Genomic DNA, 144,179 nt, shown 5'->3' with positions numbered 1-144,179 from the left:
TATATATTGAGACAATCATATGATCTTTATTCTTCAGTTTGTTAAAGTGATGTATCACATTGATTGATTTACGGATATTGAACCATCTTTCATCCCTGGGATAAATCCAACATGATCAAGGTGTATGATCCTTTTAATATACTGTTGGATTTGGTTTTCTAATATTCTGTTGAGGCCTTTTACATCTATGCTCATCAGTGATATTGGCCTGTAATTTTCTTTTTTTGTGTGATATCTTTGTCTGGTTTAGATATCAGGGTGATTCTTGGCTCATAGAATGAGCTTAGAAGCAATCCTTCCTCTACAAGTTTTTGGAATACTTTCAGAAGTATAGGTGTTAACTCTTCTCTAAATGTTTGGTAGAATTCACCTGTAAAGCCATCTGTCCTTGACTTTTGTTTTGAGGAGTTTTGGGGTTTTTTTAACTACTGATTCAATTTAATTACTGGTAATTTGTCTGTTCATATTCTGTTTCTTACTAGTTCAGTCTTGGGAGATGGTACATTTCTAGGAATTTGTCCATTTCTTCTAGGTTACCCATTTTATTGGCATATAGCTGTTCATAGTAATCTCTGTGATCCTTTATATTTCTGTCGTATTGGTTGTAACTTCTTCTTTTTCATTTTTGATTATTATTGATTTAACCCCCCTTTTTCAATGATTCTCACTAAAAACTTATCAATTTCGTTTGTCTTTTCAAAAAACCAGCTCTTAGTTTTATTGATCTTGTCTTTTTTTTTTTTTTTTTTTTAGTCACTTTTTCATTCAGTTCTGCTCTGGTCTTTATGATTTCTTTCCTTCTACTAACTTTGCAATTTGTTTGTTCTTCTTTTTCTAGTTCCTTTAGGTGTAAAGTTAGGTTGTTTAAGTTTTTTCTTATTTCCTGAGGTAGGCTTGTATCACTATAAACTTTCATCTTAGAACTTCTTTTGCTGCATTTCATAGATTTTGTATGATAGTGGTTTTTGTTTTCATTTACTCCAGGTATTTTTTAAAATTTCTTCTTTGATTCCTTCAGTGATCCATTGATTGTTTAGTAGCACATTGTTTAGTGTCTATGTGTTTGTGTTTTTGCAGTTTTTTTCTTCTAGTTGATTTCTAGTCTCATAGTGTTGTGGTTTAAAAAGAAGATTGACACAATTTCCATTTTCTTAAATTTACTGAGGCTTGTTTTGTGGCCTAGCATGTGATCTATCCTGGGGAAGTGTTCCATGTGAACCTGAAAATAATGTGTATTTGGCAGCTTTGGATACAATGTTCTATATATATCTATTAAGTCCATTTCGTTTAATGTGTCATTTAAGGCCTGTGTTTCCTTATTGATTTTCTGTCTGGATGATCTGTCCACTGATGTAAGTAGGGTGTTAAAGTCCCCTACTATTATTGTGTTACTGTCAATTTCTCCCTTTATGTCTGTTAATATTTGCTTTATGTATTTTAGGTACTCCTATGCTGGGTGTGTATATATTTACAATTGTTATATGTTCTTCTTGGATTGGTCCCCTGATCATTATGTAGTGTGCTTTTTTTCTCTTATAACATCTTTATTTTAAAGTCTATTTTATCTGATATAAGTATTGCTATGCCAGCTTTCTTTTTATTTCCATTTGCATGGAATATCTTTTTCCATCCCCTCACTTTCAGTCTGCGTGTGTCTTTAGATCTCAAGTGAGTCTCTTGTAGGCAGCATACATATGGTTTTGTTTTTGTATCTGTTTAGCCACTCTGTGTCTTTTGACTTGTGCAGTTAGTCCATTTACATTTAAGATAGTTATTGATATGTGTGTTGTTACTGCCATTTTGTTAATTGTTTTGGGGTTGTTTTTCTAGGTCTTTTTTGTTCATTTCTTCTTTTGTTCTCTTCCCTTGTGATTTGATGACTATCTTCAGTGTTGAGTTTTGATTCCTTTCTCTTTTGTGTGTATCATTTATATATCATATATATATATATATATATATATATATATATATATATATATATATGATTGTTTTAAGTTGCTAATCTCTTAATTTTAAATGCATTTTAACAACCCTGAATTTTTACTCTCCTCCCTCCAAGATTACTTTTTGACATCATATTTTACATCTTCTTGTTTTGTGTATCCTTTAGCTACTTATTGCAGATATAAATGATCTTACTATTTTTGTCTTTTAACCTTCCCACTAGCTTTGAACTTGGCTGATTTACTACCTTTACTGTATATTTGCCTTTACCAATGAGCTTTTTCCTCAGAATTTTCATGTTTGTAGTTGTGGCCTTCTCTTTTTCACTTAGAGATGTCCGTTTAACACTTCTTGTAAAGCTGGTTTGGTGGTGCTGAATTCTTTTAACTTTTGCTTTTCTTTAAAACTTTTTATCTCTCTATCAAATCTGAATGAAGCCCTTGCCAGGTAGAATATTCTTGATTGTAGGTTTTCCCCTTTCATTTCTTTAAGTATGTCATGCCATTCCCTTCTGACTTACAGAGTTTCAGCTGAAAAGTCAGCTGATAGTCTTATGGGAGTTCCCTTGTACATAACGTGTTGCTTCTCCCTTGCTACTTTTACCTTTCTCTCTATATCTTTAATTTTTGCCATTTTAATTACAGTGTGTCTCAGTGTGTTCCTCTTTGGGTTGATCCTGCTTAGGGCTCTCTCTGCTTTCCAGACCTGGATGTCTGTTTCTTTTCCCAGGGTAGGGAAGTTTTCAGCTATTATGTTTTCAAATATGTTCTCTGCCCCTTTCTCTCTTCTTCTGGGACTGTTATAATGTGAATGTTAGTACTCTTGATATTGTCTCAGAGGTCTGTTAAATACTCCTCATTTCTTTTCATTCTCTTCTCTTTTTTCTGTTCAGCTTCAATGATTTCCACTGCTCTGTTTCCCAGCTTGCTGATGCAGTCCTGTGTATCATATAATCTACTTATTTTTGATTCCCTCTAGTGTGTTTTTCATTTCAGTTATTGTATTCTTCATCTCTGCTTCTTCTTTTTTAATTGGGTTATAGTTGTTTTACAATGTTTTGTTAGTTTCTACTGTACAGCAAAGTGAAATAGAGTTCCCTCCGCTATACAGCAGGCTCTTATTAGTTATCTATTTTATGCATATTTGTGTATATATTGTCAATCCTAATCTCCCAATTGGTTCTTCTGGTTCTTCTTTATATTTTCTCTTTGAATAAAACTTCTAAATTCTCATTTTGTTCATTCTTCTCCCAACTTTTTGATCACCTTTACAGTCATTCCCTTGAACTCTTTATCAGGAATATTGTTTATCTCCTCTTCACTTAGTTCTTCTTCTAGGGTTTTATTTTGTTCCTTTATTTGAAACACGTTCCTCTGTCACCACATTTTTGCCTAATTTGCTGGTTTTACTCCTATGTATCTAGTAGTTTGGTTATAGTTCCTGACCTTGAAGAAGTGACCTTTTGCAGGAGATATTCTCTGCATCCGAGCAGCACACTCTCCTTTGATAACCAGAGTTATATACTCTAGGGATGCCCTCATGCATGTTGTGTGAGTCCTTCTATTGTGGTAGGCTTACTACTGTTGGAGGTCTGGTAGGTGTGGCTGGCCCTCTGCCTAGTTGGTTTCTAGGTCCTGCCTTTGCAGAGGCTGCTGGCCACTGGTTGGCGGGGCTGGGTCATGAGGTGACTGGCTGCAGAACCCCAGGGGGGTCCCAGGGCTAGTGTTGGCTCACTGGTGGGCAGAAGGCAGAACCAGGTTCTGGGGTGTATGGTTGCAGGGCTGGGGTTCCCAGATCTAGTGTTGTCCTGCTGGTGGGCAAGGCCAGGGCACAGGTGTTCCCAGGGTTAGTGCCAGCTCACTGGTGGGTGCACATGGGTCCTAGAATCTCTGGCTCCAGGGCCCCGGTGCTGGTGTTGGCCCCCTGGTGGGTGGAGCCAGTGCCTGACACTTCTGGCTGCAGGTTCTGGGGTGTCCTGAATCTTGTGTGAGCCTACTGTTTTGTTGACTGGATCCCAGGGCTGCTGGCTGAGGGGCCTAAGGTGTATCAGAGCTGGTGCTGCCTTGCTGGTGGTCTGAGTCTTGCCACTCCAATCTGCAAGGCTGCAGTGGTCCTGGGGATGATATTTGCCCACTGGTGGCAGAGTTCAGTCCCAGGCTCTCAGGCTACAGGACCCTGGGTCTGCCAGAGCTAGTGCATGCACACTGGTGTGTGGGACAGGATCCTGGGCCCTCTAGTGAACAGTGTGTCCCAGGGCAGCTTTGGGCTCACTCAGAGGGTCTTAAGGCAGCCTGATTGCTGGTCAGTGAGTCTGTGTTCCCACCAATATAATTGCTCGGCCTGAGGCATCCCAGTATTGGTACCAACAGGCTGGTGGGTGGCTGAGGGTCCAAGTGCTAATAAGCTAGAGGAAGGATTCCAAAATGGGGCTTGCCAGCACCAGTGTCCTCATGGTAGAACAAGCTCCCAAAAATAGCTGCCATGACTGTCTACATCATCCCAACTGGATGAGCTCCAGTTGCCTCCTGCCTCTCTAGGAGACTCTCCAAGAACACCAGGTAGGTCTGACCCAGGCTCCTTTAAACTTACTTCTTCTACACTGGGTCCCAGCACATGTGAGATTTTGTGTGCACCCTTTAAGAATGTACTCTCTGTTTCTCATAACTCTTTGGGTCTCCTGAAAGTAAGTCCCCTGGCCTTCAAAGCCAAATGTTCTGGGGGCTCATTTTTCCGGTGCAGGACCCCTGGGCTGGGGAGCTTGATGTGGAGCTCAGACCCATTCCTCCTTAGGGAAAATTTCTGCGGTTGTAATTAATCTCCCATTTGTGAGTTGCCTACTCAGGGGTATGGATTTTGACTATACAGTGACTCCACCCTTACCTGTCTCATGATTTCTTCTTTATATCTTTAGTTGTAGACCTTTTCTGATAGATTCTGGTCTTTCTCATCAATAGATGCTCTGTAAGCAGCTGTGATTTTGATGTGCCTGTGAGAGGAAGTGAGCTCAGGGTTTTCCTATCTGACATCTTGGTCCAAGTCTCCATTCTACCTTTTGACTAGAATATTTAATCCACTTACATTTAAGGTAATTATTTATAGGTAAGGACTACTATTATCATTTTGTTAATTGTTTTCTGGCTGTTTTGTAGACCCATTGTTCCTTGTTTCTTATCTTGCTATCTTTTTGTGTGTTTTGATGTCTTTGGTCAGTATGTTTGACTTCTTTACTATGTACTTTTGTGTGATTACCACAGGTTTTTCCCTTGTGGTTACCATGAGGCTTACATAAAGCATCTGAAAATTATAACACCCTATTTTAAGCTGATAACAACCTCAAGGCATTCCCAAACTATACACTTTTACTCCTCCTCTCCCTCACAAGTTTATTTATGTCACAGCTTACCTATTTTTTATACTCGGTAACCATACAGATCATTGTAGTTATTTTTACCACTTTTTTTTTAAACTTTTAGAGTTGTAAATGCATTATGTGCCACTATTATCATATAACAGAATCTGACTATATATTTATCATAGCCAGTGAGTTTTACACTACCTTCTTGTGGTATTATGATGTTAATTAGTGTCTTTTTATTTCCACTTAAAAAACTCCCTTTAGCATTCCTTGTAAGACAGGTCTAGTGGTGATGAACTCCCTCTGTTTTTATTTGTTTGAGAAAGTCTTTACTTTTCCTTCATTTTTGAAGGACAGCTTTGCTGAGTATAGAATTCTTGGTTGACAGTTTTTTCTTCCAATATTTTGAATGTATCATCCCATTCTGTCCTGGTGTGAAAAGTTTCTGTTGAGAAATCCATTGATAATCTCATGGAGTTTCTTAGTGTATAAATTCTCTCTTTTCTCTTGCTGCTTTCAGAATTATTTCTTTGTCTTTGACTTTTGACAATTTAATTAGAATCTGTCTTGATGTAGCCCTATTCAGATTCAACCTATTTGGGGTCTTTTGGGCCTCTCTTCTAAGATTTGAGAATTTTTCAGCCTTTATTGCTTTAAATATACTTTTTATCCCTTTCTTTCTATTCTCCTTCTGGAATTCCCATAATGTGGATATCATTTGTTTTGATTGTGTCCCATAAATCCTTTCTTTACTCTTTTTTATTTATTTATTTATTTTGGCTTTCTTTACTCTTTTTTATTTTTTTTGCTTTTGCTCCTCTGACAGGATAATTTCAAATATGCTGTCTTCTAGGTCACTGATTCTTTCTTCTGCATAGTTGAGTCTGCTTTTGAAGCTGTCTATTGAATTCTTCAATTCAGTCATTGTATTCTTCAGTTCTAGGATTTCTTTTTTTGTTTTTTGGGGTATTTTTTTGGAGGGTTTCTATTTCTTTGTTGAAATTCTTATTTTGTTCACACATTGTTTTCCTAATTTTGTTTACTTGCCTGGGTGTTCTTGTAGTTCACTAAACTTTTTTAAGAGGGCTATTCTAAATTCCTTGTCTGACAGTTCATAGTTCTCCACTTCTTTATGGTTAGGTATTGGAGCTTTATTAGCTTTCTTTGGTGGTATCATGTTTACCTGATTTTTATCATCCGTGATTCCTTACACTGGTGTCTCTGCATTTGAGTCCTCTTCCAGACTTTATAGGTTCACTTTGGCAGAGATAGTTCTTCACCAGTCAGCTCAGTATGAGTGTCTGGACATATCTTCTGGTAATGTCTTAGACTGATATGTCTTGCTATCAGGGTCTATTTTTGTGCAAGGCCACTGTCTGAGCTCTGGTGTCAGGGAGGAGATTTGGGGAGCTGCTGCTGTCTGAGAACAGTTGGATAGGACTGCTGGCTTGGTTCTTTGCCCAAGCGAGGGTGTAGGATGAGCTGATGAGCTACACATTTGCCTGGGTTCTCTGGTCAGGCTGACTAGAAAGTCAGAACTGGGTACTATACTCATCAGTAGATGGCGCTATGAATTAACTTCTTTGCACAGGCAGGGAAGCAGGATGGGCCTCAGAGCCTGCACAGCTTGTTGTTTGGGAATCTGAACTGGGCAAGACTGTGTAGTGAATTCCCCAGCCACCCACATGAGGCCATTAGTTTACTCTGTAGAAGGGGAAAGCCACAGTCTGTGTTCTCTGTTCAAGTGCCACTGTAAGCAGGGCTGTTGGATGGGCTACACAGCTTCCCGTGGGCTCTGTTTACGTTCCCCAGTTGGGTGGGCTCAAGGCTGTATCCAGCAATGAGCAGGGCTATGAATTAGCTTCCCTGCCCAGGAGAGCATAAGAACTGGCTCCAAGCCTGGCAAAGCTTTTCATTTGTGGTCTTGACTCAAACCAACTTACACCCCAGTTTCCGTAGCCAAACAGGAGCACTGGGTTTGCTCTGCAGATGATCGGCTCTGTCTGCCATACTCTCTGCATAAGCACTGTTAGGCTATGCAGCTTCCAGGTGTTCTGGCCAGCCATTTGGATCAGGCAGGGCTGGGAGCTAATCAGCAGTGGGCTGGGATATGACTCAGCTTCCCTACCTGTGTGGGGGCACCTAGTGGTGGGGCCAGCAAAGCTCTTTGTTCGAGGACCCAAATCAGGCAGACCTGTACCCTGCCAAGTTCCCTGAACAGACTGTGCCACTGTCTTGACTCTGCAGATGGGCAAAGCCACTGGTTGAGACCGTGCATGGGTGCTGCAGGTAGGAACTCATTCTGCCAAAATCCAAGTGCTGATTATTGCAAGACCCTTCTTCCCTTTCCTGTCACAACCAGATTCCCAGTAGTTGAGGCCTGCAGATACCCTGCAATCCCTGTGAGACAAGATTGGAGTGGAGCTTCTCAACAGGTGACCCACAATGCTGGGTGAGCTGAATGTACACCCTGGGCTCTCTTTTCTTACTGGAGGAACTGGAGGCTCAGGGGAGACCTCTTGGCATGGTGCTGCCCTAGCCTAGGGGAGGGTCAATGCAGTCAGCATGTTGCCACTCCTCTTATTCTAATATAGGCTCTCTTGGTCTCTGTAGTTTAAAGTGGTGCTTCAGTCTCTCCTCTGTGTTCTAGGATTCTTTCAGTGGTGTCTTGTCTGTGAATAGTGGTTAGTTGTTCTCCTTGTGAGGGGGAGCCAAGTCAGGAACAACCTATGTCACCACATAGGTGACGTCAGTCCTAACATAAGAAACTTTACCTCTCTGAACTTCAGTTTCTTTTCTGCAAAGTAGGAATATGAATGAAATCCACTTTGTAATTAAAATCTTATGTGAGAATTCTTGGTAAACCATTAAATGCCATTCAAGTGTTGGCTCTTATTAATAAGTAGGAAAAGCAGGTTAGGCGAAGGGACAAATTTGAGGATATGATCAGGAGTATTAACTATTGAGGTAAAGAGTGTTGAGTGGAGAAAGTCCTTGGGATACTTCTGGAAAGGCACTAGATACTGAAAAAAATGGTATAACATTGTCAATAAGAGCAGTGCTTTGGACCAGACTGTCTGGGTTTTGATCTTGAGTCCACTACTTACTATCAATGTTACTTTCCTGAGCCCCACTTTACTCATTTGTAAAGTGAAGAAACTTAGAGAGTTATAATGAGGGTTAAATGAGTTAATATACCTGAAGTTATTTTAAAATACTCAGTAAATATTTGGTATTTGATGATATATTAAATATTATTTATCATAACTCTATAAAAATCTTGATCTTTCTCCAAAGTTTGGTAGTTAAAAGAAAAGTGATATTTTACTACTGAGATACATGATTATAAAAAAATAATTTTGCTAATAATGCTTCTAAGAGATATCTAATGTTCTTTTAAAACATATGTTTTATTAACAATTTTAAGGATTGTTTTCATTTAGCTGTAAAATACTATAACCTGAAACACTATAACCTGAAATAATATAGCAGATACAATTCACTGTTTTATAGTCTTAAAGATCCAGTGTTACAAATTTCTTATCTTTTTTTTTATTTTTAAAAATTTTATTGAAGTATAGTTGATTTACAATGTTATATTAATTTCTGCTGTACAGCAAAGGGACTCAGTTATACACATACACACACACACACACACACACACACACACACACACACACACACACACATATATATTCTTTTCCATATTCTTTTCCACTATGGTTTATCACAGGATACTGAATATAGTTCCCTGTGCTATATAGTAGGACATTGTTGTTTAGCGATCTTATATATCACAGTTTGCATCTGCTAATCCCAAACTCCCAATCCATCTGTCCCCCAACCCTTTCTCCCCCTTGGCATTTTCCACATTAAGGATTTTTTCCCCTTAGGCTGGATTCCCAGAAATAAAATGACTAGGTTTAAGGTTAAGAATAGTAAGCCCCCTGAGACACATTTTCAGGCATCTAGTTGAAGAACAACATCTAAATAGTGAAGCCACCTGAATGGCACAGATGCCGTCAGGCCTACTGCTGAGTCATCTTATTCGTGCAGGCTCTCTGGGGGCACCACTTTACACTAAAATTAGGTCTTTGCCTCTACACTGAACCCCAAACGATTTCTTACCTTTTTAAACATACCATACAAAACAAAACACCACCCAAAAAAGTTGCAAATATTTGTGTTAAAAACTTTTAAAATCTTAAAAAAACACAAATATTTGCTTAAAGTATTGTCCACAAAAGCAAATATTTGCCTTAAAACTAAAAAAATGTATACTTTTTATGTATTATAGCAAAAATGAGGGTATCTCTTTCTCCCTTTTTTCTCTTAATTGACAAGGATAACTTTTCACAGAGGAGGAGGGTGCTTGAAGAGACCTTCCCAGTGACAGCTACCTTTCAGCCAGGTTGCCCCGGTGTGTGTCACCCGTGCTTTAGCTTGACTAAAGTAGTCTCTTCACTGAGAAGGTGTTGCTTTGGCAAAGGGTTTAGTCTACCTGACAAGTAATGAATTAGAACTCATTCTTCTTTAAAAGCACAGGATCCTGAGGAAGCAAACAGGTTGCAGTTATGGTACATTCAAACACACTGAAAAGGGGATGTTAAAAGATTAAAAGCCTAGTGTTATCTGACCCTCGGGAGGAAGCAGTACTGCAGTTTACTTGCCAATCTTCATTTCACAGCTTCTCCACAGAGCAACATCTCTGTAGATTAGGGAATTAACCTCAGGTCAAAGGCTAGACCTGATTGGTTTGAGTTTAATCCCATCCCTTTGATTGGTTCAGAGCATGTGTGCTAATTCCAACCAATAAGACAAAAGAAAATGTTTGCTAGAATCTTCAGAGACAGTTTTTCTTTACTCTAAAAAGAATACCATCTCTCTCTTCTGCCCAATTAGTTTCCATTGCTACTGGCAGACATCCAGCTGCCATATTGAGAAGGAGCTAAATCAATTCGAGTTAATTTTATATTACTTACAAAAGTGGACTAACAGATATAGAAAGTATGTTATCAAAACTATATTTCAGGTTGCTGGATGTTTTATGGTTAAAGGGATTCTGAAAGAGAAAGCAATGTTATAATAAAAGTATTAGAATAGAGTCAGACAAAATTGGTTATTAGTTTTGACTCCACCTCTTACAAACTCTGTGACCTTGGGCAAATTACTAAACATCTCTGATTGTAAGTTTCTTCATCTATGAGATATCTACCCTATTTCAAATGAAGATAAATGTGTTTAACCAAAGATAAGGGATACTTATTAAAAGAGAAGTGCAGAGCAATGTAAACAAATTTTGCTTTTTTAATGCTTTTCCTAAAAACAGTTATCTCTACCCATATTTCAGTCAGAAATTCCCAGAAACTTCTGTAAGGTGAAAATCTGTATACCATGCACTAATTTAAATATATTTCTAGCAGAACAGGATTTTGTGAAGGGGCAAGGTGACTTTGAATGGAATGCTGTAGGCACAATGCTCTCTAAATTAGATGGTATGAAAAAGGATATTTCAGAAAAAAATCATGTTGGTGGATTTCAATACGTCTCTATAATTAACATTCAAGGGGACTTCATTAGGTGATTACATTATCCTTGTGAAATATTACTTGGTTAAAAATATAATTCTGAAACTGTAATACATAACCTGAATGCTTTGGGCAGATGGAATTACTTTCCTCTAGGACAAACATTTATTCACTTCTGCTTTGCCTCTGTAAGTCAGGTCAAGGTTTTTGCTTTAGGGATCGGAAAACTGAGACCCGTGTAGTATTTGGGAGACTTGGTTATGACAGTCCATCTGCTTCCAACATTGAAAAGCAGATGATTTTATAGAGTTACTTACTTCCATTTCTAATCAATCTACCATCCTGTGTTTGGTGTAAATATTCCAGCATTATATAGATACCTTTCTAAAGTATCAGAGTTGGGGTTCTGTCATGGGCTGAATTGTGTCCCCCTAAAATTCAATATTGAAGTCCTAACTCTCAGTAGTTTAGAATATAAGTCTACTGTATTTAAAGAAAGGGACTTTAAAAAGGTAATTTAGTTTTTAGCTTCACTTTATGAGGTACTTAGGGTAGATCTTAATCCAATATGATTGGTGTCCTTATAAGAAGAGGAGATTAAGACCCAGACACTTACAGAGGGAAGACCATGTGAAAATATAGAAAGACAGCCATCTACAAGCTAAAGAGAGAGGCCTATGAGAGAAACTAACCCTGCCCACCATTTGATCTCAGACTTCCAGCCTCCAGAACTGTGAGGAAACAAATTTCTTCTGTTAAACCACTTAGCCTGTGGTTCTTTGTTATGGTTGCTCTAGCATACTAATACAAATCCCATGGGAGTTTGGATCCTGGAGCAGAGACGGTTATATATTGCAAATCTTGCCTTCTCCCTAAATGCTTGTAGTCTGAAGGAGTAATTCCTAAGTCCTCAAAACTGCTAGGATTCAGATAGGAGCCTTGCATGTTGGGTCTCGTTTTTGGAACTGAGTAAGACTTAAATGTCTGAACTCACCAATTCTAACTCTAGTCGACTTCCACCTGTTCTTAGCCCCCGACTCAGGCTGCACTTTGTGACTTGCAGTTGTAGGAAGTCCCAGGGGTGGAGGTTCTACTCTGGGACCTGTCACTAATGAGCTAGATTGTAATAGTAGGTGAGTTGACTATCGGTCTCAGTTTCTTTATCTGTACAATGAGTGAAGTAATTTTGACAACAGCTTGAAGTTCATTCTGGCTCTTAAATTTTGGTTCTAATACACAGATAATGATAGTTTAAGGGAAAAAAAAAATTAGCAAAATATGGTTCATGACCCCAATCCAACCCATTGCTTGTTTTTACACAACTCATGAGCTAAGAATGGTTTTACATTTTTTAGTAGTTTTTTTTAAAAGGTAAAAGAAGAATCATATTTCTATCAAGTGCTTTATAATATGTCATGCACGGTACTAAATCCTTGCATTTTTAAATTTATTTAATCTTTACAACAATCCTATGAAGTAGGTACTACTTCTCATTTTATAGATGAGCAAACTGAAGTAAGTAATCAAAGGTTACACAACGAATGCATTTCAATTCTACTGGAATTCACACTCAGGGAGTCTTACCCAGAGCCTGTGGTCTAAAACTGCCTCCCCACTTTAAAAAGAGTCCAATGCTATGAGGTTAGTATATTGTGTACCAAAACAGAGGTGCTGGCAACACATTCTGGAGCGTTCCCTGGAAAAAAGATCACTGTGTTTCAGAGAAGCAAGAGAAGGCTTTGTAGGAGAATGAGGGAACACTAGATTTCAACCTCAATTAAGCAAAATTCTATCCCCCCCCAGAAGAATTCTATTCTTCTTATTAATAGACCCATATTATTTAAAAATATATTTAATTATTATTATATTAACTGTTATATTGATGAATAATATTTAATTATTATTTTTTAAAGTTGTGGACATTTGTTTTCTCTCTTTTATATGAGTCCTTGTCTAATATCCTAGATTTTGTCTCCTGTCCAGAAAACCTAAAATATTTACTCTCTGCTACTTTACAGAAAAGTTTGCTGGCCTCTGCTCTAGAATATTAAAGTGTAAAAATAAATTTGGGTGATTGGAAAGATGATCGACACCATTCATATTAACCTTTCTCTCCTTTATTAGCAAATTGTTGTCAGTAAAATTAGGTACATTTCAGCTATGATGCTAATTATATTTTAATTTTTAATATATCATTATAAGTTTAAGAAGTGATTATTGTTTGGCAGAAATAAAAATGTCTTTTGAATGATGACAAAATGGGAATAATTGTGTGGCAAGAAGCATCATACAGTGACTGTTTTAACCAGATATTCATATTTTGTTCCTATCCATGCAATGATAACTGATAGCAAACGTTCTATAGATATAAAAAGCAACAACGAGGTAAATCTTTTTGGACGCACAGGCTCAGCGGCCATGGCTGACGGGCCCAGCCACTCCGCGGCATGTGGGATCTTCGCGGACCGGGGCATGAACCCATGTCCCCTGCATCGGCAGGCGGACTCTCAACCACTGCACCACCAGGGAAGCCTAACAATGAGGTAAATCTTAATACAAAGTACCATGAACCTAAGACAGATGTGCTACATCCTCTATTTGGAGTTTAGTTTATTATTTTGCTTATTTATCCATGTACCCCCATATGGAAATTTCCCCACTACACACACTTATGATCTGCATAAAAACATTGCCATTATTTGTGTGAAATTAAATGTGAGTTAGAAACTGAGCATGAGTAATTCCTATTGCTTTCGCTGGGTACTTACGTTTTAAAAAAAGAATACATATGGTCCAATGAGCTGAGAATTTTTAGTCCTGAGTTCTTTTTCAGTTTGACCTAGGCCCATCAAAATGTTCAAAATCTGTTCTGCAGAAATGCTAACACATTGCTATTTCTCTAAGTGTTGAAAACTGGATTCAGAATTTTTATACAACTGTACTATTTTAGTGACTCTACCCTCACTATATCCGGTAGTGCATGAAACACCTCAAGAGGCAAATTCTAGCAAAATCAAAACCCTGGGTGTTCTATCATCTCTTCAAACACAACATGGGTGAAAGTCCAAGCACCTTGCCAAGCTAATAAATTATCCTCCTGTCTGCTGCATTTCTGAAAAATAGTACTAAAATTCACTCCAGGAATAAAACCTCATAGTCTTTTATTTTTTGACCTACTACAGGCTTTAACATCTAAGTGTTTCACATATACATATTTCTAATTGTCATCATAATCTTGCAAAGTAGTTTTTATAATTTGATAAAACATCTTAGCCTCAGAGAGATTAAATAAACTGCATGCTTATGTATCTGCTAAATTCTATGTTCTAGATTAAAATCTAGTACGTCCGATTGCAAAGCCTTTATCTTCCCAAGTATTAATGATTTTTCATTCACACAAGTTCTCCTATCCTTCTGTTCCTTTCCACTCCCGACACCCCCCACCAGCTGGCTCAGGTGCCAGTCATGTCCCCTTACCAACTTCACAAGCTCCAGTTTCTCCCCATTCAAACATCTGCCCACTCCCCCTATTACTGATCTTTCAATAATATGAATGGGGGAGAGAGCACTTTGAAAACTTCCCTAATTGACTCCAGAACAATATCTGTCCTTTTGAACTTCTATTGTTCTAATATTAGTTTAATATATGAGTCTAATATAAGGATTAATTTGTCCTTGTATGATAACTTTGTCATCTCTTTTCCTATTAGAGTCAAAGATTTTGGCAGGCAGGAATTTATACCCAGTAAATATTGCTGAACATATGAAAATTCAGCACTTGTTTTTCTGCTCCCTAAAAGAATACATTTGGTTGTTTGTTTTCTTCTTTTCTAAGGAATTATTTTCCCCTTCCTGAAACTCAACAAGGCATTAAAGGAAATATAATAACAGAAGGACCTTACCACAAAAAAACTTTTTTATAAATGTGTGTTTGCAAAGGAAGACAATTCAGCTTTTCCTAGGGAGACTTTTACATCAGTTTGAATACCATTCAAATGACTATCTTTGCTAAATCTTCCATCTTATTGCCATCTTTGTGAAAGTCAGGGCACCAGGGAGTTCAAGGTGAGGTTTTACCCACATGGTGTAAAGCAACACTCTGTCCCCACTTGAATTTTCAAAGATCACTTTATATTGTCTACATATCTCAAAATAGCGCTGCCCTTCTTTGCTGTGGCACTGCACTGTGAACTCCTATTCAATTTGTTATCCACCATCCTCCCCAAATCTCACTCAGCATGACAGCTTCCTGAGTAATACCCCCATAATTTGAATCTGTGCTGAGAGTTATTTTCTCTCAGGTGCATATATTATCTTGCATGTCTCTGTATTAAACCTCATTTCACTTTTGTTCAACCAGTGCCCTGAATTATCTATTTCCTGCTGGGTTTGTAATGTGTCATCCTCTTTATCTCCCCTACCTGAAAGCTTTGTGCTGTTTGCAAATTTGGTCAATATCGCATTGACCTTCTTTTCAAGGTCAATTGTAAAAAGGATTGGATGGTAATGATGGGCTCAGGCTCACACCCTAATGGAGCACACAGGACCCACATCCCAATCCTGTGATACCCTGATGATAACCACCCCCTTTTGTATCCTCTTTGTAAGCCATTCCAATTTATCCACCAACTCTCATTGTTCTCCAGACAATACTTATCTAATCTCTCAGTGAGTTGTGTGTGATCGGGAGTCAAGTGCCCTGGGAAAAAGAGAAAAGCATCAGGACTATTGTAAGCACCAAGGTGGAAAGGGCAAAGTGGAATACAGTCTCCAAACTTTTTTTTAACCTCTCAAATACAGATGTTATAAGGATGAACAGCATTTAGTTAAGAGCTGAGGCTGCTTTAGCCACCATTTTGTGTGTAGGGTGTTTTAACCCTACTTGTCTGTTTTTTAACCCAACTGTAACTTTCTTTTCTTAGAGTCCCTCATAGGACTTTCTTGAAGCTGAATATTATTTATGTCATTTCCAAATGTGTTTACCTGTTGTCACCACTTTACCTCAGGTTTATTTCAAATTGTTTATTACATTTTCAAACCCGGCCCAAATGCTTCTCCCCTGTTATGTTTGGGCTCGCCTGTTTGTATTTTTGGAGAGTAGCAGCCGATGTGTGATTCAGAATTCCTTGAATGGGAAGCAGAGCTCTAGTCTGGGGTCAGTGGCCGGAGGGGCTAAAGATAATGGGCTGTGAATAGATACTGCTATGGCCTCAATTCAATTCATCTTTATTCTTACTTCTCCCCTGCCATGGGGACAACTGATGTTATTTGTCATTAAGGTGGATTTTGTAGTATTTTTTACATTTTATTTTTATTTAATTTTATTTTTCCCTTTCTGGCTTATTGAGATACAATTGACATACAGCACTATATAAGTTTAAGTGGTACAACATAATGAATGACTTGACTTACATATAGGTACAAGAAAATGTTTTTTCTTAAGATAAGAACTTTTAGGATTTACTCTCTTAGAAACTTTCAAATATACCATGCAGCCGTGTTAACTCGAGTCATTCTGTGGCTCATCACATCCTCAGTACTTATTTATCTCATAACTGAAAGTCTGTACATTTTGAGCACCTTCATCCAATTCCCCCACCTCCTACCTTCTACCTAATGGTAACCACAAACCTGATTGCTTTGTCTATGAGTTAGGGGGTTTTTTTGGCCAGGGGGCTGGAGGGTTTTATTTTAGATTTCACATATAAGTGAGATCATACAGTATTTGTCTTTCTCTGTCTGACTTATTTCACTCAGCATAATGCCCTCAAGGTCCATTGATGTTGTCCCAAATGGCAAGATTTCCTTCTTTTTTATGACTAAATAGTATTCCATGGTGTGTGTGTGTGTGTGTCTGTGTGTGTGTGTGCGTGTGTGTGTACACCACATTTTCTTTATGCATTTATCTGTTGATAAACGCTTAGGTTGTTTCCATGCCTTGGCTATTGTTAATAATGCTGCAATGAACATGAGGGGTGCAAATATCTCTTCAACATAGTGATTTCATTTCCTTTGGATATATACATGGAAGTAGAATTTGTAGTTCTATTTTTAATTTTTTGTGCAACTTCCATACTGTCTTCTATAGCGGCTACCCCAATTTACAATCCCACAGGGTTTGTAACACAAGGTTCCCTTTTTTCTACATCCTCATCAGCACTTGTTAATCCCTTGTCTTTATTGATGATAGCCATTCTAATAGGTGTGAGGGTGATGTCTCATTGTGGTTTTGATTTGCATTTCCCAGATGATTAGTGACATTGAGCACATTTTCACTACCTGTTGTCCATTTGAATATCTTCTCTGGAAAAATGACTATTCAGTTTGTCAGCTCATTTTTTAATTGGATTTTTTTGTTTTTGCTATTCTGACTTTTTAGTACTTTTAGTATTTTGTAGTATTTTAATCTGTATGGATTTTAATATCTTTATAATTTTTGACAAAAGGAATGAAATGGCTCTTAATTCTATCTTTATTCCCCCTTTAATAGCTACCTCTCTGACATCTCCACAAACACCCTTTTTCTTTAGACATTTTAAAGAAGCGTTTTAGCTAGAACTGCATCCCCAAGTGAAAGCTCTCCGTGTACCTGTTATACCCAGAGAAGTCAAGTAATTTCTCAACAGGTGACATAAATTTTCAATCCCTCCTATGCTGGAAACTGGAACACCTGGAATCAGTGTCAGTTCACTATCAGAAAGTTTTCTGCTCCATTTTAGACTCCAGAAATCATAGGGCTAACAACATCAGTCTACCCTCTGAAGCAGTGGTTCTCAACCATGGGGAATTTTGCTTTCCAGGGGATGTGTGGCAATATCTGCAGGCATTTTTGCAGAGAGTGCTAATGGTATCTAGTAGATAGAGACCAGCAATGCTGCTCAACATCTTACAACACATACACAGGACAGGCCCACATCTCAAAATGTCAATAATGTCAGGGATGACAGAAGATATTAAACCAGAAACCCTGGTTTAATACCTTTACAACACCACACTACAAGAAAAATACTCCAGAAAGAGAAAGCAGCCAGGAAGACAAGTGAAGTGACTCTACACATCACAGCTCCCTGGGTGTCAGTGCCTCGCAGTAAAGTTGAGGTGTTTTCCCCAATACAAGTTTCCCTCTCCATCCGACTCTAGTCGGTCTGTAGGTCCCTGTTCTGATCTCAGCGGAAACCACTCTACAGCATCACAATCCTTTCTTAGCACTACAGCCTCATGAAGAATCCCTTAATTTCCATTTCTCTAGGTGTAGGACCTCTTATGGAAGTCATTTCTCTCCTTCTCTCCCTTCTGGCTCCCATGGAAGGTTTGGGGTTTTTACATCCTCCTTGGACAAAAGTTCCGTAACCTGTGGCTGCTGTTTGGGGTGGAGGAGGCTGGTTGGTGAGAAAAGAGGGAGGAGGGAGAGAATAAAGAGAGGGCAGAGGGTGGGGAGAAAAGAAAGAGAAGGACTGCTGGGTCAGACAGAGCATTTCATTTCCTTCTCATTGGGCAATGAATTTACAGAATTTCTTTTTTCTAGCCATGTGCAGTGTGCATCGAGTCACCCCGTTGGTCGTCTCACACCTTCATGGTGGGTCTGTTCCCCAATTAATTTTTGACCTCATGCGAATAGACACTTACCAGGTATCTGATTAGCGGTGGGAGTGTCACTTTCCTTAATGCCACCGAGCAGTCACAGCCACCGACCTTTCCAAGGAGCCCAACATCCTGCACTGATGTCCCAGTGGCACGCCCAGTAGGTAGGGTGACCTGGGATTCAGAGCCGGAAGGGGTGGCTGCTCCCTCCTCATGTGAACTGCAGTCTTCCCCTTCTCCTGTAGAAAGAAAACTTTTGTTTCCTGTCGTCTTGTAACAGCCCCTGACATCTCCTACAGCGATATAGCCCTGCGTTTCTCAGTGGCCTCTCTAGGTATTATTTTCAAATTTAACCAAATGCCGTAAAAATAAAGAATTTTGATGGGTATCTAGATCCATGTGTGGACTGAGTAGCACTGAGAGTAATTGTACATTCACTAAGCTTGAATCAGGGCCAAAATTTGCAATGGCCAAGAGATGAAGATAATTGATCTCATATTCCAGATAATGGTGTCTGATATCTTTCTTGTTCCCTGCTGTTCAGATTTGAGGAAGCTTGACAATTAACAAAAGTGATCTCTTCCTCTATTCTGTACCATTACTGCATGAATAGGTTATGTACCACTCTATAAATATAGAGAGAGTGGTATATAATCTATAAATAAACATATTTCATATGTGCTAATCTTTTCTATTAACTAGATTGTAGGGCATGGTGTGATTCACTGAGCACATATGAGTGTCTGTTTTGTGCCAGGCACCACGCAAACAAAGGTGAACCAGACAAATTAGAATATAATCCACCGAATATTGAGGGCTGTCAATGAATCAGGCACTATGCTGAGCCTTTTATAAACGTGATGTCATCAATCCTTATAATAACCTTGTAAAGAAGGAATTGTTTTCTTCTGTTTTTAAAAAGAAAGAGCTCCTCCCTTTCCCAAGGAGAGTTATCATACGTTTCATAAGAGTGATGTCAAAGCTGAGTTAAGGACTTGCATGGGTTGGAATCTCTGTCTGTAAATTCTGATGTGGAATACATCTGATTTGATTTGATTTTTTCATTCAACTTAGTTTTTATCTTGCATGCCCATTCTGCCAGATGGTGAAATCTTCATCTCGGTCAGTTTGGGGTAGCAGCCATCTTTTAGGAATGTTTGTAATGCCTAGGGGTTGTGAGGCTGGGGGTGCTGGTAGCTATAGGGACATCCATTATCCTATCTGTTCCAAAGGGCTGGTCCATGCAGGTCACACCCAGCTCATCCCTCACATCCAATAAAAGACCACTTCCAATCTAGCAAATCCCTCCAGCAGCTTTCTTCTCGCTGCTACTGCTGCTATACTTTGGGAAACAGGTGCTAAAATTCTGTGGCACTTTCATGACATCATTCGAAGATGCCACAGCTCCCTGGACTGGGGCTGCTGCATGGGGCTCCAGGGCTCTCTGCTGAGCTGGATGATATCCCTGTCTCTCTCTGTGTGTCTCTTCCCAGGGGTGGGGGGGATATAGCCCCCTGTGCTCTCAGTCACACACACCTCTCAAGATCTGCTTCTCCTCTCCATCTCCCCTGATGCCTTCTCATTCCTCATTTCTGCTCCAACTCCTTCCTCCTCAAATAGTAGAGAATTCATCTCTGGTGGCTTCATCCGTATGGTGGAAAACTGCTTTTATGCCTTATTATTTTCTCAAACCTATGGCCTCTCTGAGGGCCTGAGGCTTTTAAAAAAATCAAAAGGCAAGGATGGACCTTTTCTTGTCTTTTGTTTTCTGCTTTACCTGAGAAAATAGTGCCTGAGACAACTTATTGCTGAGAATAAATGCCCCAGCTGACTGAATAAGGAAAAGTCATAGGGTAAAAAGGGGGAGAGGAAAAAGGCTACACTTGCTATTTTAAAAGAGTAGGAATTATTCAGGTAGACAAGTTAAGGAAGGGATTCCAGGCCAATGGAACATAATAGAAAAAAATTCATCAGAAAAACACATGGCAGGTGGTTTGGAATAGGTGAGGGGCAACCTGTAAGGTAAGGGATGAAAGCTGGGTTGCGGGGGCAGTGGGGAGGCAGGGAGCGGTGTGTGAAAAGGTTTCTAATTGAAGATGGGAGATACTTCTGAGGACTTTTAAGTGAGGAGGTTGTTATGGACTGAATGTTTGTATCTCCCCAAAATTCTTATCTTGAAGCCCTAAGCCCTCATATGAAGGTATTTAGAGGTGGGGCTTTGGGGAGGTAATTAGGTTTAGATGAGGTCATGAGGGTGGGGATCCCATGAAGGGATTAGTGCCCTTATAGGAAGAGAACAGAGCTTCCTCTCTCTGCCAGTTGAGGATGTGGCAAGAAGGCAGCTGTCTGCAGGCTAGGAAGAGAGCTCTCACCAGAACCAACCAGGCTGGCCCCTCAGACTGCATGACCTCAGACTTCCAGCCCCCAGAACTGCTGTTTAACCCACCCAGTCTGTGGTATTTTATTCTAGCATCCTGAGCTAAGACAGAGGTAATGAATAAACCTATGTTTAGGAAGCTTGTCCTGGCACCATGAGAACAGAAACCAGGCCTCAGCATCTTCTGGGTTCCCCACAGGCTCAAGGCTGAAGGGCAGAGAAGGTGGCCCATAACTACATTAAAGAGAGAAAGAGTAGAGTTTCCAGATTAGAAACACTGCCAGTAAAACAATCCTGATATTTATGTTAACCGGATTGTAACTCGAGCCTGTGGGCTTGAGAGTAACACACCAGAAGGGAAACTTTGATCCCTACTCCTTAAAATTCCATGCTGTGTTTATCGCCTTCACAAATGTCTGTGGTAGTTTTTAGACTCTTTTATTTTAAATGATGATTATTATCCCCAATTTGACTTTTCAAATTAAAGAAATTGAAATGTAGCTAATACCTAATCAGAATATGGTTTATTTAAGCTGAATTTGAGGGCCTAAGCACTTGGATTAGTCAATGGGAGATTTTTCCCAGTTTTGTGCCCTAATTTTTAATTAAGAAACAAAACCCTGATTAGTTGCTTACCACATGTACTTAACTAATTCAGAGGCGGTGTAGGTAGAATTACAAAAGAATTGCTGAGGAGGGATCCTAAGTCTCTGTATGGGTTATAGTTGATATAAAGCCTTGATTTTCTTTCTCTTGGAGATTTAGTTTTATTATCCAATTTATAATACTCTTATCTGAAAGAGTAAGTCTGTGAAAGTGGGCTGAATCAAACTGTTCTTCCTATAAAGAGGGGCAATTTAAAAATTTCAGTGAAATGGACCTGATTAAGAGATTGCTGCAGAGTGGAGAGGAATGACCGATGGAGGCCAGCAAACTCTGAAAACGCCTGGCAGAGGAGGCTGGGAATCAGTGTTGCCTTTCTTGGTAGCTGCCTATTTTCTATGATTTCAAAAAGGCGTAACTCCAGGCTGAAGCCGCAAACTCTGATTTTAAGGCAGGTACTTAAAATGACAACTGTTGAATAGAAGAAGTTTCAATTCTACAGTTGAAATAAGGCAGAAAATGCAAACCATATTCCTTCACTGGAAAAACAAAGAACACTGAAATTTATATTACGGTGTTAATCAATGATGTCTGACCTTTTGATGAGTGTAGGTTTTGATAGAAGGAAGGAAAATGGAGCAAAGGTATTGGGTACTTAAAGTAAGATAAGTCCATAGATGAAGGGTTTTGTTGTTTGTTTAAATCTCAAAAACAATTAGCTGAAACATGGAAGACAAAGACAACATTTTTCACCAGTCTGCGGGGAACATGTCAATCATTAGAAGCACAAAGGTCTTCAGGAACTGTATTTTCCCCCACAAAATAAATCATTTCTGTTGACATTTTAAACTGTTGGCTGTATCACTGTCTCTAATCCAGTTCTTAGTCCTAGAGTCACAACTCGTGTGATGCAGTTACTAGCTGTTGTAATTTGTCACCTTTAATAAATACCAAGATATAGGGACAATTGGGTTTTTCATAAACATTAGACAAGAATCAAGATTATACCCCTGTAGGGCTTCCCTGGTGGTGCAGTGGTTAAGAATCCGCCTGCCAATGCAGGAGACATGGATTCGAGCCCTGGTCCGCGAAGATCCCACATGCCGCGGAGCAACTAAGCCTGTGCGCCACAACTACTGAGTCTGCACTCTAGAGCCCGTGAGCCACAACTACTGAAGCCCGTGAGCCTAGAGCCCGTGCTCCACAACAAAGAGAAGCCACTGCAATGAAGAAGCCCGCGCACCACAATGAAAGAGTAGCCTCCACTTGCGGCAACTAGAGAAAGCCCGCGCTCAGCAACGAAGACCGAATGAAGCCAAAATAAATAAAAATTAAAAAAAAAATTATACCACTGTAATAACATGAATTTCCCTCACAACTCAATGTGTTCTCTTGAGTAAAAAAGAAAAAGGTGGACTTAGAACTAGGCTGCCAAGAATTGCATGTAAACTGCACCCAGTCTGATCCTTGCCAGACCCTATAATCTGGGGATAGCCATGAGAGTGCGGTGCACTTGTAAAAGCCACCTCTAATATGAGACAAGGAAAAAATTGGGAAGCCATTGATCTAGTGTCACCCAAATCAAAAACAATCTATACTCAGTCCAGGTTGTTTTTCTGAAGGCAGCCAGGCCCCTATCGAGGTCAAACGGAGACCCTCAGGGGCCACGTCCACTTCCTGACCTAGTTAATAAATGTAGAGACAAAGCAAAAGGTGGCATTATACTTAAAACTTCAAAGACCACTTGGCTTTTCCTCTGGCTTTGATGAATTGCATAGATATTTTCCTTAATCAGTTCCGGGGTCTGAGAAAAGCAACTTAAAGCAAACAGAATCTGAAGACAGGCTAACAGATTAATGGAAAGGTTGAAGAGTTGAAAGAGAGTATAGTATGAGATAAAGTGAATAAATAACTAAAGTACCCGCCAGGCTCTCTCTAATAGCCTCCCTAGGACACTGCAAATACATGGGAATTTAATTACACCTGAAGGATGGTCTCTAATGGGCTCTGTTCTGAGAATTTTTAATGTTCTTGTAAACTCTTTGGAATCGTGGTTCTAAAGTCACATATGTTGTTCCCAAATAAATTGGATACACGATGTCTACTGCGTTTTCCTGATGCATCAGTGCTGTGGCTGTATCAAAAAGAGAAGTGGGAGTGAGTTTGGCATGATTCACTCTTCATTAACAAGCTTGATTCCTGTTAATTGTGCTTCCTCTTCTAAGTATTTGTAAGCATGTTTTAAAAAGGGAATTCAGTCTAGAACATTGCCCTCCATTGCCATTACACTCATCTGCTTGTACAATAGTTTGAAAGACTTAACCCTTCTCCCCCGACCTTTTTTTGAAAACCAAGACTATTGCTTCAGTTTGGGGTGCCTGTCCAGGACTCCCCATTTCCTCAAAAATCACTAAGCAGCATTTGAGGGTTGTACTCTTAAGTTCAGAGAGTAATCTGAGATGAAGTCCCTCCACACCAGGACACCTCAGCTTTCCCTTCTCTCAGGTCTTAATTCCCTCTTACATATGTCTCATGTAGTAGTTTCTGCTAAAGATAATTTTCCTTGAGAGGAAAGGAAAATGTGAGTTTAATGATTCTTCCCTGTATGTCTCTCACAGGTAGACCCAAAGCACTCGTTCCTCTCTTTGCTTTCTTAACCTTTTGAGAGAGAAAGTTGTACAGAACAAGTCAAGGATTTATGTCATCACGTTTTCTTTCAATATGCATTTCTTCTTCTAGGCCAGAAGCAATCTAAAGGGTTAGACGATGCATTGTAATTTCCCTTCCTGTCTCTAAAAGCCATGGTACTTAGCACAGTTCCTGGTACAGAAGAGATTCTCAATAAATGTTGAATTGGTGTATTTTATAGAGGTGAATGTGAGCACGAAATGTCAAGGGAGATTGTCTTAGTTATTCAGATTCTGATTCCAATTTCTCCCTGACCTTGTCCAGGAGGGTCAAGGATATCATAGGCTACTGAGGATTTCTGGTTCAGGGCGCTGAGGGGAAGAAGGGTATCTTTTTCCCAGATAAAGTCATCTATTCATGACATGGTTCAGTAAGTATGTGCTTTCTTGATTCTTATTCACACATGAATAAAGTAGGCTCAGAATTCGTGCAGAGAAGGACCTCATAATCCGTAGCACCCTGTATTAGGGGCAGAAGAAATCCTTGTTTGGTCAGTCATTTTTTCTTCTAAGGGTGCACAAAGCTTGTGGCTAAGGTTAGACAAATCTGCAGAATTAGGCTAGATGTTGTTCTCTAAAGGTGCTTCCATTCCTAAAAGTCTACGCATCCACAGGAACCTGAAAAAGTTTACTGCTGCTCAGGAAATGCTAAGACTCTCTGCTAATGGGAAATTGCCCTGCTAGAGCCTGGCAATTCCTCTGTCTGCAGCTGGGTCTGGGGGACACACAGGCGAGGGGGATGTCATTTCCATTTGGGTGACTTACAGGCACCTCAAAGGCGAAACGTCCAAAACCACACTCATTTCCTCCCCAACAAGCCCAATCCCTCTCCTGTATTCCCATCTTGATGACTGGCACCTTCATCTACCAAGACGCTCAGAAGGGCAATTTGACAGCTATTTCTAATGTTTCCATCTCTCGCGAGACCAACCCCACTTCCTCTCCGAGGCTGTGAGTCATCAGGTCCTGTGTATTTTTTCTGCTTAATTGCTGTAATTTGTCCACTTGGATGACTTTCTCACCTGATAACTCTAACAGTCCCCTGTGTACAGTCTTACCTGCAGTTACCTTTTATCCTCCAAAACTCAGCTTGAGTATCACTTCCTCCAGGCAGGCTTCCTGAACTCAACAGTCTGATTTTGGTGCCCTTTAGGGATATACCCGTCAGGGCCCTCACCTTCCGTATTGTGAGTGTTGGCTACCCACGTCTCTTCCACCACCTCCTGAGTTCCTTTGGTGCAGACATGGTGGCTTTTTAGTCCCAACATCCATGAGAATATTTTTACACTGAAGAAAGGAGGTGTTTCTTGTTTTGCGATTCTTCTTTCTATAGATTCTTGCCAGTAATGGAAATCTTTTCTGTTCAAAAACCTCCCCTTCCTTTAACGACAAGAATCTGTGGCCTTAGGGGTTGCTAGAAAGCCAGCCTGTGAGCCAGCTCCTGGCGTGCAAACTGGGGGGGCAGCCTATCTACCATGCACACACCTGAATTCTCAGTGGGAGCAGCAAGGCCACAAAAAAGAGACTCTCTCAAGTGGGAAAAATGAGAGAGTGCACCAGAGCTGGGGAAAAGCCCAGGCTATAAAGTGGGCCCTCGTCCAGCGGTCCTCACAAGAGTTGTCTCAAAGAGGAAAGGAAGCATCCTGGCGGCACCTTTGCCAGGGAGGGCAGGAGTGAGCAGGAAAGCAAAGTTGTCAGTATTAACCCATGGGAATGCAAAAAAAGAAAGGGCTGGGGAAAAAAAAATCACTGGACAGGAAATGGAGTGCACCTAGCCTGCCTCTCTGTACTTAACGGAGGTGATGCAGCTAGTTCCTAACTTGACAGAGAAAGAACTGGATGAGGGGAGAAGGCAAAGCTGACCCCCTCTACCCCTGTTCACACACATACACACTCTCACACTCAGCTGGCATCTTGAGGCTACAGTTAAGGTACACAAGACTGCCAGCAGCTAGAGAGACCTCACCTGTGGAAGCAGCGAGCAAAGATGGCCCTTTTTGGAGAAACAGTAGAAGCAGGCACTGGCAGGCCCTAGTTGGCACCTGGCCCCCAGACAGTTACTCTTCTTAACTACAAATCCTTTTCTCAGAGTCATACTGCCATGTCTGGCTGCCATCAGATAAGCATATACTCCCCACCAGCCAGGGCATGAGTACTTCCTTAATGCAAAGTCGATTCCCCCGGGACAAATCCCTTTGATCAGAAATTTTGTTTTGTTTCAGCTCATGGAGACAGATCCCAGTGAGGCTTCTGAGAGTCAATAAGGAAATGTTAATAGATTTACTCTCACTGGGGAGGCCCAGACCAGTGTTTTAATCATCTCATGGCTGCTTAATTAACATGTGTTGGCATTATTTCTGCTACTGTTAGCAAAATGTAAATATTTAAGCGGCATGTATTTTTCATGGAGAGGGAGAGCTGTGAGCAGGGAACTTGAGGCAGAGATATGGCAGCATCTTACTCTCAGCCCTCATCAAACCTCTCCAGTTTTTGGGAAATGTCTCAACCTCCTGACTTTTCCACCTGGGTTTCTTCACCCACACTACAGAGGGAATGCAAACACTTCTAAAGGGGCTTATGAAGAGTAATCACCAACTATCCAGAAAAGTTCTTTGAAGATGAAACGGGCAAAGGTAGCATTTCCTCCTCTGAGCGAGAGGGCTCAGCAGAGAGAGGACGTGAAGAGACGCGGAATCGCACGCGGAGATGTTTCTACGTCCTTTGCTTTCACTCCGTTTTAGCTGCTCAGGAAGCTGCATATTAAGGAGAAGCGCCACAGGATATTCAAGAGGATAAGATAGATAACTCTAAAAATAAAGTTGTTCACCGAGAAGCTGTTTATTTCAAACCACAGCAAATGCCCAGATGAATCCATTAAATCTATTCATATCCCAGCTTTTTGGCTTAAACTTCTAGATTCAAACTGTCTATAAGTCAGGTAAAGAGAAACTGCAGAAATAAGGGTTTTAAGTGTCACAGAGCAAGCAGTCCTCAAGGGGAAACATTATCGTTCACATCAGCCTATGAGAAGAGAGTTTTTAATGTCTCAGCGGGACTGCACGGAGACTGGTGCATCTTCAGGGGATGCTGGCCCTTACTCAGAGCTCGTATGATGCAAGAGTTTACGTGAGCAGGGACCCACGACCGAAAGCTGTGGGAAGATGAAAGGGGGTGGAGAGTGAAGTCTGGAACTTCCTACACTGTCTTTAATAGTGAAAAATTACCTTCTTCCTGAGTGCATTTTCATCCTCTCTTCCAGGTTAAACAAAGCAGCTTCCTGAGGGCTTCCATTTTGAATTTAGCCCCAAAGTGCTAGGTTTTAAAAGGGAGGTTGTAGGAGGTGGAAAGACCACTAAAATAGGAATTATATTTCTAGCTCCACCACTTAGGTGGAGCCTCTGTTTCCAAACCCGTGAAACAGGGACCCTATAGAGGCTTACAGCAGAGTGGGGAATGTGCAGGCTTCAGATCTTCTGGGCTGAATTCCCATACAGCTAACATACCTGGGATGAGTTACTGAACTTCTCTCTGTGTTTCCTAACCAGTAAAGCAGGAATGTGATCATCATAGGGGATTCTGTGAGGATGAAAAGATAGCAGATATCAATCACTGAGAACTGACAGGGACCCATAGTTAGCGGTCCATTAAAGGTTAGCTGCTCTGATCATCATCATCGTCATTATCCTCTAGACTACCTTGGGCCTGTGTAAAGCACAAATGATTGAAGAAATTCATTGCAAACTACAAAGAACCACATGGATGTAAGTTGTAATTATTTTAAATAAAAAGTCCAGACCTGAGAATCTGAGGTATCCCTGACAAGGTAAAACCATAGTAAACAGCTCTCAGAGCGAGGTTGCACATACCACACACAGCTTGGGAGGGATGGGAGCTAGGTGTCAGGAGAGCTCAGCTGCTTATCGCAGCCCTAATGTTGTATGCTGGGAAATTCTTTCACCAGTCTGTGCCTCGGTCTCCTCTTGTCTCCAGAGTGCCATGGCTTCAACTGCCCTGCCCACTGGTCCGCACAGGCAAGTAGGCTACTTGTGCCCTGGGAGAGAGGAGTGTTTCCTGTGTAGAAAGCCTGCAGGAAGTTCAGGAAGTGAAGGAGGAGAGTCAGGCATGGTGAAATGTGAAGGAGAAACATGGGGTCTGCAAACCCAGAGCTGCTTTTCCAGCAGGAGACCTGAGGCAGGTATGATATACCCAGAACAAAGATCAACAGTTGAGGCAGGACAGCAAATCCCAAGTAGGAAGGGAAGGAAAGAAAGAAATGGCAGGTTGGCTTTTTTATGGTGGAAAAGGTATAAATCTCAGTCTGTCAACTCAGGTGAGGAAGAAATGCAACTGTATTTTTCTCTTGATGAACTAATTATTGAGCCCCTATTTTGAAAGTGGTAGAGATGCTCTCAAGCCATCCCCATCCCAGCCTTTGTGACTCTCTCTCACACACACTGCAGGAACTACTCGAATGAGCCCTTATTAAGGACGCCTCTCCTAATCACATTCTACAGAATAGCACTCACAACCCTATTCCAATCTCTCTCTACCTTGTTCGGCTTTATTATTTTCTCCACTGCACTTGTCACATTTGATTTATATAGAATTTGTTTATTGTCTGTCTTCCCCAGCCAGAATGGAAGCCCCATGAGGACTTGGTTGAGAATGGAGACCACCTATGGCTATATGACTTCCATGAGTGTAGACCACTTATGTCAGCCTGACTTAGTTGTCTGTTACAGAAAACCTTTGCCCAGAAAAGGCATGGCTGTAAGCCAATAAATAACTTCACTGCTTACTGCAGGAAATTCCCTCAGAACAATTTATCAAAGACAATGACCTGCTCACCTGACAAACACTTTGCTCATCAACCACGGTTTGCTTAGCAAGACTCATTTCAAGACTCTCACTTGTCTATGTTGGCCAGTCCTGACAGATTATGTCACAATCTCTGTCCAACTTCATTTGAGAGACCCTCCTTAAACTACTTGAGTTCAGACCCCAAAGTCCTATAACATTTTACTTTCAGTTTCTTTCTGAGACACTCTTAACACATTTTTGACCGGAGACGTATTATGGCCACAGGCGTTAGTTTCTGCAAAAATCCCCTGGTCAATAATGTGTTAAAACTCTGTCAAGGTGGTGTTCTCCCTTACCTCAGCAAGTTCTAATAAATTTACCTTTGTTGTATTAACAGGTTGTCTGGTGATATTTTGGGGAGAAACAACATTGTTGTTTATTTCTGTGTTTCCCAGGCCTAGATCAATAATAGAAAACGAATAGGTACTCTGAGAATTTGTGGAATGGATGAATGAACAGAAGAGTGGATGTAGGGTCTCCATCCTCTGGTTCCTGAAGTTTGTTGAAGGGGATTATGCATTGGCACCTGGTCTGTAGTGCAGGTTCGCAGCTCAGACTGACATCTGTTACATCAGTCATCCCTTAGGTTCCTTGGCCACTGGGTCCTGAAGGATGCTAACGGGTCATTTCTTTGTTCTTGTCTGTGCTGGCTCCTCCAAGCCCTGATGGCATTCTTGGTTATTTCTGTATAGTCACCATTCTGCTGCTTCCATACTACGCAAAAGTTGCAAAAAACTCGCTAGGACTGTCTCAGCGTTTTATCCATCTTTTTGCCACTTTGACTGCATGGGAAACTGTCAGATGCATTTGACTTTTATGTGCCATGCTGGTTGTTTGTTTTAAGCCTATCCGCCTAAGCGTGCTAGCCATTCATTCTACTCCCAGACAACACTCCACACTCCTACCCGGGGAACTGGAATTTCCCAATGCCCTAAGGCCAAGTGTTGGCAAACGTTTTCTGTGAAGGACAAGGTAGTAAATATTTTTGGTTATGCAAGCCATAAGGTCTCTGTTGCAATGATTCAGCTCTGCCATTATAACATCAAAGCAACCATAGGCAGTACATAAATGCATAGGTTTGTATTTATAAAAACAGGCAGCTGGCATGTGGGACAGTCAGAGTTTGCTGACCCTGCCCTCAGCTTCCCTAGAGAATAAAATATAGGCCTTTCCTACTCTTGGATTCACAAATTTATCAAAGTTTAATCAGTTCCCCTCAAGTCTCAGCCCACTTTTGTGGGGGGCAGGGTGTATGACTTCTATTCAGCCCTTCCAACATTCTAAGCTCTTTACGTTTCCTTTAATCATTTTTTTCTCCCAAGATAAAGTCTTGAGGACAAGAAAAAGCCGGCTTTGACAAATGACTTTTTCTTCCAAATCTATTACTTTATTTTTATACTTCAGCTTGAAGAAATGCCAGGAGTTTGATTCTCTTACCTATTCTTCTTGAGGAAATGATGTGTTATTGGTCCAGTTGGGAGAAAGTAAAAACATAATAGGATATTCCAGGAGGAAATATCAGCTAATGTTTCAAACTATCATTAGCTTTTTATTAAAGCATGGTTCCTGGGGAGACAGGGAAGGAAAGGAAAGAAGGCTCAGGCAGCCCACCAGTGGAGTAGCTGGGGGAGTACACTGTGACTGTGGGGTCCCCCGGAGGTCTTGCTTCACCTGGGTTGAAAGCTCTGTGAACCATGACGTGCAGGCCTTTCGCTAACTCAGGTTGGGGCCAAATGGTACGTTTCCTGCCATTCAGACTGAAGAAAGAATTTAGGTGGGGACTACAGACCAGAAGAGAAATTTGACTCTTTCTGGAGGTGGTATCAGAAGAAAAGAGGCAGGTAGAAACTCTAAAATGATATCTAAAATGATATCACCCATTTTCTTCATGATTGGAAACTGGAGAGTGATGAATTAACAGTTCAGTAAAATCAGCAGAGTGTGGTTTAGCCTGGAAAAAATGATTGTGAGTTAAACCATGGCAGAGGGAGTCTTGCCACGGTTCTCAAACAGGTATAACCAAAGTTACATTATACATGTGGCTGAAGATATCGCATGAGTTTAATGTTACATATCACAGAGAGTGGCTCCTATTTAGAAATGGACACAGTAGTTCCTTCTCTAAAAATGATTGGGTTCCTGTCTGGGAGTAAAGAAACTATCTTGCATTTATATAGTGTCTTATTATTTCCAGTGTGCTTCCTTATCTATGCCCCTGTGCCCCTGTACAAAAGTATCTCAGAATAGGAGACAGAGACACATAAAAATGGGTTAAAGGTCTGGGATGAAAAAAAAAAAAGGGACTTCCCTGGTGGTCCAGTGGTTAAGACTTCCACTGCAGGGTGCATGGGTTCAATCCCTGGTCGAGGAACTAAAATCCCGCGTGCCAAGCTCTGTGGCCAAAAAAACCAAGCAAACCAAAACCCTAATATTAAATTGGGTAAGATTTTCCCAAATGAATGTTACAGAAGCTGCTTTGGACAGTGGGGGACACTGTAAGAAGAGAAAGCTGGAAAGGGGAACTTTAGAAAGAGGTAAGAAAGGAGATGGACTTCAGGGGGATGATGACAGCAAAGGCAAAGGAAAAGTTAACTTGACTCAATCAATAGGACAATTAGAAAAGAAAAAGAACACAATTTTAGATTAAGGAATAAATCCAAATCCTAGAGGAGATAGACATGGGGCTTGCATTTTTTTTTTTTTTTTTTTTTTGCGTTACGCGGGCCTCTCACTGTTGTGGCCTCTCCCATTGCGGAGCACAGGCTCCGGACGCATAGGCTCAGCGGCCATGGCTCACGGGCCCAGCCGCTCCGCGGCATGTGGGATCTTCCCAGACCGGGGCACGAACCCGTGTCCCCTGCATCGGCAGGCGGACTCTCAACCACTGCGCCACCAGGGAAGCCCGGGGCTTGCATTTTTATGTGTGAGAATTTACGTATGAGAAATGAGATAGTGACACGTAAAATGGACAATGTGGCTTTTAATCCTACTTCTACTTTGTCCTCATCTTTGATTTTATTTTCCTTCACTTTTCCTTATGCTATCTGTCATGTAATATATCTTTATACTCTGCCTTTAAAACTTTCTGGGGCAAGATGTGGCAAAAATAAACACCATGTGCTCTGTTCTGATAATAACCAACACTCACTGCCTCATTTGCTTTGAATCCTTTCGGAAGTGGGTATACCATAATTCAGTGCTTCTCACCCTGAGTCCCACAGAGTCCTGGTGGTTATTATAAAAGGTCTACAAACTTTGAAATTATACAAACATTGTATAGGTGTGTGTGTATAGGTGTGAAATTATACAAGCATTGTGAGGTATACTGAAATATTTTTAGTTACATGTGGTTTGAAAAGTAGCAGATCCATTTAAAATCATAGTTTTCTACTACTGTGTACTCTCTCAATCAAAAGGTACTAAGAGTAGGAGTTTTCATGAAATCATGATTGTTTTTTTGACAATGAAAGGTCCTCAAACACAAAAAGACTGGAGAAATTTTATAGAAATGGATAGCCCTGTTAGAATAGCACAATTGTTTTTTTTTTTCCTATTTATGGATGTTCAGAGAACAGAATATCGAAATAGATTAGTATATTGAAGGTCCCAGTGGAAATTTCTACAGAAAATAATTTTAGAACTTTAATTTAGTGGGTGGGGTACTCTCTTTTGTGTATGTGGGACTCAGAAAATAAAGGGATTGACAAAGGCATCAGTTCTATTAGGATTACATGAATCTAAGATCTTTCAAGGCAGAATATAAACACTCCTGGTGTGCAAAGACTTTCCAGGGGGTAAGGAGCATGAATGGCCTCAAGGAAATCAGTTTCTGCCCTCAGTTTCCATAGTACTCTTTTGCCTAAGGACCTGCCTTAGGTTTGCCTAAGGACCTGCCTGGGTTCATAAAAGACCTTCTTCCCTTTACCAAGTAATGCATACCTCTCCCACACATTAAATATTACTATGATTTATTGCTGGAGGTTTGAAAATCTGTTGCCAAAAAAAGGGGAGACATACCTTTCAATAGTTAATCAAGATGCCATAGGTCCATAAAAATTCTTCTATTTTCCTATCATTATATATTCTACTTGGGATAAGCTTGTGTTAGAAATGTGGAATTTTGGTCCATGTTGGGATATCCTGATCCAGATATTTGTTTCTTCTGTCTTCCAGTTGTTTTCATAGAAGTGGGGAAGGTCTCAAGGAAGCAAAGCAAAGAGAGTTATTGGTAGAAGTAGTGAAATGTAGACGTGGCAAACAGACCCTAAGATGAACCCCAATGGGTTTTGTTTCCTCTTGGTGCCCTGTGCTTTGAGTGTGAGCACCACTTGGGACTACTTCAAACTAACAGATTATGGTAAATGTGGTGGCATGTCACTTCCATGACTACTCACTCCTCCTTAGAAGACAGAGAGAGATTCTCTTTGCTAACACGATACAGTAAGCAGGCATATTGAGGAAACCCACATGGCAAGGAAGTGCAAACGGCCCCTAGAAGCCGTAGGCAGCCTCTAGGACATTCCAGAGGACTCCAGCCCACAACCAACAGAAAGCTAGACCCTTTAGTCATAAAGTTGCAAGGAAATAAATTCTGCCAACGATCTGAATGAGCTTGGAAGCAGATTCTTCCTTTGCTGAGCCTTCAGAGGAGAACCTGTCTCAACCTCAGTTACATCCTTGTGAGAACCTAAGCAGAGAACCCAGCTAGGCCAGGCCTGGATTCTTGGTTCACAGAAACTGAGATAATTAATATGGGTTGTTTTAAGCTGCTAATCTTGTGGTAATTTTTACACAACAATAAAAAATGAATACAGTTGATATTTTCATTTTTATAAATATTTTGGTTGCATATGATGATGTAAGGATAATCAGTAAAAAGGAAAGAAATATTTGGAAAAAGGAATAAAAACCCAAAGTGAGGAAGTAAAAGGAAAATTTTTAATTTTTGAATGTCAAAGAAAAGCTGTTACAAATAGATTTTAGGGACTTCCCTGGAAGTCCAGTGGTTAATACTCCGTGCTTCCAATGCAGGGAGCACGGGTTCAGTCCCAGGTCGGGGAACTAAGATCACACATGCCGTGCGGTGCAGCCAAAAGAATTAAAAAAAAAAAAATAGTTTTTAGATGGAAGATGGTGTGTATCAAATGATTATGGGTTTTAAATACCATTAGTATTATTTTAAAGAAACACACAGTTTTATTCTTTAAAAAACATTTATAATATCCTGGAAATCAAATCATTTATTTAAATTTATTATTCAAATTTATAACAAAAATTTTCGATGTCAGTTAAGGTATACCAAGGGGTACACACATTTTCAAAATTGTTTTAAGAGGTACATGAGCATAAAATACTAATGAACACAGTTATATGTTATAAGCTCTTTTATAGTAAGGGCTATGTATGTCTTATTTGTATACTGTACTCCTAGGATCTAATGCCATGCCTAAGACATAGTATAAGTTTCATATGTTTTTGGAATTAAGGAATATTATTTTTCCAGAGATTCTGCTACTATTTTTTTAAAAAAGCAGAAAATACCTTTTGGTGGAAAAAAATTCATAGAATACAAAAACCATGACACATAAACATAAAGGTGGTAGAATTTCCTTTAGGAAAGCACCTTTTTCCTATTCTTAGTTTATGTGCTCAAGGACTCCAGGGATGGAGCAAGTGATTCAATCTTAGCCAATCAAAGCATCCAATTCCCCTGGCTACCATGATTGGTTCAGAGGTAGGCACACAACCCCAACTTGCCTAGTCAGAGAAATTTTGTGGTGATGATCTCATCAATTGGTATGTGACTCAAGCTGATCCTATCAGGCTAATTTTTGAAACTTGAAGAATTATAGGAAGTGGATTTCTTCATCTGCAAAACTGGGATAAGAATATACACTTGATAGGATGTTAGCAAATTAAATGCTGTGACATGTGGAAACTATTTGCTTAGTAAATTGGCAGTTAGAAGGTCATTAATGATGGACATTAATGATTTGATGAGAGAAATTTCTGTGGAATATTGGTGGCAGAAGTCAGACTGCAGTTGACTGGAGTGGATTAAGTCTTGTGAAATAGTGAGTATAGACTACCCCTGTAAAAGTGTGAATGTGAAGGGGAAGTGAGATTAAATCATAGAAGGGGACATGAGATCAGAGGTGTGTGTTTTATGCAGTGTGAATATGTTTGTAGACTGAGACAGAATCTGTTTTCCCTTATATATTAAGCTTCAGTTTTAAATCTAAAAATTTTTCATGATAGAATAAACATTTTCTAGATGAAAAAATACAGTTGAACTAAATAAATGTAGTAAATTGGGGGCTACAAAGTCTTCACATTGTATAAATAGACCAGTATAAACAAATTAAATGTCTAAATAAATAAATTTTTTTTATTTAGGAAGTGTTTATTAACTTATAAGTTCAATTGATCAGTTTTGAACTATATCTTATCTAATCAATTGAAAGAAAAGGCTTAGTTTAATACAACTATCTCTGGGAAAAAAAGCACTGCATTTTTACTCTAGGTAGGATCCTTCCAGTTCATCCTTTCTTCCACATTGACTTCAGAAATGAAATGTTCATTTTAATCTCTAATATTGTATTATTTCAAACAAGTAGTCTTTTTAGGCCTCAAAAATTCTTGCTAGAACAAATGTAAATGGAATGGAAATAACCTGTAACTCATCAGGAAAGTTTTGGAATTTAGCAAAAAAACTTAGACATGCCCCTAGGTGCAAAAACAACTCAACATTTAGATGAATATGCAAAAAGAAATCCTATATTATTTGCAATATATTGGTGTGTATCTTCTGGAATTTTGAAACATGTTAGATTCCAGCTTCCCCCATTTAAGAATAAAATACTTTAAATGTAACAGATATAAGCACACAAATTGTTTATATAATTATGCTTTTTTTAAAAAAATAGTTATAGTTTGAGAAATTAAAAGAAATGAAGAGTTTTTATTCCCACAAAAGGGTATTTTTTGAAACAAAACAGTGTATAAGTATTTGAGCTACATGTGAACAGTTTTAAGACATATGTATTTGTTCTTGTTTTAGTGAATGATATGTCCTAACTTTCTCATGGATATATCAAGTATTAGATTTGCATCAGTAAATCATGGTTGTTACGAAAGTCACAGCAGCCAAAATTACTTCACAGTAAAGTTAATTCCAAAGTGGGAATGATTCTTATATAGCACATAGTACAGTCTCTTATCTCTGTTAAATAGATAGCTGAAAATCAGATTTTTTTAGTTAATATATATTATACTCAAATCCTTTTACTATCACTACACATCTAAAATCTGTGATATGTAAAGCATGGTAAGCTTCCTGATGTATGTATAGTTAAATAAATGAAGATACACACGTGATGAAAGTAGCAATACACAGAGTACTTACCTTCAGAGAATGCTAAATTGAAATTTATATTAAAAAATAAATATAATAGGCAATAAAACTTCTGTGATTGACTGATAGGCATTCCTCAAGAGATCTATGAGTAAATTTGAACCTCAGAGTCAAAGCAGTATTTTAGCACTGACTTATTTCCTATGATAAAATAGGTTTCCTGAGATTTAATGTGAGAATAAATGAAATTTCTAGCAGCTTCATTACAGCAATGAGACGACTTTAAGACAGTGCTTCTTGAAATTACAATCACGATTGTGAATTTTAAACAAAGCTCGAGTTCAAAATGGTTCAATGTCATGACTATATCTTTTCCTTTAAAATACTTTTAAAGAATGAATAAAAACCTGAATGTCTTGTTTTGGTGCCATAATATATATTTGAAAATATAGCACCCTGGGGAACAAAATAGTGTTGAGTCGGACCAATGCAAAGCTTTCAAATATTTTATAAATCAGATCATTAATAATATCAACTAACACTGTAAGTAGTCAATAGCTATAAGAAATATACAGTTACTGCCCTCTATTACTGGCTTGAAAAGTATAGAGTAATGATGTGAAGTGCTTATTACAGACTTGATAGTTATACAGATTTATATTAAGAACTGGCACAAAAATGATAAACTGAACCACAGAAAAGAGATTTTGAAGCAATTACTAATCAGGAAAAGATTCTAATAAATCAGTCGGCATTAAGGTTGCTCTTCATCAGCTAGATTCATGGTATTGCAAATTATTTACATTTTTAAATGGCTCACCTGGCTTAGCAATGATATTCAAATAATTTCCATAATGTTGCCTGACAAGGACATCTTAGAAAATTGCTTATTTAACTCTGAGAATCTAATGGAACAAGGAAGCGGGGGAGGCAGGAGGGAGTAAAGGAGGAGAGGAAAAAAGCCCCACTAAGCCAGGTAGATGAAAATATAAAGAAAAAATTGCCAAATTTAATGTAATAAAATTTTATCAAGTATCAACAAATATAGATTCAACCTATCTACATAGAGTGTATATGTAGATCTAGAATTGTGTAAATATTCTGTGATAGTGTATCTAAAAGTAACATATAATTACAGAATAAGCATTGATATTCTAAGCTCTTTTTCATATATTTTGTGAAAACCATACAGTACATAGGCCTATTTGTATGTTGTAGCCTTTCAGATTAACATATTTTTAAACTTCAAAGGAGAACAATAGAAGTAACAATATATCACTAACATTACTTTCCAAAAAAAAATAATAACTTTCCTATGTTCTTAAAAAGCCTCTAAGGTGAAACTGTGTTTGGAGTTATATGGCAAGTTCCACAGAACATTCAAATTTTTCCCTATGGTGATATTTCATTATATTATACACCTCACCAGAAATTACTTTCCAAATTACTCTCTGTGCTGAATTGAACAGAGAGTGCATAAGCAAAGAAGGAAAAGTGCTTTGAAGATAAGAAAGCAAAGAGGGAAAAAAAATTCTTTAGCAAATACTCATTCCTGTTGAAAGTATCATTTTCTTGTGCTGGGCTCTTAGAAGCATATAAAATTTGAATCAATCCTAGCTCTCAATGAGCAGACAGTCTACTTGGGCAGAGAGGACTGATAGAATAGGAAATAGATAAAAATAAAAATCTCTACCCACTCTCTATAGATGACCTTACCCACTCCTATTGCTTAAACTATTATCTATATGGTAAGGTCCAAAGACTCCCTGGACATTATCTCCACTCCCACCTCTTTCACAATCTAATTGAATATTCCAACAGTCCTTTAAACTGTTGCTCTAAAACTACACTACAAGAGCTACTTCTTTATCTACCTTAAAAAAAAAAATAATAGCATAACACTCTGGTCATCAAATTTTCCTTTTCCTTCACATCCTCTCATTTAATTAGTTTCCCAGCCCATCTCTGAAATAGTCCTCAAATTTTCTCCCTTTCTACTGCCAGAATTCATAGCATTATCTTCGGCTTGCTCTGTTCCAAGAATTTCCCCAACTAATCTCAATTACTCCAGGGTCTCTTCCTGCAATCCATCCTCATCATTCCTACCAGTTATCTAATAAAAATCTGATCACATAGAGCCCTTATTTAAGTATTCACATTTTCTATCTATAGGGAAGATTAAAATTCTCAGCATGACAGACAAGACTTACCAACTTTTCTAGTCTTATCTCTCCGCACTCCCACCTCCCATACTATATTCCATCAATATTGAACTATTCATATGAGCTGAAAATAATGTCTTTCCATTACTCTGTGCCTCTGCACATATCTTTTTTTGCATTAAGATACCTTCCTTATCCATTTCTCTTTCTGGCAAGTGCTTACTTAGCCTTTAGTACTCTAGTCAAATGTCACTTCCTCTGTGGCATTAGTTTATCCTTCCCATGTGCTCTCATAGCACAATTTTATATACATCTCTATTATAACCATGGCAATATGGTTGTTTTATGTTTTCTTTGCTAGACTGTGAGTCATTTTTGCAATTTTTCCTTGAATTGAACGGATTTGGCAAGTGCAGTGATTCAGATAAACAGTTTGTTAGGGGAGACAATTTACCAAGTCTAGGCTGAGAAATCAGGGAAGGATTCCAGTAACACAATTCACTCTTAAGAATAAGTACAAAACGGCAGGCTAGGAAAGAGAGAAGAACATTATAGGCAGAAGGACAAACATGTACAAAAAGTAATGTTATGTACATTGGTCTCTAAGTATTTGTTAGTGGTAAAGTTGGGAATAGGTATATATATAGGCTAAGGGAAATATAAAAAGGGAATTGACCTTGGTCCTTAAAATAATTTTAAGATGTGCGGAGTACTCAGAGTTGAGCTAATTTGCGAGGATGTAAGATTTTGTTCAACTGTACTTAGCAATTCAAGCAAAGAACATAGATTTTGATATTGATCTGGGTTGAGATTTGTTGGTCAGGTGTGACATAAATGACAGATATAAGGGAAATGAAGATTTTAGTGAGAGTGGTTCAGATGACAATTCTTAGCTCCAGACTAGGTAGAACTGGGAAGAATCAAGGAACATAGGCTCTCTGTTTTCAAAAAACCAGATATACTGAGATTGAAATATTGAAAGTTGTAACTTATGGATCAAATAGGTCTTTATTAAGCCCTTACTATGTGCCAAATACTGTTTTAGGAACTGGGGATATAGCAGAAGAAAAAAGACAAAAATCCCCATAACATTTGTTGAAGTTCAAATTTTCAGGGATAAAGCAGTTCTGGAAGATACAAAGAGCATACATTGACCTGGGAAGGGATGATTGAAGTGTTGTGAAGGTATGGGTCACTGGAGTTTAGAAGAGCAAGAAACTCTAAGGAGAATATATTCCATAAGTCATAAACATGGGTAGGAAATCAGTCAAAACATTTGTTAGCACTTGGGTGATAAGATAAAAAGCCAGGTGCAAAAGTCTTCAATGAATGTGAAAGAGTGAACAGGAGATTGCTATGTTGAAGAGATGAAACTGGGCAAAGGAAGGTGTGGTCAGACGCAAAAGTATCACTGGAGTAGGAATGTTTACTTGAAAGTAGATGGAGAGAAGCAGTAGTTGAGAGAAAAAAGCTTGCCCTACCTTCTAATCCCATGGGATATATGTAAAATGAGAAGAATCAGGGTTTAGTTAAGGAAGTGGGAAAGGCATTATGTGAACACTCTAAGGGCTTTGTTCACCATGGAGTGATGAGTGAGGGTTCCACAAACAGTGTGAAAAGGTCAAGGAGAAAGAGTAACAGTGGGAAGTTTTTTCAGAAAGAGAAAGCACAGAAAATTATGAGGATTGGTATATGGCAAACAATAAAGGACTTGAGGAATTACATTTTGGGCAGCAATCAAGCAGTGTATTTAGTCGACTCAAATGTTACAAAAAGCATGGGTGCAACAGTTGAGTCCAGATTCTAGAGAGACTTCCTAAGTTAGATTTCCAGCTTTACCACTTATAGACTCTACGACTTTGGAAATTATATAACATGCTTCGTGTAGAGCTTGCACATAGCAATTCTTAATTATTAGTTACTATTAATGTGCTGAAGCCCAGGGAAGTGTTGGAAGTTGAATGGAGCTAGTTAGTAAGTATATGCTGACATGCTGGGAAATCAGAGGTCTGAACTGTTGATGTTGAAGCCAGGGCAAGAATAGGTCCTTGGTGGAAACGGAGGCCAGTATATTCAGAAACTCAGAGTGGATTGAGATCTCAGTACATTGATGTCAATTAAAACAGAAATGCCCAACTTAAAGACTCAAGAGCAAAGAATACCATCACCTGGTCTCTGATAACACACTCCCACCAGAAAGTGAGCCTAGTTTTGTGTTTATTTGTCCCATCACTTGGCTCTAAACCCTAGAGCCTGGGGAAGGCAGTAAGACAGGATAAAGAATAAATGTGTCAAAAGCAAATTACACATATTTATGGAGGTGTATGACAAAATGTTATCACTATGTAGGCTGAGATGATAGTAGAAGGACTGGTATTTAAAACATGGGCTCAGAGGACCCGCAAGATGGCAGAGGAGTAAGACATGGACATCACCTTCCTCCCCACAGATACATCAGAAATACATCTACATATGGAACAACTCCTACAGAACACCTACTGAACGCTGGCAGAAGACCTCAGACCTCCCAAAAGGCAAGAAACTCCCCACGTACCTGGGTAGGGCCAAAGAAAAAAGAAAAAACAGAGACAAAAGAATAGGGACAGGACCTGCACCTCTGGGAGGGAGCTGTGAAGGAGGAAAGGTTTCCACACACTAGGAAGGCCCTTCGTGGGCGGAGACTGCAGGTGGCGGAGGGGGGAAGCTTCGGAACCGTGGAGGAGAGCGCAGCAACAGGGGTGCGGAGGACAAAGCGGAGAGATTCCCGCACAGAGGATCGGTGCCGACTGGCACTCACCAGCCCGAGAGGCTTGTCTGCTCACCCGCCGGGGCGGGAGGGGCCTGGGAGCTGGGGCTCAGGCTTCGGTCGGAGCGCAAGGAGAGGACTGGGGTTAGCTGCGTGAAGACAGCCTGAAGGGGCCTAGTGCACCATAGCTAGCCGGGAGGGAATCCGGGAAAAAGTCTGGACCTGCCAAAGAGGCAAGAGGCCATTGTTTCCAGGTGCATGAGGAGAAGAGATTCAGAACACCGCCTAAACGAGCTTCACAGACGGGCCTGAGTTGCGGCTGCTACTGCAGCCACCAAGAATCCTGTGTGCAAGCACAGGTCACTGTCCACACCTCCCCTCACAGGAGCCTGTGCAGCTCGTCACTGCCAGGGTCCCGTGATCCAGGGACAACATTCCTGGGAGAACACACAGTGCACCTCAGGCTGTTGCAATGTCACCTCGGCCTCTGTCTCCACAGGCTCGCCCTGCATCCGTACCCCTCCCTCCCCCCGGCCTGAGTGAGCCAGAGCCCCCGAATCAGCCTATCCTTTAACCCCCTCCTGTCTGAGCAAAGAACAGACGCCAGAGGGCGACCTACATGCAGAGGTGGGGCCAAAACCAAAGCTGAACCCCAGGAGCTGTGTGAACAAAGAAGAGAAAGGGGAATCTCTCCTAGCAGCCTCAGGAGCAGTGGATTAAATCTCCACAATCAACTTGATAAACCCTGCATCTGTGGAATACCTGTATAGACAATGAATCATCCCAAAATTGAGGCTGTGGACTTTGGGAGCAACTGTAGACTTAGGGTTCGCTGTATGCAACAGACTAGTTTCTGATTCTCATGTTTATCTTAGTATAGCTTTTAGCACTTGTTATCATTGGTGGATTTGTTTACTGGTTTTGTTGTCTCTTTTTTTTTAATTACTTCATAAATTTTAATATTTTTTTATTTTATTTTTCTTTGCGGTACGCGGGCCTCTCACTGTTGTGGCCTCTCCCATTGCAGAGCACAGGTTCTGGACATGCAGGTTCAGTGGCCATGGCTCACGGACCCAGCCTCTCCGCGGCATGTGGGATCTTCCTGGACCGGGGCACGAACCCATGTCCCCTGCATCAGCAGGCAGACTCTTGACCACTGCGCCACCACGGAAGCCCTATTTTTTATTTTAATAACTTTCTTTTTTTTCCTCCCCTTTCTTCTGAGCTGTGTGGCTGACAGGGTCTCGGTGCTCTGGCCGGGTGTCAGGCCTGAGCCTCTGAGGTGGGAGAGCCGAGTTCAGGACATTGGACCACCAGAGACCTCCCGGATGCATGTAATATCAATTGGCAAGAGCTCTCCCAGAGATCTCCGTCTCAATGCTAAGACCCAGCTCCACTCAATGACCAGCAAGCTCCAGTGTTGGACACTGCATGCCAAACAACTAGCAAGATAGGAAAAAAAAACCCACCCATTAGCAGAGAGGCTGCCTAAAATCATACTAAGTTCACAGACACCCCAAAACACACCACCAGACATGGTTCTGGCCACCAGAAAGATAAAATCCAGCCTCATCCACCAGAACACAGGCACCAGTCCCCTCCACCAGGAAGCCTACACAACCCACTGAAGCAACCTTACCCACTGGGGGCAGACACCAAGAACAACGGGAACTATGAACCTGCAGCCTGCGAAAAGGAGACCCCAAACACAGTAAGTTAAGGAAAATGAGAAGACAGAGAAACACACAACAGATGAAGGAGCAAGGTAAAAACCCACCAGACCTAACAAATGAAGAGGAAAAAGAATTCAGAGTAATGACAGGAAAGTTGATCCAAAATCTTGGAAACAGAACAGAGAAAATACAAGAAACGTTTAACAAGGACCTAGAAGAACTAAAGAGCAAACAAACAATGATGAACAACACAATAAATGAAATGAAAAATTCTCTAGAAGGAATCAATAGCAGAATAACTGAGGCAGAAGAACGGATAAGTGACCTGGAAGATAAAATAGTGGAAATAACTACTGCAGAGCAGAAAAAAAGGAATGGAAAGAATTGAGGACAGTCTCAGAGACTTCTGGGACAACATTAAACGTACCAACATTCGAATTATAGGGGTCCCAGAAGAGGAAGAGAAAAGAAAGGGATTAAGGAAATATTTTAAGAGATTATAGTTGAAAACTTCCCTAATATGAGAAAGGAAATAGTCAATCAAGTCCAGGAAGTGCAGAGAGTCCCACAGAGGATAAATCCAAGGAGAAACACGCCAAGACACACATTAATCGAACTATCAAAAATTAAATACAGGGCTTCCCTGGTGGCGCAGTTGTTGAGAGTATGCCTGCCGATGCAGGGGACACGGGTTCGTGCCCCGGTCTGGGAAGATCCCACATGCTGTGTAGTGGCTGGGCCCATGAGCTATGGCTACTGAGCCTGTGTGTCCAGAGCCTGTGCTCCGCAACGGGAGGGGCCACAACAGTGAGAGGCCCATGTACAGAAAAAAAAAAAAAATTAAATACAAAGAAAACATATTAAAAGCAGCAAGGGAAAAACAACAAATAGCATAGAAGGGAATCCCCATAAGGTTAACAGCTGATCTCTCAGCAGAAACTCTGCAAGCCAGAAGGGAGTGGAACATAATATTTAAAGTGATAAAAGGGAAGAGCCTAAAACCAAGATTATTCTACCTAGCAAGGATCTCATTCAGATTCAAAAGAGAAATCAAAAGCTTTACAGACAAGCAAAAGCTAAGAGACTTCAGCACCACCAAACCAGCTCTGCAACAAATGCTAAAGGAACTTCTCTAGGTAGGGAGGAAACAGCAGAGAAGGAAAAGACCTACAATACCAAACCCAAAACAATTAAGAAAATGGTAATAGGTACATACATAGCGATAATTACCTTAAATATAAATGGATTAAATACTCCAACCAAAAGACACAGACTGGCTGAATGGATACAAACACAACACCTGTATATATGCTCTCTACAAGAGACCCACTTCAGACCTAGGGACACATACAGACTGAAAGTGAGGGGATGGAAAAAGTTATTCCATGCAAATGGAAATCAAAAGAAAGCTGAGGGCTTCCCTGGTGGCGCAGTGGTTGGGAGTCTGCCTGCCGATGCAGGGGACACGGGTTTGTGACCCAGTCCGGGAAGATCCCGCATGCCACGGAGTGGCTGGGCCTGTGAGCCATGGCCACTGAGCCTGCGCATCCGGAGCCTGTGCTCCGCAAGGGGAGAGGCCACGGCAGGGAGAGGCCCACGTACCGCCAAAAAAAAAAAAAAAAAAAAAAAAAAGAAAGCTGGTGTAGCAATTCTCATATCAGACAAAACAGACTTTAAAATAAAGACTATTACAAGAGAAAAAGAAGGATGCTACATAATGATCAAGGGATCAATCCAAGAAGAAGATATAACAATTGTAAATATTTATGCACCCAACGTAGGAGCACCTCAATACATAAGGCAAATGCTAGCAGCCGTAAAAGGGGAAATCAACAGTAACACAATCATAGTAGGGGACTTTAACACCCCACTTTCACCATGGACAGATCAACCAAAATGGAAATAAATAAGGAAACACAAGCTTTAAATGACACATTAAACAAGATGGACTTAATTGCTATTTATAGGACATTCCATCCAAAAACAACAGAATACACTTTCTTTGCAAGTGCTCATGAAACATTCTCCAGGATAGATCATATCTTGGGTCACAAATCAGGCCTTGGTAAATTCAAGAAAATTGAAATCATATCAACTATCTTTTCCAACGACAATGTTATGAGACTAGATATCAATTACAAGAAAAAAGACTGCAAAAAATAGAAACACATGGAGGGTAAACAATATGTTACTAAATAACCAAGAGATCACTGAAGAAATCAAAGAAGAAATCAAAAAATACCTAGATACAAATGACAATGAAAACACGATAACCCAAAGATGCAGCAAAAGCAGTTCTAAGAGGGAAGTTTATAGCAATATAATCCTACCTCAAGAAACAAGAAAAATCTCAAATAAATAACCTAACTTTACACCAAAAGCAATTAGAGAAAGAAGAACAAAAAAACCCCAAAGTTAGCAGAAGGAAATAAATCATAAAAATCAGATCAGAAATAAATGGAAAAGAAATGAAGGAAACAATAGCAAAGATCAATAAAACTAAGAGCTGGTTCTTTGAGAAGATAAAAAAAATTGATAAACCATTAGCTAGACTCATCAAGAAATAAAGGGAAAAGACTCAAGTCAACAGAATTAGAAACGAAAAAGGAGAAGTAACAACTGACACTGCAGAAATACAAAGGATCATGAGAGATTACTACAAGCACCTCTATGCCAATAAAATGGACAACCCGGAAGAAATGAACAAATTCTTAGAAAAGCACAACCTTCTGAGACTGAACCAGGAAGAAACAGAAAATATAAACAGACCAGTCATAAGCACTGAAATTGAAAAAGTGATTAAAAGTTTTCCAACAAACAAAAATCTAGGACCAGATGGCTTCACAGTAGAATTCTATCAAACATTTAGAGAAGAGCTAACACCTATCCTTCTCAAACTCTTCCAAAATACAGCAGAGGGAGGAACACTCCCAAACTCATTCTACAAGGCCATCATCACCCTGATACCAAAACCAGACAAAGATGTCACAAAAAAAGGAAACTACAGACCAATATCACTGATAAACATAGATGCAAAAATCCTCAACAAAATACTGGGAAACAGAATTCAACAGCACATTAAAAGGATCATACACCATGATCAATTTGGGTTTATCCCAGGTATGCAAAGATTCTTCAATATACGCAAATCAATCAATATGATACACCATATTAACAAATTGAAGGATAAAACCATATGATAATCTCAATAGACGCAGAAAGAGCTTTCGACAAAATTCAACAACAATTTATCATGAAAACCCTCCAGAAGGTAGGCATAGAGGGAACTTACCTCAACATAATAAAGGCCGTATATGACAAACCCACAGCCAACATCGTTCTCAATGGTGAAAAACTGAAACCATTTCCACTAAGATCGGTAACAAGACAAGGTTGCCCACTCTCATCACTATTATTCAACATAGTTTTGGAAGTTTTAGCCATAGCAATCAGAGTAGAAAAAGAAATAAAAGGAATCCAAATCAGAAGAGAAGTAAAGCTGTCACTGTTTGCAGATGACATAATACTATACATAGAGAATCGTAAAGATGCTACCAGAAAACTACTAGAGCTAATCAATTAATTTGGTAAAGTAGCAGGATACAAAACTAATGCAGAGAAAACTCTTGCATTCCTGTACACTAATGATGAAAAATCTGAAAGAGAAATTAAGGCAATATTCCCATTTACCATTGCAACAAAAAGAATAAAATACCTAGGAATAAACCTACTTAAGGAGACAAAAGACCTGTATGCAGAAAACTATAAGACACTGATGAAAGAAATTAAAGATGATACCAACAGATGGAGATATATACCATGTTCTTGGATTGGAAGAATCAACATTGTGAAAATGAGTATACTACCCAAAGCAATCTACAGATTGAATGCAATCCCTGTCAAACTTCCAATGGCATTTTTCACAGAACTAGAACAAAAAATTTCACAATTTATATGGAAACACAAAAGACCCTGAACAGCCACAGCAATCTTGAGACAGAAAAATGGAGCTGGAGGAATCAGGCTCCTGGACTTCAGACTATACTACAAAGCTACAGTAATCAAGACAGTATGGTACTGGCATAAAAACAGAAATACAGATCAATGCAACAGGATAGAAAGCCCAGAGATAAACCCACACACATATGGTCACCTTGTCTTTGATAAAGGAGGCAAGAATTTACAATGGAGAAAAGACAGCCTCTTCAATAAGTGGTGCTGAGAAAACTGGACAGGTTCATGTATAAGAATGAAATTAGAACAGTCCCTAATACCATACACAAAAATAAACTCAAAATCGATTAAAGACCGAAATGTAAGGCCAGACACTATAAAACTCTTAGAGGAAAACATAGGCAGATCACTCTATGACATAAATCACAGCAAGATCCTTTTTGACCCACCTCCTAGAGAAATGGAAATAAAAACAAAAATATACAAATGGGACCTAATGAAACTTAAAAGCTTTTGCACAGCAAAGGTAACCATAAATAAGATGAAAATACAACCCTCAGAATGGGAGAAAATATTTGCAAACGAAGCAACTGACAAGGGATTAATCTCCAAAATTTACAAGCAGCTCATGCAGCTCAATAACAAAAAAACAAACAACCCAATCCAAAAATGGGCAGAAGACCTAAATAGACATTTCTCCAAAGAAGATATACAGATTGCCAACAAACACATGAAAGGATGCTCAACATCACTAATCATCAGAGAAATGCAAATCAAAACTACAATGAGGTACCACCTCACACCAGTCAGAATGACCATCATCAAAAAATCTAGAAACAATAAATGCTGGAGAGGGTGTGGAGAAAAGGGAACCCTCTGGTACTGTTGGTGGGAATGTAAATTGATACAGCCACTATGGAGAATAGTATGGAGGTTCCTTAAAAAACTAAAAATAGAACTACCATATGACCCAGCAATCCCACTACTGGGCATATACCCTGAGAAAACCATAATTCAAAAAGCCATGTACCACAGTGATTACAGCACTGTTTACAACAGCAGGACATGGAAGCAACCGAAGTGTCCATCGACAGATGAATGGATAAGGAAGGTGTAGTGCATATATACAATGGAATATTACTCAGCCATAAAAAGAAATGGAGTTATTTGTAGTGAGGTATGGATGGACCTTGAGTCTATCATACAGAGTGAAGTAAGTCAGAAAGAGAAAAACAAATACCGTATGCTAACACATATATATGGAATCTAAAAAAAAAAACCAAAAAGGTTCTGAAGAACCTAGGGGCAGGACAGGAATAAAGACACAGAAGTAGGGAATGGACCTGAGGACATGGGGAGGGGGAAGGGTAAGCTGGGACGAAGTGAGAGAGTGGCATTGACATATATACACTACCAAATATAAAATAGCTAGCTAGTGGGAAGCAGGCGCATAGCACAGGGAGATCAGATTGGTGCTTTGTGACCACCTAGAGGGTGGGAGGGAGATGCAAGAGGAGGGGATATGGGGATATATGTATATGTATAGCTGATTCACTTTGTTATACAGTAGAAAGTAACACACCATTGTAAAGCAATTATACTCCAATAAAGATGTTAAAAAACAAAAAATACGGGCTCAGTATTTTTTGTTTACTCTGTGACTTTGGTAGTAACATCTACTGAGCCTCATTTTCTCTAGTATGGAAATAATATATATTTACCTTACAGTGTTGCCACAGGAATTAAATGTACAAAGATATACAGGGTTCAGCATTATAAGTATTACTATCAAATACTCTTTAAATTCTATCTCTTACCTACTACAGGACCACAACTGCAAATCCAGACCTACAGCACATGAGATTTGTGTTTCCTGTTGCCACTGCTCCAACATGTGTGTCATTTCCTGAAGTTTTATCAAACCCTCCCCCCCGCCCCCATTATCTGAAAAAGGAAAACAGATGTTTTCATGATCATCCTGTAGGAGAAAGATAGAAGACAGCAAAGAGAAAGTTCTGGCTCTCTAGTGCAAAAATGCACTAAAAGTAAAGATCTTATGATAAAAATGTACAAGATTTACATCCAAAGGACAGAAGAAATGTTATGTAATGTAAAATTGTGTCAGGGATAAAAGGTATATAGATAAGCAACCAGGACCAAGAAGAATCACATTAAAAAAAAAAGATCTTTTCTTCATCTTCCTTTGACTGAAGGGTTACCATGTGGATAGTTTGCTTTTAGTGTTGGTTGTATAAACAAATTAAAAAAGTATGTCTCCTTCTGGCACTACAAATCTAACAAAGCTAGATTAGGTCCATGATTGATTTTGATCATGTCTTTATGATAGCATATAAAAGTATAAATTTAGGTTCTTAGAGAACACATAATACTTTTCTCCCCTGAAGGAAGACAGGGAAAGAAAAGGGTACACTGTGACTACAGATCTCTATACAAGTGTTCATTGTTGAATATGAATACAAAAAAGGAAAAGGACACACTTAACCATGTTTGCGTTTTCAGAAATCCTGTTAAATGTCATATGACTTTGCTGCTTTCTGTGTCTTGTTTTATCAGCTGAATTGTCTCCTATCATTTGCTTCAACAAATCTACAAAGACCCACATACTTAAGCTCTCCTACCCTAACAGAAGACAACATCCTAACTACTCTTGAAGAAACAAATCAAACTCTCGTGTATTAGTTTACTAGTACCTGTGTATATCATGTTCACATTTAGAATTTAGCAAAAATAGGTGACAAATGAAAACAAAATTTGGATTAATTCTGCCAATTATTTTGCATTTATTACTCCATAAGTTAGACCAAGATGGTATGATACTTATGCAGTAAATATATTAAATACAGAATGAATGAGAGTTCTTTGATCTCCTTAGGTCAAACACTATTAAACTAATTAAAACTAAATTACATGTTTAATAACAATTCATTTAATGTGTCAAAAAATGTGACAGGCTTTGGAGTTTCTAAAGTGGGATCTGACCTAAATTATCAACTCCATACATCATCGCAGTTAAGAATGATGAATAAAGAGAGACACAGAAAGAAAACATACTTGAGGGAGACAATATATTGGTAAGGAACTTCTAGAGTTCTAGGTCAGGTATAGTGATTCAGTGATCAGAAAGAAAGCAAATGCTAACAAATAGTTTTGGCAGTTCTATTTATCTAATATAAAGCACAGTATTCCCAAAGATATCTTACTTGTCTACTTGATTTCAAGTAATTCTCATTAAACTCAAACACATATGACTTTTGTATACAAAATGATAAGCTAAGGTAGATAGCAAATTTAGAGGAACAGATGGTGAAGAAAAATATGTTGAATTTTCAATCAAACTGTTTTTGAGTGTGGTGGTAAACTCAAGAATATATTGCATGTATAAATCTGCTTGAATTAGCTGAAAGACAAAAATCATGGTTAACATACTACTTATTAGCAAGTAATAGTTAAGCTTACTGTGGGACTTGAAACTTTTTTTAAAGGGGTCTTTGCTCAACTACATTGTCTTTTGGCTCAACAAAACTGATATTTCAGATTTAAAATTTCTATATTACTTAAGAATAGGGATTCTAGAATTCTCAAGTCAAAACGGCAGCATGAACAGCTTAGGCGGTTCAGGCAATATTCCTATGGGAATTTGAATCATTGCCTAAAATGGCCCTAAAAGTACAGTGGCTAAAATGGCTTTGAAATTTCATTTTAAATCTTCTGTTGTCACTTACATGCTTTATGTTTTGCATTCTTCTGATATGTCCATGTTTGTTTTAATGGGAAAATATTTTTAAATTACCACAAAAAAAGACAATGCCGAAACCATGCATCATGTTTGTTTCATGGATTTCTTTAATCCTTATCATATAATTAGAAAGGTATGGTCATGGGGTCTAAATCGTCAGAGGATGATGCAGCATTAGAGTAAGGATCTTCCTTTTAATGGCACTCACTCAACGAGATACTTTTGGAAGTCTTAATTTTATATTCTTTAGGAGAATTTAGTATCAAGTTTTATTTGAGGTTTTTATATGGACAGATTTAAACAAACTTAATACTTGTGATTTTTTTAGAATTAGGAAAAAAAAACCCTCTATATTTAAAAGGTATATTTTAATGAGCAGGGTAAATTTATCAGCTTTGTCACTCCAACCCTGACCCTTCTCTTAAATCCACTTTACCAATAATTGTTTAAAAACACGGATCTTAGAGTCCAAATGTTTTAGCATGACCTGTAATCTGACCTTTTCATACCCAAACACATTTCTCTACTGCTTCCTTGTCTCATAATTGGTGACCTAGCCATGTTAAACTTTTAGTTTCTCCAGGGTGCCATAATCTTGACTCAGTACTTTTTTTTTTTTAAACAAACTGTTCTGTCTTCAACACTTCCCTTCCTCATCCCTCTGACCCAGCTCTCAACTGTAACTACAGTTGACCCTTGAACAACACAGGTTTGAACTACATGAGCCCACCTAAATATGGATTTTTTTTTCAATAAATACATACGTACTGCAGTACCACAGGATCCTCAGTTGAATCCCCAGATGCAGAACCAAGGCTACAAAGGGAGGACTATAAAGTTATAAGCCCTAACCCCACGTTGTTCGAGGTTCAACTGTAGCTCCAAGAATCCTTTCCTAACGGGTAAAGGTTGAGTATACTACAATACTGCCCAGTAGTTTCTGCATAAAACTTACCAAACTATACAACTGCTATTATTTCACATCAGACTGAAAGCCCCTTGATAAGAAGGAACTGTGTTTCATGCTGATTCACAGCTTCTAGTTAGCATGTAGTAGTATTTGCAGAATGAAGGTGTTAGCAAGTAAGTATGGTTTGTTTCTAGTTCGTAGAAATACAGTTTGAGGAGTTAGTGGTTCATTTGAAAGCATAATACTGGATGTTTTATACTGACAGCCTTTTAAAACCGAAATCTATCTCTTCATGTGTTCTCCTGTAATTTTTATAAATAAATTCAATTATTATCTAACAAAACAAAAATGGAAAGGGAAAAAACTAACCACAAATAATTTATATCACTTTGTTATTGTGGTGTAGAGAGAAAAGAGCCATGGGCTTTGAGGTCGAAAATTACCTCCATTCGTTCAGAAAATTGTTAAAATAATCTCACCTTAAAATTGGTTCAAAAGGTGATTCTTTTTTCTATCACTACAGACATTCCCAAACTGTATTTCTACAGCAGTAGATATGAAGTGCTTGCATTAATTACTTTGTTTGAAACTAAAAATAATCATTTTTATTTTGAAAATATTTTAATATTTGCCATTTTTTGTTGCCTATGCTATTAAATCTACACATTAATTTAGCAATAAATATACTATGATTACATAGAGTGCAATATTTTTAGTATTCATGACTGATTGAAATACTATTATCATCTCAGGAAAGGAATAAATACCATGACCAGATTACAAACTAATGCTCAAGAGATTATGATAAACAAAAACTAGAGAAGAAACATATTGGGCTTTATCTTTTTAAGCATGATTCCTGTAACAGCATAGACAAGATGGAAAGGCCATAGACGAGAAAATGGGCTCAGACTAACATGGCTTGTTCAAGCTGCCATGATCTATAAATGGTGATGCCCAACCTCAAACCCTGTTTTCTCATGTCCAGCATCACAATTTGCTATATACCTTCTGTCATAATGTGAATTGGCCTAGAAGCTCCTTGAGAGTAGACAACTCTAACAAAGCATAAGCATTTCCAGAAACTGCCATATGATGCAAAATCACACAATAAAAACCACAGGGCTTATGGGACACAACACTCAAAAACATCACACAAAAACAGAAACAATAAAAAAATGGCAGCACACTTTTGCATGTTAAATGCTTAAGAAATATATAAATACTATGACACCTTATTTTAAAAAAAAATTGAAAGCTTGCTTGTGGAAGTGGGTGTTGGAAGTGTTGTAGTTTGTGAGTCATCGTGGTGTTGGAAGGATTGTATGAAATTGGACAGAAAGTTGTTAACACCAGATGTGGGTAAGTGTGCCCCCTAACGTGAAGAGCTGAGGTAGGTAGCTGACAGATGCCTGAGGTGTATACATGTGTGCACCTGGTGTATTTCTAAACAGCCTGGATTAGCTGGGTGCAGTTTTCTGCTTTCCATGTTTCCCATGATGAAATCGCACATTAAATGCAAAATGCATGGAACACTTAAATTCTTCCTTAATATATCAAATATGTTGGAACAAATGTGCATTTTCAAAGTTCAAAAAGAAGAGCTGAGTGTACAGTGGTTCCATTTATCTTTCATTCCCTACAATGCAAATAGCAAATTCCAACAAACGTCTTTTGAAAACGTATAAATTAACACTTATGGGAAAAAACTTCCATAAACGGAATGCCAAGAATCTTCCCCAAGCAAGAGAAAGAAAAACTACCAAAGGAATGAATCTGTATTTCACATAATCCTCAGAGTGAACATATGAGGCAGATATTATCTCTATTTTACAGATGAGAAAATTAAGGCTTTGAAAGGTCTCATCACTACTGGGTAGCAGAATAAGGTCTTTGAATACAGTTCAGTCTAATGTCAATGCCTATACATTTTCCAGAACAAAAAATATTTATAATTTATAATATACATTATAAAATTCCAAACTCAGGGAAGAGACAACTACTGCAATGTTACTATGGTCTCCCTGGGGCTGTTTTACTTACATCTTTAAAAAACAGCAGTAATTATTCCTTTGAACGTATATATGTACTTTAACTTCTATGAATCATTACTAAGTGAATTGGAACCACCTTTTTAGAACTTTACAAGTGTCAACGTAAGGAGCTTTTTAACCACAATTCTTTGACTAATTCTCTACTAGCGTTGAACACACTAGTGATAAATATCATTAATACTTCAGGTTTCTGGAGCCTTTTAGTGATTTCTACTGTCTGGAATTGTTACAATACCAGAAATTAAGAAACAAAATTTTAAAAAAGGGAGGATTTTAAGCTGAACCAGACAAAAATAGAAAAACATCTGAATATTACAATTTGCACCATCATTTATCAGTTCATTAATCAGTTCATTAATCCTTTTAACTGGTTGGTTGTGGTTATAAAAATGTAAGTCACAGGAGCAAGAAATTAACTGCAAAGAGAAGATGGATGAAAAGTGAAGAGAAAAACAATATAAAAGTGATAGCTAAAGCAGCAACAAGGTTTAGAGACAGCAATGGGAGTGGTACACAGGAAATACTCAGCAAGACAGGACAATAGAGAAAACTGCTAGCCACAACATGAAAAACTATGCTAAGGATATGGGTAATAAGTCACTGAAGGCATAGTACAGCACAGCTAAATCTATATTTTTATCACAGCTCTAACTCAGTTAGCAGCAGCATCACTAGTAAAGTTTAGGTACTGCAACTTCAGAACTGTGCTATCCAATTGGAGTTGGGAAAGGAACTGAAGCAGCATTCAGTGAATAGGAAAGCTGTCTACTTACCAAAATGACCCAAGGGTCATTTTATTATAAAGTATGATGTAACAGAGACAGGGCTTAAGAGTGTTAATTTCCAGTCATTTAACAAAATCAATTCACATGGAAGTCCTTTCCCTGTCAGGCTAAACTTGATGTTTATACTAAATAAAAAATCGTATTGATTTCTGTTATTAGCAATTTACCTATTATCTTGTACACTAAATTAATTTTAATTTATGAGTAACAGCAGGCCTCTACTTCCTTTAATTAGTTTAACACATTCCCGGACTAACTGGAAACCCAGGTACCTGTAATCTAATTACAGGTAAGTCAATACAAATATGTTGCTAAACTGTTCACCTGACCTATCTAGAACAGTTTAAAATGAAGTTAAAACTATATACATAAGGTTCTTTTCAGCTCTACAGTTATTCCTTAGTGTTAACAGTACATCTCTCTCGAATAACTTGAAATTACCAAGAAAATATAACAATGTTCACACTCAGCAAAATAATAAGAAAAAACTTTTAAGCTGATTTTCACTGAACTGAAAAAAAAATTCTAACAACATAGAACTTGAATGTCCAAATGGGTCACACCTACCAATCTTGTCAAAATGTAGTTCAGCAGGTCAGAGGTGGGGCTAGATATTCTGAGTTTCTAATAGGCTCCCAGGTGATAAGTGCTGTTGGTCTGGGGACTGACTTTTGAGTAGCAAGGTTCTATGATCTGAACAAACTGTAATGTTGACAAGCTAGGCTAGCCCAGATATTGCTGCAGAATAGTGACCATGACCAGGAATAAAACACTGTAAGGAAAACATTCCAGAAAACCTGATGATGAAATACGTCTGGGAGGTGATAATACGGGAGGAACAAGAAAGATCATTAAGTTGGTAACTGAAGTGGAATGAGGGAGGTTTGTTATTTTCTAAGCACTAACACCAATTAAGAGGAATACTCTTTCTGTCCACTGAAATGGGAGGGAGGCATTAAGTTGCACGAAGTGTGGCTATAATGTGAAGCTGGAAAGGATATCTTTGTATTTGAGGATCTCACACATAATTTCAGCTTTTAAAATACTAACGGTAGCTCCTTGTTTACTTTTTACATCTTTGCCTTAGGAAAAACTTGAGACTCAAACAACTCATATGGTATTTATTGAAAAGGAACTGATTTAATAACCTTAAAATTGGTTAAATGTCATGAGATTTGATAAGGGGATTATTAATGTCCAGACATCCTAATCTTAACAAAATTTTAAAGTGTTGAACAAAATATCATACCATTTAATAAACATCATAAATATTTGCAGTATTTTTTAAGTACAAAAAAACTTAAGACTACAGAATACAGAACAAATTCTCTTTGAAAAACCACCACTGAACTTAAAACATACTAAATTCAATGTAACGATTACCTGTGGAGAAGGGATATACAGGGGCTAAGATCAGGGAGAGTACATAAAGGATGTCAGTTCAATCTGTAATGTTTTATTTCTTTTAAGTCATATATTAAAATTACACAAAGTATGGAAGGTATTAGGTGGTGAAATAGTAAGTGCATAGCTGTTTATGTTCTTTGTATTTTTCTGCGTATCTGAACACTTCATTTTGTCCTTAATGTGGGCAATCTGACACTTGACTTTTAACATTAATACTTTATTGGCAAAATCTAAAACAAAAAAAGATAAAGGGAATAAGTATACTTAGGAGAATAAAGAATAACTCCAAAATTAAGGGTTTTGATAATTGGTACACATATCCTAATACTCTGGCTTAAAACTGAGATTTTCTACTGAATTCTTACCAACAGATTTTCTTGAAACAAATATTTAGCCAAAATAGAAACCTATGTATGTTCAATTTCACTAAACAGTTCCATACCCTTTCCTCCTGAATGAAAAAACATTTTCAGATTTTTGCTCTATTTAAAAATATTAAGGCAGTGAGGAAATATTGTTTGAAGTCCCAAGCTACTCATGAGAATGTCTTTTCTTTTCATATTCTCCAAAGACTTTGTTAAAATTACCTCTGTTTCACAGCAACCTTTAAAGGTATATACACAGAAAATCTCATTTTTAAATGGAGTCCATAATTAAATATGTATCTGTGTTGTGTTACTAGGCTATCTAATAGTTCAAACAGAAAATACAAGGCTAAATCCAGATTCTCCTTTCATTTGGCTTTGGGATGCATTATAGACTTGCATTCTACATCTTTTTGCTTTAGCAGATGTTATCAGTTAAAAACTTTAAAAAAAGTCCTCTGTAGCAAAGAGATATCGGGGTATTATTTATTGTAGATAACTAAGATCCGGCAGACATGAAACTGACATTGCAACTTTTCCTTCTACATAGCAATTTATCAATTGCATAGCATTTCTGCATTCCTACTATTTGAGTTTCACAGTACCCTGTGAGGTGGGAAGAGCAGTACTGCCTACATTTCCCATACACAAGGGATACTGAGGCTTAGAAAAGTAACTTGTCCTTTTCTGCTAACTATATGTTGATCCAAAAATAGAAATAACCAATTACCACAATCTGATTATACTAACCTTATATTTTGAACTTTAAATGCCTCAAAAGTGTTAATATATCCCTAATGTAACTAAATATAATGATTCCTTAGTCCTGGTTAAGCCAGGGTGTTCTTAGCTGCTTTCAAATATTAAATTAGATTTCTAACATTAAATGTAAACTTTATGAATCCATTCCGTAAGTAGGTATTTTGAAACCCATTTTCCAAAATAAATCTTAATGTCAAAAAATCAGTTTCTCAGTTGTAGGAAAAAATAATCAAGTTATCTTTCTTAATATTCAAGGTAAGACCTCTATTAAAAAGCAGCTGCATCTTAAGAACACTTCACAGTTAGCTAGCTCGCTTGAGAGAGAAGACTGAGGCATATGGTAGTAATAATAATGATGACAAAGCTATTATTTTCACCTAATTAAACAATTTACTATATGCTGAGGACTGGGTTAAAATAATGTACGAAAATAAAGCACTCCAAAATGTCAAAATTCTCACTTCACTGGCTTTTGCTTTGGAAGGAAGGTTGCACTGGAGTGCACCCTAAAAGACTGAGGAATCTGACACTCCCTAGGCAGGAAAAACTTGGGTTTCTGGTCACTCCTCCATCAGAAATACTGGGAACTCCTTAGCTCAGTAATTGGAGCAACCCCAGTTCCCACAAACATCTCAGAACTTCTGTTTCTTCTTCCAAGCCAATCCCATCCACAAGGAACTACCTGAAAAACAGATATAGCACCTACTTTCAGATATTTCAACTACCACCCAATACTGAGAAAAACTTCTGTTCGATTACTAGTCATTCATATTATGGGTTTTTTACAGACTTTTTAGGCTCATGTGCTGTTGCTAGAGTTCTTCTGTACTACAGTGCTATTTTAAGAAAAAAAAAATTGAGATAACTTAGCTTCCAAATCACCCCCCATGTCGACCCAAATGTAAACAATTATTTACTATATTCTTTCTTTCTCGGAAGTGACTGAATTATTGTATTAATAAAGCACACTTAAATGAACTGCATACTCCTTCATTTGTTTTTAACTTTCCTAATGTATGAGTATTGCATAATTGTCAGAACTTAAGGAACATGTATAACAAAGTTATCAGACACCAAAATGCCTGTTTAAAAAAAAGGTGACCCCCCAAAATATTGAGTACTACAAATAGCACCCTAATCGAAACCCTTTAAAAAGTGAAAAGCGTAACATCACATACTACCCCTTAAACTTTTAAATACCTGAATGTGTATCTTCCTTCCCACCCAAGGCAAAAGCAGATGGTATACTGTTTCTTCCCAGTAACATCAAGTACCCTTTGTTAAAACTCACAAGGTAGGAAATCTTTAGCAGACACAAAAGATGAAAGATGAAACTGCAGCAAGAGAGCATGGCAAATCCAAAAGATCTATTAGTGCATAAATCTACTGGAAAAAAAACAACAACAACAAAAGAGATAGAAAGAATTAACAAGATACAATAAAAGTTATGTCTTTAAAGCAGTAGATTATAACAGGGTGGGAAATGTTTAATATGTGTCCTCCTGAAAAGCAGTTACCATCTTTCAAATTAAAAAAAAACCAGCTGGTATATTTTCACAGCATCTAGATTTATTTATGGTATAAAGCCATAGAATTGTAATATTATTATTCCTTTCCCACCCTGGCAGAGAATAAACATGAATTCAGAAGCACAGTGGAGTGAAAACAAAGAAGAAGAGAGAGAAAAGGCAGCAGAGAAAGACAGAAAAGGTGAATACAGAGCTACAGAAGTGTTTATTGAGCATGCTACAGAGGTAAGCAGAGTACACACAAAAGGAAATTAAACAACCATCAAACCTCCCAACTTTGTTAGAAAATTAATTTTTAATTGTGCCGCTTTCAAACTATACTGAATTTTACATTTCTAAAGATGTAAAAACTCAACTAATAGAAAATATACATGACCATTCTGTCTACATAGATAACAGAATCTATGAACCTTGAAACTAAGTACATCAATTTGAAAAAGTATTGGTCATTTAAACAGAATCAACAATTCAGATTGACAAGAACTGTTCAAATTAATTTGACCTGTAGATTCTGAGCCATGTTTTTATTAAAGTCAAAGTCAGATCTATTCCTAAATACAAAATATTTTGAAGATTTATTAAAACTGAATATTACAATGCAAGGTAAATTAAGACTAAAGGCACATAAACTTTGGTCCCACCTGGTTGTCAGTTTTAGAAAACTGCCACAAAATTAATCTTCCTGCAAATTTTCGCAGTACACTTTCTTTTATCTTTGAAAAATACATGCACCAGTTCCTGAACTAGCTAGACCAGTCTGCACATGCTCAGAAATCCACAACCGTATTCCAAATCTTAATTACAAACTAAGGATGGCAATATATATTTAAATGCACATAAATCATGTCAACTTCAAAAACATCTACGAAAAATATTCAGCCACAAACAAGACGTTACTTAGTGCTGACATTTATATGATACGTCCCACAAGAGTGTGTACAAAAAGGTTAAGATTCCACAATGCTTTCCACGTAGGGCTCAAACTTACAGAAATCACTTTGTTGTCTTAAGAAATTAATACTCTGCATCTTGTTAATTTTAACTAATGCCTACATTCATAACTGAATCTAGACCAGAATTGTGAGATACAAAAGGCCAATGTTTTTTTTTAAAGCAATAAAGCCTAAGGTAGTAAAAACTAAAAAAATGCTGCTTTATTCTTTCAGTATTATGTATCTTATTTGATTAAATAGAAAGAAATGTGACAAGCCAATAATTCAAAATAAGTTCCAAGCAGGAGAAACAAAAACTTAACCCTTTTTACACACCCCTGCCTAAACATATTGTTAATTCCCATTTAACAATGTGCCCTAGACAACCAATTCCTTTCTTCTAGTAAATGCACAACAGCAACACTAGTTTTCCTTTTTAAGGCACGTATGTCAACTAAGTTGAAAAAGGAAAGTAAAATTAAAATTTTAAACAGACAATAAAAATGGCTTCTCTACAGAACAGATGAAAAAGAGCAGTTAATAACTCTGCCTTTACATATGCCATTTCTTTTTATAACCAAGGAATGATAACAGCATGGGAAAAAAGAAAAGAAAACAACAAAAAAAATCAAACTCTGGTCCCCACTTTTCTGAACAGTCAATAGGTGTTGACACCAAACAATGTGATTCATCGCCAATCTTCATCTCCCCTTTTTTAAATTGTTGACTTGGAGAAAGACACTCTCAGATGATGGTTTTCACCAAGGTTATAATTATGAAGATCAATCAAGGCCTGAATAGCTTCTTCCACTGTTGCCATCTGAAGAAGAGCCATTTTGTGATCTCTTCTGAAACAAAAGTATGAAATTAGATACTTCATAAAAATTAGGAAGGGCTTAAATACTTAACTTTTGCCCATTCCAGAATCAAAGACGTCTAGAAACAAAAAGAACTACTTGAAGAAAACTTTTACTTCTATCAAGTCACTAATTTAAAGACAAGAAAGCTTGCTTACTGAAAAAACTTAAATGCTTTCACAGTGCCCCCAGTGTTAGCGAACAGTGTTCGTAGATCCTCTTCTGCTACTGAAGGACTGGGAAAATTAGAGAAAAAGAGTAACAATTAATAAAAAATGTTTATATTTTCTTCCTAAAATGTATAACCTTAATAAACTACTCCAGCTTTAATACTTACGGGATATTGGATAGGTGAAGGGTTGCAGAAGGAGGAAAAATGTTCTGAAAATTTTTGGATCCAGGTTTCTTGAAACGATGCAGTGGGGAATTACCAAAATCTTTTGTTAGCCCTTGATCATCAAGTCCCTCTCGAGGTAGTTGTACAGTCTGATGTTTAGACAGAGTAACACGAATAATTTTCCCATACATCTTCTGTCCATTAAGATGATTCATGGCTATAAAGGGGAAGAATGCCTATTAAAAAACAGTATCAAGGTTCAAAGCAAAAATAATTCTCATTTTAGAAAAGTTGAAATATCTGAATTGTTATGATTTTAAAATAAATCATGAATTTACAACAGCCACTGGTGACAAAACAAGTTCATTTGCACTAGACAAGGCACTGAGGCAAAAAAGCCAGCCTCTTTTATAGAACGAAAATCCAAAATGTGAGTCTCTCTCTTCCTTGACAGTCCTGCTAAATGCCCAAGAAAGAAACTTAGTACTCATCTGTAACATTTTCTCCCTGCTGATCTATATCCTAATTGCCAAGTCCTACCATACCCATCCTCTTAATTACTCTCAAATTCATCTTCTATTTCTACACTTTTCACTGCCATTATTTTTTTTATCTGGATAACTCAGTCAGTCTCCTAATTTGTCTTGTTGGATTTTTCTCTACTTTTCTCCAATCCATTCTATACAAATCTATGTCACTACCTGCTTAAAACCCTTAGGGATAAAGTCTAAACTTACTCTTTAACATGGCTTATGCGCCTTTCTCAGTCTGACCCTAACATCTCTATCAAGCATCCCTGAAAAAACATTTATTGATGATATACAATACTAACCACTTTGTTAATGCTGAGAATCAAGTGGTAAGACAAGAACCATCCTAGCCCTCCTCATGGAACCTACAGTATCTTAGTACTGTATTCCTTGTACTTAATGTTCCAGGTGTACAAAACGTATTTTCTTAAACACTAGTTTTTTTACCTTTAGCCCCGTGTGCATGCTTTTCTATTTATAACAATTTCCTATCTCCTTCACTATCCCTCCTAATCTATTTATCCTTTAGTATTACTTCCTCAAGAGGGCCTTTTCTTCATCATCTAGAAAAGGTTCAGAACCTCACTAGATACTCCCCCATGCAGTACCCTTTATTTGTTTTCATAAATTCATTACATTTTAATTATTTATATCCTCCTTCAGACTGTAAGATACATGAAAGCAGGAACCAGTGCCTCTCCCCACAGCACACAGCACAGTGCCTAAACACAGAACATCACATAGCTACTTCTTGAGGCAGCAGTTGGGTTACTTTTCAACTAAAAGAACTGGTCTGAGATTAGAGAACAGTTATACGTTTTATGTTTTATTCACTAGTCACAACTGAAGAAAACCATGTCATAAGTCATATTGAAGGTCTATTTGACTACTCAAATCAAAGTATTAGAGTATTAAACAGAGAGGTAAAGGCAATATGGAAGAGCAGGAAATTGAGAATAAAATCCCTACTCTCAAATGTTTTAATTTGATTAGTATACTACAGTACACAGTCTGACACAGGAGATACCCGGAATTTGTTAAATCCATGCATCTTGTCATACTTACTTGTATAGAATAAACCAGTTAAATATAAAACAGGTCTGAAAAGGAAAATGCTATAGAAGTATAAGGTACCATTCCAAAAAATCTTTTTCATTTATAGCTTCCCTAATTTGTAAAAATAAGTTTACTATTCCAGTTATAAGATAAATACTAAGGATGTAGTGTACAACATGATAAACATAATTTTAACACTGCTGTATGTTATACATGAAAGTTAAGAGACTAAACCCTAGGAGTTCTCATAACACAAAAAATTTTTCTATTTCTTTTATAACTATATGAGATGATGGATGTTCACTAAATTTACTGTGATAATCAACTCATGATGTATACAAATCAAATCATTAATGCTGTACCTCTTACACAGTGCTGTATAACTGTAAAACTGGAAGGAAAAAAAAGTTTACTCTTCCTGATTTACTGCAGTGTTATACATTTGTAATAGTTTTTTCTTAGATTTTCAACTGAGGCTAATTAAAAAAATAAGCTGTCAGGCCTTAATTTCCTTACACTGTATTTCGCGTATACTTATAAAATCAACTCAATTATCCATAGTGATGGTATGTAAACTCCTTTTATAATAAAGCTTACTTGAATTATAAAATATTTTTAAGGTTCTATTAATTTTGTTGTTTTAAGTGAACAGAACTTTGCTTATGATAAAGTGCTATTAGCTATTACCTCATACAAAATGTGTTATAAGGAATGAGTTTTGGGAATAAAGTGGCATAAAGAAGTAGACTAAGGTTGTCATAAGAAAAGGTGTATTAGTGCAGCTTTTGAGAAGTTATAAAAATACTACACAAACAGTTGAGCTTTGAGATACTGAAGGGCACAAATAACAAGAGGTCCTAGGCATAGTAAGTAACTGCACCAAGAGGAGATGGATGATAGAGAAATGGGGTCAAAAATAAAGCAAAATAACCAAACAGCTAACTCAGAAAGTAACCACGTAATACGGGAGATTCTAGTCAGCTGATTGCTGATAAAAGGATGTGAGTAAATTTAAAGTGGATGGGGGTTAAGGAAAGGGGTAAATAGAATACTGGGGCTTTTAAGGGTATTAAACAATAAAAAGCTCGTCAAAAATGGAGGTATATATATTGATTAAACAAAGCAGAAGGAAATGATTAGAAAAATTTTAAATGAATCAAGTTTAAGTAACAGGACTCTAATATCTTGAAATCTGTTCCAAGAAATATGGCATCAATGAACAAAGCAATCAATGATCAAGAAGAAAAAAGTCAATGCTGCATAGTGGAAACGTCATTTTTGGTTGAGTATTATTTTCTACCTCTCCCTTTATCTCTGAAAATAGTAATGAATAACGAGAAATTAAAAGATGGTAAAAAAAAATACGTAGTTTACATAATGTGGAACTAGAACTATATCAATAATTATCCCCTTTATAATTAAAAATAGTGTTGCCTCTCCCATTTAAAAAAAAATGAATCTTGATATCCACTTGTTTATTAGTCTTGTCAAAGGACCCAACTTTTAGCTTTATTTTTTTTTTCTCTCAACTGTCTTCTATACCATTGATTTCTAGTCTTGTCTTTATTATCTCTTTTCCTTGGGTTTATGCCATTACTCTCTTTTTTTCTAAATTATTTATTTACTTATTGGCTGTGTTGGGTCTTCGTTGCCGTGTGCGGGCTTTCTCAAGTTGCGGCGAGCAGGGCGCTACTCTTTGTTGCGGTGCGCAGGCTTCTCATTGCAGTGTCTTGTTGCAGAGCATGGACTCTAGGCATGCAGGCTTCAGTAGTTGTGGTATGTGGGCTCAGTAGTTGTGGCTCACAGGCTCTAGAGCGCAGGCTCAATAGTTGTGGCGCATGGGCTCAGTTGTTCCCCGGCATGTGGGATCTTCCCAGACCAGGGCTCAAACCCGTGTCCCCTGCATTGGCAGGCGGGTTCTTTTTTCTTATAAATTTATTTATTTATTTTTGGCTGCATTGGGTCTTTGTTGCTGCATGCGGGCTTTCTCTAGTTGGAGCGAGTGGGGGCAGTATCTTCGCTGCAGTGCACGGGCTTCTCATTGCAGTGGCTTCTCTTGTTGCAGAGCACGGGCTCTAGGGCGAACGGGCTTAGTTGCTCCTCAGCACGTGGGATCTTCCTGGACCAGGGCTTGAACCTGTGTCTCCTGAATTGGCAGGCAGATTTTTAACCACTGTGCCACGAGGAAAGCCCAGGAAGGTGGATTCTTAACCACTGTGCCAGCAGGGAAGTCCCTATACCATTATTCTTAACAGTTAAAACATTCTGTAAAATATCACTTTCACTGTACCACACATACTAATATGTACAGTACTTTTATTACCATTTAATTTTACATATTTTAAAATTCCCATTAAAATAACTTCTTTGAGACATGAGATATTGGAATTATTTTTCAATTTCCAGATACCTGGAGATTTTAAATGTATCTTTCTGTTATTAACTCTTTAACTTAACTGCGCAGTAGTCAGAGAATTTGGTCTGTATGATACTCTCTGAAATTTACTGAAGCTTGCTTTATAGTTTAGTTTGTGATCACTTTCTGTAAGCATTCCTTATGTACTTAAAAAGAATGTGTTGGATGTATAACTATTAGATGCCTAATTCTATATATGTGTAATTCTGTTAATCTAATTGTGCTGTATCATTTGCGTCTTGCTGATTTTTTTGGGGGGGTTTCTGCCTGACATAATTCAGCAAGGTGTATAAAAACCTCCATTATCGTGGTGAATTTGCTCAATTCTCCCTGCAGTTCTATCCATTTATAATTTACACATTTTGAAGCTATTTCATTAGGCACACATACACATAAAACTTGTCATCTTCTTGGTGAACTAATAAATCTTTTATCAATAATCTTTATCTTAAATGAATATAGGTACGTAAGTTTTCTTTTGCTTATTACCTGTCAATTATCCTTTTTATATCCCTTTACTTTCAATCTTTCTACATCTTTGCACCTCACATCTCTTGTAAATAGGTGGCTTTTAAAAAATCAAATCTGTCTTTTAATTGATGAATTTACTCCTTTACATCTGTTGTTACTGTTGATACATCTGGACTTGATTCTATCATTACTTTCAAATTTCTATTTTCCCCCATTTTCTCCATATCATTTGCTATTTTTCCCTCCTTTCTTTTGACTGTTTTTTTGGGGGAAGGTCTATTGAGAGCTCCCTTCTATGAGACCAGCAATACCTCAAAGTGCGACTTAGAGTTCTCCATTACTCACAGTAATGAAGAAGTGAAAGCCAATAAATACACATACTTAAAAACTGCTCAAATATCACAACACCAGAGTTACATGATTCCTCCTCCCTTTACAGCACACTTCGCTAGATATAATTCAGTAGTTAAAGAAGAAGTAAGTTTACTTTTGAGATGGCAGCTACATATTAAATAAGAACAGTTGAGGCTTTCTTATAAGTAGTTCTTGAAAATATGAATTGGAGAAACAAGATAATTATTTTAACAAGGAACTACTCTTTGACATTTCCTTAGAACTCATTTACTTTAATCGCTGAAGATCAGTACACTACTTCAAAACATAATTTACAAATTATATTATTCCTAAAATATCCAATTTAAGAAAATTCCAGTATCAATTAAATAGGTTATGGTAGAAACTGAAAAATCTTAATGTTTGCAAATTTTAAAACTCTAGTCTAAAATGATTTAACATGGCCTCTAAGATTTGCAACAATCCCATTCACACTTGTATACTACTGACTATACCTTGCCGTTTATTTCTCCCATACTACTTCCTGAGCACAAAAACATCTGCCTATATTATAAAACAATGAGTATTTCCAAACAGAGTCCCATGAAAACCAAAAAGAATGAGAACAGAGCCCATAAAAAAAGCATACTACATTTAAAAAAATTTCACTTATTTTTTTCAATAGTGCACCCTAGTTTTGTATAGGATTTGTGTGTTTGTGTGTGTGCTGTAAAGGCATTAAAGGTGCAAGTACATATTTTTATGGACATATACTTCAAGAAAGCAAAATCTAACCTGGCAGCAATGAGAAATAATAAATTATTTGCCACTACATATAGTTTGAAACCTATAAATCATGCTATTAGTAAGTCAAAGCTTTAGTAAAAAAATTTTATAAAAATTAGGGGTAAAAGATTTATCAATGTTAAGTATTGTTAGGCACTGAACTGTATTCTCCCAAAAGTGATATATGGAAGCTTTAATCCCTCAATGTGACTACCTGGAGGCAGGGCCTTTAAGGAGGTAATTTAGGTTAAATGAGGTCACATGGGTGAGGCCCTAATCCAATAAGACTGGTGTCCTTATAAGTACAGGAAGAGAAATCAGAGCCTCAGAGGCTGAGAAAAGGCTCAGAGGAAAGGCCATGTGAGGACATATGGAGAATGGAGCTGTCTGAAAGCCAGGAAGAAAGTCCTCACCAGAAACCAAATCTATTGGCACCTAACTACTGGCCTCCAGAACTATAAGAAAATAAATTTCTGTTGTTTTAGCCACTCAGTCTGTGGTATTCTGTTATGGCAGCCCAAACAGACTAATACAAGTATAGCAAAAATTAAATTATCACTTATCTAGTCCTTACATAAAACAAAACTAAAAATATCGTGAAACATTTGGTTAAATTCTACCTCAGGTACTTCTCAACCGTAATGATTGCGTATCCTTTATTTACATGAGGGTAATGCCACCCACAGCTCACACAATGAGGAAGAAAATCAAACATTTAAGAATGCTTTGTCAACTATGAAACAAAAACTGTAAAATGCTACTTGCAAAGTTTATAAAAACAATGGCAATGACTACACCCACCAGAGTACAGAAGTGTACACAAGCAGAGGAAGAAGAAAAGATTTAATTAGCATCTATGACATCATCAGCACTTTTATATAACTTCCACTAAAGATGGATAATAGCTGGTAAGAAACACAGAATTTCAAACTTACTTCTGACTCCAAAGGCTAAAAGGTCTAGTTCATCATGTTCTTAGTTTGTGAGTCTCACTGGATATAATAGCAAAAATACACTAGTTTTTACCCCAAAAATGGCAAATTTCAAAATTAATAACATGAGTACACCCAATCTAAAGTACCATCATCGCCAAATCTCAACTAACAGAATTATAAGCTAAGAACATATTGACTTTACAGTCAATCACACCATGAATATGCAGCTACATTCTAGATTTATGTGATTTGGCTTTGTGCATGAATTCAAACGAGATGTTAATTAAGTCATCAATTATTTATCTAATAGTATAAGTGTAACTTGTCTGAAGTACATTTTAAGATTTCAAAAAGGATTAACAGTGGGATATTTGGTGTAAATTTTTCATTTTGTAAGAACCTGGTATCTCTAAAATACATTTCCCATGTGACTCTTTACTAAGTTTAGTTAAATACTTGCAAATGACTTTAGAAGAATTAAAATAAGACAGCGTTAATCAGGATTCCGTGGACTATATGAACTGTTAACTTTGATTACAAGGAGTATCCAGGAATGAAAAACACTAAGGATCTTTAATATGTATGTCATAATTCTTATGTGAAATTGTTATTGTAATTTTGAAGCCAAAACATTTCTTCCTTAGACTCCACACAAGAAATGGTTAAGAGGACAGCAGAAAAATACAAATATGTTCATCATGTACAACTATTCATGTTAAAATATGAAAATTAACATGACATTTTGAACCCTGGCTATTAATAAATGGCTTCTTACTAACATAAAGAGTTTGTTTATATTCACAGGTTTAGATTATATATTTGAAATCAGATTTGAAGATGTATAGATAACATATAATTTAATCTTACCCAGTTGTGATTGGTTTCCATCAGCCATCTGTATTAGAGCACTGTCTTTCTTGTTGTACAAAATCTTCACACGCTGCACATCTCCATAAACACCTTATTTTAGAGCCACAGAGAGGTAATCCAAAAATGGAATTAATTTTACGTGCAAGTCAGCTAAATATTATCTTTCTGACATATTAATGAAACATTCAGACATCAACATGATCACTCATTCAAACTCATCATTCTCACAAATGAATAAAGAAGATCAAGATTTTGAACAGTGAATTTTGAAAAGAATAATCTCTGATAAACCCTCAAAGCTATGTGAATGATATTAAATTAAAGATCATGCAAAATAAATCAGCATGCATTAAAACAAATTTTGTGTCTATGGAGAGTTTTAAATAGCAAAGAAAAATAGCAAAAGATTTACTATTCAACTTTAAGCCAAAGTGCTAGCTACAAATAAGAATTAAGGTGAAACAAAAATCAAATCAATAATAAAAGTATAGTGCTAACAATAACATACCGAAGAGGGTAAACAGACTTTGGGGCGTAACCATCTTTAGAAGGAGAGAAGAGCAAGCAGCGTAAGACAAGAAGAGAGAAGAGTCGAGGAAGAGCGGAGATGAACAGATCATCCATAACGAAGGGTGGTTCCCGCAGAATGGTGAGGTGGTCATGGATCATGGTTCAAGGCGGTTAATTGGGGCAAGTTGGTCCGAGGAACATTTGTTCAAGCACAGAAGCATGAACACAGGGAATGGAGACAGGGGATGAAGACAAGGACAAGGAAAATAAAGGATAAGACAGGGAAGGGAATGGGCATTTGGGAAAAGACAAGGAAAGGGAAGGTGAACACACAGGGAAAAGGATGAAATGGGGAAGGGAAACAGCAATGCAGAAGAAAAAAATAAGGAATTGGGGAACAAAAAAAAAAATAAAATATAGGTCAGTACATAGGAAATGCAGGATTTGGTCAGAAAATGGTTGGTTTATGTACTGTACAAGAAAAACTGAGTAAAATGTAGTCATCCAAGACAAATATGGGTAAAGTACATCTATATCAAAGAGTAAATTACAGCATTTCATCTCAACATAGGGAAGGAAAGCATGCACAGGAATTTTAAACTTTGAACTTTAACTGCATAAGCATGGCTGGTTATGAAATGCAGGCAAAATTCTTAAGAGAAAAACAAAGGCACTCTGATTCAAACATTTTAGCATGCAGAACTATGGATGACAATAGTACTAAATGATAAAATAGCTTAATGTTCATATTAACAGAGGCCAATTAAAAATGAAATATTCAAATTAGACATCATAAACTGATACATTGAGCTTCCCACATTTCATACCAGCTTCCATAGCAATCAAAATAAAATATACCAGACATAAAATGTACAACTAAAGAAAATAACTCAGCAATAAACTTTATTTAAGGGGGTGGGAGGGGTTCAGGGAGGGGTGAAGTTGAAAAATATTTTTAGAAGACAATGACTAATAACTGCAAAGAAAAAATTACTAAGAAAGACTGGAAGAGTGCCTCGTCAAGATCTTTGGAAGAACCTTCAAAGAAAAATGTATTAGAGTAGTTCACATAAAATAAGATTTAAAAAAATGCAATGACACATAAGCATGAAATGAACAAGCAAATAATTAGAAAAGGCAAAGAGCAAAATTGTTTTACAGTTACATCTGCAAATTAGATCACATTTGCCTTTTGAGAACAACAAAAAGATAAAAAGCCAAACTACAGTACTTCACCATATTTTTCTTAGGAAAAATAGGTAGTTAGGTTAAAATATATATATATATATATATAAAAAGAGATATGACTGTCTACAGAAATAAAGTATTACCTAAACAAGTACATAGATTTTATTCGGAAGTAGAAACACACAGAAAATACTTTGACTAATGAATGTACATAAAAAGAAAGGCAAGTGCAAAATGAAATAAACATGAAAAACTTTCACAAATGAAATGGAGGTAAAAAATAAACACTAGAAAATTATTTTACTAACCTCTTCATTTAAATTGCTAACCAACAGGACTGTATTGCCACCAGCTGAGACTCCAGGCATACCCACTCGGCCAGCAGCAGCTGCAGCAGCTGCTGCAGCAGCATTTGGAATAGCCAAAGGACTCAGAGCTCCTGGAACAGCTGCAACAGGAAGCCCTAATTTTAAAATAAAGCATATTTTACGAAACACACACAAGTCGTTTACAAAAACCAATTTAAGCACGATGGCTGCACGGCTTAGGGCTGACCGTTCCAAATGGTTCCTGAAAGTTAATTTTTATAACATTTAGAAAAATTAGTTGCTGATAAGTAGTAGATAAAATTAATTGGTTTCAATGAAATCATTAAATATTAGAACTAAGGTACATACCTGTATTATGTTAAAAAAAATTAAATATACAACATTCCATTTCCTATGGAAAAGCAAACACAGCATAAAGAATATACCTCCAAGTCAGAGACTTGAAAAATTCACTTCCATGGTTCATAGTGAGGAGCCAAATCTAAAAAAAAATCATCTTCAACATAACAGTAACTCACTTTTTTATACAAGTGCTACCTTCTTTATAAACGTGCTTGAAATTAGACAAATAATTACAGCTTACAAAACATATATAGTAAGTCCTTCACTTTTAGAGACAAAATCACCCTGAACATCATTATTTAATTAATTCAAGTGACCTAAAGAAAATCTTACCATAATCTGTTTTCCTTAATTCCACACTCAAATAGGTATAACACAAGTTTCTCAATTACAACACTTCCCCCGTAGAAAGAATGAGAAAAAGTCTCTATTATCACACAAGCTTTCTCTTTCAATATTTTCCTATCCTTTACCTACCAGTTTTAACATTTCCTTCTTATTTCTACTGTTCTACTTTCCAGTCTTACTGTTGTTCTGTCATCTTCAGGATTCTTCATTTATTCCATGGAATTCCCTTTGTCTCAGCATCTTTATCCGTATTTCAATTATCAATAAACTTGGATTCCTTTCATCCCTTAAATTCTTACACACCAGCTTATTTCTCAATAAATATTAGTTCACTAAAGAAATGAGTTATATGTTCTTTTTTTTCCTTCTCATGATAAAGGCGACAAACATTCAACCTACATGAAGTTAATTCATGACGTACCTGGGTAGAACTGGCCCTTAGTACTGTTGTCCCATAAGTTCATGTTTTATTTCTTCTTTTCTCTTTCCAGCTTTCTTGTACATGTCATAAGGATGTGCTGTTACCTCTGGTTTCAGACGTTACTCTTTTAGCCAAGTTTGTTTATCTTTTTACTTTACAGAAACTATGACCTTTCATTGGCAGGGTGAACAGCTCTTGAAGACTGACAATTCTTAACTTCTTTAGTTTTTGACTTACAAAATTTTTCCCTCCCAATCTCCTTTTATCTTTTCTGAGTACCTCCCCCATCAGTAGAATGGTGTTTCTCACTTACATTCTTGCTCTGTATGAGTTTATTTTACAGTCCCCCACACCACCACTCCACATACCATTTTTGCGGATTCCCTCCCCCCCATCTTTTTTTCTTATTTCTCCTCTTTTATTTTTTAGATTTTACTTTTTGTTTTGGAAATTTTCCAACATATACAAAAGTAGAGAGACTAGAATAATGAGCCCCATGTATCCATAATTGTTTACCAATTATTAACTCATGGCCAATCGTGTTGTATCTACTCGCAAATTTCATTTTTAAAGTAAATCCAGAAATAAGGATCTAATTTTAAAATAGAAACTTCTCACGTCTAATAATTACTCATGCATAATAGACTTTAGTGCCTTTTAGGATCCACCACTTTAACTATTCTATGGTATTACTAACTTCTCAATGTTAAATATAATAGCTCTCATTACATTTGATAGGCTGTTTCCATTTAACATTCAATGGATATCTTAAAATGCTGCCACTGTAAGATACATTCCTAATTCCTAGGTATGTACTCACAGTCATTTTGATCTTGCATACTCTTATTAGACATGTAGTTAGATTCCAAAACTTATAGTTCTAAGTTACTTATCATTTGTCTTTCTCTGTTGATATTTCAAGAAAAATTACTAATTCATGAAACACATATAAAACATCAATACATTTGATATATCAGTCTAAACACAACAGTCTAAACACTTCATTTTTGCAGAAAATGGTTTCTTCTAAAATACATCTCTACCATGCCAATATACAAGTAAACATCATAATACTTCACCAAAATATTCAATGATGAAAAATTTATTCAAAGAAACTTTAAGTCTGGGATTTGTAATGGAGATACCGTGGTAGCACAATATTATTTAAAACATCAAGACATCATGGAAAAATAATCACTGAGAATTAAAATAATTAACATTAATTAAAAAATGGTAATTAAGAATTAAGAGACTAGGCTAAAGCCCTTTTTGAAGTGTGAGAGACTTAAAAAAAAAGAATGCCACGTTTTAATAAACAACATTACACTTTAGTAAAAATAAGACTTAATTTTCTTGTGAAAATATTCGTGAAATTTTGTGGCTCCAAGTAGATACAATTTATCTCCTTCTAGTAAGGAGATAATGGAAAGCTCAGCAAAATGTGGAATGTAAGCTATGAGGTCCCCACTGTTCTTGCTACTATCCAAATGCTACTTCATAATCTCCCTACTTCTCCATTTATTCTCACCATTCTGGGTCACTTGCTACTAAAGTCAGATGATCTATCCTCTTGCCAAATGTTCTTTCTTCATTTTAGGCAGCCCAGAGCATGATGCAAAAGTACTTCAAGAGATGAGGGCAGTCACTGTCCTTAGCACCACTAGCATGTATTTCTCTTCCACTATTTCTTCTCCTAGTCTGGTAACTTAGAAAAACTATTTCAGTCACCTTTCACAGTTCCAAATCACTAAAATAGTCTTGACGTTTTTATTGGACTTTTAAAGCCTCTAAGGATAGTTTCCACCATTTCCTTCAGTATACTCTTCTTTAAAAAATTATTTTGTCAATAAGGTAATTTTTTTTTTTAGGTTTAATCTCAGTGTTGTCTGCTACACAAAAATATAAAAACCTACGAAGTATTTCATGATGTACTATTATAATGAATCCTGAAAAGGAATTGTGCACTGTACTTTTCATATTAATGTTAACTCCTAGCTGTGAGAGAAAATACATTTACTATCTTCCCTTTGTAAAAAAACATATAAAACACGTTATGCACACTGGCTCTAATGGATTACTTTTAGCTGTAGAAATTATTTTAATTTTAATGATTTACGTCTTCAAGGCAGCAGGTATGCTGTAAAAAACACTATTTATGCATATTGAGATGGGGGATAAAAATGTGTTTTACTTTCAGTATTGTTGTAAGAATCAAATAATGTCAAAGAGCTTCATAAACTGCCACATGAAAAGGAAGGTGTCACAGGGATCCCCCTTCTATGTGAAATGATCTTCATTGGCTGGGCCACCCAGAATTTTGAGTGATTCAGCAATTTTATAAATTTCTTATATTAGTTCTGACACATTACTAGCCCCCTTCTCCCTGAGACTGATGGCCACACTGCCATGTACCTATCTGATAGAGATTCAAAGTGCACAGGGATGAAGTGATTACAAATTATGCATCTGTCTATCCCTCTATCCCTCAGGTCATATTTTGCTGAGGTACACAGACATCCCTAACCTTGTCCATTACAACTGAAGAATTAAACTGTTCTTGATAACATCTTAAATCATTTGCAAATTTTATCTATAATTTTTAATAAACTTTTACTTTAGAACAGTTTTAGATTTACAGAAAAATTAAAAATTCTCCACAGTTCTTATAACCTTGGGCACCCCTTTTCCCCCATTATTAATATCTTACTATAGCATGATATAGTTATATATCATATATATTATAAATAGATATATTGTACTATCATACAATAGTATGATATATGTTCCAACTAATCAGCCAGTATTAATGTTATTATTAATTAAGGTCCATAAAGTATTCAGATTTCCTTAATTTGCATCTAATGTCCTTTTTTTGTTTCAGGATGCCGTTATTAGATTTAGTCATACCTCCTTAGGCTCCTCTTGACTACGACAGTTTTATCCATGCTTTTTAGAGATGCAGAATTTGTTCTATCCTTTCATTTCCTATTCTGAAACATCGATCCAAAGTCAATTACATCATATCTTTTGGTCTTAAAGTTCTTCCCCCTGTTTTTGGTCTTACACTTCTTTTCCCTGTTCAAGACATCTGGTGGTTGTTATTCTCACACACGACTGAACAGAGGATTGGTGGTGGGACTTTGAGGCCTGTTATAATTCATGTAGTATAGGGTCCTGGGTGAGGGGGGCAGTTTTTACAATATTTTATTTCCTGACTTGAAAATAAAAATTTTACCTTTGACAAGAATGACAGCTGCTATTTTTTCCTCAAACAATCCATTCTTCCTCTTCCACCAAGCTTCCCTTCAATTTTTATTTTACCCTCTAGAACCCATTTTTCTTTTCTATCATTAACAATTGCATTTTATTCAATGTGTTCCTTAGAGAAAATTTTTAATTAAAAGCTTGCTTGGTCCTAATGAAACTTATCTTATAACCCTCTCAAAAAGTCATTTTTACCTCCCTAAACCCTTCCCCAAAGGAAAGTAAAGGGTGCATTATTCATCCTACTATCTCACCACCCAATGTTACTTTCAGACTGCTGTTCTGCCGTCACCAATTAGAATGTCTTTGAGGTCGTACCATGCAATCATTTCTCATCAAAACAGCCATTAGGTCACTGGGACATTTTCTCTCATTACATTAAGACTTTGGCACCTGGCTTTATTTCTTCCTTCTATCTCAGCTCTTGTCCTCATCCTGTGATCTGTCTGACACACTGGTCTCACGATTTCTTAAAAACTTCTACTTTGATGATTTTTACTGTATCAGTCTGTTTTACCAACTTCTTTTGCTACATCTTTGATTTTTTTCTTTTTTTGCCATTCATTTCTAACATTACATCCCCTTTCCTGACTTCGTTCTTCCATCTTATAGATCCTCCTACTCCCATACCAGCCACTGAACCAACCCATTTTTAGCCTATATGACAACCACTTCCCTTTCTGTTCTCCCTTGGCTAGACTATACTATGTCTAGAGCATTTTGGCTTGCTTGTTCCTAATCCATTAATGCTCTACAATGCCAGACTTGGATAAATCAAATCCTACATTTTGGATATGCTTTCATCTAGGTTTGTAAAATATTAGAGTGAAAACACACACACACACACACCCTACAACCCCAAACTGATTCCACGAACATTTTGTTATTTGATGTTAGCCGCATTTCCTATTCTATTTTCAAGAATTCCCTAAAAATCCACTAGACTTAAGTCCTTGTTATGTTCAGCAAGTATCTTGTAAGACTGAGATCAGAATTCCCCCAAAATTTTCAATCAACTTCAAAAGTCCTCTCTATCTGTTCCCCTTTCTTCATAAAGATACAAATGGTGAGAAGAAAGAATATGGACTATCAAAAGCTGATGACTTCAGTTCCGGCTCCAGCTCTACCCCTAAATCTCTCTGTGAGCTTGATAAAAATTCCTTCCAGTTCTCACAATGGTCCTGAAAAGTATCTCTATATTTCGTAGGCCCCAACATTTCCACTATATTCTTGATCCAATCTACTACAATCAATTCTAGGACTTAAGCTAGCCTTCAAAACAAATACTAGCTAATATGAAATTAGCATTCATTCTATGCCAGACACTGTGAAAAGTTCTCTGTATGTATTAAAACATTTAATCCTCACACTAGCCTTAAAACATGGGGATTACTATCATTATATCCATGACAAATGTGAAAGCTGAGACAGTGAAGTTGAGCCAGCTTTTGAACTGAGGATGTCTGGATTTGGACCACATACTCTTAATGATTATGCATACTCCTTTACTGTAAACATTTCCTCTTGGGCCCTGATTTGCTCCTCAACTACCATCCCATTTCTCCTTTCTTCCTACAGCACTTATTCAAAGAATAGTAAGTACTTTATCAAATTTACATTCCTAATCCATTATAATTTGATTTATACCCATTCTTACGAATAAGAATAAACTTTATGGTAACTACTAAACTGAATAGGCACTTCTAATTTAACCCTATTTATTTCATCCCTCAATCCCTTACTTCTTTACTTTCCCACAACATAAATGTGTAGTGCTTAAAGTTTCAATTTCAAGTCTTTAGCCCTCTTGCTCTCTTATACCTGAGAATCTTAAACCAAAGTTTTTTTTTTCTTTCAGTTTTACTGAGATATAATGGACATACACCTTATAAATTTAAGGTGTACAGCATAATGATTTGACTTACATACACCATGAGATGATTATCACAATAAGTTTAGTGAACATCCATCATCTCATACAGATACAACATTAAAGAAATAGGAAAAAAATTTTTTCTCCTTGTGATGAGAACTCTTAGGATTTACTCTCCTAACAACCTTCTTATATAACATAGAGCAGTGTTCGTTATATGTACCATGTTACATTACATCCCTAGTACTTATTTATCTTATAACTGGAAGTTTGTACCTGTTGACCACCTTTATCCAATTTCTCCCCACCCTCAAGCCCTGTGTCTGGCAACTACAAATCTGATCTCTCTAAACCAAAACAACATTCCTCTGGCCTTTCAAATTCTCAACCCCACAGAACTCTTGCCTAAGTCCTAGGCTGAATTTCCTACTGTCTAGGTGGACTCCTCCACAAGTTTAATTCTTCATGAGTCATCATATTGTAAGGTGCCAAGTCCTATTACTTTTACATTTAATTTTTCCCATGTTTCTTTCTTTCCATTCTCATTTCTGTCCCTAGTTTAGATTCACAATTTTACCTTACTTAGACTAACAGTCTCCAGTATACTCCTTGGGATAGCATCAGTTCTAAGATCTTCTCTCAAACTAGTTCTTTCTGACATCACTGCCTTTCATGTTTTCCCAATTACCCTATGCCTCATTCACAACTGAATACTTGTCACTTCCTAAACATGCATGATATATTCTTCATCACATTTCTCATGCTGTGTTTTTTAAATCCTTTATTCTTATCCAAATCAAATGCCTTTGGCCCATAAAGCCCTTCCACTTTCTCCTTTGGATGATAAATTACTCACTTCATTATGCTCTAATATTACATTAAACTCTATTATATATTTCAGTTTGCCTCACATTAGAGATATTCAGGCGTATGCTGCCTCCACCAGAGTATAAACAAGATTACAAGCACAGAAACCTTGTAATTTTTCTGAGCCCCTACAGTACCCAGCACAGTGCTAAAATGACTGCTGAAAAATGCAATTAATGAATAAAGCAGGATGCCACTGAGGTGAGGTAGAATCCTTCTAGGAATGTGAAAAGCTCACAGCAATTAAGGCGGGTAAGAAAAATTCAGAAAGTGGGGCAAAAAGGAGAGGTAGATTCAGAGACAGAATACCATTTTTAAATTAAAATCAACAGGAAAAAGAAAAAAATATAGAAATTCAAAGGAAGAGAAATATGAAGTTAGGAGGAACTCAGGAAAAAAAAAAAAAACACTAAAATTTCCTGTATGTATCTACTGCTTTCCATCTTTAGAGACTGAAAACTTTCTGCATAACTTTTACCTCCTTCAGATAGAGGCACATTTTATACTATGGTCACAAATGCATAGTGTTTCTTCTACTAATTGCAGAGGTAGCAGTAATATACTTTAGAAGGCTTTACTTTGTCTTAGCCATACCACATACATAACTGTCAACTCTTAAAAATTTTTCAAGATTAAATCTACAGTATGATTTAATTTAAATCTGTCTTCTACATCCAAAGGCTGAAGTTGATTACCACTGAATCAATTTCTGTTGTTTAGCTGTTTAGCTTTAAAAATATGAACACCAGGATAAATATAAGGTTTTCAAATGTGTGACAGGGTATCATGGAAAAGGAGGAGGTAAACGTAGGATTAATAAAAGAAATTTCTTAAAGCTATAGCTGAGAACAATAGAATGGATGACCATAACAAATCAGTTTAGGACTATAAAATCAACCATTAAGAACTCTGAATGAAAATGTGTACCCTGGATAGTTAAAAAGCAGCCTATGAATAACATTTTAGTCCTACAGTTATAAGCTTATTCCATTTGAGAAGGCGGGTAAATAAGTAAATATGAACTGATGTAATAATGTATTTCTCCTAATGTTTATGGCCCATTATACCTCCAAAGTATGAAGTATACAATTACCACCAACTATTTCCTTTGCTGAGAAGACAAAAAAATTTTCAGATTTAAAACATATTAATTCAAATATTATATAAAATGTACTTGGAGTTAAATAAATTCTTTAAAGCTTATTGCTTCAAGTTAATTCATGATTCACAAGTAAAAATGTTATCCAAATTTTAAAATGAACAATTCTATCCCAGCTCTTGCAACTTCCTCTTTAAAAGAGACATTTTAAAGACAGAAAGTGGTTAAGACTCTGTGCTCCCAATGCAGGGGGCCTGGGTTTGATCCCTGGTCAGGGAACTTAGAGCCCGCAGGCCGCAACTAATACTCGACACAGCCAAATAAATATTTTTTAAAAATGAATAAATAAATATGAATACACAGGAACACGTGATCTTAAAAAAAAAAAAAAGATGACACTATAAGGAAATAAATAGCCAGACCAATCCAGATTGTGGCATTTTCTTAAAGAATATAACTAGGTTTCCACAATAAGTCAATGGAACTGAGGGTTGGGGCAGAGGGAGAGGACTTTAACAGAGTAATAGACATTCAGGAGACATAACTACCAAATGCCATGTGTGGCCCCTGAGAAGATCCTATTCTGAACAAATCAATGCTTAAAAAACATTTTTTGAGACAACTGGGGAAATGCAAGATTGACTGGGTATTCAGCAACATTAAGAAATCATCATCAATTTTGATAGGTATGATAATCAGGTTTTAATCAATTTTGATCAGGTATGCTTGGTAAGAAAATGTCATTACTTTAGAGAAATTATGGTTATGTTTGAGATGACTTGATGTTAAGGATTTGCCTCAAAATACAACAGAAAAAATGAACAGATAAAACAAGTGTGGGAACTAGTGAATTGAGATAATGGATATGATAACTGAAGTCTTTGATAATAAAAACTTAAAAAAAAAACACCATGTAAATAACTCATTCAAAAGTAACAAAAACAAAAGCTTTCAGAAGTCATTTAAAAATAAATTTTAAAATATTAAGTTTAAAGTAAGTTTTAAAAAATATTTTAAAAACAAGTTTACTTGTTAATTTTATGCATCATAAACACATAGAAAAGAAAACCAAATTCAATTTAACAGCTAAACACTGGAATTGTACCGATACCAAGACAGATTTACATGGCTTGAATAAAGAAAAGGATTAGAATACTGGCTCAATAGGTATAAAGTATGTTTTTATGAGAACACTAATAATTTTGCTAAAAAACTAAAATAAAGCACCTAAAAAATTACAAACTTTCCTCTATAGTAGTAATTCTCAACTCCCACTACATCTTGGAATCCTGGAATCTTAAAAAATTAGAAACCCACTAATCATTAGGGATTCTCAATCTAGGGTAAGACCTGGTAATTCTGATGTGCAGGAAAGTTTGAGAAAAACTGATCTACAAGAACTACATATTTACCCTTATGAATAAATGGTTGTTATATCTGTTCTCAATTATCAACTATTTTCACCTCAAAAGATATCCTATACAAAGTTTGTTTTGCTTTTCTGTTAAAACCGTATGATGAGAACGGCTGCTACTTATTAACTCAAAATACACAGAAGGCTCTAAAGTAAGTATTCTTTGTACATATTATCTGCATTAATTTTAAAAATGTAGACAACATGATCATGAAAAATTAATTACTTCTAGCAGTTTTTCTAAAAGTGACCACCCCTTAATAAATTAACTACACTTCTTAAACATGATAAAATGATCATTATAATGACATCTCAATTTATAATCTCAAGAATTTTTGATCACCTTGTTCTCTGATGTAGAATACGTGAATAACTAATAGTCTGCCAAGTTTGTGATTATGTATTTAAATGTCAGATTTCTAACTAATTAAAAAGCCCTCAGTCTCCATTCTTGAATAAATTACATTTTTGGAGACACTGTGGTCCCTAGCACTAAAAAAATGAAGCCTAGAAAGCCGAGAATTAAAATTTATAATACTGATTCCAAATTAATTAAATTTAGTCAAGTGCTTAGATATAATATAAAAATCATACAAAGTAACGTGAATCCCCCTAAATATTTAGCAGAAAAGAATTATCACCTAGTATCTGTGTTCTTACAGAATCTTTGAAATAAAAGGATACCGAGCAATTATTTCATTTTGCACAAGTACTGTTTGAGGAAGACTCAAGCAGGAAATGGATCCTATCAATATTAGTTTGTTGTACTCTGAAGTCACCTGACTTACTAAATATCACTAGAAGTAAATAAACAGAGAAAAAAATTTAGTCACCATTCCAGAAGGCATGACCTCACTAACATAACAGTGTATGTCACTATTAAGAGTGTTTGATGACTACTTTAAAAAGCAAAACAGTAAGTGGTTCCTCATAAAGATAACGGTACCCACCAAAGGTGTGGGGGGTAAAAAAAAGTTACCTTAATGTCCTGTAAATGGAAAGGTTTGGATTGTGATGAATTATTTTAAAATATTTTTCCGTAACTAGCCAGTCTAAAATGTAAGTATAAAGTTGAATGCTTAGTTCATACCAAATATGAACATAATATCCTTAATATACATTTTATGTTTTGTACATCCTAATAGAAAGAATCCAGACAACCAATTCAGAGACTTGTAAGTACCTAATAAGCAATGAAAAATTATAAACTAGTTCATAAAATAATAACAATTATAATAAGCTGGTAGAGGAAAAAGTACAATAGCCAGCCTCATATACAATTCATGTTAGTTTAAATATCACCATTCTAGAAAGAAATCTGCAACAAGATTCAGAAGGCTTTAACATTTTCTTTGACCCAATGATTCTAGTTCCAGGAATCTAGTCTAAGTAAATAAGAGACAAAAAAGTTATGTACAGGTGTTTGTCACAGCACCATTTATACTGATGAAAAGTATGAAAGTAGACTAAATGTCCAACAAACTTCCAAAAGTATTATATATCCACTAGAATGTTATGAAGCTATTATAATTATCAATTTTCAAAAAAATTCTCAGTAGAATAATTCAAATAAAATAGTGTGATTTTAATTTTGTACAAGTATGTATTTACATAGAAAATAAGAAAAAAATCAAAATATAAGTTATCTCATAAACTATAAATTCCATTATTTGATTTTTAAAACTTATAACTCACCCATTTTCAAAAACTATCTGCAGACATTTAAAATAAAAAAACCCAGTTGTAAGATGTAAAACCATTAAAACAGGTAAATGATGAAGTCATTCAGTAAAGGAAGGTGAATTCACATAGTTTCACCACAAAATATTTTCCTTGTTCTTATCAGGCAGAGCACAGAAACAAAAATACAGACATACCTTGGAGATATTGCAGCTTTGGTTCCAGACCACCACAATAAAGCAAGTATTGCAATAAAGTGAGTCACACAAATTTTATCGTTTTCCTGTGCATACAAAAGCTATGTTTACAGTATACTGTAGTCTATTAAGTGTGTAAACATCATTATGTCTAAAAAAAATGTATATACCTTAATTACAAAATACTTTATTGCTAAAAAATGCTAACCATCATCTGACAATGCAGGGTTGCCACAAACCTTCAATTTGTTTTTTAAAAACAAAAACAAAACAGTATCTGTGAAGCACAATGAAACGAGGTATGCCAGCATATTATATTAAAATATTCAAGACAGAGCTGGAAGAAGACACCAAATTTATTTACTAAGAACTGAGCAACTTTACTCATAATCTTTTCATGCAAAAATGTAGAACACTTGAAAAATGATAAAAGCACTGAATAAGACAGAAGTTAGTTATGGTGTAACTTTATAATCTTTTATGAGACTTATTATTACTTTAAAAAAATTCCATCAAAGCCATGAGATTACAAGGAAAACGATGATGAATTCCCTCTAACCATGACTCCACCCAGAATCAAAAACACATACAAACTCATCTAACTACACCCAAATGAGCAAACACACATAGCTCTTAGGGTCCAAGAAAGTGATTACTACGGTCATGTGTTTGACGCTAGCTGAAGTTTCTTGGTATTTTACCCTTGTTTCTTTAATGAGTTGCATGTAATATTTTAAACTTCTTAGAAACTACTATAAAAAATCTTGTTGTCATCTTCTACTTTGGTTATTTTAAGGATTAATAATGTATCTGCTAAGTGACTTGCAGAATGCCTATGACATAGAAACTATTCAGTAAATGCTGATTTTTGTCTTTTCTAAAAGACAATTTAGAATGTCTTTTAGAATGTCTAAACAATTTAGACATTTAGAATGTCTAAACAATGTCTAAAAGACATTATTTCTAAAATAATTTCTATCAGTTAAAAAAATTTAAGAATTCACAGTAACAATTACAAGCAAAGGCCATGTATCACTCATTACTGTCTCACTCTTGACTTTAAAAAATGGTACACCATAGTCAATATTATCTACTTACAAGCCAAGTTGAGGGAATAAAGCCTTAAATTAGCCCCACACAGTGATAGAGATTCTCTCAAGAAAGAATGTTACCAACCTAAAGAATCTATTATGGTCCTGATAAACTGCTATGACTTGTGCTATATGTATTAGACAACTAGAATAAAGGGTCAGTTTTGTCTAAAATTACCAGAATTAATTTCACATATCAAATGCTTCTCTTGTGCATTAGTGTGTCTCAGTTCATAGATGTATCACTTATATTACATATTTATAAATGGATAACACATGCTATATATTCACAGTAAGTAAATATCTATTTCCAAAAATTACTTCATTATAATGCTTTTTCTTTTTTAATTGATAAACATAAACTGTAAGAACTAGTTTGTGACTCATCAATCTTGGGTTCCATATGTACAGAAACAACTCATTTAATGATAATCTTAGAAACTTCAGAAACCAAGAATTTCCTGAATACATCAAATAAAACTGTAAAATTTCATCTTAAATTATAAATCACTTATTTTACTTACAAAATAACATTTTCCTTTATTTTTTCTTCATCTTGACTCTGTCAACTATTAGTTGCAAATTTTTGTTTTGTTTTGTTTTTGATTAGGTGGGTCAAATCCATTGTAGAATGAGGTGAAATACAATGATTAAGACAAAATGCAAATACTGATAAATACCAAAATAAATTTTATATAAAATTCTTTCTAGTTAAAATTGTTTAAAAGAGAGAATATAATATGCTTTGAAAAAATTCTATACACCTACTCCCATTATATGCTGCATCTGTTAACTTTTCATTGTCTGTGCAGTGCTAAATTGAAACAATTAGATTGGCCCTAAAGAATATGCACAAGGGGCCCTAGACAGCATGACTTCAATTTAAAGTGTAAATATTTTATTAAGAACTCAACAGTATTTCTTCATTAGAGCTTTTCCTCTTCTATTCTGGGAGAGAAGATGAGAGTGGTGAAAAAGAATATAACATATAATTTTCATTATACTTATGAACTTAGGGTTTTCTTCCAACAGCATACATATGCTTTCTTACCTGATGCGGGGAGAAACCTAACATAATTTCTTAAATTCGAAAATGGGAGATTCATTATACTTACTGGAGTTTAACAGGCACTTTCCCATTTGGCAAAATGGGAGAAAAGTGGTACAGACAATAAAAATCATACCTAAGAGAGATGTCTCCTTGGCAAATGCTGCAGCAATAGCTGGGTCCAATGCAGGTTGTCCATCCCCAGATGGAAGATCAGGTCGAGTATAATCCCTACTTTTATCATTGTTGTATTTTACATTCAAATTCACAAGTTTGGAAAAATCAATCCTTAGGGTACAGCAAGCATTATAAATATTCTGACCATCTAGGGCCTGTAAAAGTGAACAAAATATATCAGCAATCTTAAGAAATAAAAATTAGAAAAAGTATGACTTTGACAATGAAACTCAACGATGAAAAACTGCACATAAGTCACCAGGAAAGGGATCAAATTCCATACCCTGTTCTTTACTATTCCAACCAATATATACTGGTTTCCACAAATACTACCTTCTTTAAATAGAAAAGTGTTATCTAAATCTAAAATGTAACCAGTTAAACATATGTGCTAATACTTTTAATTTTAAAAATCTGCAAATATTTTAATTTAAAAAAATTAACAAGGGTCACAAATATAGTCAGTGCTGCCAAAGTAGTACCATAATAGTCTGCACAATACTTTAAAGTTAATTTTATTATACACATATCTTTTGCTGTATGGTAACACTTATAAAAATTGGTATAGGTATAAGGTAACTTCTGTTTGATGCCACATTAAATGAGGTGCCTCAAGACAACTAAATATCACTATGATGCATAATAGCAACTACCATGAAATGAGCAAAAACTCTTGGGTTGGCCAATAAGTTCATTTGGGTTTTCCATAACATCTTAAGGAAAATCCCAACAAACATTTTGGCCAACCCAATATTATCTTCCTTAACCTAGGTTGTTCAACCTGAATAACTTTTAATAACTTGCTGAATAAGCAAATTAAATGCCATCCCAGGGAAGTTCTGGAATAGAAGGAGTACACCTCTAGAGTTGAAAGGTCATCTTGAACAAGTTATTTAACCTTTCTGAATCTCAGAATCTTTCTGAACCTGGAAAACAGATATGACAATGGCTGCCATGTTTCCTTGCAGGGTTATTATGAGGATTAGATAAAAGATCACATACGTAAAAGCACATATATATATTTTACACATATGTAAAATATATGAATTATAAAAGGACTGTGCTGCTGTTATGATTATTATGTTTTTTTCTGTTCCTATATAATCACCAATGCTACTCCAGCTGGATAGAAACCTGGAACGAACTAGAGAACAGGGGATCACACTGTTAATTTTTCATTAGAAGAATAAACATTTACTATATAAAGTAACAGTCCAGAAATGAAGAACATGTTTAGCTCTATAATTCACCTCAAAAATGAAAACAATTCTTCTGATAACAATACATAAATAGATCAAGCCTGATATCTATGCAGACCAAGATCTATTAAGTGTGTAAAACCAGAACTATATTAATAGTAGACCAACATATTTTTCACATTTGGTGTTTGAAAGAGAATTTTTGTATTACCTCAGTATGACTATTTTAATTGTCACACTGTTGAAGAAGGAAAGTAACTGAAACAGACTAAAATATAATCAAGAGTGCCCTGTTATGGAAAAAGTAAACCTCTATAATAGCTCCTTATGTATATAAAGCTTATAATTAAAATATTCCCACTCTAAAAAAAGAAAACCCGTTCCTTTAATATACAAAATTAAGATTTATCCAAGAGGGAAAGTGTTGGGGGTGGTGGTGGTGGTGGGATGAATTGGGAGATTGGGATTGACATGTATACACTAATATGTATAAAACAGATAATAAGAACCTGCTGTATAAAAAACTAAATAAAATAAAATTCAAAAAAAGGTAAGATTTATGTGAATATATTTACCAAGCTAAAAACTAACCTAAAAACACAATTCAACCCAAGTTCACCAATTTCAATAATTACTGATGAAAACTCACTTAAAGGGACTGCATACACATCAGGATTTGAATTATATTTGAATTAGGCAATGTACCTATCATCATATGAGAATGAAAACCAAGTATCAACTCTCTCAGCCAGAGTAATATAAGTATTAATTCAATACTCTTCTGTAAAGACAAAGCATTGAAAATAGGTCTTCTTTTACTCATTCCTATACGGGAAATGTTGAGCCAAGTAATAGAATCTATATCTCTCCCCAATATATGAACGTCAAAAGATGAGTAGCAAAATTCACTCTTAGGTGACTATTTCAATAACATCATACAAAAAAATCTGATATCTTGTAAGAAAAGACCTGGCTCTGGGTCATATTATCTAAATTAATGCAAAAAGCAATTACTGACACAAAAACACTAACTTCACAATAAGCAGAGTTTCTTTGGGGCTGAGTTCTTTCAATGAGGTTGACTGCCAAATATCTACTATGAATATGCTAACTGCTAGAAAGCCCTCTAGAAGCCTTTGACATTCTTCCTTTAATTAAAAAATAGTATCTTTATGTAGATGGAAGATACACAAGTATACCTAAGATACAAAAGCTAGAGAAATCAGGAAACAATATGTAAATTAAAATCACCTGTTAGCAACATACAAGAGGAACAAGAGCTGAGGATACACAAGAATAGAAATCCAGGCACTTTCAATAGCTGGCTGAGGGAAGATGACTACAAATGAGTAAACTAGATATGCAAGCTCACTTCAAGCTCGTGTGTTTGCAAAATTCCAGGAAATAATGGCAGCACACAAGTCAGTCTGTGTTCAGCAATCGGGATTGCAGTGATCTTGCTAGGGCAAAGATTTCTGACAGTAAAAGCTCAAGTTAATTTGCAGAAAGGCCTCTCAAATGTGTCTATGCAAAGGGAAGGTTTGTAGTACTCAAAAACAATCAGGAAAAAGTATTTTCATACTAAGTATAAGATTTATGGCAAAAACATGATAAACTCAGTAAAGATGTTAAATACAGAATGTATAGTTAACAACACAAAAAACACTGCATATGGATTAAAAACAGGAAAAGCCAACAATGAAACTAATGAAATACACTCTCTCCTGGAAGGAATCATTAATGAGAAACAATCCACTTGCATATTAAAACAGAGTGACCATATTAAAGGATTTCCAAAAGACACAGTGTCACTGTCCAGTGTCAACTGTACACATTCCCAATAGAGATAGATAACACACCTGAAAAGCTGTCTCTAATAACAAAAACAAAAACAGCTACTATCTACCATGTGTGTTATAATTTCAGGGTTATATAAAACAAATAATTTTTAAAAGTCAAGGTAAAAAGATTACTTCTATTTCTTGAAAATATAGAAACTGAACTAGATAGAAAGCCACAGTTAAGTGATTATCTTTGCCCAATACACTGCTTGCCAATAAACAAGATTTTTGAAAAAGGCATTAGGGCATTTTCTTTAATAAATGTGAAGATCATTTAAAACAATTTACTTTTTACTTGACAATTATAATTGTTAAAATGACTTGTGATTACCACCCTAAATGTCAACCCTCAATATACATTACCTTTTCTGTTGACTTAAGAGGTTTTTAAAGCCAACCTCAGGACAAATTCAGGAGATAGTTACATTTTTCCCCTCCAACCCTCACTAATAAAACTCCACTGTTAATGTTTTTTTCCGAGTTGCTCTTTTCTTATAAAGCAAAATGCTAGGGGGAAGGAATTCCAATTAAATGAAAATAATTGCCAAAGATCATAACTAATATATGGAAAGTTTGGTTGGCTCTGTCACTCAAGCTGCCTTTACATGGCAGTGATTCCCAGGGCATTCAAAACAAAACAGAGTAGTGGGCTCCCAACCCCAAAGATTAGAACTGTTAGTTCAGAATGGCCTAAGAGTCCCATTCTGTGTAAGCAATCTATATGATAAGAATGTATCTGGACCACAGTCTGATAAGAATGGGCTCTGGACCATACTTTAAAGAATACTATAATTCTCTTCCCCCAAACCTAAAGGTACACTATGCCTGCTAAATGAATTCCCAGGGCGTAAGCAATATTTTGTCATTCTCTCATTCATTTGAACAACAATCACTATAGAAGTGGAGAAGCAGGCTTGAGATTCCCTTCCCAAATTCTTATTCCTTACCTATAAATTTTATACGATCTCTACTGTTTTAACAAGCATAAAAATACAGCAACTGAATTACAAAGTTTAGAATCAACTCATTTTATAATACACTTAGACGTACATGGATGGTTGAAAGGTCGGAAGGATCTACAGCACTCTAGATGCTGGGAAAGTTGTGACATGGGTTGAAAAAGCCCTAATACCTGTAATACACCATACACTGTGCTAGGTTCTAAAAATGTAGCAGGGAACAAAGTAGACATGATACCCACTCATATATAACTTATAGTCCAACAGATAATACAGACACTTAACAAGTAATTATAAGTTTGATGTGCAGTGATGAGAACTAAGAAAGGAAGGGATCCAATCTAGTTGAAAGGTTATGAAAGACCTCTCTGAGAAGAGACTTCTAAACTGATACTTGAAAGAGAGGTAGGAGTTGGGCATAAGAGATGGAGAGAACAGTTTTAGCAAACAGAACAGCAAGTTGTAAGCCCATGAGATCAGAGAATATATAGAATATGCAAGCATTTAAAGAAGTCCAATATGGTTAAAGGTGGAAGATGATACTGGAGAGGCAAGATTTACTTTTATAAGCTATGTTAAGGAAGGAGGATTTTATATTTAGGACAAAAATCAGTCACTGAAGGGCACTGAGAAAGGAAGAAATATGACTTTGAGATCATTCTTAAAACTCAAAGTGGTGAGTTTTGTCAGAAGACCAATGAAACACAGATTTAAGAGATGATGGCTTAGATCAGTGCTACTCAAACTGTGGTTCATGGACTAGCAACCCAAGTCACTCTGCATGAAGAGAACTTTGTGTCCAAATTTATTATCAACACTGACACTGAACAAACTATAGCTAGAAGTATGCTGATTTGTATTTTTGCACAAGTGCCTTGTAGCATCTAAGACTAGCACTTTGAATGACACTAGCTTAGACTATGGTGATGGCAAGAGAGTTGGAGACAAAAGGATAGATTCAACAGAAATTTAGGGTCTAGAATGAGTACTATTTGGTGATAAGCTGAAAGGAAGAGGAATAAAGGAAGATTCAATGTTTTCTGGCTTGTTTCTTAGATTCATAGTACCTTGACCTTTATTGACACAGAAAATACAGGCTTTCGTATTTTTGGTGGTGGGGGGTGGTGGTGACAGGAGTTAATTGAACACGCTAAGTTTGAAGGTGCGCCATGGTCCATGAGTTCCTAATCTGGGTCTCTTAGAAGAGGTCTGAGCTAGAAAAAGTGATGTGAGTAGTCAGAATCACAAAGGTGTAATTGAGCTTTGTGTAACAGCTGAGGTCCCCGTGGTGGAAGGGGAGGGATATAACAAGGAAGGGACAGAGAGGTGGGATATATCTAGGTGAGAAGTCAGAGACCAGGAGAAAAGAGGATTTTAAGAAAGGGAAAGAAAGGTTCAATGTCAAATGTTACCTAAGGTTAGTTAAGATAAGGACTGAATAATTCTGTTGAGATTTAGCTACTCTAGTGATCACTGGTGACACGAGGGAGAAAAATATGGATAAATAGGGGCTGAAACCAAATTACTCTAAGTAGAGAAATAACAAGAGGATAATAAGTATAAACAGCAAATAAAGACAGCTTATTTAAGAATTCTAGTTATAAATGAAGAAAGGGAAGAGAGACAAGGTGTTAGATGGACAGATATATGGAATACAGAATTAAGGGTAAATTCATTTAAAAAATGAGAGAACACTTAAGCACACTTGAAACACTGGTGAGAAATAACCAACAAAGAGAAAAATACAAGAGAAAGAGGTGATGAAAATGCAAAGGCTCTTATGAGGCAGAACAGGATGGTATCTGGTGTTTACTGGTCTTAGAAATATCTATGCCTTTTATTTAGAAGAGACAGATATGTGTGGGTATAAGTAGATTTTGTGAGAAATACTGATGGAGTTTCCATCTGATAGTTTCTATTTTTTCTGAGAAGCAGCAGGCAAGGTCGTAAGAAAGAGTGAAGACAGACTTGGTGGAAAGAGAAATTTCTATCCGATATAGTCACTGTGGAAAATGGGAGAACAGACCGAAGAAATGTGGTAAGATTTTGCAAGCAGAGTCTATTTGTAGTTGATGCTGAAGAATTTAAATTAGTACTGGCTAGATTATGCGATATTCTCTAGGTACAGTCCACAGTCCAGATAAAGGCATGAAGAAAAATGACTGGAGTCATCAAAAGTATATGTTTAGGGCTTCCCTGGTGGCGCAGTGGTTAAGAGTCCGCCTGCCGATGCAGGGGACATGGGTTCGTGCCCCGGTCTGGGAAGATCCCACATGCCACAGAGTGGCTGGGCCCATGAGCCATGGCCGCTGAGCCTGCGCGTCTGGAGCCTGTGCTGCGCAATGGGAGAAGCCACAACAGTGAGAGGCCCGCGTACCGCACAAAAAAAAAAAAAAAAAAAAAGAAAACCTATCAAATACTGAAAGATATATATAAACTACTTTAACCACTGAATTGTATAGCCCAAATGCAGTATAATTCTGAATCAAATTCCATTTCACTGGTCCTTTACCAAATACTCTTCCTCTGGATCGGAAGGGAATGACAAAGAAAATATTCCATATCAAGAAAAATGTGCACTATATTTAAATTTGTTTGAAGTTGTGAAAAGTGCCATCGAGAACACGGCTTCTAGATTGTCTGCTATTGATCAAACCTCATACCACAATGATTTCAGTAACTCTTTAAATATAAAATATCTCCAAAGTTGGAGGGCTGGGGCATGTTAGGAAAGACAATTATTTTTTTAAAGAAGAACTCTAATTGCTGAAAAGGGAAACATAATAGGATTAGATCATGCAATTGGGAACCAATGAGTAGCAACACACTGGAGAAAAGTAGACTAAAAAAATGTCAACTTTACAGATAGTGTACATTATAAGTAATTTACCTCTTTAAATCTTAGCAACCCCTTGTAACACAGGAAAAATTCCTGTTCTGTTTATAAATGGAGTAGTCAGAAAAAAATGAGGTAACAGCACTTGGTAAACCATTTCAATTATGTTATTATTACTAGTAAAGCCTTTCTGCTACCTGAAGCTATTTTTGCTCCCCAAATGAGATTCTAAGGATGGAATGCAATGAAACAATAATTAAAAATGGCCTGGTTCCATACAAGCTATCTTGATCTGGAGGAAGTATTGAATAGACCATAATTAGTCTGAAAGTAAAAGTGTGAAAGGGAGAAAAAAGGTAAGACAAATATAAGTACAGACAGTTGATTTAATGGTTTAATAATAAATATTTAATGTTTTAATAATGGAATAAAAATGAGATACTACAGCACAAGAAGTTAAAGAGACAGACAAAGGTAGATTTAAATAAGATACACAAACAGAAGATTAGGCATTTAGAAACAAAGATGTGGTATGCAGTTTTCAGTGGTAGCTATGACGGGTAGATTTTACTGCTTTGAACAGTTTCTTACCCTCCATATATAACAACAACAACAACAAAAAAGTAAGTAATGTGAATAAAAGGGAGACTAAGAACTTATTCAAAAAACCTATCTTTTAAAAAAATACTTAAAAAGAATACTGGAAATAGCTGAGAGCCTATCATAGAATTGAGCCACATGTCTATTGATGTATTTCAGCCAAACTATCTTATAGATATGTTACTTTGAAACTCCCACTGGAAAATGTAAAATCTTATACAGGTATGCATGCACAATACAATCCTGCTATATCTTCAAGAGCACAAAACTTCTGGACCTAAATCAAACAAAAATGCAAAATATAAGCCTGTATTACATATAACTATAAATATGACTAATGTTAAAAATAAACATTTCTTTTTTATCATAAATACTAAGCTTTTCCAATATTACCTTAATGACAATAATGTGTGCCATCTAAAATGCTATATGGTATCGCTAAGTTATGTCAGTATTAATAACATTAGCTACACATATGTATGTGTATATACATATCTACCACTGAAAAATTATCGCTATCTCAAAAAAAACTAGACTTACTAGTTTTGCTTGCTGAGCATTTACTGGATCACCATACTGGAGAAGAGCTTGAAACTGGTTATTTTTTGTAAATGTGATTATCTTCAATACAGCACCAAACTTAGAAAATATCTGTTAAAACATTAAAATCAAAACAAATTTTATCTACTGTATTATTATTTCTCAATTTTATAGATAAACATGCAAATTAAACTAAACTTACTTGGTGAAGAACATCAAGCGTTACAGGGTAATACATATTGTCAATAATTATTCTAAGCACTGGACTCTGGGCTGGAGTCACTGCACTCTCACTAACTGTGGTGCCACTAAGAGGAGTATTTGCTGTCTGGACAGCTGTCACTGCTTGAAGAACTGCTTGAGCACGCTAAAAAATGAAAGATAAGCACTTTAGGAACATTCCTGGTATTTTCACCTATACTTTGCTAAACGTTACAATATTAAATTCTTTTCTAAAACACATAGATTAAATAAAATTTAACACTCAATAAATACTTCTGAGCACCTGCCATGAGCCAAGGATTATAATTCAAGTATTATACTAGTATTTATTTTACTTTAAAACAATTATCTAGGGTTTGGGACCAATGTGGAACAAGAAAGACAGTCAGTGTAATTTACTCTCAAAACAACAAGATGTAGTCTGACAGATTCAGAAAATGTTTTAAACAGAAACTTTTAGAGAACAATGAAACTTTAACATTATTCATTCCATAAAAATGGCACATAGTAAACCTTAAGGGGATTACTAGATTATCCAAAAGAACTCCCATAAACATTATTTCCAATAAATCCTAGAAGAATATTCAGATACAAATTAAGTCTTTTTTTCATACTAGCATAACTTCTGAAACCAAAATTTTTAGAACAGAAATTGATGTATACCATACTACAAAACCATAAAATTTTCAGGAATACTTCAAAATAAAATATGAAGAATATTTTCCATACATGTTATGGTATCTAATACACTATAATTTTACGTAGGACTAGGAAGATATTTATAATTGAACCATGACAGATCAACTATTATAAGACACATCTTGATTTCTGAGATTTTAAAATGTGAAAAAATATATATATGGAACTGAAAAAATACAGTATTTTTGGGAAATCTGTCAACTAAATCATATGTTAAATGTTCCAAAAAGACTGCCTTTATTACTATTATGCCTTTCCTATTATTACTGACAGATTCACTGATAAGGAATAATTTCTTTCTACCTTATCTGGGGTCAGAAAACCTATATAAAGGCAAATAACTGTTAGATATAATAATGACAAATACCTCTACACTGCTTTATAGTTTGAAAAAGTTGTATTGGCAGATGAACAGGAATATAAACAGAGCATAGTGATGAATGAAAAGGAAGGCGGATACAAAAGAATGAGAACATTTATGATAATAAGGAATGATCAGTGTTCCCTTCAGCAGCACATACACTGAAACTGGAACAACACAGAGATTAGCATGGCCCTATGCAAATATGACCCCAAAATCATGAAGTGTCACATTTTTTCTGGACCTATTAACTAATGTGGTGGTGGTTATCATTTTGCGAAATATAAATATATCAAATCACCTTAAAACCCACACAATGTATATGTGAATTATATCTCAAAAAAGGTGGGAGGATGGTCATTTCACTGAAATATTATATAACCAGGAAATCATATAGCTTGGTACTCAAAGAGATCACACACTCATCTAGTCAAACTTCATCATCTAAATGCTAATAAAATATGACCTATAAATTTATGTTAAAGTGACTTGTTAATTCAAATCCAACATTTTGAAACATACAATAAATATTTAATACAATGGGCACATTTACACTACTATAAAGAATATAGTTATAAAAAAAGAGGGATAAAAAGATTTCTAGAGCAATGTTTGTTAAACATCTGAACATATTTAACCCAATATATATTTAAATAAAGTATTTTAAGTAGCTCATTGCAAGTAGCTCACTGTTCACTTTCTTCATTAGTGAACATGTCTTTATATACATTTATTATAATAAGCATGGAAATATCACAACTTAGAACAACTCTAACATCTGCTATTTTAAATAATGGAACGTCTTCTTAAAATAGTAATCACTTGATCATGGTGTACTATCCAAACAGTATAAAAAGTTAAGTTTCCTCTGCAACTCAGTCAACCCTGTCTGCTTTCCCTACATACACAAGCATATGTATATATGTACTCCATACAAACATGTTAAGTACTTATCTACTGCATACTTTTCTTTTCAATACTATTCACTGTTCTCCATCTTCCTTTTTTACCTTAACAATTACGTTCTCTATTATCACTAACAAGTAACTTCATACATTTTTTGGTCTCATTTATGTGTAGCTTTTTTGTTTAACATCTTTATTGGCATATAATTGCTTTACAATGGTGTGTTAGTTTCTACTTTATAACAAAGTGAATCAGCTATACATATATCACCATATCTCCTCCCTCTTGCATCTCCCTCCCCCATTTTTTTTTAAATAAACAAACACATTTATTTATTTATTTTTGGCTGCATCGCGTCTTCGTTGCTGTGCGCGGGCTTTCTCTAGTTGTGGCGAGTAGGGGCTACTCTCCATCGCGGTGCATGGGCTTCTCATTGCAGTGGCTTCTCTTGTTGCAGAGCACGGGCTCTTAAGCGCGTGGGTTTCAGTAGTTGTGGCATGTGGGCTCAGTAATTGTGGTTTGCAGGCTCTAGAGAGCAGGCTCAGTAGTTGTGGTGCATGGGCTTAGTTGCTCTGCGGCATGTGGTATCTTCCTGGACAAGGGCTTGAACCCGTGTCTCCTGTATTGGCAGGTGGATTCTTAACCACTGTGCTACCAGAGAAGCCTCTTCATACATTTAAAAAAAAAAATTCATGGAGCAGAGTTGGCTTGCCAACCTAGATTTTAATTAAACTTAATACTGAAACAATCATATACACATAAAAGGACACAAATCGTAAGTATATACAGCTCAATAAAATTTCACAAATAGAACATATCTGTAAAAGGACTATCTAGATAAAAAAATAGAACATTACCAACACTCCAGAAGCCACACACATGCTTTCTCCCAGTTATATAAATGGAACCATATAGTATGTGTTCTACTTTGATCTGGCTTCTTCCAATAAACATAATTTTTATGATGTTCATCCAAGTTCTAGAGACACCAGTAGCTTGTTCATTCTTTTTACCAGTCAGTATTCCAACGAATAAATATACCATAACACATTCTACAGCTGCTGAACATGTGGATCATTTCCAGCTCTGGGCTATTACATACAGTGTGCCATGAACTTTCTTATACATATCTTTTCATGCACATATGTATGTATTTTCTCAGATACGTGACTAGTAAAAATTACTAAGTCAAAGAATATGTATATGCTCAGCTTTAGTAGATATTTCAAGGTTTTAAAAATGATTCTACCAATTTACATTCTCATCACTTATTTACGAAGTTCAAGCTTCTCTACATTGTTCCAATACTTGGTATTACTGGTCTTAATTTTATCCAGTATGGTATACATGGCAGTATCTCACTGTGATTTTCATTTGTATTAAGGGTTCTTAATCCAAACCTTATCCACTCTGTGGATCAGAGGATGGCTTTCAAGGAAACTAACTAATGGGAAACCTGAAGATGTCTAACAAGTGGCCATGTGAAGTAAGGGATGGAAAGGTGGTATAAAGGCAGGCAGGCCACAATATTCCAGGTCAAAGTGACAGCACAGAAGCACAATGGCCTCCAAAGACAAAATAAGAGAAAGCATGCCAGGTTATAGGCGCTACAATTACTACTGGGATAGAAGCACAGGAAAATAGGGTGGGAGTAGCCATAAGACAGAAACAGTACTCATCTCAAAGGGCTTTTACCCTGAGCATGAAAAGGATTTGCTGCAGATGACTGTGTCTGAGCAAATGAAGTAGCAAGAAAGAAGAAAACTGGGCAGATATTGAAAAGAGTGAATTCACAGAACCTACTGATTTGATGAAAGGTTCTGGAAGAATTCATGATTGACAACACACATTCATTTCTCTCTTCTATTATAAAACACTATTAAAATGACTATAAGTAAGTACAAAATGGAATAAATGCAGATACTGAAGAGAAAAGGTTATCACTAGCTCAGAATAATTTTATCAAATTCCCAAAACTCAGAAAATGCATGGACAGAAGACACAGTGAACACGTAGCAAAACAGGGTTTGCACTGGTAGCATCCGTAGGAATCAAATTAGAAATTGGTAGGTACACAGGAGGAAGGAGAATGAAAATAAAAGGGTTAACAGAAAGTATGGCTAACGAACATCCTCTTCCTCCTCACCATCAACCAACTTATTATTAAACAATAAAAACAAAAGCAACAACAACTAAACACTCCCTTAAAAGAACAGAAACTCTAAAAGGAGTTTTGAAGGCCAAGAATAAAGACCTCTGGCATTTGGGGGGGATCCCAGGTTAGTATCCAAGTCCTCATTACCTTACTCTAGAGGAAAGCATGCAAGTCCAATAAAACCTAATTGTCCATTCTGAAATATAAACAGACAATGAGGGTGGGTGGGAGGAAGAGAAGAATAGAGGGAACAAGATAAACGTAACAGCTAATTCTAAAGAAAGTAAAAGATACAGTCAAGTATTTTAAAATACCATTAATTAGTAACTGTAAAGAATGACCAACTACGAGGTAAAAAGGGTATCAAAGAAAAGAAGAACTTTTGAAAATCAAAAATATGGCTGTCAAAAAATTTTTTTTCAACATAAGAACACTGCACTGACTGCTCCCTATGTTTGGAACATACCCAAGACTTCAGTAAGTGCCTTATTCTCTAATCACTTTGAAGTTTGTTACTCAAATGTCATTTGTTGGTTGGGCTTCCACTGGTTATCCTATTTGAAATTACAAATCCCCCTCCCCTACATATATCTATCTATCTATAGATGCCTTATCTTTATTCTTTCCACATCATTTTCATTTGAATCTTTTTAAATGAGAATGCATTCACTAACTACTGAAAATACTAACATGTAAAATAAAATTGGGATATTAAATGCCATTTTAAACTCTAAATAAAAAGAACAGAGAATACATATTTTCTTTTGGTATATTTCCTCATGATAAATTCTGAGAAGTACAACTTCTGGTTCAAAAGAAATGAAAATTATCAAATTAAAAAAAACAACTGAAATTTTAGCCTTATCTTTTAGGCAAAAAGTTTTACAAGCTTATTTTTCATGAACTATCAAAATGACCTTAAATTATTTTTTACAAAGGTTAAAATCTATGAGAAATTATTTTCCATTTAATTTTTGATAAGAGCCACAGTTTAGATTTTACTAAAACAGATATAATTAGCTAAAAACTACATTTGAAGAGCTTTTAGACCAGTTTTTATTGCAATCCTATGTATTTAGATCTAAAACCATTCTTATACTTTTTCTAAAAAAATAATTTTAGATAATTAATATCTTCTACATCACATTTTTAAAAGATCAACACATATTCTCAACATATATTCTCAATTCTTACATTTTTTCCCCCCAGGAAAACCATTAACACATCCTCAGTAGGAGTTTTTCCATAAGAAATTAAGACCTATAAAAAGTCAAATAACCAAAGGGACTGAACTTCGTACACTGAAGTCTAAGCAGCAGAGTTGCATAAACAGTTTATACTTAAGTCCTACCTCAGACAGTATCTATACAAAAACTTTAATTTGCACAAAGAAAAAGAACACTTTGACCAGAACCTTAAAAGCACTGAAAAAAATGCTATTTAACTAATTTATCCAGTATTAACTTAAAATATGAAAATAAGAGACCACACATACTTTCTGTAAATTAACATAATGGTTAATACTTAACATGCTACAAGAAAATGCCACAAAAAAACCAGAAAACAAAAAACAAGAAAATGCTCATAGAAAAATCTTCTGAATGGTTAAAAAAATTTTTTTCTGCTAATATGTTTATGAGATTCTTAATACGTTCTAGGCCATTTTATTTATGTACCTACACATACTCACTTGGTTCAATGTATTATCTGTTTTTAGTTCTTTGTGATTGGAGTACTGAATATAAATCGGTTGGTTACGAAGGTGAGGTGTCACAGCAGAATAGTAATTAACCATAGTAATAGCTGCTTCCTCTGTTGCTAGTTCCAAAAATGCCTGAAAATTTAAATAGCAAAAATCTTAATATTATGAATCAAATTCAAATAAACTTCAATATCTGTGTAATCTATTTGGTTCATTAGAAAAATCAGTATCTAGAATATAACCTTTCAAGTTACATTTAGATGCTCTAGTAGGTAGAATTAGAAATCTCTTACTGAAGTTTAGAGATACAATTAAAGCTAAACTCAGAAGCTCTTAGAATACAAAGTACTTCCACCTCTGATTTTCCATACACTACAAATGTACCCATTTCAACAAAGGCTAGAGAAAATAAAATCTAAACATTTTCCAGCACCAGAATTTTACCACTCCTAACCTAGAAAACATAAGAGAACACCAAGTCATTTTTAAAGCATTTACAATTTAACAAAGAAAAAAATTAAATGTCATATTATTAGTGATATTAACTATATTTAAGAGAACATTAAATTTCTCTAAATTCTTCTAAATGGTATCATTAGAAACTTTAAAACAAAATTTGATTTTTAATATACCTGGACCCTACTGCTACAGGTATAACTATTCAATATAGAATATCTGGGACTAATGACTATCTTTTTCTAATGCTATCAGATAAATATTTCCCTGGGATAAGCTTAAAGGATAAGATGCTGCTAGTGTCCTTACTGATTTCCGATATTACAAAGAGCAAAGCCACAATAAAAGAAGTATTTCATCTGTATTTCCTACAATCTCATTGACCAGTAGTTCAATTAGAGTCCTAAAGGGAATTTAAAAGGCAAAATTTGAAAACTACGGTGACTTATTCATTTTAGCTCCCTACCATTAGTTTCCCAAACACAGCTACAAGGAGAAGTCAGAGTAAGACTTCTGTCATGTTCTTTAAGAAAAGTAACCTACTATATACTATCCTTTCATCAGGCAACAGCTAATTCACACCTGCTAGATAGTTGAGGCTTAACATTTTATAAGTCCTGAAAGAAATATACCTGATTTTTTCCTTTCAGCATAAGGATGTTGGTCACCTTACCAAAAGGTAAGCCTAAAGCAATAACTTCAGTTTCTGTCACTTCACCAGGTAATTTCCGAATATGAAGTACACGAGAAGGAGCACCATCCATTTTATCTTCTCCTTTAAATTTTTTACTATCATTACCATTGGCTGAAAGACATTAAAGAAACAGTCTTTAGTATATTGATTTTCCTTATTTGCATAAAAAAATCACAAAACAAACTTTAATAAAGAACTTAAAAACAGAGCTGAGCATACTTGGGATACTTCCTAAAAATTCAAAAACCAGGTTTGCAAAGTAACAGAGAAAATCATATCCACCAATTACTACTAAATGAAATCATCAATTAAGATTACTATTGGGTAAATATATTTCTGGATAGCGTATGTAAAGAGTAGCAAGTGATAATCAAAAACATTAAAATGCAATTTCATAAAGAAATGGTCAATGGCTATAGAACACAATTATCTTACAATTCAATCGTCTCATTAGAGACTAATAAGGAGTCTAAGACTTAGTCTAAGACTAAGGAAAATACAAAAAAGTGAAAATTTTGACTTAGCAAAAATTAATTATAATTTTACCTGAGAAATTCTAAATTGTTCAATTTGAAAAATGTGCTAAAAAATGGAATCAAAGAAGGCAATGCTGTAAAAATTATTATGCAGTCGCTCCACACTATGGGTCACATTCCTCTACCTAAAATGTTTTGTCACTATCAAAATCTACTATAAATCACTCATGGACTTGATTATCTTATTCTGTTACTCTGAGCTTTAAAGTGATATATTTTAAACAACAAATTAGTTGCCCGCTTTTATTCCAAAGCTTTACCAAAACACACAAAATAAACAAAAAACCAAAATCCAAACTTACTAAAGAATCAATAAAATATGTGATGTTTTGGTGGTTCTTAATCTTCTAAGAACTCAAGGATATTTCTGAGAATCTAACTAACTTGAAGAATCCTTACACAGTGAGAAATATGCATGTATACTCCATTTTGATATGATTTTTGGTACTTTACAGTACACCCCCAGAAAACATTCAATACTATCTATAAAATTCTAAGACCATCGGGATCTTCTAAGTGCCTTCAAAATTTATTCAAACATTAATTCTTTAAACATTACTGAGTTATCAAGAATATGTCTGGCACTTCTTTAGGTTCTGGGGGTACAGCGGTGAACAGTAAGCAGTAAGATCCCTGATGCTGTCCTGTAGTCTAGTGGGAGAGATGGACTACCCAGTACATGAACCAGATTATTTCTTATAGTGATTTTCCCCACTTTCTCTACCTGCTGAACGCCTTTCCTTCACAACTGGCTCAAAAATCATCTCTATAGTCAAGACTTCTCTAGTACCTCTGGGGAGAACTATTTCTTCCCATAGCACTTTTTTGTAGCTCCTATGGCGTTTTATTCCTACATTTAAGTTTCACTGTATTAAAATTAGTTGTTTACAGAGCTGAGGAGGTAGTGTCTTATTTCTCTTTATGTCCACCACACCTAGCACAGTGCCTGGCTTGAGGCTTATTCAATGAATGCTTGTTGAATGAATGCATTTATGCATGCCAGAAACTCAGCTGTTAGCAAGACTATGATAATGAAACAAGTAATACTTTTTTCCACTTGGTTATTTCTTATTTCTTTCTGTTGTACTAAGTGCTATGAAGAAAGTAAAGCACAGTAATGTGATTAAAAGTGACTTAGCAGAGGACTGGAAGAGGGTGATGTGGTAGTGATTTTACTGAATGATCAGAGATAATATGTGAATTCACCTGATAAGTATAACTTAAAGTGTCAATTAAGTCATATTTTAACAGTTTCACTCAAGTTTATATACATGAACGAACAGCCAATGCATTTAAAAATTCTCTTAAGTTGACTCTGTACAGAAGAGTAGTAAGCTATGGCTTCTGAATATATTACCAGAAAAATCTTGCTGGTTAGCTCTTCATCATTCCAAAAATAAGAAGAACTACAAAAAGCTCTCCACACTTCCTTTCATAAGTAAGGAAAACATCTATGTGCACAGGCACCTGAACCTACCAGAAATAGGCTGAATTTCCTATTTTGTGGCATCTTATTTTAACAAAATCATCATTGGGTCTGTTAAATGATACTGCAGGGAATCAAAAAATACACATATACCTTAAAACATATAACTGACATACAAATGCATATTCTTCTAAGGCCTTTTCTTAGCAAAGCAATCTGATAGACTGTGTTCTTGTTCATTCGTTTGAATAACAAGAACAAATAATTCAGTCCAACGTATAGTCCCATGAATTATAGGTTATGATATCAGGAAACTCAAACAGCAAACTTCTGTTTTTCCTTTAGGGAAAAAGGCAAGAAAAAAAAAATCACAATAAAGATACTACCCATCACTACACATATAGGGCGAAAAAAATTCTTCCCTTTTCAAATGATTCTTAGAATATGATTCCCAAAAGGCAAAAACCTGCCTAAACCTATTATTAAAAGAATACAAGAGTTTATTGTTTTGAATTTGTGTTGGATGATTTCTTGTCAGTGGATGGTGAGTAAAACAACTGAGTAAAAAAGGTAGATGGGACAGTTTTCACAGTTAAAGATGATAAATAACTTGTAGAAAAGAAGGTACTTTTCTTTTGCGTTGATATTTAACATTCACTGAAAGTAACCTACATGCCAGGCACTTTACAACTCTTAAGACTGCTATTATAACCCATCAATCCCATTTATAAATGAGAGGTACTTAAGCTGCCCAAGGTCAGAGTTACTAAGTGGTAAAGACAGAAAATGGCAGGAAAAGGATTAAAACTCAGGAGTATGACTCCATAGTCTGTAGTCTCAACCCACTACTACAGGAGGACCCTTATAAAGACAAACTTCAGGTAATATATAATGGCCTAGAGAAGATCTGTTCTTTTCTTCCAAATGCCATGTAACTAACAACATTTACACTCTGTCTTTACACTACTTGATACTCCTCTCAGTTAACAGCTTCAGAAAGGGTGGCTATTAAATATTCATATTTTAGTGCTAAATATTATGAAAGTCTCAATTTTAAATAATGATACTATGAGAATGTAAAATTGAGAAATGATGATTTCTTTAAATAAAACTAAGTTGACTTTCATATATAAAAGTACCCCAACCCTGGAAAAGAGAAAGGGCACTGAATGTGTGGCCTTGGGGCTTCCCTGGTGGCGCAGTGGTTTAGAATCCGCCTGCCAATACAGGGGACATGGGTTCGAGCCCTGGTCCGGGAGATCCCACATGCCGCGGAGCAGCTAAGCCTTACACCACAGCTACTGAACCTGCACGCTAGAGCTCGCGAGCCACAACTACTGAGCCTGCATGCCACAGCTACTGAAGCCTGCGTACCTAGAGCCCATGCTCTGCAATAAGAGAAGCTGTCCAATGAGAAGCCTGTGTACTGCAACGAAGAGTAGCCCCCTGCTCGCCGCAACTAGAGAAAGCCCGCGTGCAGCAATGAAGACCCAACGCAGCCAAAAATAAATAAATAAAACAAAGTGTGGCCTCAACTTATGAAACATGTAGGCCATTTATGACCCTATTAGAGAAGTAAGGAAGATGGGGTCTCTCTGGGTTACAGATCTATGATTCTTCAGAAGACAAAGTACTATAATTTGGACTTCTTTCCACAATCCTTTCCCTTACACTTCCCAGGTAATTCCAGACAGAAACTTTGGTTTAGGTATGTAAAACTAAAGAATTTTAAAAACTGTTTTTCAACAACAGATGTAGTAATGCTTTTACTCATGCATGTAAGCTGCATATAAATTGTAGAAATCTTTATACTGTCTTCCATATATGCCTTCTTAAAAAAGCCTTTGGCTTAATGGAGCTCTTCTACTCACAAATGCAAAACAAGACACAGAAACTGTTTCTAAGTGAACATTCCAATACAAACTTAAAAGTTTTCTACCTCAGTTCTAAAGTGAACATCTTCACTTTTGAACAGTCCCAGTCCATCTCTTTTCTCTTTGACTGACTTTTGTCTTCTACTGGCTTTTTAACTGTAGTTTTCACACAAAAGGGTCTCACCAAGATCCTGGGTAATTTGTTAAATCCACCTGTGGCGGAAGAGCTGTGAGCCCTCTCAACCTTACCAAATCTCTCTGTTCTCACAGCATCCTTAATAACTTACTTCTAGTTTCCTTACTTCCCTGACTCATTTGATACCTGCTCTGACCCCTCTGCTAACTCATTCACTTCCCAAAATGGTTGGACTGTCCCAACGTGTTCTGGTCTCAAGTCGTTCCCATTTTTACTTGCTCATATAGACACTCCAGTAAGGGGTTTCAAAAATCAACTTCTATTTTATGTCTATTATTTTAGTCCCACTCATTCACCAATATTTCTAGTTCTATACTTTCAACTGTATATACCAACTTGAAGTGCAACATCTCAAAACTTTTTACTTCATCTGTCCAGTGAAAACTATTTTAACAAAATATAAGTACATTCTCATTCTCCAATTCTTCCAGACTCAAATATTTATAAAAAGCACTGGTAACTTCCTTTATCAAAATATAACTGAGAGGCAAAGCAGTTTTACTCTCAAGCAGTTTTAGTTAGACTTCTGGGCAAAGCACAGTGTTATACAAGCTGCTGGCTTTAGAAAAACAAAAAAATAAAATAAAGTTAATCTGAGCTAAGAAAAATGAATGCTCATACTCTTTGCATTCTATATGGGAAAACAGAAATTTCAAAGAACAGTTAAACCAGAAACGTAGGTATATACAGGTAGAGAATACTTGTGTTATTCTACTAGCTTTAGTTAACTCCAACAGTCACCGCACACACACACAAAAAATCTTACTAGGTTTACTGTAAAAGCTGCCTATAACTCTGCATTTCTGAGTAGCTGCATAGCCTAGTTGTCAAAAGTAACTTATGCATGAGCTGGAAAAATATAGAAGGTTACACTAAATTAGAGGAAGGCTCACATTACCTCTACACCTCTATGCAAGAGGACATGCTGTTAGGACCCTCATAAACATTCAAACTGAAACAACATGCTGGAATAGTCTCAAAGTATTACAAAAAAATGAAATAACTTATCAAAAATGTCTGTATGTAAAAATTAATTGGAAATCTCAGAGAATTCTGAATAACATGTAACAGAATCTATAAAATGATTTCAGTTCTTTTACATAGAGAAAAAGTCATACTTTCAGCAATAATACTGATATTAAAGAAAAGCAGTAGCACTGGCAGAAACATGTATACCTAACTTAAAGAGGTATTCCATTTCCACACCTATAAAAAAATGGACTCAAGAGAGACCATATCTTACAATTGTCAAGCCTCCTCCCCACTTCCAAAGAGTTAAAAATTCCTTCCAATAAAATCCAATTCCAATACTAGTTAGAGCTGTGTCTTTGAAATGTTACGCTTCTAAAGAAGGAATTAGTTTATTACAAAATAGTTTTGAATAAGATTATTTCCCCAAGACTAAGTTTCTAATAACATTAACTTTTCTCACTTCTAAAATTCTTTTTTTCTTTGACACAAATATACGTGTAGAGAAAGAAAGTCTGGACAGGGAAAGGCTGTTGAGATAGATGCTGTTGGAAAAAGAATTCTAGTGAAGTCAGAAGAAACATTTTGGGAAAAGCTGGAATGTAAGAATGAAATTCTGTTTTGTATCTGATAATGATAAAAATGTCCTTGTAATACTGTCTGTAAAAGTCCCTTTTTGAGCCATCTGGATGACAACTGCATATTTGTCCAGGTAAGTATAGTCACTGGTTTTTAAAGGTCTTATTATTCAAATTGGGGTCTGTTTGAACATACACAGACTCTCATCTTTCTATGTTAGGAAAAACACAGAACAATTTTAAAACTCAATGTTTCCTTTGTTCAAAAAGGTAAAATAAATTGAATCTATATAAACTGCTTAGGTTGAAACAGGCTTTAAGAAATTTTACTCCATCACTACAAAAACACTTGATTCATTCTTTAGTCACAAAGTACATTATCATTCCTAAACATACTTTAAAAAAAAGGAAAACAGTAACAGATTGTTCTTTCTTTTCAACAAAAACAAATCACTTTCTCTACTTTGCTCCCTTTGTTAATGGAACTACTATCCATCAACCCAGTGATTCTAGGCCGAAACTCTTAATACTTCTACCAAAGTCTACTTCTAAATAACTCAGAAATTGTCTAACTTCTTCATATATCATTCTCTCCATATTCTACTCCTGAGACTCTAAAATTCAGGACCTCGGTGTCCCTAAAGCAGATTATTGTAAAGTTTTAAACTGTCCTACGTACAGTAGTAACCCCCCTCTGCCCCCTAAAAAATGCAAATGGAACAAAAATCCTTTCTAAGTGTAAATATCGTGAAGTCCAATCTCCTTATTACAACAAGTCAAATCCTATATCCAGACCCCTGCCCACCAGGACATTTTTACTCATTCCCCTTCTCACATTTTACATTGCAGAAAGACAGAACTCTACAAGTAGCTGATGGGTTTCCACAGGTAGCCTACTATTTCAAATAAATTGTTATTTATTTTACAGCTTTGTTCATTGACAAAGAACATGTCCATCACCCCAGAAAATGTCCTAATACTTATTAATCCCCAACACCCACAAGCAACGATTATTTTGGTTTCTATACTGAAAATTAATTATCTGCTCTTTACAGAAAGGGAATCACATAGTATATACTCTTTTGCGTCTGGCTTCTCTTGCTTCATATAACGTTTCTTAATATTCACTTGTGTTGCTACATGTATTAATAGTAATTCTTTTGCTCTTAATAAGTAGTAATCCACTGTATGACTAACTTCTTGATCCATTTTCCTGTTGATAGACATTTAGATTGTTTCAAGTTTGGGACCATTATAGTTTTTTATACACACATTTGTACAACTAGAAATGGAAGTACTGGGTCATAGGACATGTTTATGTTTAACTTTATAAGAAACTGCCTGTGCTATGCGGCTGCATCAGAAACATCAGCCGCATAGCACAGGGAGATCAGCTCGGTGCTTTGTGACCGCCTGGAGGGGTGGGATAGGGAGGGTGGGAGGGAGGGAGACGCAAGCGGGAAGAGATATGGGAACATATGTATATATATAACTGATTCATTTTGTTGTGAAGCTGAAAAAAAAGAAACTGTCAAACTGTGTTCCAACTATTTTACACTCACCAACAATGGCATATAGTTTCAGCTGCTCCACATCCTCATCAACATTTGGCATTACCGATTTGTTTAACTTTAGCCTAGATTCTAGTTGGTCTGAGTGGTATCTCATATTAGTTATAAATTGTGATTTCCTTATGACTAATAAATCTTTTCATGTGCTTATTAGCCATTCGTGTACCTTCTTCTGTCCATTTAAAAAATTAGTCTCTTTGTATTTGACATGCAAGAATTCTTTACATACTCTGGATATAAGTATTTATGTACGTCAGACATGTATTGATATCTGAATGAATATTAATATTTTCTCTCAGCCTGTGCCGTGCCTTTTCATTCTCTTAATAATGTCGTTTGATGAGAAGGTTTTCATTTAGATGGACTCTAGTTTGTAAAGTATTCCTTTATGGTTAGTGTATTTTTGTACCTTTTCTAAGAAATCTTCATTTACCCCAAGGCTGAGGATACATTCTAGGATTTTTTTTCTTAAAAGCTTTGCATATTTAGATTTTAGGTTTAGGTATGTAATTCATCTTTTTCCATACGGCATGAAGTAAGGTTTGAGTTTCAATTTTTTTTTTGTTTTCATTTGTGTATCCAACTGTTCTAGCACCACTTGTTAAAAATACTTCCCTTTCACCATTAAATGACCAAGGGACCTTTGTAAATAATCAACTGACCCTAAATGTAGGAGTTTATTTATAAATACTGTTCTGTGACACTAATCATGCTATACTAAACTGCTGTGATTACTTTACTCTTGAAATGAAATAGTATTCCAACTCTTTTTTTTCTTTTTCAAATGGCTTTAGTTATTCTAGGTCTTTTTATTTCCATATGAAGTGTAGACCAATTCATCACTTTCAATGTAAATGCCTGTTCAGCTTGACTGATTTATAAATTCCATCCCAATTAGGGGAAAAATGACATCTTTAACACATTGAGCCTTCTACTCATGAACATGGTGTATCTATTTATTTAGGTCTTTAATTTCTCTTTGCCATGCCTTGCAGTTATTGATGTAGTTATCATGCACATTTTTTGTTAAATTTATTCTTTGATATTTTGTCTTTCTGATGTTTCTATAAACGGATTTTTTTAAATTTCATTTTCCAAAACTTTGCTAATAATATCAGAAAAAAATTATCTTTGTATGGTGAACTGTATCCTGTAAACCATTCTAAAATCATTTAGATTCCTTTGGGTTTTCTATTTTAAAAATCATGTTGACTGTGAATAATACAGTTTTACTTCTTCCCTTCTGATCTTTATGCTTTTTATTTATTTTACTCGCCTTAATGTAAGCAAAAGCTAGAAAAATTGTGGAAACAGACATCCTTACTTCATTCCTCATTTTAAGAAGAAAACATTCACCCCTGCAGGTTTTGTTGTTGTTACTGTTGTTTTAAAGAAATTGATTACTTAAATTTACCTGGAAACACAAAAGCTCTAGATTAATCAATCAGAAAAAAAGAGCAAAGTTCCTCAACCTCATTAGTCATAAAAACTAAAATTAAAACCTTGAGAAACTACTTACACACCCATTAGAAGAGATAAAAAGATAATACCAAGGTGAGGATGCTGAACAACTGGAACTTTCATATACTGCTGGTGGGAATGTAAAATGGTATAAGCACTTTTGAAAACTGTTTGGCATTAAATGTACATAAGAATTAAACATACACCTACCACACAAAACAGGCATTCCACTCCTTAGCATTTACTCAAGAGGAATAACAGTGGATGTTCACGTAAAGACTTGAACATGATTGCTCCTAACAGTTTTACTCATAATAGTCCCCAAAGGGAAATGACTTAAGTGTCCATCAATGGCTGAATGAATAAACAAAATGCAAACACTACTCAGCAGTAAAGAGGAAAGTGAAAGCAGTACAACACAGAAGAGTACATAGTACATGATTCTGTTTATACAAAATTCTAGAGAATTCAAACTAATTAATAGTGACAAAAAGCAGATCAGTGATTGAGAAGGGGATAAAACAGGAAGGGATGGCTACAAAGGGCTATGAGGAATCTAGTATGTGTGATGGATATATATTTTGACTGTCAGTGATTTCATGGGTGTATACATCTTTCAATACTTATCTGACTGTACAATTTAAATGGATGCAATTTATTGTATGGAAATTATACCTCAATAAAACTGAATTTAAAGTGGAAAAAAAAACATTCAATATTTCACCATTATGAATGAAATTTATTGTAGGCTCTTAGTAGATGCCCCTTGTCTACCCTGTAGAAGTTCCCCTTTCTTATTAGTTTTCTGAGAACTTTTTATCATGAATGGATGCTGTATTTTTGTCAAATGCCTTTTCTGCTTCTATCAACATGATGATTCTTTTTCCTCCGTTATTCTATTGTGATAAATTACACTGAATTCCTTTTCGACTGTTAAACCTTACAATCAAGAGGTAAGCCTGAATTAGTCATCATGAATTACCTTTTACATACTGCTGAAAGTGATTTGCTAATATCTTGTTAAGAATGTCTGCATTTATGTTAATGAAAAATGTTAGTGTGAAATCCTGATTTCTTATATTATCTTTGTTAGATTTTGGTTTTGGTAGCTTCATAAAGTGAATTAGGGAGTATTCCCCTTCTCTTTTTCTAAAAAAGTTTAAAAGAAAAAATGGCTATTATTTCTTACTTTGAAGTTTCATAAAATTCAACAGTGAAACCGCCCATGCCTGAGTAAAACCACCTACAAGTGAAAACCACCTACGAGTGAAATCACCTATGCCTGAGTAATCTCCATGAAAAGATGTTTTTTATTAAAAATTCAATTTTGATAATAGAGATAAAGGTAATCTATATCTATAATATTATAATATAGAGGTAATCTATTGTATCAATTTTGGTTCACTAGATTTATAAAAGAGTTTGTCTATTTCACCTAAGTTGCTGAATTTATCAGCATTACCGACGCTTGTGATACTGTCTTTCTGTCCTATTACACTGTGTAGGATCTGTAGTGATATCTCCACTTTCATTCCTGATTCTGGTAATTTATGTTTTCTTTTTCTTTCTTGACAGAAATTTTAAACCTTTCTTTTTTTCTGCTACAGATATTTTCCAATGTAGGTAGATAAGTACTAATATAGAACTATTTTCCCCCCATGCACTTCTTGTGGGGAAAATATTTCTATATTTTCTTCTATATTCCAAGAAAATATAGATGTATTTTCATTTGGTGTATGATTAAAATATGATGTATTTTCTTTCAGTCAAAAATATGCCCTTTATATCTTCTGTGATTCATGTGCTTTTCAGAATTGTGTAAATTTCTAAATATTTGGTAATTTCCTAGATTTCTGTAAATCCCACTACAATCAGGTACTATATGAGCTTCAATCATTTGAAATTTATTGTAAGCTATGTTAACATCATGTTGAATATCCTATGTACATTTAAAAGGCTATTGTGCAGTTACTGGATGTCTTGTAAATGTGACTTAAGCCAAGCTGACAGCATTGTTCAAATCCTCTATGTACTGTTTTTTTAAGATCAATTCGTCCTATCGATTACTATGAGGAATGTTAAAACAGCCACAGCCAATTGTAAATTTAAAATTGTAGATTTCTCTGCTTCTCTTTTAATTTTGTCATTTTTTAATATGTACTTTGAAACTGTTATTACTAATATACAAATAAAGGAATGTTATATTTTCCAATATATTGACTTTTTCGACCCTAAGAAATATGCCTTTTTATACCTGGTAATACTCCTTGTCTTGAATTCTACTTCATCTGATGTTAATACAATCACATCAACTTTCTTGTGCTTACTGTTTGCGTGAAATATTATTTTCCATCCCTTTTACTTTCAACTTGTGTCTCTGTACTTCAACCTGATGACAGCAGTAGACACCGTAATTAGGTCTTACTTTTTAATCCAGTATGATATTCTTTGCCTTTTAATTGGACTTCTTAGACTACAAATGTCCAAAAGAAACGTACCAAAAGCCACATAAATTTTAAGTATTCTAGTAACCACATCAAAAAGTAAAAGGGAGTGAACTTAATTTTTTTTGAACAGGTTCTTATTAGTTATCCATTTTATACATATTAGTGTATACATGTCAATCCCAATCTCCCAATTCATCCTACCAGCACCACTCCACCACTTTCTCCCTTGTTGTCCATACGTTTGTTCTCTACATCTGTGTCTCTATTTCTGCCCTGCAAATGCGTTTATACGATATCTGTTTTTCACTTTCTGATTTACTTCACTCTGTATGACAGTCTCTAGATCCATCCACATCTCTACAAACGACTCAATTTTGTTCCTTTTTATGGTTGAGTAATATTTCATTCTATATATGTACCACATCTTCTTTACCCATTTGTCTGTCGATGGGCATTTAGGTTGCTTCCATGACCTGGCTATTGTAAAACAGTGCTGCAGTCAACACTGAAGTACATGTGTCTTTCTGAATTATGGTTTCTCTGGATATACGCCCAGTAGTGGGACTGCTGGGTCATATGGTAATTCTGCTTTTAGTTTTTTAAGGAACCTCCATACTGTTCTCCATAGTGGCTGTATCAATCTACATTCCCACCAACAGTGCAAAGGGGTTCCCTTTTCTCCACACCCTCTCCAGCATTTGTTGTTTGTAGATTTTCTGATGATGCCCCTTCTAACTAGTATGAGGTGATACCTCACTGTAGCTTTGATTTGCATTTCTCTAATAATTAGTGATGTTGAGTAGGTTTTCATGTGCTTCTTGGCCATCTGTATGTCTTCTTTGGAGAAATGTCTATTTAGGTCTTCTGCCCATTTTTTGATTGGGTTGTTTATTTTTCTAATATTGAGCTGCTTAAGCTGTTTACATATTTTGGAGATTAATCCTTTGTCCACTGATTCATTTGCAAATATTTTCTTCCATTCTGAGGGTTGTCTTTTCATCTTGTTTGTAGTTTCCTTTGCTTTGCAAAAGCTTTTAAGTTTCATTAGGTCCCATTTGTTTATTCTGATTTTTATTTCCATTTCTCTAGGAGGTGGATCAAAGAAGATCTTGCTTTGATTTATGTCAAAGAGTGTTGTTTCTACGTTTTCCTCTACGAGTTTTATAGTGCCTGGCCTTACATTTAGGTCTCTAATCCATTTTGAATTTATTTTTGTGTATGGTGTTAGGGAGTGTTCTAATTTCATTCATTTACATGTAGCTGTCCAGTTTTCCCAGCACCACTTATTGAAGAGACTATCTTTTCTCCACTGTATATCCTTGCCTCCTTTGTCACAGATGAGTTGACCAGAGGTGCGTGGGTTTATCTCTGGGCTTTCTATCCTGTTCCATTGATTTATACTTCTGTTTTTGTGCCAGTACCATATTGTCTTGATTACTGTAGCTTTGTAGTCTAGTCTGAAGTCAGCGAGTCTGATTCCTCCAGCTCCCTTTTTCCCCTCAAGACTCCTTTGGCTATTCAGGGTCTTCTGTGTCGCCATAGAAATTTTAAGATTTTTTGTTCTAGTTCTATAAAAAATGCCATTGGTAATTTGATAGGGATTGTACTGAATCTGTAGATTGCTTTGGGTAGTATAGTCATTTTCACAATATTGATTTTTCCAATCCAAGAACATGGTATATATCTCCATCTGTTTGTGTCATCTTTGATTTCTTTCATCAGCATCTTACAGTTTTCTGAGTACAGGTCTTTTACCTCCTTAGATAGGTTTATTCCTAGGTATTTTATTCTTTTTATTACAATGGTGAACGGGATTGTTTCCTTCATTTCTCTTTCTGATCTTTCTTTGTTAGTTCATAGGAATACAAGATTTCTGTGCTTTAATTTTGTATCCTGCAACTTTACCAAATTCATTGATTAGCTCTACTAGTTTTCTGGTGGCATCTTTAGGATTATCCATGTATAGTATCAAGTCATCTGCAAACAGTGACAGTTTAACTTCTTCTTTTCTAATTTGGATTCCTTTTATTTCTTTTTCTTCTTTGATTGTTGTGGCTAGGACTTCCAAAACTATGTTGAATAATAGTGGCGAGAGTAGACATCCTTGTCTTGTTCCTGATCTTAGAGGAAACGCTTTCAGTTTTTCACCACTGAGAATGATGTTTGCTGTGGGTTTGTTGTATATGGCCTTTATTATATTAGATTCCTTCTATGCCCACTTTCTGGAGAGTTTTTACCATAAATGGTGTTGAATTTTGTCAAAAGCTTTTTCTGCATCTATTGAGATGATCATATGGTTTTCATTCTTCAATTTGCTAATATGGTGTATCACATTGACTGATTTGCATATATTGAAGAATCCCTGCATCCCTGGCATAAATCCCACTTGATCATGGTGTATGATCCTTTTAATGTGTTGTTGGATTCTATTTGCTAGTATTTTGTTGAGGATTTTTGCATCTGTGTTCATCAGTTACATTGGTCTGTAATCTTTTTTTGTAGTATCTTTGTCTGGTTTTGGTATCAGGGTGATGGTGGCCTCACAGAATGAGTTTGGGAGTGTTCCTTCCTCTGCAATTTTTTGGAAGAGTTTGAGAAGGATGGGTGTTAGCTCTTCTGTAAATGTTTGATAGAATTCACCTGTGAAGCCATCTGGTCCTGGACTTTTGTGTGTTGGAAGATTTTTAATCACAGTTTCAATTTCAGTGCTTATGACTAGTCTGTTTATATTTTCTATTTCTTCCTGGTTCAGTCTCAGAAGGTTGTGCTTTTCTAAGAATTTGTCCATTTCTTCCAGGTTGTCCATATTACTGGCATATAGTTGCAAATAAATTAATTTTAATAATATATTTTAACCCAATATATCTGAAATATTACCATATCAACATATAAATCAGTATTTTAAAAAATGAGATTTTGTGTTATTTTTTTGGTACTACGTCTTTGAACAACACACAAACCCATTTACATCTCAGTTAGGAGTAGTCACATTCCACATGCTCCACAGTCTCACAAAACTAGTGGTTACTGCACTAAACTATGTTAGTTTAACCAATTTACATTTACGTTTATGACTGGGCTTAACACCTAGCTCTTTATTTTCTAACTGTCCAGTGTTTTGTTGTTCTTCTCTTGCTATATTTGATAGTATTCCATTTTAATTCCTCTATGGGCTTTTCTTTTTAAATAGTCTTTTTGAGGTACAATTCACATAAAATAAGATGTCTATGAAGTTACAATCTGACAAGTTTTGACATATATTTACATCTGTGAAACCTTCAGCATAAGGGAATATATATATCCATCACCCCCAAATTTCCTTATGCCCTTTACAACCCTCTCCCTTGCTCTACCCACCTCTAAATTCCAAGCAACCACCAATTTGCTTTAATATGCAATCTCCTAGAGTTTTATATAAATAGACTCATACCGGACATACTCTTTTTTTTCCCGTCTTTCACAGAGCATAATTATTTAAGAGATTTATCCCTGCTGCTGCATGTAACATAGGTCACTCTATATGGCCAAACAGTATTTTACTGTATGCAATGGAATTCAATACCAAAAGAGCTATCTTTTTATATATTCATCTGCTGATGGACACTTGGGTTGTTCTGGATTTTAGATATTACGAATAAAGCTACTATGAACATTCATATGAGTGTTTTAATGAGTATATGCCTTCATATTCCTTGGGTAAGCACCTAGGAAACAAATAGCTGGATCATACAGTAAATGTTTAGCTTTTTAAGAAACTGCCAAATTGTTTTCCAAAGTAGTTCTACAATTTTACTTTCCCATCAACAGTATATGAGTGTTACAGTTCCCCCACATCCTTTCCAACACTTAGTATGATCAGTCTTTCAAATTTTAGCTGTTGCAGAGATGTGTAATGTTATCTCACTTTGCATTTCTCTAACGACAAATGATGTTGAACATCTTTTTCATGTGCTTACTTGTCATCTGTATATCTTTTTTGCTGACCAATTCAATTACTTTTGCCAATTTATCAAATTGGGTTGTTTGCTGCCTTATTGTTGAGTTTTAGAGTTTATATATGTAGTCTGAATTTATGTATATTCTGGATAAAAATCCTTTATCAGCTATATATATACATATGTATATGTATCAGACATCTTTGTAAAGATCTGCCACTCCATGGCTTATCTTTTCATTCTCTTAACAATGTCTTTTGAATAATGTAAGTTTTTAAAACTAATGAAGTCCCCATTTGTTCTTTCATAGATTGTGCTTTTGGGGTCACGTTAAAGAAATCTCTGCATAACCCAAGGTCACAAAGATCTTCTACTATGCTTTCTTCTAGAAGTTTTATAATTTTTAGGTTCTACATTTACATCGAAGTCCATTTGGAGCTCATTTTTGTATGAAGTATAGATCCAAGTATCGATAGCTTGTTGCTGCTGTTGTTGGCAGCATATGGATAGCCTGTTGTTACAGAATCCTTTGCTGAAAAATCTATTTTTTTCCTCCACTGAATTGCCTTTGTGCCTCTGTCAAAAACCAGTTGTCCATAACTGTGTGGCTTTATTTCTGGACTCTCTATTCTGTTCCATTAATCTATTTATCTTTCTTTATGCTAATACGACTTTGTTTTGATTACTGTATGGTTTACAATAACTTTTAAAAGCAGGAGTCAGCCCTCCAACTTTCTATTTGCTTTTGAATGTAAGTCTTTGTACCTTTTTAAAGACATTGTTTCCATATGCAACTTTAATTTACCAGAATATTCTTATGTAAGAGTTAATACTCTATCATTTCATGTAATATAAAAACCTTAGACTGTAAAATTCCATTTATCTTCACTTTGTGCTAATCACTGTCATATAAACATCTATGTACAGAATGAACCACATAATTCAAAGGTTTTCTGTATACCTAAACAGTCTTTCAAAGAAGTTTAAAGGAGTAAAAGAGATAGCTTTTTAAAATTTTCACACATTTATTTACCATTCCTGGTACTCCTTGTTATTTCCTGTAGATCCAAGGTTTTGTCTAGTGCTATTCCATTCAGCCTAAAGAACTTTTTTTTCTTTTAATGCAAGGTGTTAGTCTCCTGTGAGATATCTTTTTCTTGCTTGCTTATAAGATTTTCTCTTTATTATTAGATTTCAATATTTTGATTATTGTGTGCCTTGGTATGTTTCTTTTTACTTATCCTACCTGACAGTTTTCTTCAAATTTTAGAAGTTTTCAACTATTACTGCTTCAATTACATATATTTGGCACCATTCTCTTTACTCCCTCTCTGAAACTGCAATTACATGTATGTTAGACTACTTGATCTCCCCAAAGATATACTTTTACTCTCTGTGGAAAACTGAGTAATTTCTATCAATCTGTATTCAAGTTCATTAACCTTTCTTCAGTTGTCTTCAAACTGCTGTTACTCCCAACCAGTGAATTTTTCATTCCAAATTCTGTATTTTTCAATTAGAGCATTTCTATATGCTTTCTTTATAGTTCTTTTCTCAACACATTCTTCCATGTTCATTATTTCAATATTTTCTTTTATAGCTTTAAAAATATTTATAGTCCTTGTCTGCTAATTCCAATATCAAGGTCATTTTGAGGTCTATTCTTATTGAATGCTTCTTCATAGGATTCGTAAAATTTGATGGTATGCAGGATATTGTGGATGATAGTTGTGGGAAGACTGAATCATGTTGTCTTCCTTAGGGCACATTGTTTTATTTAGGCAGGCAATTCAATTACTGGTGAATCCTTCATGTCTTGTCAGGCTGGACTATCAGAGTTTATTAACTTAGTCTTATGGCTGTCACTTACTATAGTGTATGATCCTTTCTCTTAAGACCTGAGCTTTTTGCAGTCTAAACAGAATGTCTATCTGCAAGACATATGCATTCTAACTACCCAGAACTCCAATGTCTCAGAGCACTGCACAACCTATGGAATCACCATTCTAGCTCTGACCCACAGTTGGTCATTTCTGATAGACCAGGAGAGTCTCAACCTACACATATGCAGCCCAGCCATTATTCAAAACTCTAAATTAAGTAAGAATCCCCACACCAAATTCGGCCCTCCAACCAATGCCCAAACCCCTGGACAAGTTCCTTTTTCAGGATCCTTCTCCATAAATCCCACATGTCTCAGCAGCTTTGAATTCCAATCTTAGTCTCTTCAGCACAGTGAGACCTCCATGCTTTACTTCAGCTCCACCTCCATGTGCTACAACAGTAGGGTACCCCAAAGCAGAAAAGCCAAAGTATTCATGAGACTCACTTCATATGTTTCCCTTATCTCAGGTTTCATTATCTTGTACTATTTACTCATCAATTCCAGACAACAGCTGTCCCATATATTTTATTCAGTTTTGTAGTTTTTGATTTTGGGGAAAGATGGAAAGAAGGAAAGGCTGCTACCAGTACTCTGTCATAGCCCTACATATTAATTTAGAAAACATTTCCATTATCAATCATTAAATGTACTATTTCAAAAAACATGAAACTGGCAAAGCAGAGATACAGATATTTGAGCCTGTTTGTTCAATTATTTGTACATGGTACCTTAACTATCAAAATCATGGCCTAGTGACTTTGCTTTGTAATCATGACATGGAAAACTCAGTAATGATGATGTGCAGAAAAATTCATCTTAACATCATTATAACTATATTTGAAAAATACTTCATTATAATTTTTGCTTAATTGTCAGGGATGTGTACATGTGCACTGAGGTGTACATATACACAAGCATGGCTACCTGAAGGAAATCAAAATGCTTCCATTCTTTTACAATCTTTATATTGCCCAATACGATTCCTAAAACAAGTAATTCAGAAAAGGGTTTAGAAAAAAGAAACTTTGGCTTTAGGTAATAATATAAAATGTAGGGTTATAAGGCAAACTAATTCAGTCATCATCAGATTCAAATTTGGTCCATTGGCCATAAAACTAAGCTCTAAAAATTAGTCTGTATTTATTTATAGACAGACATTACAACCAACCAACAGTAATGTTTCAAACATATAAAGCTTAAACACCCTAACTATGAAGATTAAATAAATCATTTTATATTTCCAAGTAAATAAATAAAGGAAACCAATCCAAAGAGTTAAAAATACTGTTACCACACAGAAAAAAGATTTAAAGCACATTAAAAAAACAGCTATGCAACTGAATCTTATGGTATTTTTTTTTACAGTTTGGGCTTTAGGATTTATGGGATAGAGAAGAAATGCTTAAAAATATTTTATGACACACAATAGAAGCTAAGCACAAAAGTACAAAAGGAGTGAGAGTGAGGGAACTTGTAACATGAAAGAAAAAAAGGTTACATTTTTGTGATCAAAAGCAATCAGATTTAGTTACTTGCCCACAAATCACCCACTTCAAGGTTTTTTCACTTGACACATACATACTATAGTAAAACTTCTCTAAACTGTTTCAACACAGAGTATTTAAAAATAAAGGCTATTCTGGTAAAACACACTAAACTTTTAACATTCTGCTCTGCAAAATGGCAAATTATGAGACTGTTAAGAGAGTTAACACTTACCTGTAACCACCATGCTGCTCATGTTAGAGTTTGGACTACTGAGAACACTGCCTGAGAGTAGTTCGTCAGATCCTCTCTGTTAAAACAAGAACAAATTAGCATAAGACCCCTTTACATTTAAAAATATTAATCTGAAAGTCTGTCACTTATCTGGTAACTTTTCAAACAGTGTCTGAAAAACAGACACTGAAAAACAAATGTCAAAACAAATGTCAGGTGTTACACTACTGGGAATAAAAAATTTAATCCCTAAAATAAAAAGTTAACTCCACTCTCCTATCCATCTCTTCCTTTTCCACAAAGCCAACAGTGTTTCCTTCCTTCCATTCACCCAAGTCCAACAGACAATAAATAGGAAAACTGATTAGGTTTCATAATCAGAAGCCTTGGAGAACTACATCATTTTTTTAAATAAACAAACTAATGCCACAGCACCTGGACTTTCTCACAGACACTGTGAATCCTTCAGCCTCATAGCCCTTTACTCATCCAGATAACTCAGGTCTTTAGAAAATGAGAACTTCACAGTGGTGAGTTGGACAACTCATTTACATGAGCTGGACAATTCATTTTCATAATCATTAAAATTAAACAATTAGGTATATATTCCAATGGCTAGAACACTGTAAACAAAGGCAAAAATCTATGGAATGAGAAATTTCCTTCTACCAATATAAAGAGATTGAATCATGTCTTTAAATCCTTTAAAGAAAAGGTTAAAAATCGTATGTTCTCAGAACTGCACAGTTGTTCAAACCAACCAATGTTGTTTCAACTATTTTAAAAATGTGTGTACATATAAAAGTATGTGAGCAGACTAATATTTAAAATAGCTAAATCAACTGTTTTGCATATTTTAAGTATGTGTATACTTACATACATGGGTAATTAATATTTAAAATAACTAAATCAACACTGGCTGATTTAGACAATCAGGACAAAGTTGAATGCAACCACCAAAGTGGAAAAAAATGTACAAAAGAGATAATTTACCAAAGCATTTTACAAAGTCCAAAACAATCCAAATTAACCATAAAATTTATGTTAATTTGTGTTAAACTCATACTTTAATAAGCTGTATTATAATAAGTATCACAGTGATGAAAAAATATTTATACGTCATCCCCTTTTTAAAAAGCTTTCTACTTGCTAGCATCAAGTTCACAGAAATACAAGCATGAGAAAAATAAAAACATAGTATCAAGTCACGTTAATACCATATTTACATCATATTTAATTTTTTAATCAAAGTATGGAAGATTCAGCATGGCATTGTTTTATAAAGACATGATATGATATACAGAATTAGATACTTTAGAGATCCTTAAAGTGTGGTCCCTAGAGCGGCATTAGACCTGGAAATTTCCTTAGCAACATATGTTCTCAGATCCATCCTAGATATACTGAACAAAACAATGGAGACAGGATCCAACAACCTGAGTTTTAACAAGCCTTTCAGATGCTTCTGATGCATGCTGAAGTTTAAGAACTGCTGACATCCATTATTGGTTCACTATCAACAACAAAAAATTTCCTAGTATTTTTAAAAAATTTTTAGAACACTTTTAGGTTTAAAATAAAATTGAGAAAAAGGAACAGATTTCCCATATACCCGCTGCCACCAAAGATGCGTCGCCTCCCCCATTATCAACATCCTCCACCAGGCTGGTACATTTATCACCAAGGATGAACCTATTTTGACACATCATAATCACCCAAAGTTCTGTTTAACTAAGGGTTTAATACTGTACATTTTAATACCTAAGGGTTTGGACAAATGTGTAATGACATATCCGTCATTATAACATCATACACAGTATCTTCACTACCTTAAAAATCCTCTGTGCTCTGCCTATTCATCCAAACTCCTCCCAACCCCTGATCTTTTTGTTGTCTCCTCAGTTTTGCCTTTTTCAGAATATAGCTGGAATCACATAGTATGTAGCGTTCTCAGTTGGCTTCTTTCATTTAGTAATTTGCATTTATGGTACCACGTACCCCTCATGCCTTTTCATGGCTTGATAACTCATTTTGTTTTACTGCTGATAATTACCCCATTGTTGGGACGTACCACAGTTTATTAATCCATTCACCTACTGAAAGACATCTTGGTTGCTTCCATGTTTTGCCTATTATGAATAAAGCTGCTATTAAGATCCACGTGCAGGTTTCTGTGTATACGTAAGTTTTCAACTCCTTTGGATAAATACCAACGAGTTGCTGGATCGTACAGTACGAGTATGGTCAGTTTTGTAAAAAGAGCCAAACTGTTTTCCAAAGTGGCTATATAGTTTTGCATTCCCAATATATGCGAATTCCTGACACTCCACATCCTTGCCAGCATTTATGGTTTCCAGTGTTCCAGACTTTGGCTATTCTGACAGTGTAGCAGTATCTCATTGTTATTTCAGTTTGCATTTCCTTAATGACATATGATGTGAAGCATCTTTTCAAATGCTTATTTTCCATCTGCATATCTTCTTTGGTGAGATGTCTGTTAAGTTCTTTGGTCTATTTCCTAATCGGGTTGTTTTCTTATTGCTGAGTTTAAAAGTTTTTTGTATATTTTGGATAACAGCCCTTTATCACATGTATCTTTTGCAAAAGTCCAGCTTATAAATTACTTTTTTCATGGATTATGTCTTTGGTGTGGTACTAAAAAGACATCTTTATACCCAACTCATCTAGATCTTCTCTTACCTTATCTTCTAAAAGTTTTATAGTTCTGCATTCTATATTTAGGTCTATGATCCATTTTGAGTTAATTTTTGTGAAGAGTGTAATATCTGTGTTTCAATTCATTCTTCTGTACATGTATGTTCAGCTGTTCCAGTAGCACTTGTTGGGGAGACCTTTGCTCCTTTGTCAAAAATAAGTTGACTATATTTATGGGGGGGGGCTCTATTCTGGGCTCTCCATTCTGTTTCACTGATCAACCTGTCTGTTCTTTCACCAAAACCACACTGTCATGATCACTGTATCTTCATATTAAATCTTGGAAGTTGAGTGGCATCAGTCCTCCAACTTTGTTATTCTCCTTCAATACTGTGTTGGCTTTCTGGGTCTTTTGCTTTTCCATATAAATTTCAGAATCAGCTTGTTGACATCCATATAACTACTCGCTGGAATTCTGATTGGGATTGCACTGAATTTATATATCAATTTCAGAAGAACTGACATCTTAACAATACTGAGTCTTCCTATCCATGAACGTGGAGTATCTATCCACATTTATTTGGTTCTTTGGTTTCATTTATCAAAGTTTTGTAGTTGTCCTCATGTAGATCTTATATGTATTTTGTTAGATTTATACCTAAGATTTTCAAATTTGGGGGTGCTAATGTAAACTGTATTTTGTTTTTAATTTCAAATTGCACTTGCTCACCATTGGTATACAGGAAAGCAATTTACTTTCCTATTAATATATTAACATTGTACCCTGCAATCCTGCAATAACTACTTATCAGTTCCATGAAATTTTTTGTCAATTCTTTTGGATGTTGTACATAGACTATCATGTCATCTGCAAACAAGTTTTATACCTTCCTTCTCAATCTGTATACCTTTAATTTCCTTTTCTTGCCTTACTGCATCAGCAAGGAATTCCAGGAGGATGTTGAAAAGAAGTGGTGAGGAGGGACATCCTTGCCTTGTACTTGATCTTCATGAGAAAGTGTGGAGTTTCTCACCATTAATATGATGTTAGCTGTAGGGTTCTTTGTCAAGTTGAAGTTCCCCTCTGTTCTAGTTTAGTGAGAATTTTTATCATGAATGGGTGCTGAATTCTATCAAATGTTTTATCCTCATCTAGTGATATGATCATATGATTTTTCTTCTTTAGTCAATTGATGTGATGAATTAACCTAGTTTTCTTTGTTTCTATGACAATTATGCCATATGGCATTTAAGAAAAAGGATTCCGTAGTTCAGCTTTCACCTACTATGTCACTGGTAAATTACTTACCTGTTCTAAACCTTAACTTACTCATTTGAAAAACAGAGATAACATTTTATCACAGTCCTTGGGCTCTGACAGGTTTCAGGACTGAGACTAGCCCAACAACTTTCTCCTCTGGAGAAAAGAGAACCATGACAGAAAGACATGGGACAAGGATGTGAATATCAAGTTCCTGAGGAAAATGAGATTCTCAGAGAGAAAGGAAGGTTCTCACTCATGTATTTCTGGCCTCCACGAACACAAAGGTGCTACAAAGGAGGTGGACTGAGTGCTACATACCTGCTAAAAGCTGTGAAAGCACAAACTCATACAACCAATAAAAATATAAAATACATATAATGACATACCGAAGAGGATCAATAAAACCAAAATTTGATTTTTTGAAAACAAGACAACAATAGACAAACTTTGGGTGAGAATTAGGTAAGCAAAACCAAAAAAACATAATTATATATCATTAGGTCATGGAAAAAAACAGATGAAAAAAACTTAGCCCAGTGAATAACCTCATGGAGCATACTGATACCATTTTCTTACAACTGCAGGACTTTCACTTATGAAAAATCAACTTCTAGGTTATTTACACCACTATGTTCTGCATTACCATTTTGTTATAGTGGTTTAGCCTTTACCCTAAAATATATATATCTGTAATGTGAAAAAAAACGGCACTGCATATTTTAACTGGCTATCTCTATAAGAGTAAAAAAGACAGAAGAAAAAATGAAATTGGATCCCCACCTCGTACAATAAATGAATTAAATTTTTTTCTGATGAATTAAGAGACAAACGCAACAGATAAGACTTTAAAATTTTTCAGAAGAAAATATTTTATGTTTATACATGAGTATGTAAGTCACAAAAGTGGATCACATACTATGTAATGAATACCTCAGTAAGTTCCATAGAGAAGAAATCATACAGATCATAATATCTGGTCAAACACAATAAACATATTTTAATGAAAATAAGAGAAGAAAGAAAAATAGAACAAAATCTAATTGTTGTAGTTTATTCAGATAAAATTTTGAAACTGTTCCTAACAACCTGAGCCAAAAATAGAATCAAACCTTCAAATACAGATTCCTATGAAAATTTAGACCAGTTACTCATAAAAAAATAGGCAAGAGATAAGATTAGTTTTCAGCACACACGAAATGGAAATTATCCTTAAACAGAAAAGTTGTTTCATCTTGCTCACAGTAAAAACAAATTCAAATTAATACTAGATTTAGATGCCATTTCACCTCTCAGACTGACAAAACCCCAAGCATTTGACAATATACTATACTATGGCTAGGGGGAACTGAGGCACTTGCATACTTTCTATACAGTGGTATAAAGAAATGAGATTTTCCATATATACCCATGGAGTGATTTCCAGAGTGTATTTCTCATTAAGTAAAAAAGGTAAGATATTAAACCCTGTGTATTCTGTGCTACCTTTTCCCTAAGATGGTGGGAGCTAGCACGTAAAAAGAAATTCACATTTACTTCTACTAAATAAAAGAATAAGCCAAAAACTAGTGAAAATAGATACCCATAAGGGGATAGAAAAAGCAAAGTAGAGTGGACAGGAGTGAAAGACTAGACATCCATGAATGTATCTTGTTTTGCAGTTTTGACTTTGGAAAATTTGTTCAACATGAGAAAAATTCCCTAAAAATGAAAACCAAAATGTAACAAATAAACCTAACTATTAGCTTGGTGGTAGAACCGCACACAGAATTATCTCAATAGATTTAAAAATTCTGTGATTTTACTATACATTCTTTGCAAAATACACTTTAAGGACAAAAATAACTGCAAACGTCTTAAAACTGTATTACAACGTTAATGTTAACACTGATGTTGCTTTTTAAAGAAACTAGTATATATGCAATTATGTTAACACTAGCAAGCAAGAGTTTACAACATACAAGAGATACAAACAAAAAACTGGAAGAGGAAAAATTGTAAAATTACATACAAACTGGAAATAAATGAGTTCAAATATATTTGTCTCAAAAAAATTTTGGTAGCTTTGTGAATTGAAAAAAACCTTAAAACAACAACAACCTAAAAGCAATTGGCACCTTTGCACCCACATTACTGTGGTCTCTAAGGACCAGGTCTCACCAAAGGACCATTCTTTTTAAAGAAATGGCTAATTGAAGTTTTGGAGGAAGAAATGATACTTTAGGTAAGTATCAAAATTACCGGTATTATGAGCTGCTGCTGGCCCAAGATGAGAAAATTTAAACATTTTTAAAGGAATGATCATTGCAATAAGACTGGAATAAACGTAAAAATCCTTGCCTTCACAACGACCTAACATCAATGCTAAAGAACTCACATTACACTGGAGTTACTGGAGTTACGAGCTCATGAGGAAAAATTTTTTAACTGAAAATCTACCCTGCTTTTCTTTTTTTTTTTTTTGCGTTACTCGGGACTCTCACTGTTGTGGCCTCTCCCATTGTGGAGCACAGGCTCCGGACGCGCAGGCTCAGCTGCCATGGCTCACGGGCCCAGCCGCTCCGTGGCATGCGGGATCCTCCCGGACCGGGGCACGAACCTGTGTCCCCTGCATTGGCAGGCGGACTCTCAACCACTGCACCACCAGGGAAGCCCCCTGCTTTTCTTTTGATAAGGGTGTTTCAGTATGACCAAATGTTTGATGAAAAAAGTTCTTCCAACAGAAAAATATTTTAAAATATAGGCAGAAGAAAAAAATAATATCACCATTTTTGCAATACCCAATGAAATTACTCAATTATCAGCTACTAAAGCCCACTAGGTGAAAGGATGATAGAGCACTCTACACTGGATGCATCAAGCTGAGGACACTTGAACCTACTGATAAATGTCAGTACTGAACCTACTGATAAAACATCACAAAGAGGTAACTAGACATGTTCCTCTACATGTGATACATTAGAAATTACAGAGTACATTTATAAAATATTCTTGCTAAAAATTAAACCTGAATCCGATCAAGCCTCATCTAACTACAAGTACACAGGAAATACAAGACATGGGAAACACACAAAATGACAACATGAAGGTATAATCAGCAAAATTATAATTTTCAGAAAATTGTACAGAATAGATGACCCAGTTTCTCTAAAAAAGAAAATCAAGAAAGGGGGAGGGAGAAGGAAAACTGACATAAATAGACTTAAAAGAACCAAATCAACATGTTGACTTTCCTTGATCCCTGATTCAAAGAGAAAATATAAAAGACTTCTTTAAAGTGACTGGGAAACTGACTACTGTTAGACATTAGATGATATTAAGAAATTATTTTAGTGATGGGGTGGGATTGGGCAAAATAAGTGAAGGGGATTAAGTGATACCAACTTCCAGTTATAAAATAAATAAGTTACTGGGATGTAATGTACAGCTTGGGGAATATAATTAATAATTTTTTACAGTGACAGATGGTTATGGTGATCAATCTGTAATGTATGTAAATTTTGAATCATTATGTTATACACCTAAAACTAACATAATATTGTATGTCAAATATACTTCAATAAAAAAGGAAAAACTTATTTAAAATTTTATTAGGTATGATGATATAAATGTCATCTTTAAGAGATTATATCTATTAGAAATACAAATTGAAGTATTTAGGAATGATATAAAATAATCACCGAGATCTGCTTTAATATTCTCCCACAGGAAGGCAAAGGAAGTATATTATTATACCATTCACCCTACTTTTGTATACCTTGAAGCTTTCACAAAGCTTAAAAAAGTGAAAAAGCTGTAAGACGTTGATGAAACACATTGAAGAAGACACAAATAAGTGGAAAGATACTCCATGCTCATGGACTGGAAGAATACTGTTAAAATGTTCACACTACCCAAAACAATCTACAGATTCAATGCAATCCTTATCAAACTAAAGATTTAGTATAACTAAGCCCCTTGGCATCAGTCCTAGCAATGACTTTTTGGCTTTGACACCAAAAGCAAAGACAACAAAAGCAAAAATAAATTTAGACTGTATCAAACTTTTAGCTGCTGCAGAGCAAAGGAACCCACCAACAAGATGAAAAGGCAACCTACTGAATGGGAAAAAATATTTACAAATCATAGATAGAAAGTTAGTATCAAAAATAAAGAACTCATACTACTCAGAAAAAATGAACAGTATGATCAAAGAAGACACAATAGACATTCTTCCAAAGACACACAAACAACCAACAGGAACATGAAAAGGTGCTCAACATCACTAATCAGGGAAATGCCAATCAAAACCACAATGAGATATCACCTCACACCTGTTAGAATGGATATTACCAAAAAAATAAGAAATAACAAGCACTGTCGAGGATGTGGAGAAAAAGGAAGACTTGTGCACTGATGATGGGAATGTAAATTGGTGTACCCACTAAGGAAAAGGAAAACAGGTTCCTCAAAAAATTTTAAAAAGTACAACTGTATGATCCAACAATACCACCTAAGTATTTACCCGAAAGAAATAAAATCACTATCTATAAAAGATATCTGCACCCTGTATTCATTGTAGCACTATTTACAACAGTCAAGACATGGGAACAACCTAGGTCTCCATCAACGCATGAAGAAAATGTGGTTAATCTATACAATGAAATACTATTCAGCTATAAACAGAAGAAAATCCTACCATTTGCAACAACATGCAAATGAGGTCATTAGGCTAAGTGAAACAAGTCAGAGAAAGACAAACACCATATGATCTCATTTATATGTAGATTCTTAAAAAAACAAACAAAAACCCAAAACACTGAACTCACAGATACAGAAAACAGTGGTATCCAGAAGCACAGCCAGGCCTTTTAGGGAGGGACGGAGGGGGGATAGGAATTAGTGAAGGTGGTGGTCAAAAGGTACAAACTCGGAGTTATGACATACATGACTCCTGACGATATAATGTACTGCATGCTGATAATAGTTAATAATACTGTATATTTGAAAGTTGCAGAGAATAAGTCTTAGAAATCCCCATCACAAGGAAAATAATTTAACTATGTGTGGTGATGGATGTTAACTAAACTTATTCTGGTAATCATTTCACAATATATACATACATCAATTCATGTTGTGCACCTGAAAATAACACAATGTTTCTACATCAATTACACCTCAATCTTAAAAAAAAAAAAAAAGAAAAAAGAAAAAAGGGAACTCTTAAAAGTCAAAGCTTACTGCCCAAACTATCAACTGATCTTTCTTCACCTTGAATGCATTTTTAAACAAGAAAATAAACATGTTCGGGATGGAATTTAAAGTGGACAAAAAATAATAATACAGTAAAATAGATCTAGTGTGGGCAAAAAAAGACAAAAACATAAATTAGTGAATCATGAAACAAACAAAAAAAATTAACAAAAGCTGGTACTTTGAAAAGACCAGTAAAATAAGGTCTCTGATAAGGAAAAAAAAAAAGAAAAAAGATAAAATATGAATGTGTACTGTTAATAAAAATTTAAAAAGGGAGAATTTAAAAATGCTTAAAATTCTGGGAAATAGAAAAGTACATCAATAATAGAAAAGTAAATCAATAGAAAAGTAAATAGAATAGAAAAGTAAATCAATAACTTTGGAAAAAAATCAAACTGGCAAAGAAGCATCTCTCTTTCCTCATGCCTACACATAAGCTTTTAAAAATCCTTCTAACATGTAGGGAAAATGATGGGAAGTACATACAGTGCTGATTAGCTTTGGTAAAATTATCAGTGAATTAATTAATTATCAGTGAATTTTCCTTTTTGCCTAAAGCATTAAGTTTCTGCATTAAGCATTAAACAAAATAGTACGGAGAAGTAAAGGAAAAATTCTTCAAAGAAAAATATCACTGTTCTCTCCAGCTCTGCCATCTTATTTTTTTGATAATACAAATACAATACTCTCCAATTAACTTATAAATATAGTACAACTATAATCAAAACCTGAAAAGTCTTCATGGAACTTAGCCAACTGATCTTAAAAATATATATACAGTGAAGAAAATGCCAAGACAATTTTGAAGTTGCAAAATTCACTCTCCAAGATTCCAAAACTTACTGTGATGCCACGTTAAATTAAGACATTTGGGTAGTAAGACAGTAATAGACAATGAAACAAGAGATACCCGAGGGAAAGTTTCACACATATATGGAAACCTGACAACTAACACTGCAGATCAGTAGGAAAATATGAACCATTCAACTGAGTGTGTACCAGATTTGTTAGCCATTTACAACACATTACACAAAAATTAAATTACATGTAAACTGAGGCCCTAAATGTGAAAATCAAAATTTAAAAATTTTCAAAATAAAATCCAGAAGACTATATAGTATCAAACCTTGAGTTTAAGAAGATTTCTTAAAACTAAAACGTAAATTTAATGTTAAAATTTCCTACTCTATTCATCAATGCAAAAAAATCAAGCCACAGACAGGAAGGAATTTATCTGTACCATATATAACTAACAAAGCTTTAGTACCCACAATATACAAAAACTCCTAGAAATCAGTAACAAAAAATAAAAACTTCAACGTTGACTTCTAATAAAGGGCTCCTTCTAAATAGGATTGACAAATTAAAGAACTACAATACCAAGCATCACCATCATTTGAGCACTTACAGCCATTCTGTGCTAAATCTTTTACATATTATTCAATCTTCAACATAATTTCTGAGGTAGGTCCTGTTAAACCCATCTTAAAAGTTGTAAAACTGAAACTCAGAGGTTACCTTTTTCAATGTTAGAGGCCAACTCTAGTCTGTTAATTCTACATCACGTGCTTTTAATTTGACAAGCCCTTCATTGAAAAAAATTTCTTGCCCACCATCAGTAATGCCAATTTATGTTCAATTTTAATATATTTCTATTATAGAAAATTTAATTGGACTTTCAAGATATACTTCTTTGTATATATCCTTTCAGAATACTGACAAACAGATGTCTATTGAGCAAACTATGCTGAGCATAAACAAATTGAAGAAAAAGTTATTACAAAATGTTCTTGGAAAAAACATCACACAGACATATGCAAAAAAAATCAGATATCATATCTTCTAATGGAAAAACATATCACCACTTATAAAATATTACTAAAAACAGAAAGAGAACCTGATGGTCTGTAGATCCATCTACCAACTGACTATATGGACAACATAACAATTACAACATCAGAATACAATCAGTATATGCAGACTATGGACAACTCTGTAAGACCAACAACCAGTTTTCTTCAACAATAAAATGTAATTATGAAAAACCTCACAGTGGTAAAAGGAGAATTCGTAAAGTGAAAGAAATTTAAAAGGCATGTCAATTTACTGAATGTGTTCTTATTTGATCCTGATCCCTCCCCACCACGAAAAATGAACTCTGTAAAAATATTATGACTTTCATGAGACAAATAGAAATCTTACAAATCTGGCACTTAAGAACATTAAGCAATTGTTGCTATTTTTTTTGGGGGGGGGTGCACTAACAGTACTGTGATTGTATTTCTTTAAAACAGAAAGAGAGGGAGGACTGACCCTATCTTTTAAAGAGACACACCAAAACATTTATGGATGAAACAAATAATCTGGAATTTTTCTCAAAATAATACAGGAGGAGAAAAGTAGAGTGTGGATCTCCTAAGTTTTAGCAATGGGTTGTTCGTTGATGATTGTTGGGGCTGAGTGACATATAAATAACGCTTCGTGATACTACTGTGTCTTTTTTTAATGTTTAAAATTCACCATAACAGTTATAAGACGAATCATTGCTCAAAAACACATACCTTTCATAACTGTTGTATTTTATTACTTTTAAAGTAAAAATATTACCTAACCACCTTAGCCCTTAATGAAGTATGTCCGAAACTAAATTAAGAAAGCTATTACAGTTCAGGAACACAAATGGACCAAGTAAGAGATTAGAATAGTTAACGACTATATTCTAATTCATGGTGCTCCATACAGTACCAAAGCCAACTATTTTGCAGCTCAGTCTCCACATTCTAAAGATAGCAGAATAATGAGCTACTTTCATGTATGGAAGCTTACAGATATATGGAATACTGCCTACCACATGAAATACTTGAAATTTTCTCCAACCTATCGGCCATTCTATTTTTACTCTCCCTCCCATATATTACACAAACCCTTCGCTGTAAAATCCATCATTCAGCTAACTTGTTCAAGGGCTATGAATTTGTGCCAGCCTATTGACAAAACTTTGGCCATGTCTTCCCCTCAGCATATACTGCTCACTTCTGCTCCCAAACATTTACAATACACAGGTCACAATCCACTGATTTCATGAAATCTACTCTGATTCTACGAACCAATCTTCCCTAAACGTAGCCATAGGGCATTTGCTTAAACCTTGTATATTTGTTTCTTCAACTAGATGAGGTTCTAGAGATACAGCTCTTTTGGATCTCCAGCAAACAGGAAGAATGTTGTGCAATAAAATTGATATTTACCTTTTTACTGATAAGTGGCTCATGAGATTATGAGCATGTTGAAGCCAGAGACCCTTCAATAGTCATTAAATATATACTGAGTATGTACTATTTAACAGGCACTACTGATGACACAGAAACAATAAAACAAAAAAGGTCTCTGCCCTCAAGACACATATATTCTATTCTTAATGTCTCTGAATCACCAGTCTTTAACACAGTGCTGACATTCAGCAGACACACTAATGTCTCTAATTTGAAATTCTAATACAAATACCCTAGCAAGCATTATGTAACATTTTAAGAAAACTCAAAATCTAAAAACCCAAACAACACAGTTTTTCTTAACCTACCTATTATAAATCAGTTATGTTCAACTATTAAAAAAAAGTTTTCTTTAGCATTATTTTACTGTAATTGTCTAGGAAAGCCAATGATGATGAATAAAATAGTCATATCACAACTTAAAACTGTGCATTCAGCAATTTACAACCAGTGCTTTCAAAATTCCTGTGAAATTTAACTTGAAAAAAGCTAACTACTTGGGCCCATTATTCTGCAAGAATTTCAAAGGCAAAAATGGTTAAGAGTACAGAAATGAAACCTCTGAAACAAATTACAAAGAACATAAAAAAACATTTTAAACAAATGCAACAAACTTCATATTAAAAATTCACAAATTTCCTTTCTTGTTTTACAGTCTCACTGACCTGACCAAATAGAAAGGAGTCTAAAATCATTGAGAGCTGAGTAAAATCTACAGCACATTTATAAGGATAATGAAAGATGAGATTTCAACATACCCTAAAGCTATAAAAATTGTTTGTTCTTTATGTAGTATAAATTGGTTAACATTAACAAAGGACCTAATTCACGGAAAATACTTTTTATGCATAATCACTTTTAATCTTCAGAATTTATAATCTCAATTTTAAGGAAACTGAAATTAAAAATGTTTAAGTATCAGAGACAAAAAAAATAAATTATACTACTTCATAATTCAAACACACCTAGATGCCCAAAACTGTATGAGGTAAAAAAGTAATAAACTGTAAGAAAAAGTACCTATGATGTATATGAATCAATTTTCTTTTTATATAGAGTTGTAACAAACAAGATAATCATTGAAATAGATCACATATACAAAGAGGCAGTTCACAGAAACAGAAAGTCAAATTTTAAAAATCTCACCCATTTCAAATTACAAAACTTTTTTTTTTAACCGTGAAATTAGCTAGTATTCTAAATTTTTATTAAAACCCAGGATTGGTAAGGGTGTAGAAGAACAGGCACTCCCATACACAACTGTAGAAAACAAATGAGTAAAGAAACTTGTGGCATTGTGGTTTTAACAAACTTTTTAATTGTAAATTTCATTTGACACTGCATTTTTACTTCTATTTTTAGTATGCTTCTATTTTTAACTGCAAAGGGAATCAAACCAAAATGTTCATCAATGTGGATCTAAATTGTGGTATGTCAAGCAACTACACTGTGGTGCATCCACAGAACAAAGAATAAGATAAATCTATTACTGCAGAAATATTACATAATTTTTTTTTAAAAAATGAACTTCTAATTTTGGCCAAGAAGGTATAACATGAGCCAGTTTGCCCAACTGAGAAAAAAAATAAAAGAAAAAGAAAATCACACATAATATATAGAACGATGTTCTTCAAGACCACTGGACATCAGACAATGATGAACAATGATCCCCCAGAGTCAGAAAACAACCATGGGGTAAGGCCATCATCGTCCCAGCTTACTTGAGAAAAAGTCCAGGTCAAGGCACAGCTCAGATAAGGAAACCAAGTCGAACTTGGAAAACTCCCTGAGAGTTAAGAAAGAGGCAAGAATCCAGGGGGACCAAAGCAACTAGAGTTTGTATGGCAGAGTTCCAAAGAGAGTTGCATGGAGAGAACTCTGGAAATCTGCAGAAAATCCTCCCTAAGTATCCAATGCATGTGCATAACTATGTTAAGGGTAAAGTAGAAGATTATTTGTCTTGTTGTTTAAATCTTTTAAAAAGATAAATGGCTGTTTAAACAAATGAAAAGAATGCCGTATAGAATTTATAACACATAGAAGTAAAATGTTATAATAATAGTACAGAGGCCAAAGGGGGAGAAGTATTCTAATATTCACATAGTATATGTAAAGTAGCATAAATACTACTTGAGTTAAGACTGTGATAAATTAAAGATGTATGCTATAAATCCTAAAACAGCTATCAACATAACAAAACAGCTATAAGCTAATCAGCTAAAGAGATTAAAATGGAATTAAAAAAATTACTCAATCCAAAAGAAAGCAGGAAAAAAAAAGGGAATGAAGAACATAAGAGACAAAACAACAAAGTGGTACTTTTAAAACTAACCATATTAATATAACAATAGTGACTGTGAAGGGTCTCAACAACCAAAAGAAGAGGGTGTAAGATAGGATTTAAAAATCAAGTCTCTATTTTATGCTGTCTACAGGAAATACACTTTAAAATCTAAGGATACAAATAGTGTGAAAGTAAGATAATGGAAAAAGATATACCATGTAAACTGTATTCAAAAGAAAGCCAAGATGGCTGTATTAATATCAGAAAAAGTAAGCAAAGAAATTTTAAAAAAAGAAAGCAAAGAAATTTTTAAAAATTTTAAAGCAAAATAGATTACCAGGGATAAAAAAGGTCACTGCATAATAATAAAGGGGTCAATGAATCAAGAGGACATAGTAATCCTGAACGTTTATGTGCTAATTATAACTTCAAAAACATAAAGCAAAAACTGGTAGAACTGCAAGGAAAAACAAACAAATACACAATATAGGAGATTTCAATATCGTTTCCTCAATAAGTGACAGAGCAATAAAAAATCAGGAAAGGCAGCTCACTTGAGCAACACTACCAATAAACATGACCTAATTGACATGCATAGAACACAACAATAACAGAATGCACATCCCTATCAAATGCACTTAAAACAGGATATATATTTGAACCATAAAACAATAAAATAATTACAAAGATTCAAGTCTTACAAAATGTTCTCTAAGCACAATGGAATTAAATTAGAAATAAGTAACAGAAAAATACATGGAAAATTCCAAATACTTGGAAATCAAATACTTCTCAATAACCCATGGGTCAAAGAAATAAAAAAGCATATTGGAATGTATTTTGAACTGAATGAAAAGAAGTATAAATGTCAAAATTTGAGGGATGCCATGAAAGCAACACTTGTATGAAAATACATGGCATTAAACCTCTCTATATTAGAAAAGATATGTCAACTACATCAACTTCAATGTTAACTAAGAAGAGAGCAAACTAAATACAAAGCAGAAAAACATTAAAACAGAAGAAATCAATAAAATGGGAAAGAGAAAACTCCATGAAACCAAAAGCTGATTTCTGTTTTATATTAATGAAATCAATAAATAAATCTTTAGCCAGACTGATAGGGAAAAGACACTATCAATACCAGGAACAAGAGAGGCAACATCACTATAGATTCTACAGATAATAAAAATATTAAAATGTAATACAACAAACAACCCTATGCAAATAAGTTCAGCAACTCTGATGAAACAGACTAATTCTATTAAAACAAAATTACCAAAGCTCACTCCAGAATAATGTGAATAGTCCTATATCTATTCAATAAATTGAATGTGGTTTAAAACCTTCCCACAAAGAAAACACCAGGCCCACACAGCTTCACTAGTGAACTGTACCAAACTTTTAAGAAAAAAATATATCATTTAAGTAATTTACCCTAATATCAGGAAAAAAGTAAGGCGGCCTGCTCTCATCATTTAAATATTGTACTAGATGCCACAGGCAAGAAAAACAAAAGGCATCCAGATAATAAATATGATGAACAGTGTATATATAAAATCTGACAGCATCTACCAAATAGCTGTTCGATCTAATAAATGAGTTTGGCAAAGGTGCTGAATACAAGAGCAATGGGCATAAATAATCTGTATTTCTATATATTAATAACAAATACACATTTGATTTTTTTTTTTTTTGCGGTACGCAGGCCTCTCTCTCACTGCTGTGGCCTCTCCCGCTGCGGAGCACAGGTTCCAGATGCGCAGGCTCAGCGGCCATGGCTCACGGACCCAGCCGCTCCGCAGCATGTGGGATCTTCCCGGACCAGGACACGAACCCGTGTCCCCTGCATCGACAGGCGGACTCTCAACCACTGCGCCACCAGGGAAGCCCTGATTTTTTAAATTACTTTAAAATAGCACCAAAAACACAAAATAAGGCTAAATCTGACCAAAAAAATACAAAATCTATACAGTGAAAACTAAAACAATGCTGAAAGAAATGAAAGACCTAAGTAAATGGAAAGATAAATTGTGTTCGTGGATGAGAAAACTCAACATTAAGATGTTAATTTTCCCCAAATTGCTCTACTGATTCAAGTTAATTTCAATTAAATCCCAGCAGGCCTTTTTGTAGAAACTGACTCACAGGAAAATGTGAAGGACCCAGAAGAGCCAAAACAACTTTGAAAAAGAACAAAGTTCTACTTGATTTCAAGATTTAATATAAAACTACAGTAATTAAAACAGTACGCTTTTGTCTACTAGGTAGACAAAAATGGGTCAATGGACGAGAATACAGTACAGAAACAGAATCATACGTACATACATAACTGATTTTTGACACAGGTGCAAAGCCAGTTCAATGAAAAAAATAGTCTTTTCAATGAGTGTTGCTAGAAAAAGTGTCCATATGGAAACCCAAAAAACCTTGATTCATACATTGCACCATATTAAAAAAATTAATTAAAAAAGACTTAAATGCAAAACTAAAAACTGTAAAACCTCTATTAGAAAAAAGAGAAGAAAATCATCGTGACCTTGGGTTACACCAAGATGGCTTAGATATGACCAAAAGCAGGAGCCACACCAAACCAAAAAAAAATACACACCACAGAACACCTGGTAAACTGAAATTCATCGGAATTAAAAACTGCTGCACTACTGCTCTTCAAAACACTGTGGAGAGAATGAAAACACAAGTGGCAGAAAATATTTTAAACCATATATCTGATAAAGAACTTGTAACCAGAAATGTAGACTTCTTAAAACTCAAAGAAATAAATCAATTTAAAAAGTGGACAAGAAATTTAAAAAGACACTGTACCAAAGATGATACACAGCTTGAAAACAGCCCATGAAAAGATGTTCAGCACCAAAGACATTAGAGAAATGCAAATGAAAACCACAAAGATTACGACTTCACATCCACTAGAATCTCTATAATCAAAAAAAAACAGACAACAGGCACTGGAGAGGATGTAGATGGACTGGAAATCTCATACCCTGCTGGTGGCAATGTAAAATAGTATAACCACTTTAGAAAATAGTTTGCAGTTTCTTAAAAAGTTAAACATATGCCTAACCATATGGTCTAGCCATTCCAATCATAGGTATTTCCCCAAGAGAAATGAAAGCTTACATTCACAAAAAGACCTGCACAGGAATGTTCACAGAAGCTTTACTTATTATAGCCCAAAACTGGAAACAATCCAAATGTCCATCAAGAGTTGAGTGGATAAACAAATCGCTGTATATCCATACAATGCAATACTACAAAGCAATAAAAAGAAATGAACTACTGATACACAATATGGGTGAAATCCCAAAATAATTATGCTGAGTGGAATAATCCAGGCAAAAAGAAGGTACATACTGTATGACTATTTGTTTAAAATTCTAAAAATTGCAAACTCATCTATAGTGACAGAAAGCAGATCAGTGGTTGCTTGGGGAAAGAAAGGCAGATGGGAGAGATTACAAAAGGGCAAAATGATACTTCTGGGGTTCATTATCTTGATTGTGGTGATAGTTCCATAGGGGTATACATGTCAAAACACTAGTATACCTTAAATATATGCAGTTTATGTCAAATAGTATCTCAATAAAGCTTTTTTTAACGACAAGATATGGACCAGTACACACGGCATGAATCCATATGTGTCGCTAAACAAGGATGTTTATATGTGTGCTAATATATAAACTAATAATTTCAGGAAAAAATGCACCAAAAATAATGTTAACATAATTATCTACACCTAAGAAACAGGACTTGATATCAGGGAGAAATACTTTTCACTTTAAATTTTTTTTAACCATGCACATTATTTTTTTTTTTATTTCATAAAAGCTTAATTACTTGTACCTAAGTCTGACGCCAAAGCAAAAATTCTTAACCATTATCCTAGAAAATTATTTAAAACATAACTTTAGTTATCAAAACTTTTATATTAAACACTGGACAAAAAAATTGGCTAGCAATTACTTTTAAATCATTTTCTAATGTTTTCTCTTCAAACTACTAATACAGAAAACTGCCAATAAACCCAATATGTACATCCTCTTCCAGGCATCCTCATTTCTCTCTGCTTGTTCGGGGTCCTGTGAGTTCCTTTTCTCCTCATCCAGTAACAGTTGACAACTCAGACGTGAATCATTTATTCTTTTAAAAAATTCACTTCCAGAGGCTGTTTGGATGGTAACTATAATATCTACATCTTGCACTCTCAACTTAGAAAACAGCATTGCCAAATAAAAATAAACACACCTTCCCGCCCATCATTTTTCCCCCAATCTACATAATATGAACTTGACAAGCCTAAATATTAAAGCATGGACAAGTACTTAGTTTACTAGATACAGAGGACAGAAAATAAGCAAAACGCAAAATATCTCCAAAAGCGTTCTGATTAATATCACACTGTTATGGATGAAATTTTAAGAATTCCAAAAATTATTTGGAACAATCAGCATAACTGGACTGAGCACACAGCCTCTCAAGACTACTCACACTTGAAGGGGGGAAATGTCACTGCATTCAATGTCATTGCATCCAACAAGTATCTTAGTACTAGGCTTGGAAGATGGTGTCAGGCTTGGAAAATTGAAGATTTAAGACAAGAACCATGCCCTAAGAGGGCAGAAAGGCTTACAAACAAAATTTATAATAAATCACGATGTTAAAATATGCAAGGATTCAAGGAAATGAAACGCCTAAGCACTCGAACTAACGTTTAAAGTATGAGTAGTTTTCCTGGCCATAGTGAGTGAGGAAAGATTCCAAACAATCTCTACCATAAGGCCTATCTTTCTTTAACAGACACACAAACCAGCTTTATAACTTCTGACTCAAATTTGAAGCTAACTGCCTAAACAAGTTTCTTTTCTCTTTAAAGATCAGAGTAACTGATTTCTAATGAGGCTTATTATTGGTGAAAATATTTTAGTCTTCGTAAGACAAAAGCAGAGCTAAAAAAATCTTAGATTACTAAAATTATATGATTTAGGTCAAATCACTTATCTGTCCATTTAAAACCATCATATCCTCTCAGAAAATTGGGTTATTTTCTATTCACAAGAAGCCATGTCTGAAAGCTTTTTAAATTCCTTGAACACCATTCATAACTATTTTAAAATGTTATTCTCATAGGCTGCCTTTCTAAAAAAATTTATGGTTGTTGTCTATTTAAACTATTTATATAAACCAACTTTAAAAATTGAACAAAACACTTTACACTTGAATTTTGTAAGCTGTATTATAGTTTTCAAAAGCCAACAGAAAGTTTCCACTAATGATGATAATATGCTCAGTTGACTGAGGAATCCAGTTTTCATTAGTTTTAAACTTTTTTCCTACCTTCACGCCAACTGCAACTTCAGTGACAATTCTGTAATGAAAAAAACAAGTTTCAACCTCTTGTTCTTCAAATGGTCATTGTTTGAAACTTTTTAGGGTACTTCATCATTCATGAATTTTCCACTCACAACGCAGACAGAAAACAAAGATGGTCAGTGGCACATAATCAACTTGGCTTTCTAGAAATGACTTTCAAAGGTGTGATGAAACTCACCACACTTTTGGTATTTTTTAACACTTCAAATAGCAAACTGAACAAACCCCCAAAGCCTATTAATACCCCTTTACCCTTTGATTTAAAACTTAACTCTTTAGTAATCTTGATAGAAACAGGAAACATCAATTCCAGGGCAAGTTTTGCCATCTATTTCCATATTGATCTGGGGGAAAGAGTGAACTTCTCTGGATTTGTTTCATCTGGAAAATAATCTCCAGAGAACCTCTAGGAAGATTCAAATTTTGTTAATCTGTTAACTTTTATGTGACCTGCACTTAGTTTCTTCACAAAATACCGAACTCCAGATGATTAAAATAAACTCACATTTTACTTCTGACCCTTCAAATACTGTCAATGATTCCAATAAACGTACTTTTTAAGTGATACTGTTTTCCTATGCCCCCAAACGGGATGAATACGGCTATATTTTCACCCTAAAGGGTGCCTCCTTTCTAACAATGAGTTAAATTATTAAAGAATCTTTTCAGATGGGGAGCGTTAAGTACCAGGGAGACCCTGGTCCGTATCATTTCCCGAAGCCCTTGCCTCACCTCACTTAGCACTATCGCCAGCCTCAAAGATGCAGCACGGCTCTGGCTTTTTGGAGTTGTTTTTGTTTTTCCAGAAACTGGTCAAAGTAGCTGAAAAGATGGCCCTGTGTTGACTATCTACTCTTGTTTTTGCCATGGCTCTTGGCCTTTGCCCATGTGACTGATGTCGACCACAAACACTTCGTTTTTGAGATGATTGAATTGCTGGGCCCTTCTGCCAAGCTTGGAACGATCTTAGGCCACACAGAAAGGCGTTTTTTCAGCCTCCCGCCCCCACTAGCGGACTCCAGTGAAAACAAAGGAGTGTGACATCTGCCCTCCCCCTTCCTCCCGCCACCGCACGCCTCCCCGCCCCCCCCCCCTTCCCCCGCGGCTCCCACTCAGCCTTCCCGGGAGCTCCCGCCACCGGCATCTCCCCCAGCCGGGGCGGGCCGGGCCGGGCGAAACCGGGGAGGCTTGGGACGGCTTGGGGGGGCCTAGGTGGGGGCGGCCTCTCTCTCCGCAGGGAGCCTCCCACGCAGGCCTCGCTCTCCGGCCGCTACACCCGCTCCCAGCCGCGCCGCTCGCCCGCGGTCCGGGTCCCAGGTTACGGATCGAAATGGCTCCTAGAGGGGGCAGGGCCGGGCGAGACGTCCTGGGACCCCCCAGAGCCCATCCCCCGCTGCCCCGCCGGGGCCCGCTGTCTCCCCGGGGTCGTCGCCCCGCCGTCTCCCCAACGCCTGCCGAGTCCACAAGCCCGCTTTCTTCCCGTTTTCTCGACCAGAGCCCGCCAGGGGGAAGCCCAAGGAGGGGTGTGTGCGATGGGGCGGGGGTTGGGTAACGGCAGCCCAGCCCTGGGGAGGGACCGCCGGGGGGTTTCGGCCCGACCCCGGACCAGGCCGAAGGCGGACCCCACTCCCCTCTCGCACACCTCCTCGCCGGCCTCGTTACCTACCCGTCCATTGCCGAACCGGACAAAGCTTCGCTCACAAGAACCGAGCCACGCAGCCGGCGAGACACACAAGCGGAGAGAAAATGGCGGCCAGGTCCCGACGGAAATTGCCGAAGGTGCCGGAGCGCACGGGGCAGCGCGCGGCAGCGGCGGCGGCGGAAAGAGCCGAGCGCGCCGGCGCCCGGCTGCGGGCGGCGAGCGGTGGGGCGCGGGAACGAGGGGGAGTGGGCGCAGCCGCCGTCGCCTCCTACGCGCCGCCGCGCGCGTGAGGCCCTCCGCCCTCCGCCCTCCGCGCTGTGGGCCGGGGCCTGTTGCTGTGCAGCGTGGCGTGCTCCGTTTCTCTTGTACGTTCCTCTCCGAAGTCCCTGTTGCCCTCCTAGGGCGCTGTGGGTGCGACACCGCCCAACCCTCCACACTTACTGCCTTAGACCTCGGGAGCGTGGTCACTGGACCGCAGGACTGCCCCCAGGCAGCCTCCACTTTTCCCTCCAAATCAGGCTCCAAGTTGGCTCCCCCCTCGACCTAGGCGGGCCAAGGAAAAACTATTTTATAGCTTTTTTTTCTATGCCATCTTTTATTTGCAGACCTCTCCATCCTCTTAAAAAACAAACAACACTTTACCCCGTTAACCAAGACCACTGCTTAGTAAAAACAATATTTCCAAAGCAAGTACACATCATCAGATTGAAACATACGCTTTTGCTTCCAGACGCTTGAAGTTCCAAGTGGAGAAGGATGTGATTCTCACCTTACTCAGTTGATGATTGGTGGGGACCCCTAGGAAATATTCACAATACCTGGATGGAAAAGAACACAGGTTGAGCGATGTATTAAAGAGTTGGTACAAAAACTGGTACCAAGGGTAGGATCTACCATTTTGGGGCTTGAAAGAGCAAGTGGGGATGGGAGCGGTAGCTCCATCTTCACCACTGATTAGAGATGGAAGAAGCATTAAGAAAGGCTACTCAAATTGACTCCCTTTTCTATACAGTATCTCTCACGGTCTCTGTTTTATTTTTAATAGCATATTGGAAATTTCCTTTAAAATGTTTTTATCAGAGGCTCTACAACGTTTGAAAAGGCATCCATTTTTGAAAAATTTGCTCAGTGGGTAACTGCTTTGCCAGCAATTTTCTCTCTCCTCCACCTTTCCCCCCCGCAACCACAACACACACACACACACACACACAAATATCCCTTGTCTCTCCAGTTACTCTCAATGCCTATTATGGGCTTTCCTGTATCTTCTGCATGCAAACCTCTTATCCTTTTACTATTTGGAATTTCAGTGTACTAAATGGTATTTTCTGTATGATTCATAAAATTATATTATTTTTAACTTGGGCAAACCTTATAGAGCATCTTGTCCAAATAGAACTCTTCAAAGCACTCAAATGTTAAAAATTCTTGATTTGGTTCAGGGATTGGGATTCCTTAAAAACAAAAACACCTATTTCCTACAGTGGTTTCTTTGCCTTAATCATTGACTTATGATACATAAAGCGCCCATTATCAGTGCCATTAATAATCACTTTTCACGTACTTGTGGCTTTTTTTTTTTTTTTTTTTTTTTTTTTGCGGTACGCGGGACTCTCATTGTTGTGGCCGCTCCTGTTGCGGAGCACAGGCTCCGGACGCGCAGGCTCAGCAGCCATGGCTCACGGGCCCAGCCGCTCCGCAGCATGTGGGATCTTCCCGGACCGGGGCACGAACCCGTGTCCCCTGCATCGGCAGGCAGACGCTCAACCACTGTGCCACCAGGGAAGCCCGTTTGTGGTTTTGTACGTGTATTTTCACTCAACAATTAAATATGTAAGCTCCCAAAGGGCAGGAACTCTAGCATAATTCTTTGTATTCCCCACATTGACTCAACCAATGTTGATTGATTAGCTCTTGCTTTATCCTGGCAAAAACAAACTGTTGCATGGGGGCAAACCTGGCCTTAGGAGGCAAAAGAAAATATAATACACACAAAAACACATTTTTCTTTTTTTTCTCCTAATAAAGCACAAGACTACAAACAAACAATAGTCAATATGCTTGCTTATTTAAACCCCACCACTTTCTAGAAAAGATTTAAGGTTCTTTACAAGTCAAGACACAAAAAGTGAAATATAAAAAGTGAAATAAGAAATAAAACAAAGGACAAAATACAACATGGAGTCAGGAGTGAGGCTAATACAACAATGTATATCACAAAAGCATGCTGATTAAAGACTGGGTTCAAATTTGAGCTCTTTTCATTTAGTAGCTGTGTGACACTAGACATGTTCGTTAACCTCCAGGAATAAATTTCATTTACTGAAAATAATGGGATTTCCTTTCCTGAAAATGAAAATGGGATTAAAAATAGGGCCTTCATCCTAGGTGATTGTGAAACCTAAAACACATAATGTACATAAAGCACTGCTCTAGCTCAGTGATGGGTTACAGTAAATACTCAATAAAGGCTGCTATCATCATCCTTATTATTTTTGTTATTAAGTATTATTATTCACTTGAGAAGGAACAGGTCACAAATTTGGCCCTTGGATTTTTTAACAGCAACAATATTCATATAAATAAATCTATACAGAGACTTTCACAAAGGTTAAACATGTCACCACTAACATAATTAGATTGGCTGGTATCTAGTGGAATAAATCTGGGAAAATGTCATAGATAAATTTCTAAAACCTCATCCAAATCTAAATTTGTATGATTTTATGAGTTAACCATGGGGTAGATTATTAATCTCAACATTAGCAGATGGTCAACCTTTGTAATATATGACAAGATTATATTAGTATTTATGGCTTTCTAACAAAATAAGGCAATAAAAAGTGAAGTGCCTGTACAGCATTATTTTCATACCCATATCTTTTTTCAGTATAATGATTTGTTCTTTCCCTTCTGAGTGGTAAATGTTTTGACCTTTTACAGAGATTTACACTTATGTGAACAATGATTAAACCTAAATTTCAGTGTATGCTAAGCCAAAATGAGGTCTAATACTGATGCAATAAAAATAGGAGATAGGGGCTTCGCTGGTGGCGCAGTGGTTGAGAGTCTGCCTGCCGATGCAGGGGACACGGGTTCGTGCCCCGGTCTGGGACGATCCCACATGCTGCGGAGCGGCTGGGCCCGTGAGCCATGGCTGCTGAGCCTGCGCGTCCGGAGCCTGCGCTCCGCCACGGGAGAGGCCACAACAGTGAGAGGTCTGCGTACCGCAAAAAAAAAAAAAAAAAAAAAAAAAATTGGAGATAGGATCATTTTCATAATGTTCTGATTTTATTCCTAGCCTCACTTCTTGTCTGTTTATATTACTAAAGACTTCCTTTAACTTTTTTATGCTGCATTTTCTTCTTATGAGAAGAGGAAATAATCATAGGATCAATTAGATAATTCTGAGGGGTATGTATTTTTGAATAATAGGTATAAATTCACAATGGAAAATATAAACTCAAAAAGTATAAAAGCATATACAGTATGCCTGGAAATGGCAAACAGAGAGAGACAGAAAGTAGACTAGTGTTTGCCTAGGGCTGGGAGTAGGGATGGGGAATAACTAAATGGACATAATTTTCTTTTTAAGCTAATGGAAATGTTCTAAAACTAAATTGTGGTGATAGTTGTAAATATGCTAAATATGATAAATTCATTGAATTATACACTTAATACTGGTGATTTTCATAGTATGTAACTTGTATATCAATAAAGCTGTTTCAAAAAGAAGCAGCACATATTTTTAACACCTCCTCTCCAGCTGCTGAGGACCAGTTTACTGTATATTTTTCCACATATATTCTAATGCATAAATTGATTACATACATACATAGTTTTTATTACAAAGTAGTAACCACAGTACACACTGTCCTGTAACTTATTTTTTTAACTTAAAAATATATCTTAGAGATCTGTCCTTATCAGTAAGTACATTTAGAACTATCTTATTCTTTATATATAGCTGCAAAATATTCCACCAAATAAGAGTCATGATTTATTTAACTAGATCTTATTGATGGACACTTAGGTTGCCTCCAATCTTGCTATTTACAAACAAATCTTTGATGAATATCCCTGTTTCTAAGTCATTTTTCACATGTGTGAATATATCTGCTGGATAGATACTATAAATTAAATTTCTGGGTAGAATGCATTTTTTATTTTAAAAGATGCTATCAAATTACCCTCCATGTCCTTGAGTCCTTGCAGGAAAATATTACCAATTCTTATCATAAAAAAGCACTGATTTCTTTAATATACAAGGAGTTCCTAAAAATAAAAGTCAAAGGCCAACAACCAAATTTTAAAAAATGGGTAAAACATATGAATAAAATATGAACAAACATTATAGAAAAGTAAAAACAAAAATGTTCAGCCTCACTTATAATAAGAGACATCCAAAGTAAAACTGTACTAAGATTCTCTTTTTCACCTGTCAATGCCCACCTCCTCCCTCCACCTTAGGCAAACATTGCACAAATCTTCCTGAGTACTGAGAAGAAGGATTCCTTTCCAAATTATCTATGTGCAAAAATAGAATAAAGATACTTCTAGATACACTAAATGTAGAAAAGTTTGTTCCCTATGTACTTTTTCTTTGAAATCTTCTGGAAGATGTATGTCCCAATGAAGGAATACATCAGTAAAGAAGATGTGGTACCCAGGAAACCAGAGATCAAACATATAAGAGAAGTAAATTAGATATCAATGAATTAAGGCCTAGGCCAACAACTATATAGCCATATATCAGTCCTTGGGTTCCAATGCAATATGAGACCAGAGGGCTCCAGGAAACATGACTCCAAGGAAAAACATGGAACATATAGACCAAAAATGTCTGAATATATTGAGCAGAGTTTTATAGTACTGTTGGCAAACTTAGGGGAAAAAAATAATAAAAGA

The 144,179-nt window shown here is 36.0% G+C and overlaps 1 protein-coding gene and 1 non-coding gene across 5 annotated transcripts; one reads left to right on the top strand and one right to left on the bottom strand.

Moving 5' to 3' along the window:
• Positions 1–55,452: 55,452 nt before the first annotated feature.
• Positions 55,453–139,427, bottom strand: PTBP2 (polypyrimidine tract binding protein 2). 4 transcript variants are annotated; one of them, XM_060026034.1, is made up of 14 exons: positions 139,296–139,427; positions 137,594–137,624; positions 117,532–117,607; positions 98,873–99,045; positions 97,773–97,916; positions 91,942–92,106; positions 91,740–91,850; positions 83,724–83,919; positions 69,923–70,077; positions 68,425–68,458; positions 67,914–68,006; positions 60,520–60,736; positions 60,341–60,418; positions 55,453–60,170 (listed from the first exon to the last, which is right to left on the bottom strand). In XM_060026034.1, the coding sequence occupies exons 1-14, from the start codon at positions 139,301–139,303 to the stop codon at positions 60,041–60,043; spliced, it is 1,611 nt and encodes a 536-aa protein (XP_059882017.1). In that variant the 5' UTR covers positions 139,304–139,427; the 3' UTR covers positions 55,453–60,040. The 4 variants fall into 4 exon arrangements, with proteins under 4 accessions (XP_059882017.1, XP_059882025.1, XP_059882034.1 ...); XM_060026042.1 differs by having other exon boundaries at positions 55,453–60,173; positions 69,923–70,062; XM_060026051.1 differs by having other exon boundaries at positions 69,923–70,062.
• Positions 93,159–93,260, top strand: LOC132416261 (U6 spliceosomal RNA). The gene has a single exon (XR_009517521.1). It is a non-coding gene; the product is annotated as a U6 spliceosomal RNA (small nuclear RNA).
• Positions 139,428–144,179: the final 4,752 nt, after the last annotated feature.

The sequence above is a fragment of the Delphinus delphis genome, chromosome 1 (genome assembly GCF_949987515.2).
Source record: "Delphinus delphis chromosome 1, mDelDel1.2, whole genome shotgun sequence".
Lineage (NCBI taxonomy): Eukaryota > Metazoa > Chordata > Mammalia > Artiodactyla > Delphinidae > Delphinus > Delphinus delphis.
This window is presented reverse-complemented; position numbering and strand designations above follow the sequence as displayed.

Coding starts and splice junctions, on each gene's coding strand:
- PTBP2 (XM_060026025.2), bottom strand. Junction 117,608..137,593: donor AAGTTGCAGTTGGCGTGAAG/GTAGGAAAAAAG, acceptor TTGTTTTAACAG/AGAGGATCTGACGAACTACT. Junction 91,851..91,941: donor CGCTTGATGTTCTTCACCAA/GTAAGTTTAGTT, acceptor ATGTTTTAACAG/ATATTTTCTAAGTTTGGTGC.